Source organism: Brachypodium distachyon, chromosome 5 (genome assembly GCF_000005505.3).
Source record: "Brachypodium distachyon strain Bd21 chromosome 5, Brachypodium_distachyon_v3.0, whole genome shotgun sequence".
NCBI classification, from domain to species: domain Eukaryota; kingdom Viridiplantae; phylum Streptophyta; class Magnoliopsida; order Poales; family Poaceae; genus Brachypodium; species Brachypodium distachyon.
The window spans coordinates 22213374-22348578 of NC_016135.3; the positions used below are offsets into that span (position 1 = coordinate 22213374).

Genomic DNA, 135205 nt, shown 5'->3' on the forward strand with positions numbered 1-135205 from the left:
GCTGCGCGTGCCCGCAAAGCTTACTGGTCCACCACGCACGCAGTCCATGGACCTGCGCACCGGCGTTTTTGTTCCCAGGTAGAAATCCATTTCCCCTTTTGGGCGGCGCACACCTATCCTCCTGCTCCCCCCACCTCCTCACCATCCGACGACCGAGATACGCCCATCCCCCCTCTCGCGGATCGCGATCCGCGTGGCTCCCTCTCTAGCCAATCAGAGCGCACCATTCCCACCCCCCCGGATCGCTGCCCACCACGGGTATAAAATGGCCTCGACCCAGGTCGTTCGTATCCATCAACTTCTCCAGCTTTCCAGAATCTCAAGCGAGCTCACAACCCAAGCAGCTGTTTCGTTTCCAGAGCTCTGTGCGCTAGCCACGATGCCTGCCATGGCCAAGCCCGCGTCCCGCACCGCCAAGCCCGCCGCGGCGCCGAAGCCGAAGCCCTCCGCCGCCAAGCCGAAGGCCAACGCCGGCCCCGCCCACCCCCCCTACTTCGAGGTGAGCTTCCGATCGATTTCTCTCCTACCCTCCTGCCGCAACCTTGTGAATTCATTGGTACTGTTGGAGTTTGGGCTAAATGGATCTTCAATCTGATCTTCGCAGATGATCAAGGAGGCGATCGCGGCGCTCAAGGACAGGACCGGCTCCAGCTTGGTCGCCATCGCCAAGTACATGGAGGAGAAGCACGGCGCGTCGCTGCCGGCCAACTACAAGAAGATGCTCTCCGTCCAGCTCCGCGCGTTCGCCGCCAAGGGCAAGCTCGTCAAGGTCAAGGCCTCGTACAAGCTTTCCGACGCCGCCAAGAAGGACTCGCCCAAGGCCAAGGCCGCGCCGAAGCCGACCAAGATCGCTGCCAAGCCCAAGAAGGAGGCTGCGAAGTCCAAGGAGGCCGCGAAGCCCAAGAAGGCCGCCGCCGCGGGTACCAAGCGCAAGGCGCCGGAGAAGAAGATCGTCGCCAAGCCGATGAAGTCGCCCGCGGCCAAGGCCAAGGCTAAGCCCAAGACCGTCCGCTCCCCGGCCGGCAAGAAGGCCCGCAAGGTCGCCCCCGCTTGAGATTACCTGATGTGTTAGATAGTTCTGCTTGGTGTGCTAGCGTTATGGGCCTGTACAAAGGATGCCTCATCCTCCCTTAGGTTTTTGGTACTGCTAGGCAAGTTCGTTGTGTCCTGGATGGTGCTGTGTATGGAATGGTTAGGCGTGATGGATGTGTGTTTCCAGTTCTAACTAGTGAAATGAAATCGCAGTTCCCTTCAGCTTTAATCCAAGTCAGTTACGCCAGGTTCTGTGCTGTAACTTGTTTGATTTGATCATCTCTCTGGATCTTTTGGTTTGAACATCCTGAAATTTCTGAATGAATGCCTATTTGATCTTGCACAAATTCGGCTAATTTTTCGCATTCTTTGTAATCACTCGTGGAAGTCCGAGTCTGTCGTTCCTCTTTTCGTTCTAATTTGAGAACCCTGTGAGTTCCGTTGTGATTTATGTTCCCAATCCGCACAGTACTAGAGTCTCGTTCTTTATTGGTGGCCCCAGATTGCGCTTCCTTTCTGTGAGGGGAGCAAAGGTGACCGGGATTTTGCCTTCCATTACGATGGTCTGTGTGGCGAGTCCACAATGGACACGTCGCGAGTACAGAGAAATCACAGCAACGGGCGAGGGGCAGAGCGGCGTCATCGAGCCGAGCGGCGCGTGTGCGTGCATCTCGCCAATTCTATCCACAAACCCAGCGCCCGTTAGTTCATTTTAGCGAACCGCGCTGATCAGCTTCCATTTTGCTTAGATGGTTGATCAGCTATTCAGCTTGCATCTGTGAGGGGATTCAACGCACAGTCCGCAGATGTACCGGGCGTTCCAAGATGGAACTAGGATCGGAGGCGACGGCGGATGCGATGCTGGTGCACGATGGTTTTGGGCTGGGCTGAGCCCAATCTTGCTCTACTGGCCCACGTTTCTGCGCAGGAGTCTATCACCATGGCCTGTCTGATACTCTACTTTTGGGCTTCCACCGTACAGGCATACAGGCCGTAGTGCAAGAGGTGTTGTTGATGCGAGACGTGACAGTTGGGGCGATGCTGCAGCCGTAATCGTGGCAAAGTCTCCACTCCCCACCCACCAGCGTGCCATTCAAGTCGGCATTAACCCTGAGCAGACGAGAGGGTTAACTACTTGAACGTTGTTGGTCGCCCCTCGTCACGATAGCCAGCTAAAATGTGTCCGTGCGTGCGCCTTGGCTCGAGAAGTCTAGTTGCTGCCTTGACGTTGGACATTTAGCTACCTAAGCATCAATACAGGAATGAACAATTCATGAGCCCGTGATGACTAAGTTTGTTGCCGATCGTGTCAGTACCCCTTAGCAAAACCAAACAGCAAAAGACCCGTGAACGTTGACGATACGCAATCCCGTACAGACCACAAGTAGCAGGCGATCATCCTGCCAGACGGTCCATGTGACCTTGTCATACCGTATTTAGTTACGAATCCAATCAGATGGCGACACATCATTATAGCGACGAGAACTATATCCAACGCTACGCAAGATTAAACACGCACGCTTCCAGAAGGAACCGACCGAATTAGATCTCCGGCGCAGGGAAGCAAAAGAGATCGCACGGCGGGGCGGCCAGAATCGCGTGCCGGCTTCAGTTCGCTTCCCTCCCTTCGCACTCCAGGCACAAACGACCTCTTGTCTTCTTCCCCCTGCGCCACCCTCACCGATCCCCCGCCTCCCAGCCCTGCCTCCCATGGAGACGGAGGGCGGGCCCACCCTCCAGCCTTTGCTGTGCCTCGCGTGGCTCGCCGCCACGCTCCCCATCGTCGCCGCCGCGCTGCCGATCCCCGCGGCTGCCGGCGGCCGCCTCGTGCACGGCCTCCTCTCCGCCTTCTCCGCCCGCGGGAAGACCGTGAAGCCGTCTTCCTCCGCCGCGTCCTCCTCCTCCTCCTCCTCTAAGGCGGTAAAATCGGCGGTAAGTTGCTGCAACACCTGGGTTCCTGCTTTGCTATCTATGTTCCCATTCATCTCCGTAGATTGTAAAACCTCGCCTCTAGCTCCAGTGCGCCCAGGTTCGGCTCGGCTACAGGCCTGATGCTCGCGCCTCTCGTTGAAATCCCGCACGACGTCACACCCCCACATTCGTCTTTGCTGATCATTCGCTTTCATCTGTTCCCTGAGATTGATTTCATATTGGTCATTAGGTGTTGGTTTTGGAGAATAAATGCACGATCGGTTGCTTCCATGAGACGGCTCAGTAAAGCTGTTCTTATTTCGGAATTTTTTATAATCCAGGAGTATTTGTATAGTAAAAACAATAGAAGACTGTCCTACTGCATTCTAGCGTAAACTTTGTCCTAGTGATAATCTAGGAGTTTGCTGAATGCCGAGATTGCGTGCAGTCCTTCAGTTTCAATCACTTCAGGAATGCACTTGATCTCTGTTGTAATAAAATGCCCCTGCTCTGTGGCACTAAGTTTATTTCATTAATACTCTCTCCATTCCTAAATATAAGATGTTCTAGCTTTGTCCTAAGTCAAACTTATTAAAGTTGACCAAGCTTGTAGAACAACCTACCAATATCTACTACTCTAAATTAGTTTTATGAAATCTGTCATGATACACATCTCCATAGTATACTTAGTTGGTGTTGTAGATGTTACTACATTTTTATATAAACTTGGTCAAACTTTAAGAAGTTTGACTTGGGACAAAGCTAGAACATCTTATATCCAGGAACAGAGATAGTAATTATGAGTGAGACTGGTTCAACCTTCCAAGTAAGAAAACATTTGATCCTTGAAACGAATTATGAGTACTGATGTTAGGATGACTGTGAAGTAACCTGTCCTGCATCTATTTTTGTCAACTGTTTGCTACTTCAGGAAAGATAAATTTGTCAGTTAAAAATGCATGTGGTACTATTTGTCTTACATTTACAGACTCAATTTCTGTACAATTAACAGAAACTCAAATTACTCTCTGTAAAATCGCAGAAGTTCACTGTTCCACAAAAGTACTTTTTGCATTTCTATGTGGTGGGAGTGACGGTGACAACAAGCTTGCTGCTTGTAATATGCTTCTATGCATATATGAAAATGACACCATTGTTGCCAGAGCCATCGAGTTACTCCACAATTGCTAGCCATCTTGTTGGGTCAAATTCGTTTTCTATTGGCAGTGTCAGATCTCGCACCATGGAACACAAGTATCGTGTCTGGCGGACTGTATTTGTACTTCTATTGATGGAAATTCAGGTGCTGAGACGACTATATGAGACTGAACATGTGTTCCACTACAGCCCTTCAGCTCGGATGCACATTGTAGGATACCTGACGGGTCTATTGTAAGCCCCTTATTGCTTATCTTTCACTATGCTCTAGAATGGTGCAGAATTCTTGCTAAAACATGCTGTCTCGACTAATCTCTCTCCCTTTCTTTATTTTGCTATTTTCTGTTATATTTCACATTTTTGTTGTTGTTATTAGATCTTGTTGTTATGGTAGTTCTCTCTTCTCTGTTCTTCTGCAGCTTGTACTTAGTATTTTTCGAAAAGGAGGGCGTTCCCCCAGCCTCTGCATCAATCGATGCACACAGCCAAGCTTGTACTTAGTTATACTTTATCAACATGATACTTCATTTGTTGTATGGTTTGACCTTGACCTCATACTACCAATATGCTACTTACCACATAGTTAGTCCAACTGATGGTACTTCTAGTATCTAAATTCTTTGCCACAGATTAAATTAACAGTTGATGCATTTTTGCCTAAGTTCTTACTTTATTGCCCTTTATCATAATGCTAATGTTGGGAACAGGATTAGGCATTCATGTCACCTGTGACAATGCATAAATATATCTTTGTACAAGGATCGTTCCTTTTTCTTCTACTCCCTCTATCCCAAAATAAGTCACTTGGAATTTGTGTAGATTCTTATGCAAATCCACGTCACTTATTTTGGGACGGAGGGAGTATGACACTTTGGAGTGACATGTAGTTTTTTCTTGCCAGCTATTACACGGCTGCACCTATATCTCTTGCTAGCTCTTGTCTTCCTGAAGCAACAGATTATCTTCAAGGTCAAATAGCTGAGTTCATAGTGAAAGGTCGTGCAAGAACACCAGACCTAGTCATTGATTATTCGTCTCTCCTAAAGCCTCTTTTAAAGTTGGGGTGGTGCCAATGGATAGGTGCTGTGATATTCATTTGGGGATCCCTCCATCAGATCCGTTGCCATGCAATTCTTGTAAGTACCTGCTTCTTCGTAGTGAGATTAGAAGTCTCGAACCCTAGATTTAGCAATATACTACTCCCGCCAATCCATAATAAGTACCTGCTTCTTCGTAGTGAGATTAGTACAACTTTGTATTAACTTTGTACTAAATCTGAGACACTTATTATGGATCGGAGGGAGTAGTTGGTTTTTTGTCTGTGAAAGTGAACAGGACGTTACATATATGTGCAGGAGAAGAAATGTTAAAAACAAAGGATCTCCTCCCATTGTATTGAAACTTGATTATTGAAACTAGCAAGACTTGTTTAATGAAATCCTGAATCATGTCTTGTTGTAAACGTTTTGGTATTTGAGATTTGATGGGTTCAAAATCCAACTGGCTGTCTCTGTCTCTTATCCCTCCAGTTGTAAATATTCTCAAATTTGCAACTTTTCGTCTTAACTAATGAAAAGCAGCGCTAAAATAATTAAAAACTCCAACCGGCTGTAGAAAGTGTGAATCCCAAATACACAAACTTGTTTAGTCAACCAACAACAGGAACTCTTCATAAAGTGTCAGCCCATACATGTTTGGTTATTCAGTATGCATATTTTCAGTTTCTTTAGGCAAGAAACTACATCGTTCTGCATTTTTTCATTGCAAACTTTCAGGCTAGAAATTAGGATGTTTAGTTATATTTTAAAGTTCAATTTTTTTTCCACTTTTACAGGGATCCTTGCGTGAACACAAAGATTCTGATGAATATGTTATTCCTTGCGGTGACTGGTTTAGTCGTGTGTCTTGCCCTCACTACCTCGCTGAACTAGTGAGTACCTCAATTCTTCTCTCATATTCTGTATTTTACACAAACTTTTTGATAGATGTGGCTGCAGTACTTTTACATTGCTAAACTGATTATCTTGCGAGTACTCAATCGAAATCACGGATGAGTTAGCTGGGATGGGTATCCACTTGCCACTGGTGGTAGCGTGAGAACGTATAACTCCTGATGTGGCTTCGATTGCTTGCAAGAGTGGGAAAAACAGATAACTTTTTGATTGCTTATAATGTAATTTGGTTTTATGCACTGTTCGATACTACTGCATAGTTATCAAAAAATTTGGTTCCCCATTTTTATCAGGCTAACTTGCAGACAAAAGGTGGCACTCGACTGTATAAATTTCTCTTTAGGGAGTGCCCAGCCTTACATTGGAGAAGCAAACATTCTGTACATAGCTTATAAACTCTAAGATAAATATCACCGGGGCAACTCTCAAATTATTCTCCATTTTGTCGAGCAACTAAATGAGCCTAAGATAATAGGATATATGTTTGCCTTTACCATAATTCTTATTGTTTTTGCTGTTGTTTGCCTTGATTCAGACTGGGCGCTGAGCTGCTGGAAATAAGAACCATATGGACTTTAAATTAGTACCATGTTAGCATTTATGGTTGTTTTGGTTTTGTAGGTCATATATTTGGGCGTGCTGATAGCTAGTGGTGGATCAGACATTTCAGTCTGGTTCCTGTTCATTTTTGTGGTACGATTCACTGACTTTTTGCACCAATATCAGTCAAAATAAGACTTGATTCTGGTTATCGTATCCTTTCAGTGTATTGTTTCAGTTCAGCAGACTGAAGTTCCCTTTTTGTGCAGATAACTAATCTGTCTTTCGCAGCAGTACAAACTCATAGATGGTACCTTCAAAAGTTTGAAGACTACCCTCGTTCTCGCTATGCTATCATTCCATTTGTATTGTAGCATCTACAAGCATTCCTGGCGTGCAGTAGCAAACACCAAACATACTTGTGTGTTCTGCCCAAAATGCGCAACCCAGCATGTAAAAGATATTCATGTAAATGTGACAGGATGGAAGTTAAAATGGTGTGTTGTGTAAGTAATTGGGCCACTATGAATATTATACTTACAAGTGTTGTATTTCCAATTTTAAACTGTTATACACACTAACATAGTTGGATCTTTGACCTACAATAGCATTTACAGACACATTTAAGCATTGGAAATAAAGTTCTTGCTGAACCAGAAACATGTATATTTGCGACGAAAAACCTGATACAAGTTACTGATGTGAGAATTTGACATATCATAATGGTGCAAGTCATCTTAATTTGCCACAAAGGTAACTTCCGATGGAACCATGGCATGAGTGGGCACTTGTTTTGAGCCTGGATATGTTCAAGTGTCTTCTGATTTTTAAATCTCTACTAACGCGGCGCCCTGTTGTTCATCCTATGGTCAATCCTTCTGGAACTATCGTAGTGGGTTTGTACTTTTCTTTTTTGTTTTAGTACCATCATGTTAACTCAGAATATCTCAAGCTCATTTTGTCTGCTGTTCCTTACAGTGTGACTGAGCTGTTCTGGAAATGAATGTTGATGCGAGAAAAGTGGAAACATATACAAGGCTTACAAAGATCATCGAGGAAATACCTTTTCTTTACAATCATCGACGGTATACTTGAGTAGGATCATCTCTTGTCAGGTCCGCCTTTTCCTCCACTAATTTTCTGTACCTATAATGATTGCAATTTTGCTGGTTTTATTAGCAAGTTGAGACTGATCACGATAGCTTCTCCGGGTTCAGAGAGCTGTTCAAGCTGGAAATTCGTTTAGAGGCCAATATTAGCTACTCCCTCCGATCCATATTAATTGTCTCAAATTTGCTCAGATATGAACGTATCTATGTCTAAAAAACGTCTAGATACATGTAATATTTTGAATTAATATGGATCGGAGGGAGTAGTTCTTTGTCAAATACAATGCATGGTTTGGTAATTGTAGTTGGGATCCTGGGAAGTAGTACATATGGCTAGAATTCTGAAGAAACTTCGCTAGCTGAAGAACACTCTGGGCCATGAAGGCCTATGCATATCACTTCACCAATTTATTCCAAGCTCACTTCCTTCTCCTTTCCCATTTCTAGAACACCCATTATTACAGCAATCAGGCCAGCACATCCTATTAAGGTTAAAGTAAAAGCACTCCATAAAAGAACAAATGGAAGGCAACATAGCCTTTTATCAGTACCGAAAGAAGCTTAGCATAGCTGAGCTGATGGAAGTGAGAGCAAACTAGCTACCAACCAGCAGCACTCATGCTCCTCACCTAGCGAGGAAATGAGTCGCATTTGGTCAGAAAAGCACATCCATCATCCATGTATCCGCGCGGGGAGGGGACACGCTCCTTGTCTTTGCCCCGGCTAATCCTCCCTCCAGGACATGTATTGGAACACACCGCCTACTTGCAGCTACCCCAAGTCTTGTTTAGTCAGTGCACTTCTAAATAGACTTATTGTTCTTGTTCTTTTCCCCGGGCCGGCACATCATGGCGTGTGTGCATGCAACCTAGCCACTAGCTCGACACACCGATCGGCAGACACAATGAGAGCCGAGCTTTCTTACTCCTTTTTCCCTTCAGGTGGTGGGGGATCCATGGAACTCGCCGCTTGTTTCCAAGTGCTGTACTGGTTACTTTATTAGCCGTGTTATTTATAGGAGCTGGTGACGTTGCTGAGAGTTGGTACCTGGAATCCCTGAAACCGAAATGAAATGAAATTAAGGACTAATGAGGAATGATAGCGAAATTCGGATACAATTAGAGACCCGAAATTGATGAAAAGGGCGTAAAGGAATCTGACGGTCCCATTGGCGAAAATTGAGAGGGATGTGCTCTCCAACCAAGTCTCGATCACGTAGACATTTTACTACTAGTGCCAACACACCACTATACTAGAGTAGGCGGCAGAAAACAAAGGAATGTGAGCACTTCGATGAGCGTGGACGAAGCATGCTGTCCGTATGGGCCGTCCAGTTCAGATTTGTTCCAGCTTCCATTTCCAAGACCGTTCAGTTTTGGAGGGTTGCAAATGCAATGCAGCCCCGCCCCCATGTAGCGCCTAAATAGCTCTTTTTCAAGAGACAGGAGAAGAGAAGAGAAAATAGGACTCCGAGTCAAATTTGCTCAACGAGCATGAGAGCGATGTGTGTTCGGTTGGAAGCTCGTCCAAGGCTGGAATTGCCGTTTTGGACGGTCATGTCCACGGGCACGTACTGGTCTCTGGTTCTCCACTCTCCAAGCGTCGCAAAATGACACCCGAAATGCGACGCAAACCTCTTCCACCCTTTTCCCGCTCATTTTGCGTTTCAGCTTTTGGAGGAATTGGAAGCTAGCAGCCGCGCTAGCGCTAGCGCTTGCGTTACTACTCCTACCTGTACATTAATGGGCACGACGAGGCCTGTGCTCTCTTACGTTCTGTGTGCGAGACTCACACAAGCATGTACATACACGTCTCGACATTTATTGTGTATTTTTGCTTCTTCTCCAACGTAACTACAGCTGGTATCCAAATTGTGACCTCGCGATCCAAACAAGTAGGGCTCCCGTGGTCTAATTACTCGAGTCGCCGATCATAACCTCTCATCGTCGTTTCTAAATCCGAAAAGAAAAATCACCTTGATGCCTGAATGCACCAAAGCTACTGATCTTACACACCAGAACCACTGCCATTGTGCTTTGAGCTTCAACAGGAAGAGACACGGATCTAGCAGGCTGGAAACACAGCAGCACTAGCACTAGCACGGTAACATTTCACTGGCACGGTAACAGGTAGTAGTATTTTCCATGGAACAGGGGGTAGTGGACACCGGAGCGGCCATGTTAAAAGCTACTATCAGATCCTTCGGCCCCATTCGAGCACTGTTTTTCTTTCTCCTCTCTCTCTCCCGGATGGAGCAAATTTACAGAGAGCAGAGGCCGGAGGAGCAAACCACGCAATGACGCAAACACAGTGAGGGCGAAGTAAAGCTGACAATGCTCGGCTGGTCAGTGGCAGCAGGTCCCCCATATGGCCGTTTGACGATTATTGGACCCTCTCCTCTCTCTTTCCTTGTCGTGCTACGGCCAGTAGCAGCAGTAGTACTTGCCAGACGATCTGATCCCACCAGCAGCGCTATCTGCCTATCTGGTCCCTAACTGTTGTCAGTCTTCGAACGGCAATAAATCTACTCCTGCGTTTTTTCACCGTAGACTCGAGATTCAGTAAAATGCTGCCGGTAAAATCTTGGCGTCAGCTTATTATTACATCGTCAACTGGTACAACTACTAGGTGTCGTAGCAGTTTCATGCGAGAAAAACACAAGCCAAAATTAGGAGTACAAGATTCAACAGCCAGATGAATCTTGATCGATTACTGGAGAATTTGAGAGCTGAGCCATCGAACCCAACGGGCACAATGTCTTCTGCTACAAAGATTCGGGGCGAGAAGAGAGATTTGCAGTAAGACGACGCGCCCAACGGTGTTGTTGTGCACATGCAGGGCCTGGATTAGGAGTTAAATAAACAGAGATCACCGGCGAGTGTCTCTCTCTCTTTTTCCCCACTGGCATCAAGTAGACAGGATTCTAGTATTCCCCCCTACCGTACTATGCTCCCGTGCTTCACCGCACTGCTCCGCCAACGTGCTAGTACTACGCATGTGCATGCTTAACTTGTTTAATCAGCATTGATTTGGTATCAGCAGCTGGTGGAAAAGTCCATCTTTTTCGTAGATCTTGTAGCGTGCAACGGGCATGACAGTACTCCTGGATCAAGATGGGAGTACTTCATCCCATCTGCTGCTCCCTACAAAAAGGACCCGAAAGTTAAATCTGAAACCCGGAGGATGTGATCGATGCGACGCTGGCACGGAATGGGAGCGTGAGTGTACAGATAATGTAAACTTCGTGGAGCTTTATTACTTATTTGCATTAGTATATAAAAATAGAAGTAGCCAGAGCACCCACAGCTATTTTCATCTGTTCTTCAGTGAGGAACTCTCGTAATGTTGCTCACGTCCATGAAATCTGTCGCCTTGTATTGATGGATAGACAGATAACGTATAAAAACTTGGAGGGTCCTTCATAAATCGTACTCCTAGTAAATTGGCCACTACATGGGCTCTTGTGTCTTGCTCGCTGTCCCATTTGACCATCCATTTTATTAGGAATTCCAGTTGACCAGCACCACCGGTCGAACATACAGCTGAGAAAATGCTGGTAAACGTACCAGCCTCGACGTAGAGCTCTTGAACCAGAAGATGTCTCTCCTCTAGTTCAAAAAAAGCCCAGACAACGATTCACATGTTGTGTACTACTGTACACCAGGTGTAGCACGCAGCACATGGATGATTTTTTCTTTTTTCGCGGAGAAAAAATAACAGCACATGGATGTTAACACCAATAATGGAATTACTAATCAGCAAACATCATACTACTAGTGGTTAACACATGGAAGTTTGAGCACCAATAATGGAATTACCATGGCCCAGAATGCCCGGATGTCCAGTCATGCCTTTGCCCAGATGGCCAGACGCATGCAGCCTACTTGTCACGGCGAGCCGAGCATACGTCTCGTGCGGCATTGCTTGTTCCTAAATCCATGGCAAAATTCCGCCTCGTTCATCCGCTCTAAATCCATGGGCGAGTCTCTCCTCCAAATGAAACGGACGCCGCCCGTCACGCGCGCATCGGGGGCCCGCGGCTCACACGGCGCCACTGACGCCATGCGCCCGGTTTACCCTCGACCCCACCTGCCGGCCTCTTGCCGGAAAGCCCCCGCTGCGTCAGCGCCAGCAGCCTTCTCCGGCGGTGCGTGCTACTACCAGAAAAGGGCATTCACTGCGGCGAGAGTCAAAGTCCATCGTGACTAATTTATTTTCTCAAAACCGGATACTTAATCTCCTGAACTTTGCAAAACCAGACAAATTACTCTTTGAGACCAATCTAAACGGTTTTTGTAGACGATTTTGCTGACGTGGCGACTGAAAAATGCTATGTCGTCAGTTTTAGGGAAGGAATAATTGGTTTAGACAAGAAAACCCCTCAACTTCCCCTCCTCTTCCTCAGTATTCATTCCCCTCTCCTTTTCTCCCGTCCCATTCTAAAAACTAGGGTTCATCCTCAATGTTGAAATTAGACAGAAACTTGAGCTTAGTGCGGGTGTCGATTGTGTCTGGTTTCTTGCTATTTTTTTTTAAATAATACGAATTATTTAATCATTATTGAAAATAATACACGTTTTAGATTATTTTTTAAAATAATACACCCGGCTTGGGCCAGGCCGACTGGAGCTAATCGGCCTGGCCCAACCCGATTAGGCCCACTCGGCCTCGCCCAGACCGACTGGAGGCCGGTCGGCCTGTGGGAGGCCCCAGTCGGCTTTGGCCAGGCCGACTGGGTGCTCGTCTTCCTCGTACGTACAGGAACAAAACGTCATTGCTCGCTAGTTGATCTCCCTTCGATAGGTCTCCACTCATTCTCATCGCATTAACATATGAGAATTAATTTTCACTATTTCACGAACCAGTTCAGGCACTAGGTCTCCCGTTTTTCTTTTTTAATGGCCACTTCCATTGACACGCACCGAATGCCGCCCGTTGGCATCCATCTCCCTCCTCTGCCTATAAAAGGCGATTCCTAGCGCGTCACTGTGTGTCTCTGCCCTTCCTCTCTCATTATCCTATCGAGAGGTTGTCCCCTCAAGCTCTCTACATCTCGTGCCACGACCACTTCCCTCCGTCGTCCGTCGCCTCCATTGTTGAAGGGGAGCTCGCTCCGAAGCTCTGTTCCTCGATTCCTTTCACCGGGAGACTCGTCCGACCCCCTTCACCTTTTTTGACAAGGTTTCGCGAACAACCGTCGCCGTTGGCCGTGCCGTCCCCGACGTCATGTTGAAGCCATGCCCGGAGCCCCGACCGCGACGGGAGACCTATTGCGCCTGAACCGGGGAATAGTGGGGATGAATTCGTATGTGTTAATGCGAAGAGAATGAGTGGAGACCAGGGGAATCGAAGGGAGATCAACAACAGGAGTGGGGCGTTCGAGCTTCTGTTCCCCTGTACGTGCGAGGAAGACGAACACCCAGTCGGCCTGGCCGAAGCCGACTGGAGCCTAAGCGGTCTGGGCGATGCGGACAAGGGCCAGTCGGCCTGTGGGCTGGCAGGCCGGCCTCCAGTCGGCCTGGCCGAGGCCGAGTGGGCCTAATCGGCTTGGGCCAGGTCGATTAACTCCAGTCGGCCTGGGCGAGGCCGAGGGTGTATTATTTTTGAGATTTTTCTAAAATGGTATTATTTTCAATAATGATTAAATAATTCGTATTATTAAAAAAAAGTAGCTGGTTTCTTGGATATATTGATATGTGCTCAGTTCATGCTATTTTATTTTTTGGGTAAATGTATGATATTTCTTACTTTGTGGTAAGCATGCTCGCTTTGGTTTTGAGATGCAACCGATCATGTTTTGCTATATAAAAAAATATGCTCCAACCGATTACCGCTCTAAAATTGACAGTGTTGCATTTTGCCGGGGTGATTAATCCGGTTTTGCAAAATTCAGAAAATTAAGCACCTAATTTTAAAGGGGGGAAATTGAGGGGCTTCCTGCCTAAACCAACTGATGCCCGCACTAAAACTGACAACATAGCATTTAACAGTCGCCCCGTTAGCAAAACCGCATACAAAAACTGCTTAGGTTGGTCTCCGGGGCTGATTTGTCTGGTTTTGCATAGTTCAAGGGGTAAAGTACCTGGTTTTGAAGTTCAGGGGCAAAGTGGTCCCATTCGCTGGTTCAGGGGTTACATGCACTTAACTCGCCGCGGCGACGACGACAGGCTGTCCTCTCGGTCGTAAAAGCGCGCTTAACGTTAACTAAGCACCTCATAAAGCGCGCTCTCGTCAGACTGGAATGGCGTTAAAGCTGGTAGGAGGTGGAGAGGGAGGGAGAGCGCACCGTGGGAGGCGGAAACAAAACAAAAGAGGCCTGCGTAGAAAACGCGCCACAGACACACGAGCTAATAAAAACTGCCTCGAAGCCCACCCAAACCCGTCCAAAACCTCGCACCCGGAGCCGCTCTCTTTTTCTCCCCGGAACTCCCAAACGCAAACGCAAACGCAAGCGCAGACTCTCCCCCTCCCTCATCTCTCTCTCTCTCTCTCCGTCTCCATGGAAGCCTGAATGCCAAAGCCGTCAAGACGATGACAAGAACGCGAGAGAAACCGCTCTCTCTGGCTTTTCACGCGATGCCGTCGTCCGCGCGGCTGCTGTTCGTGCTCGTGATGGTGGCGGCGGCGCGGGCGGCCACGCCGGCGCCCGCGCCGCCGGTGGCGCGCACGGCGGAGGTGCAGGCGGAGATCGACGCGCTGCTCGCGTTCCGCGCCGGGCTGCGCGACCCCTACGCCGCCATGTCCGGGTGGGACGCGTCCTCGCCGTCCGCGCCCTGCTCCTGGCGCGGCGTCGCGTGCGCCGCGCCCGGTGGGGCCGGCCGCGTCGTCGAGCTGCTGCTCCCGCGGCTCCGCCTCTCCGGCCCCATCTCCCCCGCGCTCGCCTCGCTCGCCTACCTCGAGAAGCTCAGCCTCCGCTCCAACTCGCTCTCCGGCAACATCCCGGCCTCCCTGGCCCGCGTCGCCTCCCTCCGCGCCGTCTTCCTCCAGTCAAACTCCCTCTCCGGCCCCATCCCGCAGTCCTTCCTCTCCAACCTCACCAACCTCGAGTCCTTCGACGTCTCCGCCAACCTCCTGTCCGGCCCCGTCCCTGCTTCGCTCCCTCCAAGCCTGAAGTACCTCGACCTCTCCTCCAACGCCTTCTCCGGCACCATCCCTGCCAACATTAGCGCCTCGGCGACCAAGCTCCAGTTCTTCAACCTGTCCTTCAACCGCCTCCGGGGGACGGTACCGGCGTCGCTGGGGACCTTGCAGGACCTGCATTACCTCTGGCTGGAAGGTAACCTTCTCGAAGGCACCATCCCGTCGGCGTTGGCCAACTGCAAGGCGCTGCTCCACCTCAACCTGCAGGGGAACGCGCTCCGCGGCATCTTGCCGACCGCTGTCGCGGCGATACCGTCGCTGCAGATTCTCTCGGTGTCGCGGAACCGGCTCTCCGGCGCCGTCCCGGCCGCGGCGTTCGGCAGCGAGAGGAACTCGTCGCTGCGCATCGTGCAGCTCGGCGGCAACGAGTTCTCTCAGGTGGACGTGCCCGGTGGGCTCGGCAAGGATCTCCAGGTTGTGGACTTGGGGGGCAACAAGCTGGGCGGTCCCTTCCCGGGATGGCTCGTCGAGGCTCAGGGACTGACGGTGCTCAACCTTTCTGGCAATGCATTCACCGGCGATGTGCCGGCGGCAGTTGGGCAACTTACTGCGCTCCAGGAACTGCGTCTTGGCGGTAACGCTTTCACTGGTGCAGTGCCTCCGGAGATTGGTAGATGTGGCGCGCTCCAGGTGCTTGTTCTCGAGGACAACCGCTTCTCCGGCGAGGTTCCTGCCGCTCTTGGCGGTCTCCGGCGGCTCAGAGAGGTCTATCTTGGTGGGAACTCTTTAGCCGGCCAGATTCCGGCCACCTTGGGCAATCTCTCGTGGCTGGAAACATTGTCACTACCGAAGAACCGGCTCACTGGTGGTCTGCCCAGTGAGGTCTTCCTGCTGGGCAACCTGACATTGTTGAATCTCTCTGATAACAAGCTCTCCGGTGAGATTCCTTCTGCTATTGGCAGTCTGCTTGCTCTGCAGAGTTTGAATTTGAGTGGCAATGCCTTCTCAGGCCGCATTCCGTCGACCATTGGCAACCTGCTGAACATGCGAGTTCTTGACCTTTCTGGTCAGAAGAACCTCTCGGGCAGTCTCCCGGCAGAGCTTTTCGGTCTGCCACAGCTGCAGCATGTATCACTCGCCGAAAATTCTCTCTCTGGAGATGTTCCTGAAGGTTTCAGCAGTCTGTGGAGTCTGCGTCACCTCAACATCTCGGTGAATTATTTTTCGGGGTCAATCCCGGGTACATATGGGTACATGGCATCACTCCAGGTGCTCTCAGCCTCGCACAACCGCATCTCTGGGGAGGTGCCCCCGGAGCTTGCCAATCTTTCCAACCTCACCGTGCTTGACCTCAGTGGCAACCATCTGACTGGTCCAATCCCGAGCGACCTCTCACGCCTTGGTGAATTGGAGGAGCTTGACCTCAGCCACAATCAGCTATCCAGCAAGATACCCCCAGAGATCTCCAACTGCTCGTCGCTTGCCACTCTCAAGCTTGCTGACAATCATCTTGGCAGCGAGATACCACCCTCTCTTGCCAACCTCTCGAAGCTGCAGACACTTGATCTGTCATCCAACAATATTACGGGCAGCATCCCTGACTCACTGGCTCAGATTCCAGGCCTTTTATCATTCAACGTGTCACACAATGACCTTGCAGGGGAGATACCAGCAATTCTTGGCTCCCGCTTTGGCACCCCCTCAGCATTTGCTTCCAATCCAGGTTTGTGTGGTTCACCATTGGAGAGTGAATGCAGTGAATACAAGCGGCACAGGAAGCGACAGAGGCTACAGCGCCTGGCTCTGCTGATCAGTGCGGTGGCTGCTGCTGCACTGCTCCTTGTGTTGTTGTGCTGCTGCTGTGTGTTCAGCTTGCTGCGGTGGAGACGCCGGTTTGTTGAGAAGCGTGATGGTGTCAAGAAGAGGCGACGCAGCCCTGGGAGGGGCAGTGGATCCAGCGGCACCAGCACAGAAAATGGAATCAGCCAGCCAAAGCTGATCATGTTTAATTCCAGGATCACCTATGCAGACACAGTGGAGGCGACACGGCAGTTTGATGAGGAGAATGTGCTCAGCCGCGGCCACCATGGTCTCATGTTCAAGGCTTGTTACAGTGAAGGAACTGTGCTGGCCATCTTACGGCTTCCTTCCACCTCAGCTGATGGCGCCGTGGTTGTTGAAGAGGGATCATTCAGGAAAGAAGCCGAGTCTCTAGGCAGGGTGAAGCACAGAAACCTCACTGTTCTTCGTGGCTACTACGCCGGGCCACCGCCCGATGTTCGCCTGCTGGTCTATGACTACATGCCCAACGGTAACCTTGCCACATTGCTCCAAGAAGCGTCTCACCAAGACGGTCACATCCTCAATTGGCCGATGAGGCATCTCATTGCTCTTGGTGTCTCTCGTGGCCTTGCATTCCTCCACCAGTCCGGTGTCATTCACGGAGATGTCAAGCCACAGAACATCCTCTTCGATGCTGACTTCGAGCCACACCTATCCGATTTCGGGCTGGAGCCAATGGTGGTGACTGCTGGTGCCGCTGCAGCCGCCGCCGCTGCATCAACATCTGCTACAACACCGGTTGGTTCGCTTGGCTATGTCGCCCCAGACGCGGCGACTGCTGGACAGGCTACACGGGAAGGTGATGTCTACAGCTTTGGCATTGTGTTACTGGAACTGCTCACAGGCCGGCGCCCTGGCATGTTCGCCGGGGAGGATGAGGACATTGTGAAGTGGGTGAAGCGGCAGCTGCAGCGTGGGGCAGTCGCTGAGCTGCTTGAGCCGGGCCTGCTGGAGCTCGACCCCGAGTCCTCAGAGTGGGAAGAGTTCCTGCTGGGAATCAAGGTCGGCCTGCTCTGCACCGCCTCCGACCCGCTGGATCGCCCGGCAATGGCCGATGTGGTGTTCATGCTTGAGGGTTGCCGTGTTGGCCCAGACATCCCCTCCTCCGCCGATCCAACCTCCCAGCCATCCCCTGCGTAGTCTCCGGTGTCCCTCAGCCGCCATTGTCAGATTCAGTTCAGTAGTTTGTACCATTTTTTTCTGTAATTCTTTTCTTAGTTCAGACTAGTCTTTAGCTGCTTCACTCAGCACCCAGAACTCAGCATTTCCCGCCAAGGAACGAGGCTGGCCCAAGCAAGTGGGAAGTAGCCGTTGGGGTTTCTAATCTCATGGTTAGGGAGGGTGTCAGTACTGGGAATCGAAGGACCATGTGGTGCTTGGCACGGCCAGGCACGATGCTGCGATGCCATGCCGCGGAGGTTAGTGGCGCGCATGTGGGGTTCCCATCACAACGGCTACTGATGCAAGGATACGGTTGTGTCTCCTCTCCTGGCCTATCTATTTCTTGGCTGATCTGTAGTAGTACTCTGTACTCTTTAGGAAATTGATTCGTGTAGGGGCCTGCTTGGCTTCTTTGGATCCTGTCTTTAATATCTATCGTTTTTTACCATGGCTGCTAGATCTTTGTAGTGTTGTGATGTGCTGTGATGTACATTTTGTTATCTCAATTGATGCAACAGGATTGGGGTAATGATGCTTCATGACCGTTAACTTGTTGTTTTCCCTCTGCGTATAATGATTAGTGCCCAGCTCTTTATTCTGTATTTAGTTTTCTCCTGGATAATGAGAAGGGGACCCTTGCTTATTATCTTTTGTCTGGCTGGATGGATGCACTTTGTTTCTTCTTTGGCAATTGGAGAAAGAAATGCTTTGGAACAGTGCACTGACCACCAGTGCAGTATGTTTATTGAGCAATTAGTGGGAGATCTTTGTACAATGGTACCACCGTACTTGCGTTGAGCACCAAGGGCTCCTGAATACTGTCCTAGAATAAGCTAAGCTCCACCTTTGGCAGATTGCCGGCGCCGGGCACCTTCAGTTGCCGGCCTTTCCACCTTTTCTACTGCACTTTGAATTGACTTTGAATCTGTACTGTTCACTCCTTTTATCAATGAAAATAATTCGCTCTCCTGATGTTTTTTTTAAGGAATAGCTAAGCTCAGCAGTCAGATGCACACTGTTGCAAACTAATGCGCACCTGCCTTACATCAGTAAATGAATTGCGGGGACTGAAATGTGTAATGAAGTGTATGGCCGTTGTGACCAGGACAGCCAAGAAACGGAAGAGTGAAGACCACACTTATCAGTCAATGACCACAGTAGTGACACGGTGACACTGTCATACACGATCATTCATCCATGGCATACCTGCACTCTTCAAATATATCTTTCTTCAGGTGAATGAGCCAAGCAAAAACTGCACAAGCCTGCACGCACTACGATTCCTCTTCCTTCGAGCTCTGACTTGTCCTGGGCCAGTAGACCTGCCTGCAACTCGAGACACGACGGAATCTTTTATACTGTATACTCCGTTACTGCTTCGCGAGCAAGCAGAGTGGGTGAACCTGTGAATGAATGCAACAAACCTACGGCATCTTGTCAACCAGCAGCGCGCCCTAGCGTGTAGTTGTTCGGCTCGGATCTTGACCTACGAATCCCTGATGAACAGTAGCATGTGTGTCATGCATAAACAAGCCTCTATAGCTAGCTACCAGTAGTAGAATGGAAATGGAGGAGTGTGCTTTGCCATGTGCAGGTTTGCCTGCAAGAGCATCAACGCTCGGCGTAAATCTGGGCTCTGGTATCATATCCACAGAGTGCAGTAAATTTTGCTGTCAGGATTCAGGAAAGGCTGGACACTGAATTATTGGGTTGAGCCATCAACAGGCAACACGGGCAATCAGTTTGGAGCAGCAGCGTCTGGTGTAGCGTAGCGCAGGGAGAGTAATTTTTGCTGGAGTGGAGAGTTATTTCACTGGCTTCTCTCTGGGGTAGGACACTGGTCACTGGCGACTGGTTTTCTGCATGATTGCAACAGCACTATACAATTCTGGATGGGAGCTACAGAATGCAGATGCCGTTATGTTTCGCCATGTGCTCTCTTGTCAGTTTGACACGGTTTACTTCACACTTGCATGCACCGTTTTTTTACTCTCCGTTGTGGTCTTCTCCCCTTGCCCCGGCCAGTCCAGATCCAACCAGACATGAACGCTCCAAGTTGGAGTCTCTTTTCGAGTGCTAACAAAAAAGGAACACAGTTCTAGATTGAAATGTAGGGTCTAGATCTTGCCTCCATGCGCACTGAATTATTGACCATTGTCCTGATCTTGTTAAACGGTTTCGCATAATTGATGTTCTACTTTTCATCTGTTGTCAAAACCCTTGAACCCTTTGTGCTATATCTAATTGGAACTGAATCTCCAATTAACGTACAGAAATCCACCACTTGATTGCCTACGTCAGCAGTGCCTCAATTATCTACGGTTCCTACCCTAATTTAAAAAAAAATGTCAAGAAGGCTAACTTTTCATGCTCCATCCACCTAATCCCTACATTTCTTCCTGGATCTAGCCGAGTATTTCTTTAGTTTACTTGGGCCCTATGTTGTGTTTGAATTTTCAAAAACGGTTTTGCTATTGAAACGTTGATTGATATCTCGTTAGAGATCAGTTGACCTGCTCGACCGTAATCCAACGATATCACGTGGGAAAGGAGAGAACGAGGATGGCCTTCAAATCTTAATATAACAAAGCTGATTGGTCAACTTAGATTTAAGACATTTCGCTTAAAAATCAGGCAACTTAGAAATACCCACGTCCTTTGAAAATATACGGAATTGGAACGTTACTGAACTGGATTATTGGATGCATGGAGCCACCAGCAGAAGAGTTTGTTATGCAATTGGAACTTTATTGAACTGGATTTTTTTTTCTCTGGGTATGCCATCTAGAACTCATGTTTTGTGTTACATACATTTATGTGTTATTATTATTATTTTTCTTTTTGTAGTGTGTGTGTTTATTTTTTTTAAAATAAATAAACTCTTTACAAATGGGATGTCGATGGGCTGTCCACTTCTGGTCTGGTGGATGCACACGGTGGGAGTTTTTTCTGTTAAATTCTATATGAATCATATTCGTATACGATTTTTTGAGCGGACCTGGGCTGTTGGCCCGGTTTCTTTCCTTTCCTCCCCAGTCCAGATTACCCGAGGCCATAGTTTAAAAACCAGACCGGTGGTTGAACCAATGAGGCTTTCTATTCAGTTTTTTACAGGTCGAATTGCAGGTTCACCGGTTCACTGTCGGCTTTTTATTGAGATATAAAATAATATATTTTTCATAAATACTGGAATAAAACCAGTGTAGATGGCCCATCCCATAGGTAACAGCCCAGCCCACAGCCAGCAATACTCCAGCGGCCCAGCGGCCCAGCCTAACGCTAACTCCCCTGGGCGTTTTTCTCCCGCACGCAGCCCCAGCGGCCCAGTCCCCACAAGGCCACAACTCGCCCCTCTCCGGCCGAGGCTAGCGGACTCCTTTACTCCACCGGAGCTCTTCTCCCCTCGCCTGCTCTGCTCCCCTTCCGGATTCCTCTTCAGCAATCTCACGCGATCCCAATATTCCCCTCCTCCCCTTTCCGCGGTAATATCTGTTCTCTCCATCCTCATCTCGGAATCCTTCGTCTCATCCCGTTCGGATCCCTCTCCTTGCGCCCTCTCATAAGCAGCTTCCCCCCTGTTAATGGATTGCAGTAGCGTCTTCTCGGGTTCCGGTGCTTCGTCTCCTTCGCGCTGATTTCCATCGGCGACTCCATCGAGCTGACTCCCGTCGGCGCCTCCTTGGTATTTCTAGGTTTTCTCTCTTTTCTCCAGCAGATTTGAGTGGCTAGGATCTAGGAAAAACCTAGTCAGAGTATGGCATGCGATTTCGTTCGGTGCGTGCGCGCGTGTGTGGATTGGATTCGGGTCTGCTGCAGTGCGGGCTTGAGTAATTTTGATTTCGTCTGCTCGCTTAGTTTATTTCTTTCGTTACAATTTAGAAAAACTATATCTTCGGGCCGGTAGCATGTCTGGAGAGTGATCAGATTTTATGAAGTACTACTTGATAAATGATCGTGCATTGCTACAGAAGTTGATTTATTGCATGAGATGTGTCATCGGTCCTTAACACTGTTCAAACTAAAAAATCATCTCAAATTTACATCACTCAAACCAACCAATCATAAGATTGTGATACATGTATGATGACTGTGGTCGTTAATTTTTTTGTCAACTTAAGAGGTAATCTCAGTGATATCCACCACCCCGGATCTTTATAAGAGTAAAGGTTAGCACTTTAGGTGTTTAGCTATCACAGGCTTCACGTTCTATGCTGTGGAATGGTTGTTGGTCTGTTTGGTGATTTGTGGATTTTTTACTTGCTGACGATTTGGTGGAGATTGTTGGGGATAATGTCCTTTGTCAACCAAGTTCTCTGGGCGAATCAATGATTTTGTAACCTTTTCTTCTGCAGCTCAAAGGATAGCAGGTCTGAGAGAAGTAGAAGCAAAGGTCCAAGACCAATCAAAATGGTATGTCGCTCGAACTGCCATTAAAAATTTCTTATGCAACTCAATGGCATGAATATTGTCTGACATTTAGGTTCTTTCACATGGCTGTAGTTTGCATTTTGCCCTTTCTCTTCCTACATCGAATTTCTATACGGATATGTGATACATCCAATTATGTTGAAAGTTCTTATTTACGCTCCCTACAAGTTCAGTGATAAAGAGTCAGGGAATCAAGTGCGGCGATTGATAGATGGAGTTGAATGCAACTATTTAAAGGATTCTTTTGAAACTCAAATGTTCAAGTTCGCCATTTCTTGTCTGACCATAACAAAAGGATAACTGCATGGGCTAAACTAAGAATGATTACCCTGGGAAAAATGAATTTTATATTGAACTCATTTTGATACACTATTTCCTGTGGTTACCTGTATAATAAAGTGCCCTTAGGTATTAATCGCTGGAACTTTCAGTCTTGTATTTATAATTGGTCTTTTTTACTTAGTATTTTACAAATTGTTTAGATCTTCGCACCAACAATGGAACTGCAAATGCCTATAATTGCAGGTTAAATGTGTTTGCCCTTTTTCCTGTAATAATCATTGTGTTTGTAATTCTTGTATTGCAGTCCTTTTTCATTGTCAGTTTCCAACAGTTTTTTTTTATACAAGAGATGCCACCGGTAAAATTAGTAGTGTGTCTCTAATATTTGATGTAGTTTGCATATGTTTAACTAATCCAATTTTATAAATGTAGTTTTACTCAGGATATGGTTACCATGGGAATAATTTTGAGCAAACGTACCGCTGTTATCCAGCATCATTTTTTGACAAGGTATTCTATTCTGTGGTATCAATTTCATCTGCTCATACCATCAGTTTTACATGCTGGGTTGGATTTAACAATATTACTGAATTTTAATTTATTTCTCCAGCCACATCTGGAAGGTGGTGACAAAGGTAATTTCTTGGAGCCTTTTCTCTCCTAGTTACAACTCATGTGACATACCTCTGATATGTGTTCTGGACAAATACCTCTGATATAATTCTATTTTTTTTCAATACAGTAATAATGCCGCCATCTGCCCTAGATCGTCTTGGTAAGCTCAAGTCTAAATTAGTCAAGCTACAGTAGACCTTAGGCTGAACTTTAGAGCTTCCTGTTGTTCTTTGGATCAGTCACAGGAATATATGTATTCCGTGGTCACTAATTCTTTGGGTTTAATTTAATAGCTTCCCTGCATATTGAGTACCCAATGCTATTTGAGCTGCACAATGGTGCCACTGAACGAATTTCACATTGTGGCGTGTTGGAGTTTGTAGCAGAGGAAGGCATGATCATCATGCCCTACTGGGTATATGCCATAATCCATAAGTGGATTTTTTTACTGCTCTCTTCAATTGTAGTAGCACCAAAGAAATAAATTCCTACTGATTTACTGTATTTTTTTTGTGTGTATAGATGATGCAAAACATGCTTCTTCAAGAGGGTGACATGGTGCGTGTCAAGAATGCTACCCTTCCCAAGGGTACATATGTGAAGCTGCAACCTCACACAACTGATTTTCTGGACATCTCAAATCCCAAAGCCATGTCAGTAGCTAGACTTGTGTATTTATTCCTTTTGCCATTTGATGAACAAAGTTTGTACTAGAGTTGTTTATTAAAATCAGTTCTTTTATTTTGTCATTATCACTAATCCACTTGTGACTTTGCAGCTTGGAGAAAACTCTAAGAAATTTCTCCTGTTTAACCACTGGCGACAGCATAATGGTAGCTTACAACAACAAACAGTACTACATTGATATTGTTGAAGCAAAACCTGCTTCTGCAGTTAGCATCATTGAGACGGACTGTGAAGTTGACTTTGCACCTCCTCTTGACTACAAAGAACCTGAAAAACCACAGCAACCCATAGTTCCTGCACGCAAGGCACTTGCTGAAGGTTTGTATTTTACTTTTATCAAAATGATAATTTGTGAACGAGTTCTTAGCCTATTGTGAACAAAACTATCCTTCTTTGTCCGATTAGAATTTAGAAGAGCTACATTCTGTTTGCTGGTGTCACCATCTCAAATTGAACTAGTATTTTGCATAAACAAAGGCATTCTGCACGCTGACCAACTTGTTAATGGCAATATTTATTTTACATCTGCATTCTATAGTATGCTTAGATATCTTATGCCATTTTTCTATAGGTTGCTGAAAGTAATGGTTTTATTATCAGAAGTTTCTTCTATATTGTCCGCTTCATGGATAGTTGTGACATCTCTCTTTTGAAAACTCTTCTTTTGTTTTGGCACTCTCCAGCTCAAGATGCTAATGTTGAAGATGAACCAAAATTCAAACCATTTACCGGTTATGGAAAGCGGTTGGATGGTAAAGGCTCAAAACAACAAGCGCCTGAGGTCTCTTCCGCTGCACGTTCTGCACCATCAGATTCAAACAAAAGGGCAAGTCAGCAAACTGCATCACCTTCAGGAGCTAGCACTTCCACCCGTCAGAAAACAGGAAAGCTTGTTTTTGGTTCAAGTGCAAGCAACAGCAAAGAAGCACAATCGCAAAAGGTATTTCCAAATTCCTGCTGCAACAACACCCTTCTAACATGTTTCTGTTACCTACAATATTAAGATAGCTACAAGAAACTTGGATACATGACATCCCGCGTAACATAATCTGAGTAGTTGCTGATTTCTATTTCGTTACTGCTAACAGGAGCCTGTCAAAGGGAGTGAGCCGCCGAAGAAGGACGAGCCCAAGTTCAACGCGTTCAGTGGAAAGAGCTACTCCTTGAAGCGTTAGCTGCTATTACTGCAGATAACTTTTGGAATCAAACATGCTATCCTGCCTGGAGTTTGCTGGTTACTGCTATAACTGTAGCCAACTTCGTATCTTCAATTTCCATACATCTGGATCAGTAGCATGTAGATAGAGAATGAAGTGTATAAATGCTTAGCTTGATGGAAATCTATTTATTAAGTACAAGCATTTCTCAACAATTCGCTATCACCTTTTAAAAGTCTTTGCTTGTTTTGTTCCAATCTACTCCTATTTATTGCTTTCAGACTCTTGATTCCAGGTCGTGATTACTAGGACTATATCTAAAAATCAAAGTAACGATATGATATAAAGTATGGACCTCAGTGGCAGGCCAGATTTTGTAGATAACTCGAGCAATCAATGCTGGGCCCTCATCTAAGCCACTGAGTTTGCTTATCATAAAAAACCCTTGTAGCTTGCTGAATACTCAGCATAAGTGCAGGCCAACGGTTTGACAAATAATACTGACACTGATTAAGCATGGGATTTGTAGTGTTGGGGTGTCAGTATAATATTTGTATGTGCAGATAGTGATTTTCAACACACGGAAGTGAAATATCTTTTGATATGATATGAAGTGAATGGCATCAGAATACCCCCTCACCTGAAATGGTATGGAGAATTTTCTTGGCATCGAAGTCTTTACTGACAGAAACAACTGTGCGGTAAATCCCAGGTTGCCAATTCTCAAGGTACTCCCCTCTGTTGGGAGTTTCGTTTTACTGAAAGCTCCGCTTCTGAACCAGCAACTTTGGTTGCTGCTCCTGCTAATTTATACTAACTTCTGAAACAATAATTATACTTCTTCGCCCGATTCATGGTCCAATTTGGCACCACGCATGATCCATATGATGTATTGTATGCTTATGGTGAATCTGAAACTGCATCTAATTTGTGGAGAGAAAACAAACAAAAGCTTTTTGGATAAATGGGTAGTTTGGCTATGATATGCCGTTAGCATAAGATTGTATAATCGTTGCGGAGTTCACAAGGTTCCATGGCTGATGAAACTTTTGTTTCGACTTGTCATCAATCCCCAACCCACTTTCCTTCACCCTCGAAAGTCTCAACTCCCCTAGCTTCATTTCCTAACTGTTACACATGTTTATGCCGCGACGCATCCTCCAGACTCCAGAGAAGGAGTAGTCCTCATCAATACATCAAAAATAATACGGAGTAATTCCTAATGAAGCCGATCTGACCTGCCTGCCAAATTTTATTGTTCATCAGCCTTACACGTTGCATCTTGCACCAGTCTGCTTTCACTACCCATCGACCTGTTCAAGACTCGTGGCAAATCGCCAAACTTACGTTTACACACGAGTGTTCTGCGCATGCCTGCCACATGCATATAGTGCCATATGCATGCCCCATATCTGTGAAAACGGGTTTTCTGACTGTGACCATGAAAAGCACTGGCAAAATCGTTGCCACTCAGTAAAGGAAACGGTCCCCTTAACCAACTGGGAGTACGTGAGATAGGCAAAAGGCTGGGACCCCACGACTTTTTGCTTGCTAAGTTACCAGCTCTGACCTAACCAATTAACGACAGCAACAATATCATATCCTGGCAGTACTCCACCAGGGGATAGTCAAAAAACTTGTATATATACATCGTGCACACTTGTCAGTGTTATCCTCAAGGGCCGGAGTGCGCATGCAACATCAACGTACACGATATGTCCTTATTGCAGCCAAATTGCAATTAATCGAGCTAGGTGGAATCTTACCGTCCCCATTAATTCCATTGTTTCCTTCGCCGATCGAGTAGTTGTTGTTCTTGGCTAGCTACAATAGCTTCTTTTGCTAGCTGCCTGCTTGCCTGCTGTTGGGAGTGGCCAGGCCACCGATAATATGGAGTCGACGAGCCCAAAGCTCGCAAACACAGACGTCGTGACCATTGATTTGTCAAGTCCGAAAGCGCCATGGACGCACGCACCAAGAGACTGAAATGGACATGTTTGGAGGCGAAGCAACGCGCGCTACGCTAGCTACACCCTTTTTTCTCATCTTTTCTGGCATCGTCTCCGCGTCTTTCTTTTAGGTTCCCGTCGACTTCAGGTAGCACGTATAGGCGGTGGTTGCTTCTATCTTCTGTCCCTTTTTTGCTTTCTCTCGACAAGCCGATAGCTCGTGTGCACTAATCTGTTTTCGAAATAATGGTGGTTAGGCCCTAAAGCATGCATTATCTATAGCTAAAGCAGGATATATATGTTGCCTTATGTCCTGATCGATCGATGGATGGATGGAGCACTGAATTGCGACCCGTGATGATTAGCCTGCACGATCGATCATATATACTTTCTTCAGACCTTATTATGGTCCAAATTACGAGTATAATAAGGACTCATATATATGTCCTGGCCGGCCCATTGTCGTCGGCTTAAGCTGTCGGTAGATTCGATCAGTTGCTGTATGTAATTCAATATTTCCCATTTCCCACAAAACAATATGATTTTTTTAGAGATAAATAATTTGATATTTTCATGAACTACTTAATTGACCTCTTAATTAATACGCTCCTTAATTAAACACACATGCATGCATCTTCGCCCGATCGTATGCATGTACACAATATGTATGAGTTGTCCGAATTGAAGTCTGATGCAACCAATTGATTATTAACGAGCTTATACGCGGTCCCTGATCTATAATTTCTTGTGGCGTACGTTTGACGGTTCGAGTGCTGCAGACTGCCAGTCCTATAGATATAGTCCATAAGATAAGTAAACCCATCTTTCTTAAGGATGCCTTGATTGAAACAGTGAAACATATATGTGCAATTATGCATGCTTCTAGTCAAATCGTGTGCGTGTCGGCATCATAATCCAACCGCGAAAATTGAGATAGATATACGCATCATAATCTGATGGACCATAGACGCTTTTCTGTCAGCATTCATCATACTCTTGTACTAGAAGATTGTACAGCTATATTAGCATACAGCTGATCAGGCCTTCAGATTTGGCAACGATCATAGTCGTTGCAATTAACAAAACTTAACGATCGAGGAGATAGTTAATAAGAACACTGCAGAAGTAAACACGTACGAAAGTGATCCTGATTTCTCATCCAAAAGCGATGCTCTAACGGACGACGTGCAGGCGAGGGAGGGGTATAATCTTGCTGAAAAGTTAGCATGGAATCCAAGAGAGGGATCGATGGACTGCTATGCGATGCTTAGAACCCACGTAAAACTAGCTAGCTAGCTGTCCTTATTAGCAAAGAAAAGGTAATTCAGCTAGCCGATCTGAGGTATCTGCATATGATATATTAGGGTTAATTGTGTCTTGTCCATCGCGGTGGCCGGGCTCGATCGATCGGGATAACAGAAAACAAGTGACAAGCCACCTCCACGTACGACGAGATGCACCAACAGCTAGCTACCAATTACCATGTGTGAATATATGTGCGTGCATGTGCATGGGTAAGTTTGAATGTGCCAATGTTTGGTTAAAAGAAAGATGTCATGCAAAAAGTTATCTCACCTACCTGCCGTCATTGTTTATACGTACTCACCTAATGTCAGAACGAAAAGAAGCTGCATGGTAATCTTTCTTCGAGGTGTCATGTCAATGTTTAACGAAACAATATTTATGTTCAGGAAAAAGATAAACAAACTGCGCGCACAGATCGAATGCAAGTGCAAAATAATACTTATATTGTTTCCAAAACAAATCGAGGCATATGGAAGCAATAAATACGAGGAATTTGATAGCACATTCTTTTGAACCAACAGGCGCGCTGTGGCACTTCTGTCAAAATATCATAAGGAATGATACCGTGCAAAAATCCTGTAAAAATATTACAATCAAGTGTGAGTTATAGCGCTTAATCATCTTGGCAAAAACAAACTAATGGACCACATGACAGCCAGACTATAGCACCTGCCACGTGCAACTGCACGCTTGCTCTTAATTAGGCTACTGTAAGCAAGTCATAATGGGAGAAGAGAAATTAAAGTATTAACTCACCAACAAGCTGCATGTTATTTCGAGGAGATATATGTATGAAGCATTTTGTGCGTGCATATTCTCCCACCATCCTTGGATATATAGCTGCAGATTCGAAAACGATCAAAGTGTGAGACACGTCCGGGTCACCACAGGCCAAGTACTACGGCACCCAAATATGCTGCCCAGCCCCCATTACACATGTGATATAACTAATCATGGTGATGGCTCTGTGAAGTGGTCCTTGAGTTCTCCTTTGTGGTGCGCCCCGGCCGTGCGGGCTAGACGAAGCTGTCCTGAGACCACAGGAGACCCCCATCAAGGCGCAGCAGCGCAAGGCAACAATTGCAAGCGATGGTACTCGTAGCTAGCACAGGATCATCGAACTAGAGCCTAATTAAGGTGGCGTGGTCCTGGCGCTTGTCTTTCTCGCAAAGCAACAAACACGAGAGCATTACGGACCAACTACATGTCATCCTGCCTGGAGCAGGGCATCTCTTCTGTTCGTCCGAGAGCGCCTCTAGCTCGGTCGGTCGTCGTTGCTTTGCTAGGCGGCCATGAGCTGGAGAGGGCCGTATGTATGTACGTGGGGTTTGATTAGTTAATTAATGAAGACTCATACGGAGTACTACACGAGAAAAAAATAGAAAGGGGCAGCAAGCAATGCAAGATGAACCTCTTCTTCCCGGCCAAATGAAACTCAAGGCTGTACATAAAACAGTACACAGACGTACACGTACGTGCGTGCGTGCAAGTACCGGCAGGTCCCTGTGCGAATGAATGTCTGACTGACACGGTAGTAATTGAACGTACGTACGTGCTTCGGTGCTTGGCTTTGTCACGTCGCGATTGATGATGGTCTTTTACGGAGGGCCGACCGCGGCTCGCAGAAAGCTGCGTGCTAGTAACTCCGATCCCCGAGCAAGTACGTGCTGTACTGTACGCAGTGGAGAGGAGAAACAGACCATAAACCTTGTTCCCCTGCTCGATGGATCCAAGTCGCAACACTGTCAAATTGCCGATCCTGGGCACGCACCGCGGGTGAGCTGAGCTGAGCTGAATCGGTCGTGGATGGGTTTGCACGGGAGTGCGCCCACGTGGTAAGTCTGCTGCGGCCGTAAACTAGTTGCCACAGGCTGTAAAGACCTCCTCACGGCTGGGCTGGGCTGGGCAGATCCATCCATCGGCCTGCTGCTCCCCACTCCGCTCCACTAACCAGCGCCCCGGATTTTTTTAAACCAAAATGCTCCACCATAATCCAACCACTTCCCACCCCCAATTTCAAATCCACGAAAAATTCGCACGTCCAAAGCGACGACACGCAGCCGTAAGCAAAGCCGGAGAGTAATCACGAGCCGGTAAGAGATTAAGCGGCTGGGTAATTAAAGGCGAGGGATTAAAACCCGGAAGCAGCAGCAGCAGTACTAGTATAAAAAACTGGGAAGCAAACGCGACCCGGCCGCGAAAGAGCACCACCACGGCTAGCCAAGCCAAGCCACCCGCGTCGTCGCTGCCCACAGCTTCCGTATCCGCGGCCGCGCCTCCCGTTTTTCCCGCTGCGGGACGAGCCACCGCCTCGCGCGGCGGCCGCCGCCGCCATGGCGCCGTTCCAGATGCGGTTCGGGCTCCGGCCGGTCTCCCCCTCCCGCTCCTACGACGAGGAGGAAGAAGAAGAGGAGGAGGACGAAGAGGAAGAGTTTGACGAGGATGAGGAGGAGGACATGGAGGTGGAGAGCGAGGGGACGGCCTCGCCGCCGCCGCCGATGGCGATGCAGGGCGGGAGGGGGGCGGTGGGAGGAGGGCTGGTGGGCGCGGTGGTGGGCGCGCTGCGGAGGTCGCTGGTGATGTGCAGCGCTGGCGCGGTGGGGGGCGAGGAGGAGAGCACCGACGACAGCGAGGGGGGAGAAGAGGAGGGGATGGAGATTGGCCGGCCCATGGACGTGCGGCACGTCTCCCACGTCACCTTCGACCGTTTCGGGGGGTTCCTCGGTCTCCCCGCCGACCTCGAGCCGGACGTGCCCCGCCCCACGCCCGGCGTCAGGTCAGCGCTCTCTTCCTTCCTGCCGTTTTTGTTTTGTTTTCCTTCGCTTTGTTTGCTTCTTCTTTAATTCGTTGTAGTTATTGTGCTGAGCGACTTTATGAACGAATGGCTGCTGCTGAACTGGCGATCGGAAAAGGCTAGTGCGTGCAGTCGTGCACTGCTATGCTAATATCTCTGGAATTTAGTTGTAATTTTCAGCACAACAAATAATTTTTTCGGGGTGATCGGGAATTTTCACTTAGTTTTTGCATCTTCGATACAGCAAGTTTTTTTTTTGTAAGGTACATGGTATATTGACACTTAGTCCAAACAAACAAATTAATTAATAATGATGAAACTTTAGGTAGTACAACTATTGTTTCCAGTGAATAATCGGGAGAGTTGATGGAAATATTCTGCTGTTAGAAAGATGGAAATTAACTCCTTTTTAAGATGAAAATGAACCGAGGTTTGCTCTTCTTTTGTTATGCTTATGCACTCAGAGATGGCTACAAACAGTGGGATTAATTAGTTCCACATTCCACAAGTGGATCTCCAAAAAATGTCAAGTGGTCTACTCTCTGCTTCTGCATATAATTGCCATGAAGCTTGGAGGATACAGGAGGGAGTGTGAGATAAATAAATTGATTTTGGGATTCTGTTGCCTGGCTAAGGGTTGGTCACTTTATTGGGTTTCGTAGCAAGACTTTATTTACTTATGTGCTTGACCTTGAAGTAAGGATTTCTTTAGGTGGTTGGCCAAGTGGCCTGGCCAGCATGGGCAACTCATGAGAATCTTATAACCTATGATATTTTGGATTAGGTGTTTAGGTTCATCTCATCATCTGTACTTGCATCAGATATAATATATGATGTTTTTGTCTTTCCTGCATTCACAAATGTCATTCACATCATCTTTTTAGTTTGTTAAAACCAAATCAGGATTTCATTATTTTCTTTTATAACCTAGCTAGATGAGCTAACAGACATGACATTCTCTTTGTCATAGCGCTGTCGTGTCCTACTCGATTTTTTTGACCTATAGCTACTTCAGATTCAAAGTTATCTGCAGTTCGCCTCAACTAAATATCCTCAAACGCGTTTCCCCAGATTAATAGTTGCTAACCTTATCTAGTTCCAATTCTGCATGCAGTGCAAGCGTATTTGGTGTTTCACCAACCTCGTTGCAATGTTCATACGATCAAAGAGGAAACAGTGTGCCTATTATACTGTTAATGATGCAGCGAGAGTTGTATCTACGAGAAGGACTTAAGGTATGAGCAGCTAAGCTAATCAATCAGCAACTTAGATGTCAGTCCCAAATTTGAAGCCCTCGGAGTGCTTATATATTTCCATTGTGTTCTTAGATCGAAGGGATCTTCAGAATTAATGCAGAAAATAGCCAGGAAGTCCGTGTTCGGGACCAATTAAACAGTGGTGTGGTACCGGATCAAGTTGACTTGCACTGCCTGGCTGGGTTGATAAAGGTGCTGCGAATTTCCTCAATAAGTCTTAACTGCAACAATTTTTATTATATTTTTCACTTTTTTTTTATTTCCTCGGTAACACTAACTAGCAGAAAGACATGCTCCTGAGACATCTCTGTTTCTGCAACTCATACATGTTTAGAGCATGAAATATCAACACCGGGAAGGAATACACAAAAAGTTTGTGCAACGAACAATAACATGAAAGTAAAAATGTATAAGATCTATTTGTGGGCAAGGTCTACTTAGGTATACATCTTATTTAACATTTTTTCTTGTACATCAGTTCGTGATCTGTGGTGCCTTTTGTAGGCATGGTTTCGGGAACTTCCAACAGGAGTATTGGACTCACTGACAGCAGAACAAGTAATGCATTGCAACACAGAAGAGGAGTGTGCTCTCCTTGCTTCTATGCTACCACCAATTGAAGCAGCATTACTCGATTGGGCTATTAATCTAATGGCCGATGTTGTGGAGCATGAAAACTACAACAAGATGAATGCTCGAAACATCGCTATGGTTTTTGCACCAAACATGACTCAGGTCATTGGAAATGTTTTATCTTCTTATCTACAGGGCTACTATATGTTAATAAACACATAAACGTGCACACACTAATCCCATGATATTTCTGTTCCAGATGGCCGATCCATTAACTGCCCTGATGCATGCAGTTCAGGTGATGAATTTTCTCAAGACATTAATCATGAAATCTTTAAAGGAAAGAGAGGAGGCAGCTGGAGCACCTAAACCGTTGCAATCATGCTCTGATTCCCCAAATGATCAAGAAGAACCTCAGATGCCAGAGCATTTGGAGAAACCGTTCAGTTGTTCAAATCAGGAAAGCACTGATCACCCTATGATTGACAAGGCTACTTCTGAAAAGCTCCTATTTGAAGCTGAACAAGTCCTCCATCATGATTCAAGACATGGTTTTGAAGGACAAGATAAGTGTGATATGGACCACAAGAAATGCCACAGTGGAGTTTCTCCTCTGGGTGATGAGGCGAATAACCAAGTCAACAGTTCCGGAAAGGAATTTGGTAGTAGAAATGCGGAAGGCTTGTTCGACAGATTTAGTTTCAGGAAAGGTGTCGAGAGGCTTTGCAGGCACCCCGTGTTCCAATTGAGTAGGTCCATGAAGAAGTCTCCAGACGTTGTGGTCTTTGATGGCACCAGAGAAGCAAGACAAGCTTGGGTATGATGTGATAGTGATATTTGTATGTAATTGGTAAATGGCAATGGGACTGTTTTCGCCTTTGTGCTTAGCTGATCTGTCGTTCCTCTGGTTTGTGAGGGTAGAAACGGTTAGCCAGTTAGGGAGTAGGTACTGCAGATTTGGGTGTACATTATAATCGTTTACTTGTGAGGAAAACGTCGGAGTCATTGTTTTTGTTTCCGATATGGCTATTCGTAAACAGAAGTCACAGTGAACTCGGCTTCTAGTGTATACTCCTGATATGATATTGTGTAACATTTACAGCCAACACAACTAATGTCAGTGAATGGCTGCATACATGCATTTCTTTTTCTTTTGAAGAGGAATGCATTCTCTGTCATGAATACTAGCTGTATTCATGATTTTTCTTGAAAAAACATGATTTTTCTTACCTTTTGTTTTAGTAGGAATGCATTTTCTATTAGCCAAACATGACGACACCAGCTATACCTGACCGCCCGTACTGGTCCCAACTGATGCTCCCAACTGAAGATGTCACCCCAGTTGGGAGTTGGGACATTCCACATCTTCTCAAACAATGACCATGTCAAATGGCACGGATGCAGGCACAATACGCATGCATATGCCACTGCTGCCCAGTGCATGTGGAGGGATATATGCAATCCTAGAAGCGTTCCACGGTTGTATCATACGTAAGATGGCCGTGCTTCCTCCCCCATGCTGTTCCTCGTTCCTCACAGCACTGATGCTGCTCCTGTTCCGTCCATCTCCAGCGTCGCCTCACGCTTTCTTCATCTTCGGCGACTCCCTCGTCGATGCAGGCAACAATGACTACCTCGTGACCCTCTCCAAGGCCAACGCCCCGCCATACGGTGTCGATTTCTCGTTCTCTGGTGGCAAGCCAACGGGGAGATTCACAAATGGGAGGACCATTGCAGATGTCATCGGTAAATTGCAAGAGAAGCAGTGTGCAGATTATCCATGCTTGATCTAACAAGCGTCTGTTTGGTATTGTGTTCTCAGGTGAAGCCCTGGGGCAGGACACCTTTGCTCCACCCTACTTGGCTCCAAACTCAAGTGCTGAAGTGATCAACAGTGGAGCTAACTATGCTTCTGGTTCTTCTGGCATTCTGGATGAGACTGGTTCTTTTTACGTATGTGGATTCCTCATTATATACTCCATACTTACCCCAGCTTGCTTTGTTTCTGAATTGTGATTGTCTGAAAATGTGAAAGTGGATTGTGATTGATTGTACGTGTGAAATTTTTGATTGGGTTGGCAGATTGGAAGAGTGCCTCTAGGACAGCAAATCAGCTACTTCGAGGAGACCAAAGCTCAGATAGTGGAGATCATGGGGGAGAAAGCTGCGGCTGAGTTCTTGCAGAAGGCGCTCTTTACAGTAGCCGTTGGATCCAATGACATTTTGGAGTATCTCTCACCTTCAATACCGTTCTTTGGACGACAGAAGTCTGATCCTGCAGTTTTTCTGGATACCCTGGTTTCTAACTTGGCATTTCATCTCAAGGTGCCAATAACCCTCTTAACTCAGTGTCCTACCTACTGTAATTTCCTTCCGTTTGCTCCCATTTTAACCTGATCTTACAACTTTCTTTACAAAATGAAGCGGCTGAACGAACTGGGGGCCAGAAAATTTGTCATTGCCGATGTCGGGCCACTCGGTTGCATACCGTACGTTCGTGCTCTGGAGTTCATTCCTGCAGGGGAATGTTCAGCAGCCGCGAACAAGCTCTGCGAAGGTTACAACAAGAGACTGAAGAGGATGATCAACAAGCTGAACCAGGAGATGGGTCCGAAGAGCGTGTTTGTCTACACGAACACGCATGACATCGTGATGGGTATCATTCGGCGGCACGGCCAATACGGTACGCTTCATTTTGCAGCACAAAAACTTGCAGGAAAAAATTGGTACTCGAGCAGTCAGAGTTCTGCATTTTGTAAACTGATGAAGTGTTGGATCTCTTATGCGGCTTGCCAGGTTTCGATAATGCGCTGGACCCTTGCTGCGGCGGCAGCTTCCCTCCGTTCCTCTGCATCGGCGTGGCCAACTCGAGCTCCACCCTGTGCGAGGACCGCTCAAAGTACGTCTTCTGGGACGCGTTCCACCCGACCGAGGCCGTCAACTTCATCGTCGCCGGTGAAATCGTCGACGGCGACGCCGTCGCTGCTTGGCCCATCAACATCCGGGCGCTGTTCCAGTATTAGTTACAGGTGAAAGAAGAAATCGAAGTGCGCAGCGCGCGTCATGGAATGTCTGGCTGGGCTGGATGTGTATTTTTCCGATCGGCATAATTAGATTGGACTGCACGTCAGTCTTTGACGTGTTCAATGTTTTTACTGACGACGGTGACTCTTACGAGCCAAAATTTATGGCGGTTTGGTTGTTGCTGCTCTTTTTCTGAAGTCCGGAAAGAAAAACCGTTGGCAGGAGTGCACGAGCACGACGCAGAAAAGATTTTTCGAAGAGCAAGTGCAAATTACTGCACTCCACGCGGCTATATATATAGGGATGTAGTGACATATGAGACAGTTGGACGCGTCAGGTTCCATGGAGGCTGCCGCGGCGGCTGCGGGGCCTGGTCAGAAGCCAGCGGCCGCGGCGGGCAAGGCGCCGTCGCTCTCGTCGTCCGTGGTTGCCACGGCGGCGAGCCTCGTGGCGGTCGGCCTGGGCGGCGCCGCGCTGCTGGTGTGGTGGGCGCTGGCGTTCCACCCGGCGCACGCGCGCCTGTGGATGGTGCCCGCGGGGCTCGTCCTCCTCGGCACCCCCATCCTCGCCTGGCTCTCCCTCTTCGCCTCCGGCCGCGGCCGCGGCCACGACGCGACTGGTGCACATGCAGTTACACCTGCTTAAGCGACCTGCAAGCTTCTGTCTATCCACATAGGAGTGCGGCGTACATAGTATATTTAGAAACGGAGGGAAAACGGAGGGAGTACTAGCGAGCTAGCCATTTCATCCATGCACAGTACTATGATCACTACTCAGCTTCTGTTTAATTAGTTTGATTGCTGCTTTTGATGTACACGAAACATATGTTCAGCGTTTCTACGGCAGTGTTCTTGCGAATGTTCCCGAGTTCTTCTTCACTCTTAACTTTTCGATCGTTTCTATCCGTTCACGCGGCGCCGAAAGTAGTCTAAAGCGAGCGTTCGTGTGCCGATCGAATCGTGCAAAGCCACACTCCCATTGGTCCTGGTCGGCGTCGATCTCGTCCCGTCGGTCGGACCAGGAGGTGGACGTGCATTATGTGCTGCCGCATGGGCATGGCCCCCAGGAAACGATCGTTTCTTTAATCGCCGGGCGGGCACGGATGCTTTCCAGTAGGTTAACGATAATATACTTCGGTACTGGGACTGGAACTAAGGATGCCCGTGAACGTATCATAAGAGGATCGAAGCTTGTTATCTTGTCATCTTAGTTTAAGCAGATAACGTGCTCGGTTCAAATACAGTCACCGCGCACAATGCGCAACGTAGTCAGTGATAAGAGATGCCGTAGGAGCCTCGTTGTTGGAACGTGACGAGCAGGCGATGCAAATCCACAATACTTTGATGGCCCGGTTTCATGTACACAGGAACACATTGGTTGGTTGCCATCCAGATGCGTACTGATGCAGTCATACAGAATGGCAACTGGCTACCTGCGATGCTTATATAGCAGGGAAATTTGGCACCATATTTTGCAGATTGGTGCAGCCCCGTTGTTGGAACCACAAATTATTAATGTGATTTCATGGAATTTCAGATTGAATTCCAATACCCAATTTCATGCAAGCCAAACAAGTTGGTTCCTGAAATTCAAATGAATTCCAGAATTCTATGCCCAAATGATGAAAGTCAAACGACATGCTTAAGAAAATCTCATAGACCACATTTATAACTAAGTCTCATGGAACAACAGTTTCTAGGGCAAGCCTTCTTACAGAACCACGGTTTCTGAGGGCAGACATTCTCACAAACCATATTCGGATAATTAATAGTGTTTGACGGTACTTCCGACAGGTGGGGCAAAGAGCAAAATTTTCAGAAGTTGACATGATCATCAATAGACAAAGGATACTCATGCACACATACATCAAAGCAAGTTCTTTTATTACTACTTGTTGGTCAAAAATAATATTCTCAATATTTACTTTCCCATACACACCTTTTGATTACCTCAATTTCTGTTGTGTCAGGACTACCAATCCACGACGAGCAAATAAGTGTTTCGATGAGACTGCAAGTATGATTTACCGGAGTTTGTTTCTCCGACAAATTGGTGATGACAACAACTGCATACAGCTTTCTCCAAAAACAATCGTGGATGCAATAATTGGTGTCATCACCAATTTGCCGAAGAAGCAAACACCGGCACATCGCACTTGTGGTCTCTTGAAGCACTTATGTTGCTCGACATGCACCGATAGGCCCAACACAACATAAATTAAGGTTATCAAACAATGTGTATGGGAAAATAAATATAGAGAATTTTGATCAAGAAATAGCTAGAAAAGAACTTGCTTAATTTCATGATATGAGCGCATGAGTATCCTTTGTCCAGCTTCTAAAAATTCTGCTCTTCATTGCGACCAATCTTTAAGTTAGTGTCTAGAAATACTATTAGGAAGGATATTTTGGGGCTGCATGAAGTCCAAAGGAACAAAATGGTTAGGCACTTTGCAAACTTTCCAAGCTGAGTTTACATAACTACAGACTTGTGGACTGTTGGCATCAAACGAGAGGCTACATGGCAGTTACTGCTCACTATATTGATGGTTCTTGGAATCTAAAATCTTCCTTGAGGTGAAAATCATTCTTTTTAGCCATTGTAAATCTGAAATGTTTATTTGTTGTTAGTAAATCTGAACTTGCACTTATTTTTATGTCTTAGGTTAATGTATCCACATGCTGCTCAGGTGATATGTGAAGCCTTCCGTACATGTCTTGTTGAGTGGCAGCTTGAGAGGAAGCTATCCATGGTGACCTAAGACAATTGCACATCAAATGACAAGGCTACGAAGATATTGCCAGATAAGTTGGATTCCAAATCACTTATGTTGAGAGGTGCTTTATTGCATACACGTTGTATTGTCCATATATTAAATCTCATCGTAAAAGATGTATAAGTGCTGCTGTTCTGGTTGTTTAGTTGCTGCTGTATAAGGGATGATGTTGTTTATAAGCTGATGCTGTTTATATGCTGCTGTTTAAGTGTTTAATTGTTATATGTTGTTGTTTAACTGCCATGGTTGCTGTTTTTTTTTGCTCCATGGTTCCCCATGGATATTCGGATATCCAGCGGGTATGGAACTATGGATATGTAGTACTGTACTCCATGAATAGTTTCGTGGGCGGGCAATGGGTGGGAGATGGACATGGATCTGGACAAGGTCCAACCGTCAAGACCCTCTCCATTGCTGTGTCGTGACTTACATATCCTCATACCTAAAGTTGCAAATTTTATGGTCGCATTGTTTCGCCAGAGACTTCATGATGTTCATCCTTGCTCAAGATGCCAGAGCAATCACTTTATTAGACCCCCTGTACTAGCTCAGTTTAAACATACTCCAGTCGTGACCTATTTAACCATAAGTCCACGAAGGGTGTGTTTGGGAGGGCTCTACTTCATCTCAACTCACTTCACCTCTAAACTTCACTCCACCTCAACTCTGCTTCACCTGACAAATATATTTGGCTCTTAACCCAGCTCCAGATCTACATTAGAGAAAGATTATTTTGAAATGTCTAAACTGTCCTTCCTATTTCCATGTTCTCTTTTTTTTCATATCAATTTGAAGACCAAAGTTCTTTGAAGACGCATTACAAAGATGATTTGGCTTACACGAACCTTGATTGTTTGCCTGTATTTTTTTTTCCTGTTCTCACATACTGCAAAATCAATCAAGCACATGTGAATGATGATTCTTCTACTAGCTCATGCACGCCATGATAACAGAACTAAGAAAAATGTGTGTTTCCAGAAAACATATACGACACAGAACGATCTGAACAAAAAACATAGGCACTGCCTCGATTGGATATTATACAGGGCGGCGAGGTCCTGGACATCCTAGTGAAGCCGGCGGCGGTCCATTCTTTGCTGCAGAACGTCGACACCTAATTCTTGGGAGCTCTGCCCTGATTGTATCTAGGGATGAGAAATAGGGCAGCGGGTTTGAGCATATGGTGGTGAGGTCCAGGAGAATGGCGAGGAGGAAGGCAGGGCAGAGGAGAAGGTCGGAGATGCTCTGGACGGGAGGAGCTTCGCCAGGCTGGGAGCGCTGTACCATGGGGGAAGAGGATGGGATGAAAAAGAATCAGGGAAAATGAGGAATCAGGGCAGGGGGTGGGTGGTCAGACGGGGTTATATCAGTGGCATTGGTGGGTAGTTCTATCCCAACTAGTCTGAAGTGGAGCAGGTGAAGCACCATTTTTCCAACTCCACAATTTGAACTAGAGGGTACTGGTAGTTCTGCTGCACTCCACCGAAATTGTGGAGTCTGAGGTGTTTGGGACAGCTTAACCTGCATCACTGTTGAAGCTGTAAAGGGGAGCTGTCCCAAACACGCCCGAAGTAACAAATCCTGGTTGGAATGACAATATTTATCTTTGGCATCGTATATTACCAATTGATGTTCCAGCAAAGCCAGGCAGGTGACTTGCTCTGAAAAGCACTACAACCATTTATTGAATTTTCTAATGCCCAAGGTAAAAAAAAAATCAAGTACAGTGATAAGTGGTTATTTTGTTTTAAATTTCATGCACTGATGGAATGGTGAAGCACTAGAACCGCTGGTTTGCACAGTGGCTATTCTATATCACACATTCCTCAACAGTTTTGTGTGTGATCCCTCATGATAATTACATGTAGTGCACAAGCAGGATGGTTATGGACCAAGGAAATAGTTTTCAGTACACCTACTGAAGTACAAAGAGGATGAATTTGAAGATAGTATCCCTCACGTTGTACAGGTGTTCCTTAGGATCAGGAAGTAAATAGTTTACTAAGAGATAATTAGTTGTGGCCTTAGTTCTATATGACACGGTCCTAATTAATATCTTTTTTTTCACACACATTTGAGCCGAAGTTGATTTGTAACTTATGCAGCATCGTTAGACTTTCTTTTGTACTAACATGAAGTTCACGTGCAGGCTTACAAGTATACAAAATACAAGAACTACTCTGAAAAAGATAATACAAGAAATATTCAGAAATAGAACGCACCAGGATTCAGATGAACATGTTTCAAATTGGATGGCCACCCCAATCAGACAGTTTCAGCTTCAGGGTGGACTTTGGATCCAGGGTAAGAAAAGAGTTGGATAGCATTCTTGTAGCTCATCTCGGCCAGTGTTGTCTCTGGCATTTCCAGTAGTGATGCCACAAACTTCAGAACCTGAAGAGAACAGCCATTTTTAGAAAGGGGGCAGCTTATTAGAATTCTTTTCTAAATCCATGATTGCTCAATATGAGAATGTGAATTTGTAAAGTAAGTAAACCCGAGCGGACTGGCCACTGTGTGCCAGTGCTGCGAGTGGATGTATGAAGCAGTTCAATAAAAATTAACAAAAGCACATAGAGTAACAGTTCAATACTAAGATCACTGGAATAAGATCATACTGAACAGGGAACATTAATGTTGAAACAGTACTCAAACAGAGAAAATATTGTCCCCGGAAAGGTTTAGTTGTTCATAGACTATAGCATATTAGTTGAGTCGAGATTCAGAGATCTGCAACAAAGCAATACACAAAAGTGATGTGGACGATTTGCTAAGAACATTATCAGGCAAAGGCATCAGGGCACAAATCATACAATGTGGATATTAGCTGGATGGTTCAAGGATTCATTTGAAGAAGTAGCTGCCTGAGAATTTGCATCTCTGTGGCACTTATAACCATCTGCGCCTGAACTGTCAACAAGGACTGTTGACAGAGAAACATCGTCCATCTTTGGTAAAGCATCCGGTGCATCTGTCTCTAACAGAATTTTGTCCAAGGGTATCTATTAAAAGTACAAATGCAGTTCACTAGTAAATCCGTGTGAGGTGGAATCATGTGGAATATAACTAACCCAGTAAGATCTCGAGGAAAAAAGAATTAACACTTACTGCTTGCAGAATTTGCTTTGCCTTAGTGGATTTCAGGCCTGTAAGGAAACCAGACAACGAAAAGTAACAACCTAAATTTGCAAGGCTGATCACCATTTCTGCAGATCCCATATAGGAATGCAGCAGCACACCTGCTGGGAAAGGCCCAGATTGCCTGCAAGCAACCAAAGTGTTAATATAATGAAGGCAATATACACCAGTTATTTACAGAGAAAATTATGAGAAGCTACAGGACATCCACAATAGCATAATGGAAGTCTGGTGAAACACGTACTTTAGTGTGACAGTTTTATCTAGGACCAGCACTTTTCTTGAGGTTTTGATAATCTATGTAATGAAGAGTTTCTAAACCTTCCAAGAAACTGGTGTTTACCATATCCTGAGTAAACTATTTAAAAAAATAGTGATGTCAACGTACACAAAAAAAACTACCCGTACCTTAGTTCATGACATGGGGGATGATGGCTCTATGGCCAGTACGGTGACCCTGAGCCCAAGAGGCACAGCAGCTCCATGAAAGTAGCCGCACCTCAAGGGCAGGGAGGAAATGGACGGGATAATTAGATTGATTTGTTCTTTACCCTCATAACGATTACATAGGGCCCTTTCATAGGGAAGAGTAAACATGACATCCAAGAAACTAACCTCTACTTTCCTAACAAACCATATCTTAATATTCATATCTAATCTCTTGCCTAACTAATCTAAAAGGTACTCCCTCCGTCCCAAAATAACTGTCGTGGATTTGTACAAGATCTTATACAAATTCACGACACTTATTTTGGGACGGAGGGAGTACTATACTACTATATCGTCCCTTATTTGGATGCCTAGGGTTGTGTCCCTATAGAGATGTATGCCCATGGTGCGTACATAACCATACGGGAAAGAGTGGAAATAATGAAGATAAAATAAAGATCAAATATGCCTTACTTTAGTATTTCCAGTAGATCACCAAAGGCACGTACACAATGAACAGAAACAGGTTTCTCCAACTCCTTAGCAAGTTCAAGTTGTCGTTGGAATACTTCAACCTGTGACAATATAGATATGCTAATGTTATGGTTAGATAAGAAACAGTACAACTGAAGCCATGGAATTAGCTAAAATGGCTATATCCACCAGATCATATAACTGAATCTTATGGTTAAAACCATATGCAACAAGAAGTGCAGATGGGTCAATGCTAAGAAACCTGTTCTCCAAAGTCAATAGTTTTGCCGTGCGAGCCTTTGTCCAGACCAATCTGCATAATAGTGAAATGTACAAGATATCACCGCACATGCTAAAAGGGAAACAGAAGATACATAGACCAATTTCGATAGTTATTATTACATTCGATTCAGAGACGGTCTTCTCGGCTTTAGAATTACAGTAAGCAGATGATCGTAATTTAGAGAACTGATGCCTAGGGAAGCCTTAGTTTGCACTTCATGTCACTCCAGAGAATTACTGCATTTCCATTAGTTGCTAAATGACCTGGAAGTGTAACAAATTGACGGATAAAGCTCACCTCGCCAACAGCCGCTTCTGGGGTCTCCGAGAAGAACCGCCGGAGCGAATCCATCCAATCGGGCGACCTCTCCGGTACCCACCTACCAAATTCAGGAGTTCAGAAACCACAGAGCATACACAGCAGCAGTGCGCGGCGGAGAAGCGACCACAGAATCTTGCCATGGGTGGAGGCCGAAGCAGGGGACGACGGATGGGTGCTCCTGGGCCATCTGCTTGACAAGGTGCCAGTCTTTCTGCGGGCATCCAGTACACTAGAATTAAGGGAGGAGCGGTTTCTCGCGTTCACAGATGAGGCAGCGGCAGGGTTTACCTCGGAGGTGCCGTTGACAGCGAATCGGGCGACGCCGGAGGCTGTCGCGGCGCGTATGATGGTGGGGGCGGCCGCCGCGATGCGGGGGTCCTGCAGGTGGCAGTGGGCGTCGAAGAGACGCACGGCGGAAGCGGCGCGCCCCGGAGCCTGGGCCATGGTGGAGACTGGAGAGACGTGGTGCGCCGGAGACGGTGCGGAGACTCAGGTCGTTGCAAGCTTGCAGCGGTGGCCAAGTCAGAGTCAGCGACGGGACGGTCACGGGCCGGAAGAAGAGGCCCAGAGCGAAGAGCATTTCGATGGACTGAGTGGAGAACCATGGTGCGCCGGAGACGGTGCGGAAACTTAGGCCGTTGCAGCGGTAGCCAAGTCAGAGTCAGCGACAGAGGACGGTCACGGGCCGGAAGGAGAGGCCTGGAACGAAGAGGATTTCGATGGGCCGAGTACGGTTATTTTTCACGCAAGGGTACTACTAATGTTCCCTCAAAAAAAAACTACTAATGAAATTCCCCTAAAAAAAACTACTAATGAAATCATCTTCATGCGACAATTGACGGATACAACAGGACAAAATAGATTCCTAAAAAAACATGACAAAATAGAGGTGTAGCACAAAGGTATCAGGAAAAACCTTGCACAGAGTAAAGAGGGGATAGCCAGCGATCCAGGTAAATGGATGTCACTTTTTTTCAACACGGAGATATCTAATAGCAAGAGGGGGTGGGACGGCATCCTCAAGGTGGGGAACAGCACAAAAGAGTGTCACAGCCGTCAGGTAGGACAAAGCCAACCAAGGATTTCCCGACCCCAAACTCACCAAAAGCAGACCATGGGGCAGGGGCAGGAGGCTATCAAGCAAGAAGAAAAACGGAGGAACTCCGGATCTGGTCGGTCCGTTTCCACAGGGGCACCGATCTGGCCGGCACAGGGCAGAAGCAATGTGGGGGTGTGAGAGTGGGATGCGACGGTGCACATGGGGGCCCTGCACCCGGATCCGACCGAGGCACACTGCAGCGGGCCGGATCTGGCCAGGACAATGTACAACCGTTGGAGGACGCACGGGGCCACCCTCGACAACGGCACGGGGAGGAGCGGCCGAAGGTTGGATACCGGGCAGGCGGCGGAGCTCCTCCCAAATATTGCCCGTAGTCGCCAGATCCGGGGAGGAGAAGGGCATATCTTGCCAGGGATCAGCAGGACGATGACAAGCACGAGTCACAGGAAGGAACCAAGTCCTCGCCACCACCGTCGTCGCCACGGCCCAAGCTTGGCTGGCGACGAGGGAAGACAGAAGAAGCGAGTGTGGTGGTGGCGGCGCTAGGGTTTACCCTCGAGTCCCCCCACGAGAGAGGCGACGCGAGGATAGGTTTTCGGCATACCCATAAGGAAAGGAGGTGAGGATAATTAAAGGAAACGGGGCCAACATCGGGTTTTTTCTTTGCGCGTGGAACTAGTCGCGCCGCGGGTTTCGGTATCAGAGAGGGTTTAGAATCTGTTCCAGCTGCAAAAAAAAAGTGTTTATTCTCTATTTCCTCATCAATCAACGCTGCTACGTTTATTTCCTTCTAAAAACACAGCGCTGCTACTTGCCATTCACTCATGACACGGAACTTCTTTTAGCGAAACTCACTAATCACGATGCAGAACTAACCAGAGTACCTTCGCTTCGTTGTCAAAAAAAATTATGCATCATGAGTAAATGGTACAAGTAGCATCGTTTGTCAAGAAAAAAACAGAGCATCTTCACTTGGGCTTGGGCTTTGGGCTGGACACGAAAAGTTCCGCTCTTCAAATACCCGGACAGCGCAGCCACCTCTAGCTCTCCTGCTCGCGAGTGTCCATCACCATCGCCCATCGATGCTATCCACATCGATCTTCGGTGAGCTTGCCACCAGGGATAGCCATTCAAGAGAAGTCTGAATCTCATGGCATCTGTTGAGACATGGGAGCGTCCGAGACCTGCAGAATCCAGCGGAACGCTTGGCCTTGCTAGCTCCCAACTGAAATGATGGCAAAACGCCTCAAAGGTGGCTCCCGGCACCATCCGTTCCAATTCCCTGATCCAAGCGATCAAGGAATGCGCAAGTACCGGTTTAGAGAGGATGAGGGGGGGGGGGGGGGAGAGGCGCATGCGCTCGCGCGAACGCATGCTAGGTTTTGGCAGGGGAGAGATGATGGGGGAGAGGCATCAAGCGACGATGAAGAGCCCCAGGGTCCTTCATTGAAGCCGGTGCTGGGGGAGTTCGTCGATTCGGCGTTCGCGAAGACACAGGATCGTCGGCACAAGTTCGCGCCCGGAGGGCGACCATCGGGGGGAGCCTTTGCTCATTGGGAGGAATGGTGGCGTTCGATTCATCGTAATGTTGATGGATCGTTCTGCTCAGTGGTTCGTGAGGAGACTGGAGTTGGTCTGAGCCAGATTCAGCGGATGGATTTGAGTGTTGGGCGGGGGGCTGCTATGCTGCCTGCTCCGGTGATAGTTCGTTCACCGGAATTGGAGGTGGTTGCTTCTCCGATTCGCTCGATGCCGAGTCTCTCTGATAATGAGGAAAGGGAGACCTCTGATTTTGAGGCTCACCTCATTCGTGAGAAGATTTCTCTGGTGAACGCTACCATGGATGAGCATGGCGGTGCTTCAGGTTTGAATCAATGGAGGGCCCCGCTGTTGAACAGCACCAGGGTTGGGTTGCACCATGGTCAGGCCAGGTTGAGGTCGATAGGACCCAATCTAGCCGAGGTGGCATGCACGGATGAAGAGGATGAGGGGCAGTCTGGGGATTTTCTGGGACATCTCCACCCCTTATTCCAACATCTCTGGGAGAGGGCGGCAGCTAGGGTTCCTGAGAAGGGGGGTGGTATGGCGGCCGGAGAGGGAGGTGATTGGCAGGGTCGGGGTGGTTTTGGCATTGGAGGAGGAAATCGGGGAGGAGGTGGCGGTGGCAACAGACAGTGGCAAGATGGTAGAGGCGGGGGATTCTACAATCAACGCCCGCCTTTGGGACAAGTTTCTGGTAATCACAATCAACTTCCTCCTCCTCAATCGCAGCAACAGATCCAACAGGTTTCTGGGCAACAGACTCAGCAAAATCAGCAGTATGTGCAGCAGCCGCAGCAGGTGCAGCAGTCGACGAACCAGTCATAGAATCATAGCTATGCAGGTGTGGTGGTTTCGTAGAACAACCAAATGGGTCGTACTTAGGAGATGGGGCAATCTCAGATTGTTTCCCATCGAATTGTGGCGACTAGTGGAGGGGAGGGGGGAGCAGGGAGGATCCAGGCACTCCTCTGGGATTAATCAACCGGGGGGCAGTGCAGGAGGAGGCGCGGGAGGTAGTGGTGATGCAGGAGGGAATACTAGACAAACTGGGTGGGGTGCTCAGTTTGGTGGCAATAGTGGGAAGAAATTAGTGCAGTGCTCTAAGTATAAGGAGTCGGGACATGTTCTGAAAGAGTGCAAATCTGTGGTGCGGTGTCTTGTCTGCTCTAAGGGTACACACTTCACTGAAGATTGTGTGTGGCCTAAACAGGTTAAGCCAGTTACTACGTTTGTGGGATATGGTGCTCCTGGGCTTGGATGTATCATGATTCAGAATTCAAAGGCCTCTAATCTTGGTGATCATGTGAACCCTATGGCAGTAATACATACCAAAGGGGTCGTGATTGATGAACAACAGTTGGTGAATAGTTTTCAAGTTATGTTCAAATGAAACTGGGAGTGGAGAGCTAAAGGAAATGGGCAGAATCAGTTTCTGATGAGGATGCCTAGTAGGGCAAAACTGGAGGAGCTATGCAATTTTGAGAATTTCAAGCTAAAAGGACTAAGTACAAGTGTAAAAGTGACTGAATGGGTGCCTGATATTACTGCTAATGGCAAGCTAAACACTGTGTTGGTCAGAGTTAGAGGTTTTCCAAATTCTCTCAAGCATTATATGGGAATGTGTGAGGTGGGGTCTATTTTGGGGCCCGTTGAAGTCACAGGGGCAGGAGCTCACCTCTCAGGTTCAGATAGTGCTCTGAACTCAGCTTCAGCAGTTGACTTAGAGACCACAGATTGTTTCTTGCTTCTCCAAGACACCAGATTCCCACCAACAAAAACACAGTATCCCGAGGTTGACCTCCTGTCATCCAAGCAACTCGCCCAATCTGCATCACTGTATCCATCTATATTCAGATGGCCATTACCCTTAAACATCAATCCCTTGCCAGGACAACCTTTCAAATATCTAAGAATGCGATGCACTGCATCAAGATGTCCACTTCTTGGGTCATGCATGTATCTGCTTACTACGCTTACTGCATATGCAATGTCTGGTCTTGTGTGACATAGGTATAGGAGCTGTCCAACTAATTTCTGATACTTCTCTCTGTCTACGGGTTCACCACTTTGGGCTGCCAATTTGTGGTTCTGTTCAATCGGAGTTGAAGCTGCCCGACAACCCAACATAACCACATCACTCAAGAGATCTAAGGTATATTTTCTCTGAGATAAAGCTATTCCTGTAGGAGATCTGGCCACTTCTATACCAAGAAAATATTTAAGCTGACCAAGATCCTTAACCTCGAACGTCTCACTTAAGCACTTCTTCAGTCTTGCTATTTCCTCTTTGTCATCTCCTGTAATTATGATGTCATCTACATAAACTGCGAGTATAGTGATCTGTTGCTTGGAATGCTTGTAAAAAACGGTGTGATCTCCATTACACTGCCCGTAACCCATAGAACACACCGCTTGCCTAAATCTGTCAAACCATGCCCTTGGAGACTGTTTTAGGCTATAAAGAGACTTATTCAATCTACATACCTTCCCAACCATTTCATGTGTAGAGAAAGCAGGTGGAATCTCCATGTACACCTCTTCTTGTAGGTCACCATGTAAGAAAGCATTTTTAACATCGAGTTGGTGCAGTGGCCAACCAAAATTAGCAGCACATGATATTAAAATTCTTACGGTGTTCGTTTTTGCAACTGGTGCAAAGGTCTCATCGTAATCAATACCATACGTCTGGCTGTATCCTTTAGCTACTAGCCTTGCTTTATATCTTTCAATCTTCATTTCAGGGTTTTGCTTTACAGTAAACACCCATTTGCATCCAACAGTTTTTTTCCCTTCGGGAAGATAAGTTAGCTCCCAGGTTTTATTCTTTCTCAAGGTCTCCAATTCATCTATCATGGCCCCAAACCATTTTGGGTCATGCTTTGCAGCTCTCCAATCCTTAGGAACAATCACTGTTTGTAGGGACACCACAAAAGTCTTGAACGACGTAGACAAGGCAGCATAGGAGACATAATTGCCTATGTCATGCTCAATACCATACCGGTTGATTGGCCTACTTGCTGCTTCCCTTGTTCCTTTCCTCAAGGCAATGGGCAGATCTAGAGAATCCCCTTCAGGCGTACTCCCTTCAGACGAGCTGTCAATATTTTGACCATCATCAAATTGCTCCCCCTGTACCGGATTATCTTCCCCTTGCTCCCTCTGCCTGTGAATTACTTGACCTAGCTGAGTGTTTTCACCTTAACGCCTCCTCGTATACACTTGTAGATTAGTTTGCTCATTGACCCGTGGCCACCTCTGCTCATTTTCCTCAGCCCCCAACTATTTGCTGAGGTAGTCTTTGTTGCGAGTGTCCATTCTCCCCTTCTTGAACATCTGCAGACAATGGCTGATGGTCAAGCTCTTCAAACAAAGCACTCAGATCTGTCTTCTCCCCATAGTAAGGTTCAGATTCCCAAAAGGTAACATCCATACTAACAAATGTTCTTCGTTCTATAGGACTCCAACATTTATAACATCGTTTTCCTATAGAATAGCCAACAAAGATACACTTCACTGCTTTCGGATCTAGCTTACCCATTGTCGGTCTGTGATCCCGAACAAAGCATGTGCAGCCAAATAACTTAGGTGGAACCAAAAATTTGTTCTCCCCTAGTAGCATCTCACAAGGTGACTTCATGCCAATAACTCTTGAGGGAGTACGATTGATTAAATAAGTTGCTGTTATTACAGCTTCACCCCACAAAAACTTTGGAACATTCATTGTAAACATTAAGGAGCGAGCAACTTCCAGAATATGGCGATTCTTTCTCTCTGCAACTCCATTCTGTGGTGGGGTATCTGGGCAAGAAGTCTGATGCAGTATACCTTTCATTGACAAGAATGTACCAAATTTCTTGTTCACATATTCTGTCCCATTATCAATCCGGATCGCTTGCACCTGCACATGAAATTGAGTGTTCACATAGGAGTAGAAACCCTGAAAGCATTGGAATACCTCATCTTTATGTCACATGAGATAAATCCATGTCATACGAGTATTGCAATCAATAAATGTCACAAAATATTTCATCCCACTGACAGAAACAACCGGACATGTCCATACATCAGAATGGATTAACATAAATGGAGAGATACTTCTAAGACCCCTGCTAACATAAGTGGTTCTTGTGTGTTTTGCATATGCACATGCATCGCACTTAAGTTTGTTCTTATCAACCCCACTCATTACATCAGGAAACACTCTACTCATTTTCTCAAAAGACACGTGACCCATTCGACAATGATGGATAATTGCCATCATCTCCCTTTCTCCCAGCATGGCTGCAAGCACGGTGCTTCTGGATGCCCCTCGGTTCATATACCACAGCCCATTATGCCTGGTTCCTGTCCCGAGCTTCCTGCCAGTCTGCCTCCACTAAATCAAACACATGTATTTGTCAAGTGTTATCCTGCAGTCCAGTTGGTCAATTAATGAGTTTAATGACACCAAATTAACAGGAAAAGCTGGAACATGTAGTGCTGAAGACAATTTTATGCATGGTGTACAATGAACTGTTCCGACCCCCTTAATTGGTTGTGAGGTGCCATCAGCAGTTTGAATTGTTTCGTTATGTTCGGGTGGATACTGGATATATGAATTAAATTCATTGAGAGTTCCCGCAACATGTTTTGAAGCTCCAGAATCGAGTATCTAATCTGAGAAGGATTTATGGGGAAATATAGACGCATTTGCAGAGTTACCTTCTTTTGTGTAGACAGCATGAGCAAAGTTTCCGAAGTTGTTGTCCACCTGACCTTTGTTATTCAACTCCCGTGCGATGCACTTGCAGTTTCCTATTATGCAGCTGCCACATGTGCCCTTGAAGGTCCAGAGTTGTTGTGGCCACCTCTACCTCTTTCACCTCGGTAACTTCCCTTGTTATAGCCTCTTCCTCTTCCACGCCTTGGAGCTGTGCATTCATAACTCAGATGGCCTGTTATCCCACAATTAAAACAGTCCCTTGTCTCTTTTCTTTCAGTTGCAACAAATGCCGAACATCCTTGAACAGTCCCTTCACTCTTCATCATCTTTAGTCTCGCCTCCTCTTGAGCCATCGCTGCTATGGCCTCCTTGAGTGAAGGAAGAGTGGGTTGATGAAACAGTCCAGCACGCCTCCCTTCAAATTCCGGGTTCGGCCCCTTGAGAAATTTCATTACCCACCTGCGCTCAATCCATTTCTAAGCAGCCAACACACATTCAACATGTGACAACTCCAATGGATCGTAGTGATCTAAATCAGTCCAAAGATGCTGCAATTCTGCCACATATTCCAGCACCGATCTCTCTCCTTGCTTCATATCATGCACCATATCCTCTACCTGGGCTATCACCATCACATTTCCTTTGCCTGAATACATTGTTTCCAGGGTCATACACATCTCTACTGCACTGGATAATGACTCCATAGAAGCAGCAATGGTTGGAGTTAGAGAGTTCAGCATCCATGCCCGCACCAGCGAATCAACAATACTCCACTTCTTCCATTCTTCCCCCAACTTATCCACTGGCTCTCTCACTTCACCCTTCTCGTAGCCTATCAGCCCTTTTGTCCCCAATATCAGCAGCCCCCTTCTAGACCAGCTCAAATAATTTGAGACTCCCTCTAGCTTGATGTCATTTGACATCAACTCCACCTTTTGAACTACTTCAGGCTGTGGAACAGAAATACCTGAGGATGAGGCACCATCTGCCTTGACAGTGAGAAGCTCAACCAGTTGCTCCAACACCTTGGTGACATCTCCTATCTCTTCCGCCTGAGATGCACCTCCTGTTGCTTGCTGCTCCAGCCGCTCTCTCCTTCACCCCTGCTTCTCCTATCCTAAGCAGATCTAGGAACGGGATTCTCTCCCTCTCAGCCTGCCTACCCTAGCTGTGAACTTGGCTCTGATACCATGAAGTCACAGGGGCAGGAGCTCACCTCTCAGGTTCACAGTGGCAGCTAGGGTTAGAGCCCTGGGACAGAACATACCCACACATAGTTAGGTGGGCCTAATGGGCCATACCAGTAACTGTTCAGGATACCTCTTCAGTCCAATACCTCTTAAATCCAACACCTATGTTGGATGTGGATATGGAAAAGCTCAAAGAGCATGACATGGTGTTGGTCAAACTGGGAATCAGGGATCTTGCAAAACTTCCAATCCAAACTGAGATTATTACTAGGGATCTGCTGATATATGATCTCTACTTTTCTCTGGAACAATTAGTTGAGGAGGGCTGGCAGAACAATCTTAGAGCAGTGAATGTTAGAAGTAGTGAGACCAGAGATGGCAGAGATCCTAAAAAACGAAAGGAATGATATGAGTGCCAAGGAAATTATCCATCTGGGGAGCCCATGTTTGGCACAGTTTGAGTCTGCTAAAAGGAATATGGGGGAAGCTGAAGGAAGTAGATTTGCTCATTTGCTGCTAGGGGAAGGTAACTCTACTGAGAAGACTGGAAGACCTGAGGCTAATGAACAGATGCAGCAGGTTGAGGAAGAATTGTCCAGAAAAGCTGCTTTAGTGGAAAAGGAGAAGAGAGCTTTGGCTGAATTAGCTAAGGAAAAGTACAGGATGGAACAAGAACTACAAGCTCATCAGGATCAGCTTGCAAAAACTAATCAGAAACTGATAGAGGTTCAAAAGCTGCTGGAAATACACAAGGACTATGGATATGGGGGTAGTCAAAACTCTCAGACAAATGAAGAAGCTGAGGATGAAGAATTGGTGGATTATACTGACAACCAGGTGGATGGTGATGGGCAAGGTTCACAGCAGGCTGGGCTGGATCCTGACAAGATTACTGATCAAGAGGAGGTGCCTGATGCTGAACAACAAAACAATAAGATCCCTGTACCTTATCCTAGAAGATGTCATAAATTGAAGGATAAGGAGTTGAAAAAGGTAGAGAATTTGGCAATTGACAGAGCTAAAGCCAAGGATAACATGGGGAAATGTACAAATGGTGACTCTTCCTTCCTATCTAATGATAATGTATCTTTATTTCAAGTTGCCTCTACAATTGGTATTAATTTAGGGGTAGCTATTGACATGGTAGATCATAATATAGGTTTGCTTAAGGACCTTGAGCAAGCTAGAATTGATCTTTATTCTCAACAGCATAGGACTCCTGATTTGGGATGTTCTACTGATGCTGATTTGAGCAAAATTGGAGATAAAATCTTAGATGAGCTTTTAGTTGATCTTGATGAGAAAGAAACACTAGATGAGAGGGTGGATATTGATGGATTTCAGATGGCGCAAGGGAAGAAAAAGAAGAATAAGAAACAGAAAAATGCATCACCTGTAATTGTCAGTGTGAAGGCCTTACTTAAAAACAAAAAAGGGAAGAAATGAAAGGCTTTTTCTGGAACATAAGGAGTATTAGGAGAGATGAAAAACAGAGACATATTAGGGAGCTCATTAGTGGGAATAATCTAGATTTTCTGGGGCTCCAGGAAACTATGAAGAATGAATTTTCACAGATTGAGCTAGCTAGATTAGGTGGAGGAGGATCTTTTTCCTGGAAATGGTCCCCCTCTAAGGGACGATCAGGAGGAATCCTAGTTGGGATTAGAGACTCTGTTTTTGATGTCATTGAACAGCAAAATGGGGATTACTTTGTCATATTACTTTTAGCTGATAGAGTAATTGATTCTCGTTGGAATTTGATTGTTGTTTTTGGGGCAGCACACGTGGAGGATAAGGAAAAATTCATCACTGATCTCTCTTGTGTTTGTCAGGCAAGTAATTATCCTATTTTGGTTGGGGGGGGGATTTTAATATCATTAGGAAAGAGACTGAGAAGAATAAAAGTGGGGGTTACAATAGGTGGAGTTTTCTGTTTAATGCAATTATTGAGTAGATTGGGCTGAGAGAAATTGCTCTTAATGGAAGACAATTTACCTGGTCAAATGATCATACTGAACCCACTTATGAAAAATTATATAGGGTGCTAATGAGCAATGATTGGGAAGATATTTTCCCTCTCACTGTTGTTAGTGCTCTGAATAGGATCTTATCTGATCATGCTCCTCTGCTATTAGACTCTGGAGTGTGTCTTAAGAAAGATCCAATGTTTAGATTTGAATCTTGCCGGCTTACTAGGGATGGAATTAAAGATATTATTCAGGGGGTGTGGGGAGCTACCCCAGCACACCTGCCTATTCTGGAGAAGTGGCAATGGATTTTAAGAAATTTGAGGAAGAAGCTTAAAGGCTGGAATAGGAATGTGGATGTCTGGTATAGGAAATTGAAAAAGGAAATTTCAGCTCAGATTAATGGATTGGATTTACTTGCTGAAAGTGGACCATTATCTTATGATCAGAGGGAGCTGAAAAAAGACTTGGATTTACAACTTAATAGATTGATGAAACAAGAAGAGCTTAAATGGCAACAAAGATCCAAGGAGAAAGATCTGGTAGAAGGGGATAATAACACCAAATTTTTTCATGCTAAAGCTAATGGGAGGAGAAGGAAAAACCTTATTCTGTCTTTGGAACAGGATGAAGGGAAAATTAAAGGGGAGGAGCATTTGATGACTTATATCACAGACTTTTATAAGAAGCTGTTTGAACAGTCTTCTAATACCACTATTTCCCTTGAACTGGATAACATTTGCAAACTCAGAGCTGATCAAACAGAAGCTCTGATTGTGCCTTTCACTATGGAGGAACTAAAAGGAGCTGTATTTCAGATGGAGAAGAACAAATCTCCTGGGCCGGATGGTTTCCCAGCTGAATTCTATCAGGAATACTGGGAGATTGTTAAGAATGATCTTTTCTCTCTTTTATATGAGTTCTATTTTGGTCAACTCAAAATTGATAGATTGAATTATGGTATAATTACTTTGGTTCCAAAATGCAAGGAGGCAAAGCAGATTCAGAAATTTAGACCTATTTGCCTGCTGAATGTGAGCTTTAAAATTATCACTAAAGTTCTTATGAATAGACTGGCTGGGTGTGTTCGGGATGTAATATCTGCTACTCAGACTACCTTCCTGAAGGGTAGATACATCATGGAAGGGGTAATGGTGCTGCATGAGGCCCTTAACTTTGTCCACATTCACAAACAGTCTGCTGTCTTGTTCAAGGTGGACTTTGAGAAGGCATACGACAAAATCAAATGGCCTTTTGTCTACCAAATGCTGAAACTCAAAGGCTTTCCTGATTGTTGGTGTGACTGGATGATGAACATCATGACAGGAGGAAAAGTTTGTGTCAGGGTCAATGATAGATTTGGGCCTTACTTTCCTACTTATACTGGTCTTAGACAGGGTGATCCAATGTCACCTTTGCTTTTTGATTTAGCTGCTGATGCTTTAGCTATGATTTTAGATAAGGCAAATAAGTCTGGCTTGATCAAAGGAATTATTCCTGAACTGGTTAATAGGGGCATTAATATTTTGCAATACGCTGACGATACTATTTTTCTGATTCAAGATGATATGGATAGTGCAAAAAATTTGAAGTTTGCTCTGTGTGCTTTTGAACAAATGTCTGGGCTGAAAATCAATTTTCATAAAAGTGATTTATATTGTTTGGGTGAGGCACATGAGAGAGTAGATTTGTTTAGTGCCATTTTCACCTGCAAAATGGGGGAGCTCCCACTCACATACCTTGGGATTCCTGTTGATGCAGTCAGGATCAGAAACAGAGACTGGAAGAGGGTTGAGAATAAGGTTGAGAATAGACTAAGCTGCTGGCAGGGCAAAATTTTGTCGGCTGGAGGGAGAAATGTTCTAATTAATTCTTGATTAAGCAGTATTCCCATGTACATGATGTCTTTTTATGAGATCCCTGTGAGGGTGAGGAAAAGAATTGATTATTATAGAGCGAGAATGATGTGGCAGGAAGATGATAAAGTAAAAAAGTATCACTTGGTAGCTTGGACAAAAGTCTGTAAACTTAAAGAACAGGGGGGTCTGGGGATATTGGATTTGGATATGATGAACAAAGCTCTTCTGGGTAAATGGATATGGAAACTAGTGAATTCTTCTGGTCTGTGGCAAACTGTGCTAAAGGCTAGATATTTGCAGAGTGATTGTGTGGGTTGTGTGAAGCATAGAACTGGTGATTCTATGTTTTGGTCAGGTATTCTTCATATAAAGTAGGATTTCCTTAGTCTGTGCAAGTTTAAGATTGGGAATGGGAAGGGTACTAGATTTTGGGAGGATTGTTGGGTTGGTGACAAACCTCTGAAGTTTCAATTTCCTTCTCTTTATGAGATATGCTTCAGTAAAAAAATCACTGTGCCTAGAGTGGTGACTAATAGAGGAGCAAGTGTTTGTTTCGGAAGAACTTTATGGGGGGGGGGGGGGGGGGTTGTATATTGATTGGCAAAACATTCTGACTTTTTGTGACAGGGGTTCAGCTGTCACAAAAAGATGACAAGTTATGGTGGAGTTTGACTCAGAAAGGAGAGTTTTTGGTAAGCTCCTTCTATAGAAAGTTGATGTGGCAAAGTTCTGACTTTCCATAGAAACTATTATGGAAAATTAAAGTGCCACTAAAGATTAAAATCTTTATTTGGTTAATTGCTCATAACAGCATCTTGACTAAGGATATGCTTAGTCGTAGAGGCTGGAAGGGTGATACAAAGTGTTAGTTTTGTGGGATGGAGGAAACGATCGATCATTTGTTCCTTCACTGCACTCTTGCACGTTTCTTTTGGAATGTTTTGTGATGTGCTTTTAATCTGCCAACCTTACTAAAAACAGTGGATGAACTTTGGAGAATTTGGACCCCTGTTTTTACTGGTAGAGAGTGGGCACAGCTGGGTGGCTCTGGGTTCTATGGAATACAAGGAATGATGCCTGTTTTAGAAATGTTAGACTGACATCTCCTTTTGGAGTTATCAAGAAATTCTGTTATTGGCTTAATATGTGGTCTTTATTGCAGACAAAGGAGGAAAACGGAAATCTTCTCAGGTGGGGAGTAAGACTAGTTGAGGCGGTTGCAAGAGAAGTGTCCGAGGCGGCAAGGGGGTGGAATCCTTTGAGGCGCCGCATTGAGTTGTACTGATGCTCTGCTGCTTTTTGTTATTCTTGCCTGGAAGCGTGAGAACTCAGCAGAATGCTGGAAAAAAATGGTTGCTGACAGGAGATTGCAGTGCTTACTGTGTGGCAGTCCAAGAATGAGGGGAGCGTCGAAGATGAACTGGCGGATGCTTTTCTCGCCCTGTGTTGATCGGGTGGCTGTAATAGGCACAGTAGTTTTTCTGCTTATCATGTGGTTTTCTTTGGTTCTTTTCTATGCCGGGCGGTTATCTGCCAAAAGACACGTGTAGCAAAACTATGTTTCTCTAATGGAAATAGGAGAGGGGACTCTCTTTTTCAAACAAAATAAAAATAAAAATTCCCTGATCCAAAGGAACAAACGAAGCGCAATGCGTCCAATATCCTACCGCAGATGCAGCTGCACGAGCGCGGCGGCATGCAGGGACCATCTCAGTTCCTCTCCACGGCGTCGCGTGCAAACCTCTGTGATTGCACATGCGAACGGGCACGAACACAATGAGTAGAGCAACCACTGTTCGAGCATTCAGTAGCAGTAGCAGTAGTTCCCCTGTACCTGTCGAACAATTGCCGCGAAGGATACGGTTCGCTGGCTGCGGCCCTAGCGTAAATGAGGAAAAACTGCGACGGGAGGGACGATCGGCCTCTCTGTAGCCTGTACAGTGGCCGTAGTTATTGCTCGTCGCAGCAGTGGTTTGGAGCTCTAAATAATGAAATTAACGTCGTTCGTTGAGATTAGCTGCTCTCCCGTTCGATCGATCGATCCTGTCTTTAAGCAAAAGGGGAAAACGGACGGTGTCGCTCGTAGTCATGTTTACTGTACGCGGGTACGTACACGGTACACGGTACAGTTTACACGGGCGGCGTAGCAGGTTTGTTCGGTCGCTAGCTTCGTCGGGCCACCGGGACGAGCAAGCAGAGCACTCCCTGCAATATAAAGGCCGCCCCGCACCGTCCACCGGCCAAGATTCGCGTGAGCTCTGACTGTGTGTGAGTGGCACAAGATCGAGCAATCGAGCGTGGCATACTACGCGAGGGACCGGATGAGCCCCGGCGTCGCGGCAAGGAAGCGCTTCGGCGGCGTCGGGTTCGCGCTCGGCTGCGGCTGCAAGGACCCCAAGGCCGTGGCCGTGGCGGCTGCGGCGGTCTCCGCGTCGTCGCCGTGGTCCGCCACGGAGGCGTCGACGGCGACATCCACGGTGACGTCGCGCAGGGGAAGGTCGACGACGCACCCGTCGGCGTCGGCGTCGGCGTCGACGGGCACGCTCACCGTGCCCTCCGCCTCGTCGTCCTTCCTGTGGGAGGACGCCGAGGCCGACGGAGACGGAGACGAGGTGGACTGCAAGCGGGCGAGCTCGGCGGCGACCACGCCCAGCTTCTCCGGCCTGCTGCGGCAGCTCGGCGAGCTCGAGCAGGGCGTCAAGTCATGCGGACGGAAGAGCAGAAATCACTTCTCGCAGCCGCCCCCTCCTCCTCCGCCGCCCCCGCCCCCGCCGTTACCGTTGCGGCCAGTGTTGCCGCAGCAGCGCCGAGCTCTGCGCAGCGTCGAGGATAAGCCCGACGGCAAAGAAGGCCACGGGAACTTCTCCCCGCCGCCATTGCAGGTTCCGACCCCGCAGCATCGGAGGGCCAAGAGCGTTGACAAAGTCAACAGACAAGAGGGAGACGCGTGCTTGCAGCCACTGCCACGGCCACCTCGCCCTTTACCGCCGCCGCCGCCGCCGGAGGAGAAGGAGAAGGAACTTCAGAACGTGAAGGCCGTCGACAGAGTCAACAACAAAGGTGACGGGAAGCAGCAGTCATCGACGCCACAGCTGCTGCCGAGGCAAAGGAGAGCCAAGAGCTTCGACAGCAGCAGCAGCAACAACGGCTTCAGCGGGGGCGGCGTAGGGCTCGACGGGAGCGTGGCGGTGGTGAAGCAGTCGGAGGACCCGCTGAGCGACTTCCGGCGGTCGATGCTGAACATGATCGTCGAGAACGGGATCGTGACGGGGGACGAGCTCCGGGAGCTCCTCCGCCGCTTCCTCGCGCTCAACGCGCCCCGCCACCACGACGCCATCCTCCGGGCCTTCGCCGAGATCTGGGACGAGGTGTTCGCCGCCGGCGCGGCGGCCGAACCCGCCGCCAGGCCGAAGGTAGCGCAGCCGCCGCGGCAGAGGACTCCGCCTCGCCGCCGGCACCCTCTGCCGGCATGGCGCGTGTAGCCGAGTGACGAAGTAAAAAAAATGGCAATGTAGCCTTGATCGGATTGCTGCTGCTTCCAAGAAATTTGTTCGACCTCACTTGAAACCCAAATCTACGGGCTCGAGCGCCCTTTTCTCTTTTCCTTTTCGGTAACTTAAAAGCGTCCTTTCCGCATGCACTTCTACCTACCTCTCTCCACTTTCTAGCGTTCGTACGGTTCAAATTTTTTCGATTCTTGTCACGCATGCGATGGGGATCATGGGAGCACGTAGTACTATCTGCGAACGCGGATCAAAATCCCGTGGGCGCACAGGCCACGAGAGGTTTCTGGGGGTACGTCAAACCCGTGTCAGCTTGCGCCGCGAAACTGCAAAACGGGCGGAGGCGTTCCGCTTTGGTATCGGGGGGAGAATAATGCGAACCTGAAACGGAGGGCCCGTGCGTGGAGTTAAATGGTGGCGGTGATGGGGTGGGCACTGCAGGGTGCCACGCACGGGAGGGTGGACGGGGACGCGAACCTGCTGATGATAATTTGATGCTGAAACTGCGGCAAGCACGCGCCGGCCATCAATGCCGCAACCTCTCCGGTCGTCCGGCGTTCACCTGACCGTACTACGTCTTAATAACTCGGTCCACCGTAAAGCTTCCGTTTTCGGCTTCTCGGAGGAATTTCAGCTGTTTCATTGTCGTCTGACGAGTATAGCTAGCCAGTGGCCTAGGTGGGCAGTTGTGCATATGTAGTCTGCGGAAACTGCATCGGACACGGGCCTCGATCTGTTCGTCACCCCAAAGCTAGCCAAGCACACAATTCATGGCTGTCTGTGGCCGTCTTATCTGCATGGGGACGGAGAAGTTTTGTAGCTTTGTCACGTGGAAGTGGACGACACGAACGGGAAAAGAACAAGGCTCGTCCAACTGGCAACTGATGTGCTGAGTTACTTCAGATGAATGGACAACGTCGGTCCATTCAGTTTTCGTGCCAGTGCCACCGCAGCTGATGTGCGAGTTACTTCAGAACAGTTGCTTTCGTGCCAACCAGTGCCACAACGGCGGCTAATGAACCAGCTCGACAGCTCGTACAGCCATTTTCCATGTACGAAGGAATGCATGCATCTCCGGTGCAGGCCGGTGAAGACACTGGCTTGTTGGGTCCAATTCAGATGCGATCAATTCCTTCACGGATGCCATGATTAAGTGCGACACGGCTGGTTGGAGTTAAGTGGTCATCATGCCCTCATGGGGAAACAGAAACACAGTCAAATGGAGCGTCCACCATCCTTGTTTCACTGTGTTTCCAGTGCTGCCTATGAGGCTGTGTGCAGTAACGTGCGCTCTGTCAAGTGCTATAATTATCCCTGTCTAAAAAGTTATCTTCTTTGACGCACAACGCATATAACTTAACAGCAATAATGCAGTGCCCAAAGGATGAGCGAACACACCGAAATGCACCAAAGTACAGACACACCAACCAGGAACGACAATAGGCTGTGTCGCATGCCGTAGAACAGACAGCCAATTAGCATTACACGCGGCTGTGGTACCAAATCACGATTCACAGGTGCCAGATTTAGTTAGCAATCAGATGATGCATTACTTCCTACGTGCTGGAGTAGATGATAGGTGTAGCACGCGTGATGATTCTTGTCATTTGTCAATGGTCCAGAGCGGATCTGTACTTGTCCTCATTGAGCAGTGATAGAAAATAGGCTGACTAACATCCATTAACTTGTTTGCGCCGACGATTTAGGCTATCCGAGGCTGAACTCTCACAAGTTCTCAGGCAATTAGTTCAGGAACAGCATTCCAATCAGCTCATTAACGACTGAAAGCCTGGCCACACTTATCATTGGCAACAAACAGAGAGCACTAAATGCTGTTTGTTGAAACTACAACATTTGGGAAGGAACACCGACAGTCAGCACTTGATTCAAAATGTTCCATTTAATATAGAAAACCTTTAAGGAAGCTTCAGTTAGTAGAGAAAACTAGAGCTGGTGAAGCGATTAACTCACACCTTGTCTTGCAAGTAAGCAGAGTAAAAGACACCCAAGGAACCAAAAGACAGTGCTAAGAGAAGGCCAGATGGCACCAGTTTCCGGGTATTGTACAACCTGATACCTGAAAAGCAGGAGGGTTGGCAACATCAGATTCGCATCATGTGAAAACAGACGTACAGGGGGGGTAAGGGGGGGGGGGGTGGAACATACCAAATACACAAGCAAACAGAAAGGCAGATCCAAATCCAACAGCATCGCCTATTGCCTTCGTCTCAGGTGATTGCATCAGATAATACGTCTACAGAAAACAGATAGGTTATGTATGAGTACATGTCAGAAGACATAATGGTCACTTGATCAGAGCATAAATCTCATCATAGTCACGAAAAATAGCTTAGTTAGCCAGTTAGCCATGAGTTCTTTTATTGATAGAAGAAAACGCGAGTCATCAGTCTAACTTCAGTCAGAACAACCACAGAATTAGCATGCATGAGCACTGAGTCCACAGTCTGAACATGGCTCCTTCTAAGTTCTAACATGAAATAGGAGTGTTTTTTTTTTAGAAACACAGTACAAACGAAGACACGAAATAAGAGTTTTTTTTTAACAATGATCTGGCTTTATTGATTCATAAAAGGAAGTACAATAGATCGATACAATCAAAATGAACATAAGCAACGAAGATCCTCGATAAAACTAAAAGAGTAACACCAAACAGGTTTAATGTGGGCAACCAAACAGGGGCCCAGAAATTAGCGGCCTCAAAAATTGCTTAATGACATACAATAGTAGCATTGGTAGGCCTGAGTATTAGGTGAAAGAAACCCAGCAGACAAGCAAGGCAGCACCAGAACGTCTATTCCTTGGCCCAAGCCCAGCCATTAATCTCCCCTAAAAAAATACATCCCCCCTGCCTCTTGCTTTCCCTAATCATCTCTTCCTCTGGTATTCTGTTTTCTGTAGTCTCCATGCTGCCTGCACAACTCCTCCAGAATCAGGGCCATGATTCCGTAATTCCACGTGATTTTGCAGGAATAAATCTATCCAGCTGTCCAATCCTAATTTTCCTCCTATCAAACTGAGATCAATCATCACTTCACCAGTGATTATGCAAAGCACCAGGGCTCTAGATCTCGCATCAAAGCACAGGCATAATTTTTCTGTTCTTGCTGAGCATGAATCATGTGGTGATGTCTGAATCTTCACTTTTGTTCTATTTCTGAATCAGGGAGTCTTTATTTCCTCAACATGTCTTCTAGAATTAGGAAACATGATTCTAGCCATGAAAAGTGTAAGAAAAAGAGTAGTGCTAGCATAGGCTCAAAAGGGTGCTCTTGATATGTTTCTTGTGACACCATCTCAAATTACTTTTGAAAATCAACTCTCAATGCTAATGTTGACGACGGTCATGGTGAGGACTAGGGATGTGCGAGGACTAGACGGATGATGCAGAATTTAAGGTCAGTTTAGCAAGATTGCCTTTACTTTTTTAGAATGAATGTCTAATGTAATTCTTAGTACGGTGAGAAAAACATAGATTGCAGTTACATAAAAATGTATTTTGGTCACCGGGGCCTCAAATTTGCGGGTCTGGCCCTGCACCAGAAGTATCAATGAGCTCATTGATTTGTCAAATGCCAAGTGTACACCTTTCTAAATTCATCAAATTTTATTTTTCTTTCAAACTTAAAATTGTCTCGTTAATTAAGAGTCAGGGACTGGGGAGTCAGCAAGACTTCCAAGTCTAGGCCATGCATGTTAGAGTGTTGGAACAGGGTATCATGAAACTTTGCCATCGAATTGGATTCAACATTCCAATGCCATGCTGTAGTGACACTATAGAAAGAATCAGGAATATAGTTCTGAGAAATTTCTAACTCCAAGACCATTCCTAATTCCACCCCACAATTCAGCAAGCATAACACTCCTAATATTCGTAACACGACCTTGGAATTTTGAGCTTGCAGATTATTTCCACAGGAACTCTTGCTACATTACCCTCATCCAACCAAAGAAACAGATTTGATTTATACTGCATCTCAAATTCTGCAATTGTTTCTCTATTTAATCATTAAACAAAGGTCACCATGAGCTATCAGCACTAAAATGCTAGAAATTCCCGAAATTTGTCAGATAAACATGACAGATATTTTGGTGCGTTCTAGATTATAATGGGTTAGATTTATTACGTACACCTTGAAGCCGTTACAGTTGCAATAAAAAGATACTGTGTTTCAATCACAAGAACTACAGATGTATAGCAAATAAAACTCTACTTTTAGATAGACATATATATTGTGAGAGATGTTTGGCTCATAGCCACCTTGACAAACTTTGTCACAGATGTCTGTGTGTCACAACCATTTATGGCATTTTGTTTGTTTCACTGCAACAGTTTCTTAGCAGCCTGCCCCCACTTGTCGTAGGTTCATATATTTGCAAAACTTCACCAGTTGGCAGGTTGTGACGAGCAATTTGTGGCTGGCACACCTTTTGTGGCTTGCAAAAGTGTGGAAAACCTGGCTATGACCCAAACATGCCTGTAATCGCTAGCAATGTGGTGAAGTTGGCTATTTTCGTTTATTTTCCCAAGTAAGCTTTTTCTGTCCAATACGACAAGAAAAATGACGTGTCTTTCTGGAAGACCTATTTGCAGTTAATATTCTTCAGTTTTTTCTTTAGAATCGCTACCTAGAAACAGTCTGTATTCCTCTTCCCATTATCAGAGAGAAAATCAAAATTCTTCTAGTAATGTTCCATTTAGTAGGATCGGTCATGCCGGTTAGATTTCCTAATCCATCAACATTACGGGCTACTGGCTTATCTACAGTACTAGTGTTGAAAATGAAGTTCACCGTGCCAGGCAAGAGAAAACAAAGTCATCTCATACTTTGCTACCCTCAGATAAACACAGGATTCCAATGCTCTTTTGCGCACCTATACAGTTTCATTCCTTTCCATATTCCACACCGTTCCACTAACGACTTGCAGTCCAAGCTCTTCCAAGTTCCAACCGACGCCAAGCATATTCTGTCTCCAACTTTCTAATAAAACAAGCGATTTGGTTTGAGCATACTTTGGTACAGGTGTCTCGATATTTATACAGTGAGCGTCGCGAATTTCGCCACCGCATTTAATATGTAGTAATCTACAAGCTAGACCCCTCCAGACAAATCAAAAAGAGAAAGTAGACGAAATATATAGAATAGCCGACGTCCACTCACAGCGGCCATGAGCGCGGATCCGGTGAGCCCTCCGAAGATGGAGCCCTTACTCCCCGACCTCGCATCTGCACAGAGAATGTGAGAAATCAACGGTCAGAGAATAAAGCCCCAACCTAGCAGACCAGGGAAGAACAAATCACAATAACAAATTCGCACGGCATCACGTGACTGAACCTACATGCGAGTGCGCCGCCGCCCAGGAGGAGGGCACCGTAGGCGGCGGATGCTGCGGGCGCGAGCTCGGAAACCGCGGCACAGCGCAGGAAGGCGCGGCGGCGGCGGCCAACAAGGCGGGTTGCAAGTTGGGGACGAGGCAGCGAAGGGAGGGAACGGATGGCGGCGGGAAGGTGGAGAGCACTGGGGGAGCTGATGGTGACCACCGTCGACGCCATTTTCTTCGGCGACGGCGCGCGCGACCAGGCAGTCGCTGTCGATGGACTCGGTGAGGAATCAGATGACGTGTTACGGTGTGAGGCCTGGAACTTGCCTGCGGATTCTATCGCTTTCTCCGGACCCTGGACCCTGGGGTCGTAGTCGTAAAGGTTGATGAGGCCTTTTCGCAATTTTGGGGCGAATTTGCAACCAGGTAGTGGGGGGAGGATTTTGTTTTGTTTCTGATCGATGCGATGCACGTTTTAGTCGATGGATTTTGCACGGTCCAAACCTATGAAATTTGGTGATTTGGTCCATGGTCCTGTTTGAGGGGCATTTTACGGGACATGTGTGGAGCAGTACAAGTTTCACGTACATCTGCATTGCAGACATAATTGACTGTCAAGAGCGAGAAAGAGATAGATCGTTATTACTTAGTACTCCTATTTCTGAAACTCTGAAACTTAAAGGTCTGTCTCATCCAGATATGCGGCTAAAGGTCAAAAGGTCGATCTGGGTGTACTTGCGAGATTTTCGGTTGACCTGCATGTGTCAAATGGGCGGATTGAAGACGTATACGCTGATATCAGCAGTGATTCCATGGGCCCATGGCTGGACATGAAGGAGGAAAATGTTATACGGAGGACGGGAGGAGGGAGCACTATTATGTTGTTGCAGGTAGCTTTCATGATACCGTCCGTCAGTGAGTAGGATGATAACGAAAAGTATGATTATTATATTAGCAAAACCAGGTTTAAAGGAGATTTTGTTTGCATCCTACAAAGATAATTGATATCAACCATATATGTTTATGGCATGTACTTAATTTACTCCAAAATTAAATAATATCTGGTCACATTTTTTAACGGCTAGTTTGATCCTATCTATTTCAAGATACGATGTAAATGTTTCAAGTAAGTAGTGCTAAAGATGAACAAATGAATTCTTCAATGGCAAACTCCTTGATTCAGTTTGTGTACACATGGTTCAAGCAACAGACGTTCACAAAAGTCTGGTCGCTCGTGCACAACTTTCATAACTTGGAAAGTTGACCCTACAGATAAGATCGGCAGGGTGTCGCTTGCGTGGCATTTTCTTTGCTTATGCCATTTGGAGTTGTCAATAACTGTATTGTTAAAAAAAAGAGTTGTCAATAACTGAACTACTCTTCCAAAAAGAATAATAGAATAAGTTGTGACATCACATTATGTCACTAGACAAAGAACAAAAGGGCGTAACCCAACCACACCCATATATACGAAGTCCTGTCAAATAATAATACTGATTAGATGGTTAGGGTGGTGGTTGTACGCTCAACTCACCAATGATCAAACTCCAAGATTATTTTTTCAGTGGTAGACGATGTGTCCGTCTATAACAAGCTGTCAGTGACAATTTTGTCAACCTCAATGCAATCTACAACTCTAGTTTTATGGCCAGTTGGTTCGTAAGAAATGTGTAATCCAAAAGGAAACAAAACTTAGGAGATTGTCATATGTTGAAATATATCGGCACTCTTATCCTAAGAAAACTTTTCGGTGAACTGGATATGTGCATTAATTTAATGTGGTATCAGAGTTCAAGGGTCTCAGGTTTAATACAAGGTCTTGGTGGTAAAAAAAATTGTCTTATGAAAATAACACATGGAAGTTTTCGAGAAAATATAATAACCATGGTAAATCAATGTTTCTCTTGTTTTTCTTCTCGTTGAACAGTGATAGCTACAGTGTGTACGCAATTTCTCGATGGAAACTGCACAAATCAATCAACACCACATGATCAATATTGTTAAAATCAAGATTACAGAAAGATCGATTCATACTCAATATAGAAAAATCTCGCAACCTACTGATGAGACACTTGTACTGTATTGTGTCGTGTGAAGCTTTTCAACCTTTCAATTACTCCACCTTATTACAAGTACTGTAATTTACAACAGCAGTGTTCGAGATGCCTTATTGAACAGCTTCCGATGGATTAAACCATATCAAACCAAACCAAGCAAACGAAACAATTGAGGAACCTAATATGTTGGTTACATTCGGCTTACCAACATAGGGCGCCCAATGCAACTTCCGCAAAATGTTAGCCACATGCTGCATTTGCATGTCTACTAGCGGCAACGGTCGCATGTATGATGCACTAGCGGCAACACAGCTTAATTAGGCCATGCCCCCGCATGCAACCATGCGACCGAAAAAAAGAGTTTACGGACGGCACGCGTGCGTGCTGACTTTAGCTGGCAGCGTGGACGAGCGGGGACTGTGGAGACAGCAACCCCATGGGGCTGTTCAGGTACTGCGAAGCCATGGCGCCGTGGCGCGGCAGGCTGAGCCTGAGCTGCCCCTTGGCGGCCCATCTCTGAGCCTTGGCCTTCTGCTGCTGGTGGCGGCGCACGAAGAGCCGGATCCGGTCCAGCGCCACCTCCATGGTCTCGTCGTCCATGTTGGCGTGGCAGACGCGGAACCACCCGGGCTCCCCGCAGTGGAACGACGTCCCCGGCGACACGTTGAGCTTCACCTCGTGTACGATCACCCGCCACAGCTCCAGCTCCGCCTCGGCCGTCGACTTCTTATTCCCCAGCATTCCCCTCAGGTCCATCCACGAGAAAAGCCCCGCGTTGCTGCGCAGGCACCCGATGCCGACCTCCCGCAGCCCCTCCGTGAACCGCTCGTGCCGCGCCGCGAGCCGGGACGCGCTCTCCCGCAGGAACCGCGCCATGAACGGCTCGTCCGAGAGCATCCTGGCCAGGAAGTGCTGCGTCTGCGACGACACGAGGCCGAAGCTGGACATCTTGCGTGCGCAGTCCACTACGGCGTCGTTGTACGAGTAGACGATGCCGACGCGGAAGCCCGGGAGGCCGAAGTCCTTGGAGAGGCTGTAGGCGATGTGGACCAGGTCCCTGTCGCAACCGGGCGCGTCGTGCTCCATCACCTCCGCGATGCTCACGTACTCCGGCTTGTTGGCGAACACGGACCCCGCGTAGATCTCGTCGCAGATCAGGTGGATCCGGTGCTCCGTCGCGAAGCTGGCGAGCATGACCAGCGTGGCGCGGTCCGTCAGCGTGCCCAGAGGGTTTGAAGGGTTGGTTATGAGGATCCCCTTGACGCGGATGCCTTTGCTCTGCGCGCTCTCGTACGCCGATGCCAGCGCCTCCTTGGTCAGCCTGAAGTCGTTGGAGCTGTGGCATTCGATCGGCAGCAGCTTGATTCCTGACCTCCAGCAACAGTCCCGGTCGAATCTGTGGTCACGAAAGAAAGCACGTCAGAGCCTGGAGAAACAACTCTGCTTGCGTGCATGTGCATGTTTATGCTTACGTTGCATCATGGATCTACTAGTCAATTAATTGACCGTGCATGGGGTCAAAGAAGTTAACATGCATTGCAAAGTCTTCATGGACTAGACCGGCCGGTGCGAACATCGTGTGGTTGTGCGTCGAGCTGCGTGACTAGATTGCGTGATTCAACTCTCTTTTTTTTAACTGGTTGCGCGATTCAACTTGAAGACAAACCATGATTAGATACCTAAATACCTTAATTAGATGGATTTGATCACGCAAACTGAAAAAGGTGCTGCTAGTACTTTTTCGTCCGAAAGGTCAGATTTTTCTGCTAGTTGACCCTCGAATAGTTTTATGGACCCGTTTCCCTGACACTGTCAACCTTTTGACCCGATATTCAGAGTCTCGGGATGACTTTCTACGTATGCGTGCATGCGAGGTTAGGCCAAATTTAACTGCTGCCGGGTTGACGAAGCATACCCTGGGTAGTATGGCGTGGGCACGAGGAAGGCCTCGCCGGGGTTGGCGAGGCAGAAGGCGAGCGTCTCTTGCGCGCCGGTGGCGCCGCCGGCCATCACGATCCGGTCAGGGTCAAACGTGGCCTTCCACCCCCTCACCTGCCCCATAAACTGGGCCATTGCCTGCAAACATCACAGTATTTGGTCAGCAATGATCATTCGGGGACGCTGCTCCGTCGCTTTCGCAGTCGCAAACGGGTATCTTGTCAATTTGTCATTGATCCGGTGTTGATTTTACCCGATTAAAGAAACCGAGTAAAGGTTCTGCTCCACTCTGCAGTGTTGCATAGTGGTGGTAGTGGTAACCGGTAGGCTAATGAAGCTCACCTGTCTGAACTCCGGGAGGCCATGGTAGTCCTGGAAATTGGCTATCCTCCTGAACTGCGAGACGCCCTCCGCCGTGCAAATGGACGCCTCCGGGTGTGCCTTGCTCCATTCCTCGATCAGGTCCAGCGAAAGCTGTCGAATTTACGACATCGATGAGCTTCTGATGGATAAGGATGCTTAATACTAGCTGGGAAACCAAAATTAATGTGCTGTGGCATACGTACTTGGTTCTCGGCGAGGCCCATCTGGATGACACCCCCGCGGTTGTTGCGCAGGTCGAACGGATTCTTGTCGTAGGCCTTCCAGCCCTCGAAGTAGGACGAGTTCTCGCCGTGGCCATCGCCGGCGGCAATCCTCGAGAGAAGCTCGGTTTTGCTACCCATTTGTTCCCGGGTTTCCAAGGATCTCACAAGCCCGGTAGCTAAGCTAGAATTAATGCCGCAAGCAGAGCAGGGTAGCTATAGGTAGCAGAAGCTGAGCGGAAACAAAGACAGAGATAGATGGAGAGACGAAGGATGATGCGGTGCAGTGATCTGGCTGATTAAATTGCTCGAGCTGGCTAGCTAAGGAGAGGTGACCAAGTAAGCTGCGCGAGGATGCCTATTTATAGATTTGGCAGCCGAGCTGCTGCTACCTGGCGGGTCAATGGGGAGATTTTTTGGCATATGTGCGTCGAAACTTCCATGAAAGAGAGTGTGCGGCCAAGGTGGAGGAAGACGCAGCTGGACGAGACGCTGACATTTCAGGCTCCCCGCTCCACCCGGCAGGAAAAAATAAATCCTATGCGACTTTTTTCTGGTAATCAATTAAGTGGTTGGGTATAACTAATTCGGACGAATATAATGCGATCCGAGGCGTGAAGCGACTTGAAGTATGATGACGTTTTGGTCGTAAATTTAAAGCTCGGCCACGGTAACGGGCTATCGGTGAGCCCACGTGGGGCTCGGAGAAAAAACCCCTTTGAATTGCCTATGCGATTCGATGCGCAGGTCGGCCCGGGAGTTCACGGTCACCGGAACGGGGCGATGGCTGCTACAGGCACGTATGACCCTTGGTCCAAGCGGCAACTAGCCGGCGGTCGACATTTTTATTAACGTGGATCGATCTGGGTTGAGTTGAACCGCCGGCGGCAACGGCATGCAGCCGCGCCACGAGAAAATATGTACGGGAAGCCAGGAAGGTGCTCGACTGCTGCGGGGGTAAAATTTTGCCGTGGAATTTAGGACTGAATTTCGCCTGTCAGCTTGTGTTCAGATAAACTAAACCCCGGTGGTCGGACACCAACCTATCAACCGAATATGCACGGGAGGCATGCACAGCGCAGAGCGTTTTGGTCGTGTGGCAGTGTGCGTAGATTTGTTGTTCCTGGCGTAATCAGAGGGAACAAGGCAGCGGAGCATATGCATGCTGGCTGTCCTCTATCTCCTGTCATATAGCTATCCTGAACCTGCTTTGTTTTGTCAGTTTCATGCAATGGAACCGGGGACGAAAACCTTCGTTATTAAAAAACGGAAGGGCAGCAAACTGTTATTTTCAAACGATGGAAAGGAAAGAAAATTCTAGTTGACATGGAAGTCATGAAAGTGGATTCTTCGTTCAGAGGTGAGCAGTCAATTTGCTAGCACAGCACGGTTTTCCTTCCTAGGAGTTGTGCTTCGTGGTGGCCACAACAATTTGCAGCCAATTTGGCCTCTACGGTGACCATATCCTTGCGCTCGAAGGGAGGAAAAATGTGCTAAAACATTGCCCTCGTGCATAATAGTGAGGCATGCTTTGTTTGAGACCCTACAAAAGTGAGGCCAACTAAATGTGATCGCCAAGAAGTTGAGACATGATCCACATGGGTAACGTGTATAGGAGATCCTCGCAAAAGAAAAAGAAAAAAAACATGTATAGAAGATAATTTCATATACACAACCATGATCGTATCCAAATATAACACTAAACACCCATTTCCAATTATGCTCGTAGTAAACAAACCCTGAGTTTCAAATAAACTACTCAAACTTCACCTCTCTCTCTTTGCGAAAGATAATTTCACCTCTTCGAAATGTGCCATTACCGCTACCTCAAAGTTGCTGAAAGACTATCCTGTCCTAGTGTTGATTTTTTTTTTTTGAGAAACACAGTACAAACACAGACGCTCACAACATGCACGTACACTCACCCCTATGAACGCACATCCTATCCCTATGAGCACCTCCGAAAAACTGAGCCGGCAGATCTTGAGAGATTGATGAAGTCACCGCAGCCACCTCGCTATTGACGGGTATGTCACCTACCACTAAAAAAATAGCGCCGCTTAAATTCTGAAATAATGCATAGAAATGTCATATTTGACACTAGTATCTGTGTGGATTAGACCAAGGCAGCCCGCCCGAAAAATCCCAAGCCGGCCCAGCCCAAAGCCCGAAAAATGGTTGTTATGTATTAAAATAATCATTTTTAGGATAAAATAATTTTTTATATCTATTTTTCAGAAAAAATGTTTCTGTCCATTTCAGGCATTCAGGTCGGGCTTCCACTAAAATATGAGGCTCGAGCCCAATTGGGTCGGGTCTGCCCATGCCCAGGTCTAATGTGGATTCAATCTTGCCTGCACCTATTCCTCTACATATTGTTAGATAATGTAACATTGATTAGGGGGGTTGCTGTCCTGAGCTCTGTGCGTGGCAAAAAGCGATGCCTAGGAAGCTCCCTCGAGATTTGATTATTGTGCTTGACAGGCATACTTGCTAGGCCCGAGAAATACTACTTCACTATTATTAATGTGTGCTCAACAAACTCCCAGTAGGTTCAGCCATGCTCCCAGGCAACTAAGCATCAGGCCACAAACCAAACAAGCTCTTAATCCGGACCATACAACTCAAAATCAACGATAGCAGCCATAAGCAGATCCATTTGTGAGGCTTATAGGAGTAACTAACATCGTTGATTTTGAGATGAATGGTCTGGACTGAGCAATGCTTCCACACACACATAGGTGATTACTAAAAAAAAGATATTCCCTCCGTTTCATAATTCTTGTCGAAATATTAAATGTATCTATACATTTTTTAGGAATAGATACATTCATTTTTGGTAAATTTGGGACAATAACTATGAAATGGAAGGAGTATTGTATTGGAGTTTTTCAAAAAGAAAAGAAAGACGTATTTAGGGCGTCATATATCTGGCCACGTGTCCAGTGTCCTGTGAGTATATATGACTCTACCCCGAAACACATCGTACATGCTTGCATGAGTCCGTTTGAAAGGTCCACTGGCTATGCCTACATATCGGTCCCAAGATCAGTATAACGTACACACGTATCCCATTGTTTATTCGGCCGGTTGATGAGTAGTACTGTAGATCATGTTATGGTTTCGCTCGTTACAGGAGCTTGACCAAACATCTCAGGACACGAGCTGACGACAGCCATGTAAAACACAAAGAAATGTCGACCCTGTCAGTCTGTCACGCACCGACAAGAGCTACAGTACACCGGCCAGAATTGAAGATCGCACCGTACCGTCCCGTACGCGAGCACATATCGATTTCAGCTGGCATTCTGATCCCTCTCTTCGACCCCCTCCAGCAATGCATTGCGCGTCCATGCCGCGCACCGTCACACCGTTGTCCCCGGGGTTTACATAATAATCTATTGACGCGGCAGCGATTCCATCACAGCTAGCGCTCTCGATCCGTTGCTTTCGTGCGTGGGGGCAGGCAATGACGGGCGCCCCGAAACCACCACCAAAAAGCGTGAGATCACGGCCACCAGGCGGAACCGCGGAAGCTTATCTCGCCACGCAAACTTTAGCGCGGGCACAGCTGGTGCTGACATACGTACGTGCCGTGTGAAACCCTGAACCCGGAGGAGACACGGCCAGCCCGGCCGTTCGTGCCAAGTTACACAGTCCGGGAGACACACAATTCTGTAGCACTCCTACCTCTGAGAAGAGTCAGGTCGGTCATCCAAGGAGAATAGGAGAGCCTTAAATGACAGGCCAGAGGACACCCGCGTGGTAGCTAGCTAGCTTGCTCGTGCGTCAAGATTCCAGAGCCGGTTGGTTTTTCTTTCTCGTACAATGTGTGAACCGTGAGACCGAACTGTAACAAGAGGACCCATCGTCGTTGATTTGACGCCGGGCGTGCATGTCTGCTCACTCAAGTCAAGCGATGGTGCTGTTGCTGTTTGTACGTATGCGCACAGGTATACAGTACTGCGGACTTTTGTGGACGTACGGTGAGGAACCTGAGTATCGAGGTGTAGCTAGCTACGTGTGGTCGACGAACTGGCTTAATATGGACACATGCAGGGCCAGGGACATGACTTCCTTTGATTCCTAATTGATGCAGACCGAGCCAGCGTGTGCGGCATGCATGCACATGTACAGTAGTATTTCGTAGACCTGACCATATGTATATATGCATCCGTTGTCCAAGAAATTCCCGTTCTGCACATCGCGTACAGTCGGTCGCTGTGTTTGTTAGTTTGTGTATGGTCAAACTCCGTGCCCACGAGCTCGTACACGTGCCGTCAATATTTGTGGACCTGTTCGACCGCTGAACACCCAAAGGTTTAGCTCAACAAGATCGAGCTAGCTAACGTACGTGACAAAGAAGCTAAGTAAAGTAGGTACGTGGCAATTGGCAAAGCCAATGGTACAGGCAGACAAACTGCGCGCATACACATGCAAATATGCCAAGACTAGCTCGGGACTTCATCGTGATCGATCTGGAAGGCTGGAATATATATACGCATGCATTAGAGTGCTTTGACAAGGCAACAACGGTGCATATTGACCAGGCACAGCAAACCGTACGTTCAGGTGTGCATCACTGCGTGCTCACATGCATGGGCGGAAACCATGGGTCTAGTCGTACGTCTAAAGTAACCACGGTCCTCCAGTTGCTTCCAGGAATCGCAGCGGGAAGGTGAAAAGGAACACCATTTTGTGCCTTTTGGTCTACAAGCGGATGGCACCATGCAGGAGTTAGACGACTCGTTGGTTTGACGAGGCATCGCATCATCCATCCGGCGACCCGGTCTTGCGAACCCGTTGCCTGTGGAGGCATCTATGCATCACCATGTGTCCGTGCCCGAGCCAGAAATCCATCAAACTCCAGGCCATCACGAAAATTACCAAGCTAAGACCCAGGCCAAATCTTCAAATCACTAGAATTAACAAAGGAAAAACATTCGACGCCCCAGGCCGCAGCCTGGACTGCCTGGGGCGTGTCTCCGCCTCTGTGTCCGTGTATGAGAAAAATGCATCAGTGATGTAGTTGGCAAATTCTTTTATTTCACCTTCCCAGTTCCTATTAAAAAGAGGTTGATCAATATTTTATCAATATTGCACATCACTTCCCAAAATGTAAAGTGCACCTAGGTCTTTAAACTTTTTCTACGATCTGACCTAGGTCGTGTAACTTCTAAAATTGTCCTCTATGTTCTATGTTCTAGAGTGAGGTTAGTGACATCTGGTTTGGACCTTTCACGTGTCACTAGCGGGGACGGGGCTACCGTATTCCTCTGGTGTCACTTGCACGGATGCAAAACGGATTCCCACATATAAATCCTGCTACTAATTCAGATTCCAAATATTAAACTCAAGCCGTGACTCAAAATTTGACCAGAAAATTTAGAGCCCCTCACCATTACAAATATATATATATATATATAGTGTCATGTTTTTTCAATGACGTTCCCGGCATCAGTGAAAGTTTAGCACGGCTAAGCATGGCTTCGCCTATGATCACCAGTTACACTCTTAGAACCTCGCATGTACCTTGGCCCCACAGCCACTCTGCACTACATTGACCATTTTGCAATGTGGCCTTCCTTGGCTTGTTGTGTACCACTCTCGTTGTCGTAATTAAGTCGTCGCCGGAACAGAGGAAGATGAAACAACATGAATGAAAAAGCAAATCCAATGGTTCAAAATGAGCGAATGATCATCGAGGGGTAGTTAGCAAATTCCGAAAGTCAAACCATTTGTATTGACAATGAAGGTCTGATCAAGTAAGCATTCCAGTCACCACATGAACACGATTTGATCAGGGATCCCGGATTTGAAAACTTGTCCGTGCACATACAGCTCCTCTTTTGGCCGGTTTCGACTTAATTAGTAAGCTACGCCTGGACAGTCGGGTTTTTCGTTTCTTTTTAGGGAACTAGAAAATGACACGCTGACATGTGCACAGAAATCAATCCAAGTCCAATTACATCGCTTACCGTGACGTTCCTATTCAATTTTTTTTTTGAGAAAAGGCAATTAAATATGACACTACATATAACCACAGCTGTTAGCATGTCCAAATCATATCCCACTAGCTCGATCAATACGCAGAGACGCATGCTAAGCCATTAGCTGCAGGCAGCTAGCATGTGTCCATGCTACTTTCTGAGAAGCCGACATCAAGGCGGCCTGAGTGATCCACCGGCAAGGCGGCAAATGGCATGTACCAACACCAATTTATGGTTCCTACCTGAACAAAGCCATGTTGTAATTTTCGTTTGGTCCTGCACTGCATATTCGCACATGCATGCACGGCAGCTGGTATTGCATCATGTTTGGAACATGCTTAATTAACCGAGTTATTGGCAACTCGAATCGGCCTTTTCTTGTGCTGGGGCCTGGGAGGACTAAAGGAAGAACACAAACAAGGTCTGTCTCAAAGGGTTCTTTTTTAGTATAAATGACCCATTTTAGAATCGGAAAATTAATCAAAAGTAACTTCAGTGCAAAACATTAATCAAAATTCAAATCTGATATTTTTTTCTCGTTTTCAGTCTCCACAACGCTAAACATATGGCCAGGCTAGCGTTACCTTTGATTTTTTTTTTCTTCCAACAATTTCAAGAGGGGACGGCATTTTAGAATTTGGAGTGGGCTTGATGGGACTGGCACCAAAGGGAAAGGTGCTAACCTAGTGCTCAGGAACTTGCTGCTCCCTCTGATCCATATTAGTTGTCTCAAATTTGCATAAATATTGATGTATCTATGTTTAAAAATCGTTTAGATACATATAATATTTCGACGAGTAATATGGGTCGGAGGAAGTAAGGTTTTTTGTTGTAAGGCCAAACTATATGGTAGTGACCTAGCTATACATAAAGATTAAATTTCATAAAACCATATCTTTTGTGTCAACCTTTTCACAGGAGCACACTTATGACTAAATCTCAAGGAACCACAACTTTTGGTACCTTCTTAGAAAATCATAATTTGGCCGACCAAGCAATTTGACATGATTTCTGACAGATATGGCCCACTGTCAAGTGCCACATGTGACGTGTCAGCCCTAACTTGTTTCATTTGTCCCGTAAACTTTCGACCCGTCACGCTAAATTCAAAGCCTACGTGGCAAATGAAACAGGTCAAGGTTGACATGTGGCAACTGACAGTGGGCCACATTTATTAGAAATTGTGTCGATAGGCTTAATTTGACAGAGTAGGGTTTTTTGAGAAGATCTGTCTCAAAAATTGTGATTCCTTGAGACAAATAATCATAATTGTTGTTCTCTGATAAGCTCGCTGCAAAAAAATGTGGTTTTCAGATTAATTTGTTTAGAGTTTTGTAATATGATCATTTCTATCTGAATTTTTAGAAAAAGAGTAGAGTCTGTTTCTATAGATTCTTACTCCGTCCAATACCTCGCCACGTTTGCCCGAACAGAGGCGAGACGCATAAGCGATGGTCCACTTCACAATTCTCGGATTTACATGTGTGGGAAATCCATGAACCCTTTCCTTTTCGATTTAAAAAAAATCAGTGATCTGATTTGCAAGTATTTTGGAGACGCTAAAATTGGCGCCAGATATTAGGGACACACTTTCGTTTTTCGTTGTTACTGACCTCTGTATTGCAGTAAATCGTGTCGTCTCATCATTGTATTGTCCTGAAGATTATTCTTTCCGCTTCAAGAGTCAAGGCGCACAATTTCGTTGTTCCTGACCTCTATATTGCAGTAATCGTGGCGTCTCTTCACTGAATTGTCCTGAAGATTATTCTTTCCGCTTCAAGATTCAAGGTGATCTACTAATGTTCAGGAAATTAACCGCCTACGAATTAGCACATGTTTCTGAACGATTCAATCTTTTGGTCGAACACTGGAACTGCTATCTGATGAGTTAAGTTTGGTCCTGCACTTCCTTTTCGGTGCTGATTCGTTGGTGTCAAACCGTTGAATGCAGTTTTACTTATTATGCAGTTTTGTTTTTCCCGCTCTTAAAACGACTAGTTGAAACACTTGGTGGAGTAATTGTCCACATCTCGATCCACACACCACACTATTGTAAGTCTGGAACCACATAACAGAGTCTGAGGAAACAATCCATTTCATCTCCGATTAATCCCAACCTCATACAGCTTCCAGTACTCCAGTACCTTTGGTAGATGCCAAAGCCAAACAAGTGGCTTTGCCACTCCTCTGTCCCTACCTAGCTCAGCTTGTTGGCCCGGCCGGAGCTCCGGCGAAAGAAATGGCCTTGCTGCAGCCCGCTTCTACTGCTCCCTTCCCCACCGGCCATCGCCGGACAACCGGAATTCTCGTTCGCCGGCCATCATTCTACTCCCACTCTCACTCGTCGCGCCGTTCCCGACTGCACGCGCACAAGCCCGGCTCCACGGGCCGTCGGGGCACGGAGACACCCTCCGGCTCGGAGTCGGAGAACGTCGTCCTCAAGGCCGCGTGGTACGGCTCCGAGGTCCTCGGCATCGCCGCGTCCTTCTTCCGCCCGCCGCGGCCTGCAGAGGAGGACGCCGGAGATGATGTTGCTGACAGCGGCGCGTCGGAGCGCGGGACGTCCATGGGCCCCGCGCAGGTCGCCCAGGCCATCAAGGATGACTTCGCGCGGTCATACTTCGTTACAGGTCCGCAATCCAGCAACGCCGGGACGTGATTCGAACAGTTTCATTGATCATCCAGGCCTAAGAGTTCACACGTTTGTGTTTGGTTCTCTGTTGGTTATTGCAGGGAATCTGACACTCCGGGCGTACGAGGAGGACTGCGAGTTCGCCGACCCGGCGGGTTCGTTCAGAGGCCTGGGGCGCTTCAAGAGGAACTGCACGAATTTCGGGTCCCTGCTGGAGAAGTCCGACATGAAGCTCACTAAATGGGAGGATCTCCAGGTGCGATTACTACATTTCGCGTGCTCATCGATTGAGCAGCAGCCAGCAAAACTGCACCTCGTCGTGTTAATTCCTTTGCCGCTGCTTGGTTTCAGGACAAATCGGTCGGGCACTGGCGTTTCAGCTGCGTCATGTCGTTCCCGTGGAGGCCCGTTCTCTCCGGTAAGTCCATGTCCCCTTTTTATTGTATGTGCAGATCCACAACCATTCCGGAATGCCTTTTAATTTCGCCGATCTGATCCCTGCCTGTAATTTCAGCAACGGGGTACACGGAGTACTTCTTCGATGCTGAATCAGGGAAGGTGTGCAGGTACTCACTCCGTCACTCGGTCGTTCCATTCCATGAGCTTGTGTGTAGGAGATCCCGGTATGTTTGTGCGTGTGGTGATTGACAGATTATCATCCAGGCACGTCGAGCACTGGAACGTCCCCAAGATGGCACTACTGCGGCAGATTTTCAGGCCGAGCAGATGGGTGTGGGAGAAACGCTAAAACGGTGGCGAAGATCGGCCCAAGCTAAGTAGAGTTGTACAGTATGGATCATTTTCCTGCTACATGCTCTGGCTAGGGAGGATTGTAGCCTTTGGAGGGGCGTGGCAAGTTTGTAGCTCGCTTGGCATCGTTTAATTGTTAGAGTGCCCTAAGATAAGAAAAGGCATCACCAGCAATCCGTGTACAGTAGTTCAAATAGCAATCCGTGAACCCAGTAACGGATATTTGAACCGAGCATATGCACGATGATCTGGGCTTTCGAAATCACATCGACGGCAAGTATTTTATCCAGGCTTTTTTTAGGGAAGTATTTTATCCTTGTTCCTTCATGTCCGTTTTGGAAACTTTTTATTTCTCAGAAACTCCTGGAAAACACCGATTGAATTGATCTCTCTCTCCTTCATACCCGTTCTGGAAGCTTTTTATTTCTCTCCTTATAAACGGGCCCGGCCCATATGTGATAGTCTGGGCCTTTTAGGGTTTCTTCTCCGCACGCCTTTATTAAGAGAGATCAGCCGAGGGCAGGAGGGAATAGAACTGGCGGCGCCCCCGCCCGCCTACTGCAACAGCGGCCGTCTCTCATCGACTTCCAGTTACTCTACTAGATTCGTTCTGGACGATTTCTCTTCCGTTTTGGTCTCATCGACTTCCAGTTACACTACTCGATTCGTTCTGGAGGATTTCTAATTTGTTTTGGTCGATCTACTCACTGGATTTGCTTGTTTTCTGATTCACGATGGCTGTATAGATCAAATGATGAGAGAATACTGCAACAATATGATCCATGATCTGATTCTTAGTATTTAAGTCTCTGATGATCTCTTTGCCATTGCAACTGTTTCTTTACATTTCGTCTCTTTTGAGTCTTGATTTTGCGGGATGTGATGAAGAAAAGGTTGGTCCGTGTTTCTGATTTCCAGTGACTGAAAACCATCTTTATTTCCTTCTGATCCTTCGCACAAGGACTTGTATTGCCGTCTGCTAAACTTTTTTTTTCTTCGCTGTACTGGTATTTTGCCTTCGTGATTTTTGTGTCATTGCGGTGATGATATATGAATTTTCGCATGTCAGACTTCGGAGATGCTTCTGGCATCCATGAGAAGATATATCATATTACTGAGCAATGAATCCTATCCTCTTGTGCTGTTCGTTAATCAGGAATCTAGAAGTGAAGCATCTGCTCATCTCCTATACGATTGTTAGCTAACCAATGTTGACAGATCGAACAACTCTCGTCTAAGTCGTCTTGATATTTTGCAACAATGCACAACCGGTTTCACCAACCTGAAATCTCGTTTCATATCAGTGTTACAAAGTATTCGTCGGCAATGCTGTCTTGAAATTTTAACTGGCACGCTGGACAGAAAAAATGACCAGTCATGTGCAAAATCACGGTACAGTTGTAAGTTGGAGCCGCGGTCCGGATCTCTGCAAAAACTGCTGGAAGGACGATGTAATTGAAATTCTAAAAAAGAAAACTAACAGCTTGTTTTTTGGATCATTCATGTCTTTGGATGAGAGTTTCAAATTGTTTTTTAGCAATGTGAACTCTAAGTTGGATTAAACAGAAGGTTGGATTGTCCCTGTTGCTTCTGTAGATCTATGTTAGGCTTTGGTGGGAGTGGTGGGCCGGGCCTCGTAAGCTCTACAGGCCTGCTCAACTGTCTCTGGCTGTGGTGTAAGCAATCTTTCTGATGCCAGGTAAAAATCAGTCGTCGCGATCGAACTCAAATCATAAAGTAGCCGTCGATGAAGACAGACTGACAGAATACCTAAAACATCGTCTTCACTGGAACAACATACCAAGGTGGTCGGCCGTGTCACCTTGCTCGTTCTTGCCATACCCAGTGTCTGAGAAGGCTTTGGTGCCAGCAGGCTCCTCATGTCAGTTGCAAAGCTTAAACTTCGCTGGCCTAATGGCAAATTGGCAATAGGAGTTAAGAAGAGCACTGCTGTATTTGGACGTGTATGACGTCCAAAAGTTGCTATGCTGTCACACTAGTTGGCCATGATTCGGAATTGACGATTTGGACGTGTTAATTAACACTGCAGATGCTTCATTGCTAGCACCACTAATTTTGATTTTCGCCGATAACAAGAGAACGCACGCTCTTCGGTAACGAGCTACCTTCAACTGTTCATGAACAGTTCTGCCTGTTAGATCAGCATGTGCACTACTGTTGAGGAACTGGTAGCCATGAAGGCAGGACCCACTTACCAACCGATCAAGCAAAGCAAAATCACTATGTTCTGTTGGGGACTAATTAAAAATGAGTTCTGGACGATTAGTCCTCTGTGGCGACCATTGTACGATCGAGTAAAGGTTAAACGTTTCTTTTGACTCCCCCAAGATACCAAAACAACTGCTGCATATAAACGTTTCTTTTGAAGGAAATTGTTTAGCAGATGTTTACCATGAGATTAACGGCATTGAACAAGACCTGGTTTGTCTTGTGAACATAGTAGAATCACTTTCGAACTGTCCGAGACAGAAGCGAGAAAAGGATGAACTGTTGTGTACTGTCCTAATTTGTAACTATATATGCATGCCGAAAGATAGTGAAATATAATGACCTCCACAGGTTTTCTGCATCAGCTCAAATGGTTTCGTACTTTCGTACATATAGCAATGGCTCATGATGTGTGTTGTGGTGTGCTCCATACTCACACATCAACCTCTATAAGTAGCTGCCATCCGCACACCAGCGAGATCACAACACAAACTCGGTCAGCACGACGCCGCACCCCATAGGTAGAGGGACAAAAGATTAGAAGATGAGTAGAGCAGGGAGCAGTGGAGGTGGCCGGAGCTCTCTAGGCTACCTCTTTGAGCCAGATGAGAAAACCACCCCTATTCACACCGAGAAGGCCCAAGAAAACAGCGGTACCCAGGACGGCAAGATCGCCGTTGATGAAGCAGATCAAGAACCATCTCCTCCGAAGAGAGAAGACTCGAGACGGATAGGATCTCACAGGCCAGAAGACTCGAACCCGATAGTATCTCACATGCCTGCTTCCAACATCTACCACACTAACCAGTCAGGCAACAACTCCGGGCTCCTCATCACCGTAAGTCGTGGAGTTCATTTTATAATTTATGTATACATGCATATATAGCTGCTCATGCATATAGTATATGACCAGAGAGATATGCATGCATGCGAACTGAGCCTATCTCACGGATTGGTTCTTTTTGGTGGAACTCAAGTCTCAGAATTGGCATGAGTGCTCGCATTATGTGTTTTCTAAAAAAAAAAAGAGATATGCATGCATGTAGTTTTCGGACGCATGGCATGCATACAGTATATGACATGAGAGCTGTTCAATTAACCAAAACATGTGTTTCTTCAATTCGCTCTCGTGTTCTAGGATCGGCCGTCGACGAGGGTCCGGTGTGCACCCGGGGGGCCGTCGTCGCTGGGATTTCTCTTCGGAGAAGAACGTAACTGATGACAGACTTTCATCAAGACATCACCAGTACGGAGAGAGCTGACGTAATTTATGTACGGTGGCGCGAGTTGGCATATGCCTGCTTTGCTGGCTCGGTGTATGGATGCTTATCTATCTTTATTTGGTCGTACGTGTCAGTGCTACATGCGCATATATATATATACAGACATTTGAGGCGATGTTTGTTGTAAGTTGTTGTATCCGGAGCTTAAGTTATATGGGGATTAATTTGATTGGACGTTCAAATATGCTATTGCGTGTAAATTCGTGTGCTTGATTTCATTTATACCATGTGGTTGGATTTTACGACGGAATTTTGGATTATTTGTTACCCTGTGGGTAGCGTAAACATTCATATTCCTCATGGGTAGTTTGTGCATTGATCTTTAATTTGTGTATTTGGTGTCCCTGAATTTACAATACTGTTCTCTCTTCGATGAACAAATCCATGTATACTCACAAATAAACTGCAAAGTTTTGTATTTTGTTTTGTCATGTAAAAATAGGATGTGCTCCCTTGATGAAGATGGAAACATACCAAGGCCTCTTTGATTCAAAGAAACTTCACACGAAATCTGGAGGATTATATTTCTAAGAAATTTTCCTATATAACTCGTTTGATGCTCGGGATTTGAAACCATATGTGTTTTTTTTTTCTTCTTATACGGCTCGTTTGGTTTTCAAGATTTGAAACTATCTATTTTTTTCTATGGATTTCTATATAGCTCCTTCTATTTATGTGACAACTATGTCTAACACCTAATCCTAAGTAAGTTAATTGTGGTGCAATAAAACAACTTCAATTGCATATAGATTGTGTTTTGCATTCATGTACGATTTGACATGGCATGCCATTAAATTCCTACATTTTTCGTACTCTTATGTTTTTTAAATCCTGCCAATCAAAATGGCCCTCACCCAAAGGATGACTCAAGGCACCTACTTTCGGGGTGGCAGCATCATTCTTGTTCTTAAGAAATGGGCGATGATATTACAGTATAGAGCATTGATTTCGGTAGACAGAGAATTGGAATATCGCTGGTTTGGAACGATATGTGCTTATGGATCCTACAGCCTACAGGAGTGGTAAACCATAAGAATTTGCTTCAAGGATTGTGTTTGACACCATGGGAATAACAAAAGAATCGTAGCAAGAATTTTGAGTGGATGAAATTTTTCCTCAAAAATAGGGTGCAAATGAATCCTTAGTAAATTTTCCTAGGTTCATTAAAAAAAATGCCGCCATAAATCTACAAATCCTTCAGAAAATACTACGTACTGCGATGGATAAAAAATGCTAATGTAGTGGCATTTATCAAAATATGAGAGTGGCATTTTTCTAATATGCAAGAATTGGAGCTGCTTATATATTAATCCATTTTTCTAAGATTTCATTCGGATGAATCTAACGGCCAACATAGAAATATTTCCAAAGGATTCAAATTCTCTAAAAGTCCTTTTTTGAGAAAGAGCCTTCAGAAATAAAAGGGGTGCTGTCTCTTAATTTTAGGAGAAGCAGGCTCTTGGGTGAGAAAAGACCCGAGAAAGAAATGTTAACAGCCCACCGCACTCATACGGATGCTTGGGCTAATGGGCTACTACATTCCTAGCGCCACATCACCACCACCAGCATCCCGTTTCTTTCGATCGTCGAGCGTATCTCACGATGGGGATATATTTTGCGGTCAATTTCCCAAACTCCTGATGTGCTACCGAATAATTGACACATAAGCCCGTGCGTGTCGGAGAAAGAGTTACGTGGAAGGATGTCCGTCGAAGGATGATCGCTTCGTTTTGAACCGACCGAAGCTCAATCTTCACAGCGTTTTTTTTCTCTCACGTTTTTCTCCAGTGCACTTCCTGAGTGACCCCATATTCCGTGGCGCCGAGACCTCCCGGGGATTGGACCAAAGTCCAAACTATCTGATCCAACGGCGGGAGCACGGAGCTGCTGCGGGTTTTGTCGGGAGAAGAGACGGGCGGGCAGGGCGAGAGCGTGTCCAAGCCCTCGGCCACACAATGGCGATCCAGTGGCAGCACAACTGCACAAGCCTGGTTCAAAACAAGAGGCCGGTGAAGTCTCGGCCGTTCGATCCTAATCGCCCGGCCCGCAGACACTCTCCGAGTGTCCGAGTGTAAATGAAACCTTTTTTTCCGACACTACGAAAAGTCACACTTCGATTTCCCCACTTCTTCTCTTCACCCTTGATTTTTCCTGATTTTTCTTTTGGAAGGGATCCCCCTGATTTGTACACGCGTTGCAAAGCAAGCCTCTCGGCGGCTTCTGCATCCTCTTGCTTGTCTGCCGGTCTTCCCCTTTCGCGCTTCCCCGCTCCGTCCCTGTCCATTTATAGCCTCCTCGAAAGTGCACTCCAAAGGGAGTAGTCCTGCTCAGAACGTCAGAGGCCATGGCCGCCGGTCTCTCCCGCGCCACCATGGCCAGCTTCGCCGTCAAGAACCCGCTCCTCGCGGCCGCGGCCGCGCGTTGCCGGGCGCTGCCTTCCTTCGCCGCCGCCCGGCGCCTGCCGTTCTCCCCGTTGACGCGGACGCCGCCCCGCCGGCGCGGGCTCGAGACCGTGACGTGCTTCGTCCCACAGGAGACGCAGGCGTCGGGCGCGGCTGCTTCTTCTCCGGCTCCGGCGCCGGCGCCGGTGCCTTCGCTGGAGGAAGAGGCCGCGTCCGCGGCGTCGCGGCGCGTCGCGGAGAGGAAGGCGCGGAAGCATTCCGAGCGGCGGACGTACCTGGTGGCCGCCGTCCTGTCCAGCCTCGGCGTCACCTCCATGGCCATCGCCTCCGTGTACTACCGCTTCGCCTGGCAAATGGAGGTACGCGACCCATCTTTCCTTCGTTACCATTCGCGAGCGGCAGAGACGTAGCAGCAGCAATCAGAATACACCGATTACTGAAGCCTGACTTGCCATTTGCCAAATCTTGTGCGTTGGTCGTGCAGGGCGGCGAGGTGCCGATGACCGAGATGTTGGGCACGTTCGCGCTCTCCGTCGGCGCAGCGGTAAGTATGAAAGAAATAAAGAGGTCGCTCGTGGAACTCTCCTGTCTTAATTGGTCTGTTCCATGGCTGATTCCGGGCAATTTGCAGGTCGGGATGGAGTTCTGGGCGCAGTGGGCGCACCGGGCGCTGTGGCACGCCTCCCTGTGGCACATGCACGAGTCGCACCACCGGCCCCGCGACGGGCCGTTCGAGCTCAACGACGTGTTCGCCATCATCAACGCCGTGCCGGCCATCTGCCTCCTCGCCTACGGCTTCTTCCACCGCGGCCTCATCCCCGGTCTCTGTTTCGGCGCGGTAAGAGTCCTATGGCCCCTCTGTCAGAGCTCTTGCTATGGCCCACCTGTCAGAGCCGGCCGGTCAGGATCTTGACCCCGCCACGTGTCCGTTCCCTACAGGGCCTTGGGATTACGCTGTTCGGCATGGCCTACATGTTCGTCCACGACGGCCTGGTCCACCGCCGCTTCCCCGTCGGCCCCATCGCGAATGTACCCTACTTCCGGCGAGTGGCTGCGGCTCACAAGGTACTACTACCCTGCCACTTATTACTATCACAACTCCTATAGACGGGAGCAAAGCAGTCAGTCAGTACGTACCAACTTGCCAAACTTGGCGATTCCCTGAAATTTCTTGCTGATTACGTGTGTGTGGTTTTGGGTGCCCGCCCTCCGTGGCCGATGTCGAGAGCAGATACACCACATGGACAAGTTCGAGGGCGTACCGTATGGGCTTTTCCTGGGACCCAAGGTGAGTGCCGTGGTGCATTGCATATTTGCGTGGCGCCTATCGTTTTGTCCTCTCTCTGCCCGTGCCTACTTGCCCTGTACTGTGCCGTGACCACTGACCGGTACAGGACAAGCGATTTACCTTGTAACACCTCTGCGTCTCATTCCCAACGCCGCCGCGTGTGGCTGTGGTTCCGTTGTGAGTGCAGGAGCTGGAGGATGTTGGTGGCCTGGACGAGCTGGACAAGGAGCTCGCCAGAATCAACCGGAATCGGAGCATTTGATGGATTCTCGAAATGGCAGCACGCAGCTAAGCTAGCACACGGTGATTTATTTCTATTTTTTTTGGGAAGGGATGTCTGTCCGATGATCTAGGTGGGATTCGAGGATTACAAGAATTTTTTGTTCTTGGCGGGTCTTTGTTGATTCTATGGCGGTACTGGAGGAGGGTAAAATCGGAACCTGAAGCAGAGTGATGATGATCTAGTGACGATCGAGTAGCGCTTCCTCCCTCATTTTATTGCACAGGACGTCGTCGTTGTTAATCGTTTGTACGAAGATGCACAGATCCTGCGTGAGGAAGTTTCCGAGCCGTGATTAAATCTTCACCAGTCCATAATTTTCTTTTTATACGGAGATCTAGTTCCCTGCCTTGTTCCGATCGCTAGAAACTACGCTGCTGTGTATAACCTGTAGAGAAAGACTGTGAACCGTACTTCAACGGAACCATGAGAACTAAAGTTACCTGTTGGCAAGTTGTTGTGCTTGAAATTCAGAACTTCCCCTGCATGAATAGGAACGGAGCCAGAAATTCGGCACGAGGGGGGCGAGAAAAATAAAGCCGAAAGATGGGCTTCATTGAAGACATATAGTCTTGATATCATATCAAATAAAGTCAGGTCGAAGTAGTTAAAATAAAAATGCAAATTACATTTCTCCTAATTTGAAGTTGCCTCTATGACCAAGGCGACCGCCACAAAGATCAAAGACATCAATAATTTCGCCTTGCTGCTAGTTCTTTCTCAATGTAGACTATCATGCAATGGCGGAGAAAGTCGTCACCCAATTTAGTTCAAAGACACGTCTTAATCTGAACACAATCCAGCCGTTCCTATGGTCTATGAACAATAAAATAAATTTCTTAATCTGAGTACAAGTAGATTAACCCGCTGCCTGCTTGATTGCTTGATTAGGGAGCAAAATAAATTTCTTAATCTGAGCAGAAGTAGATTAACCTGTCTCCGTCACATGAATGACGAGTTACAAAATGGCCTTCCCGTGTAAAGTTGCTCCAAGTGCGGAAGTATTTTCGACAACGTACGAATTGTACCAGCGATACGATATTCATCAGAGAGACTCGCTGTCTTTTTTTCTTTTCTTTATGTAACAGTGGTACGATCTCCATCAGAGAGACTCGCAGTATATTCGTTGTTATTCCTAGTATCTCTCCTCCAACCCCTAAACCCTCATGATTATCCATAAACCCAGCGATGTGGATTTGCAAATGCTGAAAGTGAAAGTTGAACTTTACCGGGTAATTTATGAGCAACTTGAAAGTTCAGCTTCAGAGTACGGAACAAACAAAACTAATACGGAGTAGTTGACCAAACGGAGTGGCGGCTATGCTCAAGGAATAGACAAACATTCCTCGGAGATCTTTGTTTTACATTTAACTCAAGATGTGTATTTCTCAATCGACAGTCAGATCTTTTTGTTCCTTCATACTCGCAAAAATCTCAATGGTTAGATTGAACGGTCATTAGCGTTAGGCTTAAAAGTTAAAACACACACCACTCAGCTTGATTAGCACTTATACAAAATAGTGATGCAAGAATCTCCAAATTTGCTAGAGCAAACATTTTTTTGAATCGGAGTAAAAACTGAATGTGCTGTCTAGGAGTAACTAGCCAACCATGTAATTTCAGGATTTCCGTATTTCTTTTTTTTAAGAATAACCTGTAACTGTATTCAAACACGAGAATCATTACATGTACAATGCTTTGGAGTATAGGCTTTAGAAACTACAAGGTAACTCCTATAATTAAGAATTGCAATGAAATCTCTTAAAGACATTTTCTCCGTGATATCATACTTTGCAACATGAAATTTTGCTGAAGATTCAACAAAGAGACTGCAATCAGACTGTAGCAGCAACATCGTTACTGGTATCCGTGCACGGACTTGACTACTTTTGAAGGTTTCGAAAAGCCCCTTAAGTCGATCATAAAAAAAAGAAGAAGTCATGAGCGTTGAACGTACTTGGGCTGGGGATGATTCCCAAAACGTGCAGGTCGTCGAACCGAAAGATCTTCATTAGAAATTCCAAAATTATAAAAGATAAAACTAACAAAAGCACTAAGGCACACTAACAACACCTCAACAGATCCGTATAAATGGATCTGCGAGTACACAAACCCAAGATTCACAAGATCGGGTGCACTAAACCCACGGGGATTTAAAATCTCTGACTCCACAGCAACGTCCGTTGAGGCACCACCACAGTAGAGAAAAAACCAGAGAACCTTTATTCGCAACGCAACGCAACCTCCGCCATTGCGTTGCCGATCGAAACCAAACAATTGAAATAGGCAAACACTTATGTATACTCTTAGGAGGAACCGAGGTTCCCCCACCTCGCAACGCCAAGATGATGGCCGAAGGTGAGGGAAACGCTAAATTTTCAGCGGTGACGGCTAGGGCAGAGATCTCGTGGAAAATTTAACTCATTCGCAGGATTTCCGCATTTCCTCCTAGCTCCATCCATAGATGCCCTGGAATTCGATCATACAAGTTCGATCCAATTTTTTTCTTCCAAAACCAATCTAGTGGTAGATGCGTGTACACTTTATCGGTGCCCACCACATGCCGGTGGTGATAGAAGACGGTGAGAACATCTCAAAAAAGGAAGACGGTGAGAAAGCGGGAGAGACGCACGCACAGCACTACTCGATAAACCGACCGAACACTCTCCTCACGCTACGTTATAAAATCCCCGGGCCTGGCTCATGCGTGCGCCACTGCGTGCGTCAAATGCATGGGCATGAAGCGCGTGCACACCCTGGCAAGACGACACGTCGGCATTAAGCTGAGACTAAGCTTATACAAATGCACCGCACCTCCACGCGCGGGCTCTAAACTAGAGTTTTCCCCCTGGATTGGATTGCGAGAGCACAGCAGTATAATGCGTGTTTGTGTGCAGCTAGCGCCAACCTTCAGCTAAGCCGTTTCAAATATTTTTCACGTCGCTTTCGCCACGATTGCCCGGCCACACGAAATCTTGTGCTTCTCCGTCCAACGAAACAAACCATGTCTCAATTTTGACTAAATTTGAATGTATATCAAATTATGTCTAAATCAATTAAATTTAGACAAACTTGAGACACCTTCTGTTGGACGGAAGGAGTACTTCTTTTCTTTTAGAACTCACTTTTTTTCAGGGGAGAGTTTTGATCTTTGAATTGCATACGGTAACGCGGATACAGATGGACCCTGACTATATTAGAGGGCGAGTAAATTAAAAAACCCAACACATTAGGGGATAGGGTTTCACATAGTTACCACTTTTCATTTTAGTTGGAAAAAACCACCGGATTAGCGTAATCTCTCGCTCGCTTGCGTCTAAGCCCGTTTCTAACGAGGCGGGTCCAACGGTCAGGTCAACGTGGCGTCCACCGTGGCAAATATCTCTTCTTCCTTGCACTCTCTCTCTTTCCAATTTGAAAGCCAATGGGCTTTCACTGACATGGCCATCGGAGAGCGGAGCGGCGCGCGGAGCAGCACCTCCCGGGCAAGCAGACCCGCGTGGGCGCGCGTGCGAGCAGCGGCGCGTGGCGGAGGAGCGGAGTAGCGCGCGGGCGAGCATGCGGCGCGTCAGGGCGCAGCAGGGCGCGGGGGCGCGCGCGCGGAGCAGCAGGGGGTGGGATGCGGGGGTGCGCCGGCGAGCGGAGGGCGCGCGAGCGGAGCAGCAGCGCACGGAGCGTGCGGGCGAGCTGCGGCAGGCGGAAGCAGCAGCGACATGAGCGGCGTGGCACAGCAGGGAGGAGGCGGCTCAAGCTCGGCATCCTCGCTGGAGAAGGAGCGGGGACGGCTGAATGGGGAGCAAGGAAAGAGACCACGCTGGAGGCCGAGCTGGCGAGACACACTGGCCCGACAATGGGCCATATAGACACTAGCGAGCGAGAGGTTACGCTAATTCGGTGGTTTTTTAACTAAAACGAAACCAGTGCCTATGTGAAAAACTAGCCCATAATGTGGTGGTTTTCTGTAATTTACTCTTAGAGGTCATACAAAACTAAACAAAGTAGCCGTCATTTGTTTGAGTGGGCTGTCTAAGTTTCTGGCCCATGATAAGGTCCAGTGCTCACTGACAGGATAAGGCATGCCTTCTTTGGGTTGAGTCGCTACCATCTCCGGCCTTCGGTGATTTTGGCCCATATGCTCTACCGAGGAATAGGAAAGACTAATCTGGTATCCTGCTGGAAATTTCTCGATGCTTCGCCGGTTCTCTACTTAGGCGAACGTACAGCCGGCCTGCCGGGATTCCTCATTCTTCAAGGTCCCGCCATTCTTCTGCCGCTCAACACAAATCGATCCCGCGCAACGTAATCGAGGTATGATTTCTTCATCCTCTGCGATCTTTTGTACGGATTAGCAGTTTGTCTTCTTCCACTTTCGTGCGCCCCTAGTCCCGGAGATCCCGTATTGGCGAATCTCACATGCAAGTCTCGTACGGGGGAATCGTTACATTGGCTTTGCTTGTTCATCGGAGAGGCCGAGAGGCAACAATTAAATGTGGGCAAAGGTGGACATCTGGTCTCCTCGCGTGGAAATTAGAAACTTGGAATCCTAGGAAGGGCACCTCAAAAGCTGATCTTCGGAACATATGTGTGTGACAATTAATTTCACAAGTAACTACGTACGTAGTACTTTGATTCGTTATACATACCCCCAATTCGTTCGATTGATGCTATGACTCATGGCATGATTTGTGGAAACCCAGGTTGTGCAGCAGGGTCACAGATCACAGGAAAACCGATACATGCACCTTTCGTGTACTGTACAAATAAACAGCCATGAGCCTATGATATGGGAATAGAGTATTCCAAGAATTTGTATTTAAGGATGTGCACAGAACCTCTCACTTTGGAATTCGAACTCCATGTAGTAGCATGCAGAGCAACGCCAACAGAAATTCAGTAACCTTGACTGTCTTGTAATATGAGAAATTCAGCAACCTTTTCACTTTGGTGTGGCATTTTAGGCAAGGGTTTTTGTACTATAAATACTTAATACGACCTTTCGAGTGAGTTTCACTATCAGGATTTCTTTACAATTTGAACCTTTATATGGAAAAATTCGCCAGAGTTACACGGCAGCTCGACAATTCGACATCAAACATGTTGTTACACACAACGACACTAGTAGTGTGAACATTAGAACTAAAGGCCTGATTAGTGAAAAGCATGATGAATCACATTTGCACAACATCATGGTAAATCCTTTTACCATCCGAAGCAATTAGGGGCATGCGGAAGGATTACAGTGTAGTTATCCTTTATCCCTAGATTCTTGACAGGACAAAGATCCAAGGATCCAAAAGGCTCAAGAAGATTATGAGAGAATGGCAAACATTTTTACTCTGTGGAGCCATAAACTAGTTATGCATTACCTTTTGTCCTTTTCTGTATGGTTAGTATAGGTTGTTACTTCGGGTTGATTTAGTAACTAATTGTATGGTCCAGTTTAGAAAACCTGCCTTGCATGCTTGTTGGCTGCTTATGTTCTTCCAAATCTGTTCTTTGAGTCAACCAAACATATGCTTGTTGCCTGCTTATTCTTCTAAATCTTTTTTTTTGTCAAATATTACAGGCAGCCTACAAAATGAGGGGTAGCGTGAGATCTTTAGTGGAAACTGCAGCAAGACAAATCAAACCTGTCAATGGAAGTATGTCAAGCTTTTCTTTCAATTTGCTAGTAATAACAAAGCTGTCAAGATTTCCTTTCAATTAGCTAGTAATAACAAAAGCTCAGTGCCTTATTTTACGTCCCTTTGTTTTCTTTTTTTCTATGATGACTGTTAAACAGGGTTGATGACAGTTAGCACTCCCCAGAAGCATGAGAAGGAGGTTATCTCTAGTGAATCAGTCCCCGCCAAGGATGAAAACATGGAGCCCCTTGTTGCTTTCAGCAGACCACCTCCTATGCCACCGGTTATTGGCCCCTTGATCGCGCTTTCACTTTTTCAAACTTCATCTAGTGATGAAGACAACAAATGAGTCGGCAGGTACACATACACATCGCCTACATATGTTCTTCTCGATTTGGCGCCATAATGTTATAGACTTATAGTGACATTAACAATGTTGCTCAGGGAACCCACTTGCTCAGGTAGTAGCCCACCTTCCAGAGGTAGGCCTTGTACAGACTCGGAAACTGTAGTGATCCTGTTGCTGTAGTAAGTAGTAGCCTAGTAGGCAGTCTGTTGTCGAAAGCTTGAAGTTCTGTGAACATCGTTCTAGTCTTGTGTAAGTGTAACCATGTTATAAACTTTGGAGAGCAACTCTGAAGTTTGTCAGTGTGAAACGCCTTATTTTCTTCTGAAGTTGATTTTGATCTCCCATTTTTACCGGCTAGTTTACAATTCTTGTTTTCGGAAAACCTGAAGGGCAAGGAGCTCTGGCAATACACAAATCAGGATGACAGTTGATCCAGTTTATAAGGAAAATGGGATCGGAAAAAAACCTCATATAGCGGCACCATTTATAAGAAAACCTAACCAAAAACCGCACAAGTAATGAAGCCCCGTCGCCCATCCTGAGAGTTGATCCAGTTTATATGTTGCAGTAGACATTTCATACGAGTGCAGGACAGGAATAGTCCAGAGGCTATGGTGACGTACAAAGTTAAGACGTTGAAGCCACTTTCCCAGAGCAAGTCTGTTTAAATTACCCGGACGCGCAGCAGAGTTGTGTACATCACCAGGTGAAGCTTAAGGACTGGAAGTGCAGATTGCTCCTCAGTCCAGACGAGCAGATAGCCGCGATGTCTTCGACCATCCTTGGCGGACCGCTGGCCAGCACCCCAACATTATGGCCGTCAATCCCCAGCAACATCCCTGCACAGTTCAATTTGAGAATTTTAGGACAGCTAAGCAAGCATATTTAGACGAAAAAGCTTGTGGAATGAAAGCTTACTTTTGAGATCTGGACGATGCCCGAAGTGCACATTGGTGACCTGCTCTAGGGACCGCGTAGGCAAACTCTCCAGCTCTCTGTCCATGCCGCCTGTCCCCCGACCCCGAAGCAACGGTGCCGGCGACATCCCCGGCGTCGCCCCGTCCACGCTCTGTGCCGCCTTCGCCTCCTTGCCGCTGCTCCGCTTACTCCACAGGAACGCCGCGCCGGCCACGCCAGCGATGCTGACGCAGAGGAACAGCAGGCTCAGCATCGTTCTGGCCGCCCACGGGTACGCGTGCTCCTCGTCCCCGTTCACGGGGTACACGTAGAAGCGCTCCAGCACGGCGGTAAGCGCGAGGAAGACGGCGAACGACGCTGCCACTAGAACGGCATGCCAGAGCCAGCTGCTGTTCGGACCGAGCACCGAGGCCACGGGCGCGTCCCACAAACACGGCTTGAACCTCACCTCTTGACACGGCGGTTCATCGTCGGCGCGTTCTCTCGTTACGAAGGCCTCGATGCGCAAGTCGAGGCCGGAGATGCCGCCTGAGTCCGGGACGAGGAGCTCCAGCATGGCCAGTTCGGCCGACGTCTTGAAGACGCAGACGAGGAGAATGCTCGGCGTTTTTGCGGAAGCTTCATCAGGCGCCGTGCCGCTAATATGAATGTAAGCGAGCTCGCGGATGATGGAGATGAAGGGCGTGATGCCGATGCCGCCGCTGACCATCACCAGCGAGTCGTGCTCGTTCCCCAGGAAGCCCGTGGACGTAGCCGGGCTGTATGGCCCCTCGACGGAGACGTCGAGGCGTCCGTCGAACGACGGGGGAAGGGACGAGACCGTCTTGTACAGCTTCTGCGTCCAGTCGCCTCTCCTCCCGATGACGACGCTCAGCCTGTCGGGCTCGAACCTGCCGCTCGAGGTCACCGTGAACGGGTGCCATTGGAGCCGCGAGACGCATGGGACGTTGACGAAGAGCGTGCTCGTGGGCTCGAACCTCAAACCTGCAACGTGTATTACATCAGGTCAGCCGTCGATCAAGCTAGTGACAGTTGCGTGAGGTCGTGTTGCTTACTGGGGATTTTGGAGAAGTTGAGCTCGACGTCCTGGGACGGCAGGATGCGGGCGGAGACGAGACGGACGCGGTTGCGCGATTGCAGGCACCGGAGGCATCGGTCGACCATGAAGAGGAAGACGCCGGGCAGGACGTAGCAAAACGTGGTGACGCCGACGTGGAGCGCGAAGAAGACGACGAAGGGGATGTAGAGGTGGTGCGCGTAGTAGAAGAGCTCGAACATCCGGCGCCGGATGCGCGGCAGCGCCGTCGCCCACATCGCCAGCCCGCTCAGCAACGCCAGCTCCCCCGGGACGATCGAAACTCTCGTTCTTGCCCATGTCAACATCTGCATAACAAGCACAGTTTGTAAGTACTCTGAGAATCTTACAGACTTCTTATTATAACTAACTAAAGTACTATCTCGCGCAGAATTGGTTGTTACGGAGTGGAGTTGATCAGTCGATGCCCAGACAAGGATGTAGCAGAGCCCGTGAGCAGTGAAGAGGACCATAACGATGTGCCCCAGCCAGACATGGTACTTGATGCTGGATTCCGACGAGAGGTCGACGAGCGGCAAGAGCGGCGAGCCGCGTGCCACTGGGAAGAACAGAAGCACGCAGCATAAGCTCCCGACTGTGCCAAGCCGCATCCCGGCTTTCTGCATCTCCGCCTGCCACCTGAGAACATTTTGCACATACGTAATAGCGTACGTCAGTTTGCAGGGAGTTCTCGTGTTTCTATCGGTTTTCCAGGATTGCGTCGGCTGTAAATTGCTTACAGTTTCTCGCCTGGCTTGACGCGGATTTTGGAGAATTCGAGGCTGATGAAGGCGTAGTAGCACCAGACCAGGAGCGCCAGGAACATGAGCAAGAAGGCGAGTTCTATGCCTGTCACGATACCCAGTGGCCCTCCCACTAGCACGGGTCTCCTCCAGGCTGCCATTCCCGTGCTGAATACTCGTCTGCACAAATGGAACACGAAGACACGGAGTTTTTGCATCAGTTCTGTGGCTATATCGAAAAATCTGTCGAGATCGATCGCTACTTGTTTTTGGCCGAAATTGTCGCTACTTGCTTTTTTTAGCCAGAACTTTTCCGTACCTCTTACGGCTTTGGGCGTCAGGGTCACCCCCCTTCAGCAAATGCAGGTAAACACACGCAACAACATAGAGGATCACTACTGGAAGCACGAAGATCATGATCCTAGGCCCTGCAAAAACCGTGATGATGAAGAAGAAAAACCTCGTCAAGATCGGCAAACGGCGCGAGTTATACAATACCAAGCCGTGAGAGGCGGATCGCTAACCTTGTTTTCCAAACTTGGCGCCGTCGGTGAGCATCGCAAGCTTAGGCGCCCATGACGAACTGTAAGTTCTTGTTGAGAGCATGACCCACATCAGGATCCACCCGACGAACAGGACAGCGGCCAGAAGAAGCATGGTGTTCCTGGCCGCCGCCGTCGCCGCCGGCGCCGAGGGCGCGCGATTCTTGCCTCGATCTGGTGTATCTTCCATCACGAGTTCACGATCGATCTTCTGCTCCCAAGTCCTAACCCCCGTATTTGGCGATCATATACTCTTCGTTGTCAAATAGGTCGAGTAGAGTAGTAGACACACCTCGCCGCAGGACATATGAATACGTACGTGTGGGGTCCTCATATAGAAGGGCTGGCTGGAGACAGTGGCACATAATCTCGCCGAAAGATGGTGGCACAAAATCTTGTTTCCTCGCTTGTATCTATAGCTCTTTTGTACCGAGCCCGTAGGTGCCGAAACCTAAAAAAAAACAATAGCAATGAAGTTTCATTAATAGTAATTCATATCAATAAAAAAAAGATATAACACATCAATGAAATTTAATGACAATATCAATATCGATATTATTTCATTAATATTTCATAAATGACTTTAATGTAACGGTATTTGCCTAGAAGAAAAATAAAGATTTGAAAAAAATAAAAAGGGTGGATGTCGTGAATGCTTTATCATATACTCCCTCCGTTTCTTAAATTAGGTCTTGTACGGTTTACTTTGACCGAACCTTTTGACCAAGATTACTCTATCAATGTGTGACTTACGTGATACAAATCATAACTAGAAACAAGTACTTTTGAATATGAATTCAACGATATTTATTTATTTCACCAAAAATATACATTAATAGACTAATTCTTGATCAAATCTCAGTCAAAGGAGACAATACGTCCTAATTAAAGGAAAGGATGGCTTATGTATGTATCCTATCTATATCTCTATATGTACATCCAACATCTATGGATATCTACATCTATATCTATCTATCTATCTACTGCTAATTTAGAGTTGGTGGCCGTTCATCCATACCACCTCCTACCGCATCAAGGAAAAAAATAATGCTAATTATCTCTTTCCTTACGAAAATCAAAGTGATTTTCTCTTGCCTTAAAAGAAAAATAACTATTATTTCTTCCTTGAAAGGAAAATTTTCAAGAAAGAAACAACCAGAAAAATCAATGTGTTATCCCTTGCCTCAAAATAAGAAAAAAGAAGGTATTATCTCACTATTGATTATCTCTTGCCTCAAACAAAAATAGTAACGACCATTTTCTCTTGCCTCAAAGGAAGAAAAAAATCAATGTGATTATCACTTGCCACAAAATATATATCTAATTATCTCTTTCCTAGAAATTAAACATCAACAAGAGACTGGCTAGACCCTATACTTATGCTGATTGAGGACGACGACTATCCATACTCTACACAACCTCGTCAATAATGCTGTCTCGGTAGTTCTTTTACTCAACTCCTGTTACGCAGTACAATCAAAAACCAAGTTATTTGTTCTATTTCATAGATATTCAACATTATATCGGAGACATACTCGTTGCACAATCGCACTTTGACCAGTGCATTTCTGAAGTGAATAACACTTTAAATTGATAGGTACCTTTGCCACGTAGCAACGCAAAAACACCTTAGTAATTTCCCTTCACATGGAGGTTGGTGGAGGTTCATCCCTCTGCACCCAAACATAGTAATTTCCCTTCACATGGAGTCATGGACCACTGGAGCAAATAAATCCCACACACAAGGCAACAAATAAACCAACAATTTCCGACTCAGTCTCTCGGAGGTGCTCATAGGCGTGTGTGCGTTTGTACTATGTTTCTCAAAAAATAAACCAACAATTCCGAAATAAATAAAACAATCTTATCACATGTCTAAGGCAACGGAACAAGCTAAAATCTAGGATTTTCAAGAGTCTTTCGCTTGATTTCCAAGAAATGTAGTACGGTGTCTCGCGAAATTGTGCAGGAAAGATAAAAACACATCTTAATTTAGTTTTCTTCGCTCACGTAAATATGTATTGCTATATTATCTTGAAGAACACCGAATAAATTATAGGTGTGTGTGTCATTTGTATGTGATATTATGTGAGTATAAAAATTAAAAACTTACTCAGTACAGTAGGTTGGTAGACCATTTGTAAGAGCTTATATGTTGTGTTTGACGTGATATTAGAGTTATGCACCAAACGAAGTTCAGATAATGATCATTAATTCATCATTAGAAAGGATAACTAATCAACCCCAATACACGTATAAAAGTCAAACTAACCATTCCCACTTCACTTAGAAATACAAAAAAAATATCATTGTTAGAAAAAGTTGTGTTTGTCATTCTAAATCCTGATCCACCATTAAAACTTTAAAACATGAACCTGCCGGTTGGTCGACGTTTTGCATTGGGTTAATTTATCTTTGGAGGTAAAATTGGTTATTTATTTGAAATTAAAACTTATATTACCTTCCATACATTTGTCTTTATGTGAGATGGCCGAACATATGAAAATCTTGATCGATTGTCAACTAAAAATAGACTCTTAATTGGAGATGTGTTTTCCACTTTATTCCAGAAGGAGGACTGAGCAGTGATTCCCCAATCCCCAATCACTACTGTACTCGATAGAATTATTGTCAATATTATTGTCTCATCAAAAGTGCCATAATTCTGTTCAAGTTGCGTCGTGTCACGCCCGCTCCGTTTCTTTCTCCTTTGGTCAACCATGATGGGTTTTGCCTACACGAGCGAGTGACGTACGTGCAACCCCGTGCGAGTGGGAGACGGGTTGAGATGCACCGAGCGCGTACGCGTCCGTAACGGAATCCCGCCGTGCTTATCGGCTAATGAATGAGCAGAGACGGTGGCGGCCTGGTGGCGCCACTGTACGGCGAGCGGAAAAGACACCAGACGGCATCGCGCACCGAGCGGCGGGCGAACGAACCCCGGGGCTTGCTGCTGCCTGCGCGCTCCGCCCGTCTCACGGCTCCTGGCCTTTTTTTTTTTGAGGGCAGTCTCACGGCTCCTAGCTGGCCGGCACAATGGAATGAGCACACGCGGCAGGCCGCCAGGTGCCTTGTCGGGCCTTGCTTGCAGTTGAGCGGCCGGGTACGAGAGCAGTCCGCGAGCTCGAGCCCAGTAATGTTAAAGTGAAGACTGCTTGGCCTCACGGTGCAATTTGATCTTCCAAGGAAAATCGAGAATCCCCTATAAAGAAAAAAAATTCGAGAATCCTCTCAAAAAAAAAAAGCAAAATAGAGAAGGCCAGATAATTCCATTAACGCTAAAAAAGAAAAGAAAGACAATTCCATTAGGAAAAAAGAGAGCAACACGAAAATGGAACAGGAACCGCACGACTAGGGAGTGGAACAAGGAGGACGAGGAGGCCCCACCTGCAGCCTCAAGACGGCTCGGCCGTTTCCTGCCCCGCAAGAAAGAAGAGCGGCCCCCGAGCAAAGCAAAAGCAAACCCCGTCGCCTTCAAGAGCTTGCACACACAGAGACCCACGCCGCGGGGCTCTCACGGCCAGGTCTGGAAGCGCGGCTGGCGCGGCGGTGCCGGATCTCGGACTCCTCCGCCTCGGCCTCTCTGAATCGGTAAGCCCAAGCACCACTCTTCCCCTTCTAACCAGTGGCGCCTCCTAGAAGGCTGTTCGTTAAAGCTTCCATGTCGATGTGGCTTGTTGCTGCTTCTCGATGTCGCGATGGCTAGTTCTAGAGCCTTCTCCAGCCGCCGTTGTAACTGCTGCTCTCCCGCTAGTTCGATTCGATGCTGTCGCCTGATTAAGGGTTTGTCGTGCAAGTGTAGCATCCGGGTCTAGTAGTAGTTGGTGCCGTTGGTTTACAGTTCACTCGATTCTAGTTGGAGACGAGAAAATACCCGGCCGATTAACTTGATTTTGACTGTGCCGATGAATTATTGTTGCTCTGATTGGGAAATTCGGTGCTTGTGCCAATGCAGATAGAGAAACAGTTGCTAGCCGCACTCCTAATATTTCATGTTTATGTGAGATTTGCATTTCGTTTGATTTGTTTGGGCTAGTTGGCACCACGGAACTGAAGTTTTTGTGATTGCGAATTTTTAGATTTCTGCATTTAGAGAGTTATTTTCTGGTTCTACAAGCTTAATTTAGTTTCAGGTTAGTATGTGTATTTTGTGAGTAATAACCAGCATTTTCATACAACATTGTAGCTCTGCTGTTTAAGCTCTCTTATACATATGTTGTAAATGGCAAGTGAGAGATGAGATTATGGTTTGTCCTTGGTATTTTAGTCATGAATAATAGAGTTTTAGTTAATATCTATGTTGCTTTATTTATATTTCAAATCTGCATATTAACTAATTTCACATTTCAGGGCAGCAGTTTCCTTTTGCATCTTGGTGAACGCTTTCTGTGACTGAGGTAGTGCACAATGTCTGGGTTTGCAGCAATTTTGCGTCGGTCATGCCTAACAGCTGCTAGTGAGAATCTGATGGAAACATGTGTTGGGCCGTGCATGTATTCTGGTAATTCTTTGAGGTGGTTGAGCAGCTGTGCTAAGCAATCGACAAAGCCAGGCACTTCCATTCTTGGCCAGATCAAGGCAGTGGATAGTTTTGCTCCAGTCAATGGCATGTCAAGGGCCAGGATGATGCCCCTTTCTGCTCATATGGGAACTAATTGGTTGATTACTTCAAAGCCCAGGTTTAATGTATTGCCAGCACCGTTAGGTGTTTTAAGCATCCGCCGTGCATACTCCTCAGACACTGGGCATCCAGAAGTTTCGCAAAATATCCCAATTGTTCCTTCTACAGAAACCTCTGATGTTGGCACTGCAGGTGATAGTGGGACTACTTGGATTGATATCTTGGATAATGCTCGCACGTCTACTATTGATGCCACGACTGATGCAGGCAAGAAAGTTAAGGAGATGACGGATGCAATTACACCCCATGTACAACAGTTCTTTGCGGCAAATCCTGATCTAGAAAAGGTAGCTGTTCCACTTGGTGGGACATTATTTGGTACAGTGATGGCATGGTTTGTCATGCCTATCATCTTAAGGAGGCTTCATAAGTATGGCTCTCAAAATCCTATAACAGCACTTTTGGGCAACTCAACCAAGACGGATGCTTCATATCAAACTAGCATTTGGAGTGCAGTTGAGGATCCTGCAAAATATCTTATCACATTTATGGCGTTTTCAGAGATGTAAGGTTCTATTTAACTTTCCCTGCAGAACTTTAGGTGTTGTTCTTTAATCTGCACAGAAGTCTTTCATCTTAGATCAAATATATTGCCAAATGCGCATCTTATGGAAAACTTTCAGCGATTGATTATGATGGCATGGCATCTATCTTGTCCTTCTTTTTCGAAAGAAGGTGCCGAAAGAAACATCTCTAGATTGACTACATCTCTTTAATATTTTCCAAGAGAAATTTTCCATCAAAATCTAGGATGCCTTTTAAACTTGTTTCCCGATGATGATACAGCGGTACAAGATTCATTTATATTCAGAAACTGTATGAATACTTATGCGTAGGTTTTAGCCTGATCAACAGTTGACGTATTGTGTTCTTGCAATGCTCATTATTCTGATGTTTTCTGTTCCTCAGGGCTGCAGCTGTAGCACCAAGCATATCGCCTTATTTTCCACAAGCATTGAGGGGTGCATTTGTCCTCTCTATTGTCTGGTTCCTTCATAGGTGGAAAGCAAACTTCATCACTACAGCTATGACCAGCCAAACTGCCTTAGTTACTGATAAAGCTCGGTTATCAGCATTTAACAAGGTGTCGTCATTGGGACTGATTGCACTTGGAGTGATGGGTCTTGCTGAGGCTTGTGGTGTAGCTGTTCAGTCTATATTAACTGTTGGTGGTGTGGGAGGTAATGTTCGAGACCTTCTGAGGAATCATATATGATATGACCATATGAAACTCAGGAAAAATCGTATGCACTTAAAAAAAAGTAAAGACTTAATAACTGAATGCAGCTTGTAAAAGTAAGCACCGGATAATTGTAACTTTCTTCCTGTGCTTCTCAGACCGCAATAGCTCAGTATCTTCCTTTTCCTTTCCCAGAAACTCTATTACTTGTTTTTCTGTCGCCAAAGCCACATTTGTTTCTCTGGCCTGATATGATGTAGAAATTAGTTGCACAAAAGAGGCAGTCCTTTATATGGATAATTTGATATAAGGAATGGATCCTTGTTGGACCTTTCCAGTAGCCTTTTTTTCCGAAAAGGAGCGAATACCCCCGGCTAATGTAATTGGATCTTGTATAACTAATGTGTATTCTGGCTATGCATGCTAAAATGCAGAAATCTAGTGAGAAATATTACTGTCTTCAGCAATCTGCACACACGTACTAACTATGTCCAATATTCCAGCTCAGTATGAGGACTCCTTATATTTCATGACTGCAGTTGTTAATACTTCGAACAAACTGAAACTCTTATGTTGGTATAAACTGCAGGTGTTGCTACCGCTTTTGCTGCTAGAGATGTCCTTGGTAATGTGCTGAATGGGTTCTCTTTACAATTTTCTAGGCCATTCTCAGTGGGAGAATACATAAAGGTGCCTTCTCTTATCTGCTACAACCTTTTCTGGGCACATATTTTCTAGAACCATGAGTTTACCATACTTAGTAGTGTGAAATTTTATCGACTTGGGAGTGGAGAGTGCATGTGTAAACTTTTCATCGAGTATGTATAATAGATGTTGGTGGTAAACTGGTAATGAAAAATGTCCCTTCTCGATAGATGCACGTTAGTGCTAGTAAGTTGTCAGGTCACATTTAGCAATATGTGCTTGAAGCATGCCCTAGAAAAAAGAAAACTCAGTTTGAAGCATATAACAATAGTAATATGTTACAAATAACATCTCCAGCAAAGGAATACCAGGTAGGCAGGTACCAAGTCGTGGGTTGTTAAGAGGCTTTATGAAGCGAGGAAAAAGTTGTCATGTGACATGAAACTCTGCTCATATAGTTGTGAGCAACTGAGCACTATGTTCTTTTAATAAATACATTGCTTTGCTTAATTGTCAATATTCTCACGGTATTTGTGATTTCAGCACTTTATAATGCTAAATATGTGTCCCTAAGGAGTAAGTGTCTCATCTGTTTCCAGTAGTTAATGTGGGTAATCTGAGTGGGAAAGTGTAAATCAAGAAGTTTATGTTCACATATAATCATAGATATTCACAGTTTAGACTGGCCATGTATTTTATCTTTGCTTTGTTGTTGTTGATTTCTTGATCTCAAACCTATAGTTGCAGGCTTGCTAAGTAAAATATTTTCCTTTGTAGGCTGGATCAATAGAAGGCACGGTGGTTGAAATAGGACTCACTTCTACTTCATTGATCAACCCAGAAAAGCTTCCTGTCACAGTACCCAACTCTCTGTTCTCCAGTCAGGTATCCTCACAGCTTCTGTTCTGGATATTTTCTTAAATTAACACAAATTATATTCTATACTTATATGGTGACATCCGTAATGTGTCGCCATGCATACTTTCTGATTATCTTGCCATCTCTTCATTCTGTTGGTCATATCCTGATTTTGCTGGGTGGATTGCTGTTACCTGTTCTCTGGCGTCGTGTGGAATGATGTCATTCACAGTGTCTCAACGATAGGATGGACTTCCTCTCGTTGGTAACTTGTTCTTAAGGGTGCAAACGGGATCCCGCGAAAGTCCCGCTTCTAGTTCAATTCTCAAATCTCCTATTGAAATTCTGAACAAAATTTTGAATAGAAGATTTGAAAAATGAAGCGGGACTTTCGCGGGATCCTGTTTGCATCCCTACTTGTTCTGCAATGTTTTGACACATATATTTTGGTTAAGGCAAACTTAGCACATTGTCTGTCTTATACATATGATCATGGAACAATCCTATATGCAAGATTGCACTGCCCGGAATATGAAGAGCCCTTGATTCTTTACTCAATGCAAACAATCACACCATAAACAACATACTAAATGACTAGGAAATGTGACAGAGATAACGTGGGATCCTCTAACACATGTATCTCAGGTAATAGCAATTTTAGTGACTGGCTATACTTGAACAAATTCACATTACCAACACTGTAGATTTCATTTTTCACTGCTAAAGCTTGTGGGAGCTTAGGATTTCGCCAGACCCCACAGCTTGTGGGAGTTTTCAGCACCGCATACGCCGTTCTTTTGAACTTTGGGATTCTTCCAAAATGAACCTTTGTACTTTCAACCTCATTCCACTTGGAGCGAAGAAAAAACTTTTGTATTCAGGGTCTAACTCCTTCGGGACTTGGAATTATGCTCTTCCATGGGAACTTTGTACGTTTTGGTTGATTGTTAGTTAGTTAAATTATAACACAGGATTTTGTTTTGTATCTACTCCTTCGGAACTTGGACTGCTGCAGTGCTGAGGGAAGTTTTAAGTAGGGAAAAAATGGCTTGAAATGTTTTGGTTGATTGTTGTTAGTATATCCTAGAAATCTGACAATATGACAGTGCATGTCAAGAATAATGCTGTGAATTTTTTTCAGTGTTTTGTTTATTTCTTACTGTTTGGATAGGCTTATCAGTATCAAGGAGGGCTACCATCTCTCTTGGTATTGTTTGAACGATTTGCAGGTGATAGTAAACAAATCACGAGGTCAACTGCGACTTAGTGTGACCAAAATTCCTATAAGATTGGAGGATATTCAGAAGGTTCCTGCTATATCAGAGGAGATAAATGCTATGTTAAGGTCCAATCCAAAAGTTGTCTCTGAAACAGATGCTCCTTACTGCCACCTCTCGAAATTGGAAAGTTCATATGGAGAGCTCGTCATAGGGTGCATCCTCCAAAAAATGGTGTGTTCAATCTATCTATTTGAAATTATTACTCCCTCCGTCCAACAAAGGATGTCTCAACTTTGAACAAATTTGAATGCATCTATACACTCATGTCTAGATACATCTAAATTTTGACAAACTTGAGACATCTTTTGTTGGACGGAGGGAGTATATGTTTTCGATTTCGATAAGGCATTTGTAGCTCTATGCTACACAAAGCATTAGAAATTTATTAGGATGGTTAGGTGAAGATAAGTACTCACCAAATGCTCATAGTAAGCACCAGAATATTGGTCATGACTGTCATCCCTGCTTGTTGATTATACAATATACATGCATACTTGGGCACAGTTTCTCTTGGATACAGGTCCGTGATTGAAATCAGATGAAAATATGTGACATCAATGTTATGAACCCCTTTGGATTAATGCCTTGGCATAGATTGGTGATCAAAACTTACTGGATTACATCATATCAACTTGTTCTGTTGAATCCGACTCGCAAGCTGTTAGTGCTATTGAGCTGTGCTGCAACATGACCGGAATGTAGTGTAACATATTGTGTCTCGGTAGATCTCCATAATTCATGTTCTACTGCTCGTCTGTCCAACTTTAGCATTTTGATGTTGTACAGTTATACCGCAAGGACCTATTTACGAGCCTGTAGCCTGTGGTAGTGTATTCGCCTATATGATCCATGTTAGTTCATAGTTGCTTATTGTCACCAATTGATCACAAGGGCGAGAACAATGCTTTCAGTCTTTTGTAACCTGTTCTACTAGTGTAATTTTGGAGTACTTGTCATCGTTTGTGCTTTCGCTTTTGTTTCTGACATGAATCTCTTGCACACTTTCAGAGAAAGGATGAGTTGCTATATACAGAACAAGATATTCTTTTGAAAGCTGCTAAGATCATTAAGTCACATGGTGTTGAATTGGGAAGCACCACACAATGCTGTTGATTCTGATGTTTCTCAAAACTTAAGTAGGGTAAGTGTTTCAATGTTTTGCTGCTTTCCCTTGGATTATTGCTTTTCGCATAGTAGCTGTTGATACTTAATGCTATTTTAAGTTGTTCCTTCCTTTCCATTCACACAATTTATATTTTGCATTTACCAGTTGTAGCTTAAATGTGACTGGACTGGACTTTGCGATTCCAGTTCTCTCAAAATCAGAAAGGTGCCCATTTTGCATGCAGACAGTTCCAAATTGTGTTTTCGCATGTGCGTGCATGCATGTTTTTTTCTTTTGGCTTAATGCAATCTATGTAACACACTAGAGGTTATGGAATAACTTGCATGTCAAGGCGCAATTTGTCATGCCAACATGTTGCCTTCCCTACATTTTGACAATGCAAAAAGGTACTCCCTCCGGCCGGAATTACTTGTCGAAATATTACATATATCTAAACGTTTTTTACACATAGATACATCCGTATTGGGGCAAATTTGAGACAAATAATACCGGTCGGAGGGAGTATAAAATTTTGCAGACAATATTAGTGATCCGTTTGCTAGAAATTACCCAGGCCACATGTTGGCAATGCCAAAATTTGGTAAAGATATAATGGTTGCCAATTTTTTTCCGAAGCAAATGAATTGGGTCCCAATCTTGTGGGCAAGCCAAAAATTGGTTGCAGACCAAGCGAGGATCTATACTCTAAGCCAACAAGAAGAACAATAATTGCATTTCAAGTACACAGTTGATCTCTATATTGGAGTTTGGCTACAGTTTCGGGATAAGTTGCATTTGTAAACTCTTGACGAGAGTTTTGCATCATTGGCAGGTGAATCTCGTTAGTCTGCAGAAGTACATACGCGGTGGGTAGGAAATTTTGCTTGGTGTGCGAAGGCAAGGACCCTAGTCTTGCTGTCTTGCATGTCTTCAGACCTCGACTCCATATACCAACGTTTTCTTTAGAACCAAGGTCATGTTCCACTTCTGTTGCTAAACTTTGCATGATACATCATCCAGTGCCGGAGAATACCACTGTCCACTGTTGAACACTTTTCTACGAATGCCGATATTGGTAAGCGGTGCTTTGTGAAGTGTTTAGTACTTTGCTATTGTATATTTGACTCTCCTGACGTATTCCGTACCCGCGTTTTGCACTGAAGTTTGCGGTTTACCAACTTCCCGCTGCTACTCCAGGCACCTCTATCTTCCTATTTCGCCGTGGAACTCTAAAATACTGCGCTTGAAGAGGCGTGGTATCAGTTTTGTCCTGAATCGGTAATCGGTGTCAGGGACCACATAGGACACACGTCGTGCTAGCTTGTGTACTGTTAAATTCGATAGTATATGCAGCATATGCTTGTCAGCTTGTGGATTTGTTTTTCTATCCGGAGCACATCAGTAAATCAGGAAGAGGCTATAGATTCATGCAAGAGGATGGAGCCCATGAAGTAATTGTTGTAGTATTAGTAAAATGTGATCTCTCCCATGATCTTTTCCAACAAGTATTGGATTACCACTTGTGTTTGATACAAGAGTCCAAGTAATTTCGCCATCCATATTATCAAAAAACTTGCATGGCATACCCTTAGTGAAATGCCCTCACGAGCTACAAAGGCATTAATCCGTCTACCATAAATTTTCTTGCATTTGTGTACAGAGCGGCGCACATCGACATTTTAGACTTCTGTAAGGAATTATTGACACTACAGAGAGCGTGAAATATTGTACTCTCAAGGTAGCTATTTTTTTTAAAGAATATATATTTTTAATCATTTTAGAAAATAATACGCGTTTTTGAAAAAATTCAAAAATAATACGGTCTCGGTTTCGACTAGGCCTAATCGGCTTGGGTCAGACCGATTAGTCCCGCTGCCCAGCCCAGGAGCCGACAGGATGCTCGTGGGCTTGGGAGAGACCGACAGGCCAGTCGGCCTAGCCGTGGACGATATCTGCATGTTGGTGTTCCTGGAGTCGGTGGGCCACCACGACTTCATCCACCGCTCGGCCGCCATGCTGGGCCCCGTCCTGGGCCGCTTCGTCCACGAGGCCATGTCCTGCCTCGACGCCCTCGCCGACCGCGTCCTCCCTGGCGCTGAGGAGCCAGGACATGATCCAGCTGGTGCTGGAGGGGAACGAGACGGCCAAGTACATCATCAACAAGAGGCACCTCTGGATCAGGGTCTACGTGCAAGGCACTCCTCCTCCCTGCATGACTGATCCCATGCATAGATCAAGCTGCATGCGTATGCATGGAACTGGAGCTTGACCAAAATCATCCATCGCACAATTACTACTACTACCGGTTTGCTGCTGCTAAGCTGCTGCCAGTTACTCCCTCCATTTCACAAAAAATGACGTCTACGTTTTTCGAGGTGGAATTTAGGTGGAATTTTGACCAACGATTAGACCAATTGTATGTAGATTATATGTTACAAATTTTATATCGTTGGAAAGGTTTTTGAAATACGAATCCAATGATATAATTTTTGTAACACATAAGATTCAAATCATTAGTCTAATTGTTGGTTAAAATAAAATCTTAAAATGCGTGCGTGCCATTCTTTGTGAAATGGAGAAAGTACTAGGCTACTAGCTGTATACAAAGCCGACTGTTTAAAAAAAAAGGAAAAACGCAACCAGACAGTCTTGCCGTAGCCGACCAGAGCCTCCCGGCGGCCGACAGGGCCTAACGGTTTGGCCCATATCGAGTCCGTATTATTTTTGAAATTTTTAAAAAGTGTTATTATTTTTAAAAATATTAAAAGTTCGTATTTTTTTTAAAAAATAGCCTCAAGGTAGGCAACGCCTTTTGCGTTGGCATGTGGGAACCTCTTTTCTTGCCCATGTGCATGCTGGCAAATGATGTTCCTAGGAACGACGGTGTGCCACCTGTTGAACCCGCCTCAAGGGGCATTGATAGCTCTGTCGTTGATGGTTCGGAGGAATCAATGAACACTCTCTACATCACCTTAAACTAACAATTATGTCCAGGAACATGGGGCCGGTAGATTTGGTCGTCCCTATTGACAGAAAGCAAGCGCAGTCGTACGCAAGCTGTCGCTGGGTATGCTTTCGCTATTGCTCCGGTACTTGCGGCAGGCGGAGGTGAGCCACGTCGGGTATACCAGAAAAGAAGTAAAAACTGACGCGCGGATCCGATTTCACACACAAGCACATCTCACTTGCCCCCACACCAGAACGTGCGCCATGTCCCTCCCGAAGTCTCATCCCCCGTGTTGGCTGAATACCATCACATGGAAGTATGGAACTAGTTCCAGGCAAAGCTTTCCCGGAGTCCAAATCCCAGACCCACATACCACAACATCAAAGAACAGGGAGCCTGCTGCCTGCCTGTCCTGCGCTTCAGCCCCGTCGCCGTCAGCTCCGAACACGAGACCGGAGTAGACGCGGCGCATTGGGGCAGGCGAGCAGCAATGATGTGACCGAAAATCAAGTCCGGCCAAAACTTCGAGTTCTTCTTCTACCTATGTGACTCGTGAGGCGCAAAACAGCACGGCCGGAGATGACCAACGAGGCTCGTTTGTTATCTTCCAAGAAGAATAATACAAGTGGAGGGAAAAAAAATTGAATAGTCCTATTTTCCTCTGCCTAGACTACTTGGCTGAACTCGCCTTCCCTGCATACACCCACGTCGATGGTCATCGTCTTCTTACCCTCCTTGGGCGACGTCAGCACCCTACAGCAATTTCTTCTGGGTGACTGCAAATCCATGTGAACCATGCATCAGTAGTAAACTTGCAAAGCACCAAAAACAATACTAATTTAAAACACGTCAGCAAATCGTCAATTAGCATAGTCAACCAGACCTAGCACTGCAATCATCTGGTCAAAAACAATTCTAGTCATCGCATACAACGTTTTTTTGGTTTAGTGCTCTGTAAATAGCAATCCGTGATGTGTCACTATATATGTGCATATACTGAAAATGGTGCGATTTTCCCCTTGTACTCTCTAAATAGCAATTCATGATGTGTCATCAATATATATACTGAAAAGGAAATGATTTGGTATAGAGGATTAATTACCCGGTCCCAAATCCCTGGGTCGGGCTTCTTTAGCACGACAATGTGATCGAGATGCGCGTCCGGGTCGGTGATATTCCAACGGCACGCGGGCCGCGTCTCGTTCGCGGGGCGCCACCGCTCGTAGCGCGTCACCGTGGTCTCCCCGCCGCCCGCGCCCGCCGCGCTCCGTGCCGCCGACGACATGTAGTACACGGCGGGCTTGTGGCACGGGGTGCGCGCCAGGGGCCTCGTGTTGAACGCGTAGGCCGTGTAGTCGGCGCGCCGGTACCAGTTGAGGAACGTCCGCGCCGGCATCTCCATCTCCCGCGGCGAGGTGACGCCCCTGGACACCAGCACGGCGAACCCCCACGCCACCGACACCGTCCAGCGGTTGGCGCCGTCGTAGCAGATGGACTGCTGCATTATCCCCGACTGGTCCAGCCTCACGGGCCCGTTGAAGAGCCTCCGCACGGCCGCCGGGCGCGACGCCGCCCTGGGGAACAGCGGCTGCACGACGTCGAGGTGGTGCAGCGTCACGATGGGCGCGACCGGGTGCGCGGCGAGGAGGCCCAGGAGGTCGCCGTAGACGTCGTACTGGTGGAAGCCCGGGTGCTTGGTGAGCGGCACGCCGAGCTCCGCCATGCACGCCTGGATCCGGTCGTCGCTGCCGTAGAGCGCCGGGTAGCGGCGGATGCAGCCGTCCTGGATCCGCGCGAGCGCCTCGGCCAGCGGCCTGCTGATGGCGAACCCGCCGCCGCCGTACGCCATCCCGTAGGAGAAGTAGATGTTCTGCAGGTGGCTCTCGGAGAGGGAGCCGATGTAGTAGGGCTGGCGGTGGTCGAACTTGTTGAGCACGGTGAGGAGGTTCTCGGGGAAGAAGACGGTGTCGTCGTCGCCCATGACGAACCACCGGACCCCGGGCAGGCCGAGGCGGAACGTCTCGGAGACGATGCGGGAGATGCGGATGGCGGAGCGGTGGCCCCGGCGGTGCGTGTAGGGGAAGGCGGAGGTGTCCGAGGAGATCTTGATGGCCGGGAGCCCCGTCCGCGCCGTGGACATGTTGGACTCTCGCACCTCGCGGTCCAGCCACACGTAGCCCCGCATGGCGCCGCGGGGCCGCCACCACACCTTGATGTACTCCTTGCGCTTGTCCCAGAACCGCGACGACGCCGCGATGCCGAACACCACGTGCTGCAGCGTCGTGGGCGCCATGGACGCCGCGGCCGCGGCGGCGGGGGCGGCCTTGTCATTCTCCGACGCGGTGCGGTTGGTGAAGGTACGGCGGGAGATGGCGAGGGAATCGGGCGTGCAGGAGGAGGAAGACGAGGACGCGGAAGAGGAAGCGGCGGAGGCGAGGAGGAGGTGGAGCGTGTAGAAGAAGTAGAGGGCGGTGATGGGGAGGAGGAGCAGGAGGAGGAAGCGGAGGAAGGAGCCGGTGGCGGTCTCCTTACCGCCGCCGCCGCCGCCCTTCATTCCTGGCGCCGTGGCTGCTGCTGCTCGCCGCCGCCCGCCGCCGTATTCGACGACTTCCTTACAAATCGGTCGGCGGCAAATAGTCCTCCTCCTACTCTACTGCCTCCTCAGCCGGCGGGTGGACTGACAGGTATCGATCGAGTCTGGAAAGGAGTTGGGGGCTTGGAGATTTACCCGGGCGGGGGTGCGTGGTCAGCCGCGGGAGAGTGCCAGGTCGCCCATTCCCCCCGCGTGTTGCTCTGGGTTCTGGTTCTTGCGCTAAATCTAGTATCTCACTCCCTTCTCTTCTCTTCTTCCAAGTTAAGTGAGTGGGATTTTCTCGCCGCCCCCTCTGCTGCTGGGTGCGGTGGGGTGGGTAGTTGGGCGGCTGACGGTGGGGAGGGGGCCTGGTTCTATATCTAGGTCCGCCTTTTCTCTTGCGGTTTTGCCCCTTTTTGAGTTGAGTTTTGCTGCACGTCCTACAGCTACTGAAGTGCTGGTGGCTGCACACAGAAAGGCGTGGGAATCACAGCGCCACGCGGGATTTTAATTATGGATTGGCTGCATTATGTAAATCTGAGAAGTGGAGATTTGGTATTCATGGAGGTGCATTGATGCGCCTACTATTGTTGCACGGTAAGCAGAGTAGTCCGCTGAATATAAATGTCGGGAGCGGCCAAACAAACGGTGGGGTCCTGTGCCGCCTACCAGGCTTGAAGCATCGGCAGAAAAGGTTTGTCCCGATCGAGGTTTCGATCCAAGATCCATAACGTTACGTTGGCCACTTTGTTGGACGATGGCAAGGAGTGTAGGACTCCGTCTCCCCAGCGGTTACGTGCTACTACTCGTAGCAGAGCTTAGCCATATCGTCCTCTCATGATCTTATCTAGCTGACCAGCAGCTCCCAACATTGCTTTTGTTTTTGCAAGCTGCGTCTTCATGTCGTGATCTATTGGGACGACCTCAAAGCTGGGGCTCCTGCTCAATACGAGTGGCATACAGTATCGTGTCATCACGTATACATGATTGGTCTGTGGTTTATTTGTTTTGGACTGTCTGAAACTCACGCGCTGCTGTCTGTATATGGGTCTCATGCATGTGTGTTTGGTTGTTCTCGGGTTAGTGGCGAACAATGGCAAGTGTAGCAATATATAACTCCATCCAGAGAAATTCCGAACCAGTGCGCTTACTATAATACAGAAAAAAAGATGATACATTCTGCTTCTACCTAAGACTATACAGATGCTGATAGCTACGGTGCCATGGGAAATGAAAAAGAAAAGACCACGAAAGGGACGGGGCAACTCCATTATCGCTCATCCTACTACGGAGCACTCATCACGCGCCTGCCACTGATAAGTGATAAATGTTAGTGTACTCACTTGGCGACGCATTCCCCATATCTCCGACGTACCCCAATTAATGAGTGACGTATACGAGATTGTTAGTACGAGCTTATGCCAAACAGATGCCAGTTTCTTCAGAACTTCGAAACGCTGCAAGTGAGAATTTCTCCTTCACACGGTGTCATTCTCCACCCTTAAGTCAGAAGTAGCTCATCTCGGAGGAAAGATGCATACAGCTCTATGTTTAGTAAGCAGAACGTGTAGCTAACAAGCAGCCGGATATGGTGCACGCTCATGCAGAAAAACGTACGTATCCAGGAGGAAGGAGGCGGTGGATCTCAAAGAAGATCCGGGTAATAAGTGCTTGCGCGGCGTCTTGCGGAAGAACAAATAAAACGGCAGTGAATCGGTTGGCTTTCCACCATCCCAGGCGGCGTCGCCTTCGGCTCGGCTGCGCCCGAACCTTTCCGAGCCCGTTTCCTTTGCCGTTTTGCATCCATTCCTTGGTCAAATCGCATCACGCATGGCCGGGCATGTTGGTGCAGAGCGCAACAATTCTGCTAGCCCATTTTCCAGCCATGCCCAGGCTCACATAAGAAACTTGCTTAAATCGGTGTAAGCGTGCTGCGCTGGTCCCTTTCCATGTCCACCCCCACGGTCCACTCTTTTTGGAGGAAAGAAACTAAGTGCGCATGCTCTCTGTCGTTTAGGAGTGTCAACAGACTTTTGTCAAAAAAAAAAAACTCTCTTGAAGTGACACACGACCTAAAAAACATGTTGCCTCTTGTGATGATTGTGAGTGGTCAAACTCTGTAGTCCTCTTATTTATGCTTCAAAAGGAATGGACCATCTAATCACGAAAATATTCAAAGATAGATGAACCATTCCGAGTTACTATATAGTGGGATCACTACTATAATCAGCCAGATGTAAGTCTGGCTAGCTTTACTGCAAGTTGACATAGCTTCCCCGCGGGCGAATTGTCTATCATTGCTTCATGTGATCGGGAGACAGGAAGGGTCTGTTTGGCTCTTTCGCTCGTGATTCCGCAAGGATTTCTAGCAAGCACAAGCGACAGAGCCTGCAATGGCATGCTACGTGTTTGGTTGTTCAGCTTTGCTACTAGCTAAACGGTTGTTACCGTGAAGGCAGCAGTTACCATCACTTTTCTCTCCTTCTTGCCGACGGAAGAGAGCCAAACGGGCCATCCTGATTAGGCAAGGATTTTCTTAATCGAGATTAGTTATAGACTTGCTAAATACTTCAAGCCAACACCATCAACAAGGACATTGTGCACGTAGATCGACTTGGGGGGTGGTGGTGGTGGTGGGGGGGGTGTTCACCAGGAATAAACTGTACTTCCTGTTCAATCTGCCATGCCGCCATCCACCTTCTCTGCAGGTCGGCGCCTTCGCTCATCGCTAGCCGTTTCTTGGCACAAATGGCGTCATCAGCCTACTCATGTCGTGGGAGAAAATGTCATAAGGGAGTAACATTGCGGAAAGTCGCGTAATGATCTGGAACACTCATCCACAGATACACGCAAAGAAGAGGACCGTCACGGCTGCCGATGCAGCTGCCCTGGTCCTGTGCCCGTCGCCATTTGCCGCGGCTCTAAGAAGGGCCACCGCCCCAACTTGTCGGCACCCCTTGTCGGGGATGATCCCGGGCAGTGTCATTGACGACACATTTTAGCCGAGATGACGAAGGAAAAACCGGCACAAGCATGTAAGCCGAACTGATACTAAGCCGGCATACCAAGTGTATGCCGGAAAATGTATCTTGTCTCATGTGATTGCAAAATAAGCATGAGTATTCTGATCTCGGCTAGCGCCGAGATGTCTCAACGGTCTTATCCTCATCGCATGGCGCAGAGTAAAGCAGCGCTATCTTTATCACGGAAAACCAGTCGCTGCTTACATTGTAGTGCCAGGCGACTGCACAAAGAAGAACCGAAAGAGAATTGATGACGGAAGCTGGCAGGACGCTGCAGTACTTGTTGCCAAACGCCAGGAAAAGTAAAGTTGTCTTGTCTCCTGCGGTGCCACCCGGAGGAAACCAAGGCGCGTGCCCGACGGGGACTTAGAGCACTACCCTTTCCTGCAAAGGGATCGGCACACTTAAACATTTAGGGTTTTCCCCTTCTTCTTCTTCTTCCTCAAGAAAACTGCTCAAGGAGCACCATTATAGATCTCGGTATCTCGGCTTATACAACAAAGCAGGAGTAGGAGTCTTACCTCGACAAGAGGGCTCCGAACCTGGGTAAATCTGTGTGTGCTCGTGTGTTTGTGCGTGTTTTTCATCACGTCCTCCCTCCTCCGGATCCTCCTTCGTCCATCGGCCCCAACATAAGCCATCATACGGCATCTGCCGTGACACCACCACGACAGTTGGCGCCCACCGTGGGGCCAGCAGCGGCGCTGGCTGGAGTTTCATCCGGACGGGAACCTTCCTCGTCACCGGAGAGCGCGTGGTCTCCGGTTTGGTCCAGAGATTCGGCTCTCTGGGCTTCATCGACAACAACGCGAGCTGCTTCAACAACGCGCCGCTTCCCTGCGCAGGTCGCTTCATCAACTTCGGCATGCATGAGGTTTATGTCGCCACAGACAATCCTTGCAGGTACCCCGAGCAGGTGGTGGTGGCTGAAGATCCCCTTGGAGAAGCCGGCATGTCGACTGTCCCGCTGACCGTGTGGAGGTCATGGTGACGGCTCACGGCGTCGATGCTGGCAAGGGCACCGTAGAGAGTGGCGCGGTCCCAAGCAAATCCGGCAAAATGGCGAAGTTCCCCTTGGAGAAGCCGGATAATGTCGCTGCTCAAACCGGCACGTCGGCTTTGACGCCAAAGCCGATTCAGCTCCAGGTCGCCATCGAACGGCTGACCATGCCGGTGGCGTCAAACGCTAACCCGGCCCAGCTGGAGTTGGAGTTGGAGTTGGAGCGCCAAACATTGCTGAAGGAAGCTGTCGATGTGGCTCACGCTCGGCAAGAACTTGATATTTCGCTCTGTGAGTATAACAAAGCCATGGTCTCAATTCTACCGCATTGACTAATCCTAGCCGAGTTGGGGAAGTGCGTAACCGTGGCAGGAACTTGAACGCTGAGATAGCTAGAGATGGCAGGGGATGCCTGCAGTGTCGGCAAGTTTTGCCTCGGCACTGAAGCCGAAATACAACACCCCTGTCAAGAATCTCAGGGCCGCCGAGGGTGCGGCTGAAGAGTTGCTGAATCTCATGGGAGAGGCACTTCGGCTGCAGCAGTTGCGGGTGAAGGAGTTGCTCCGCACAGCTAACAAGCAGAATGAGGCATACATGAGATTGCATGGCAAGCCCGGTGCATCTCAAGTCATTCACTCGGCAGCAGGCGCTGATGGCCGGGCTGACAAGCAAGCGTCCTCGCCTGGTGGCAAACGGGACAAGAGTGTCAACTCAGGCCGAGATAAGCGCTTAGAGCATTATGACCCGGCTCTGGCCGAGAAGCAAATGGTCAGGAGAGTTGATGACAGCCAGAGTGGTCTGCGTGTCGGCAACAGTCGCCGAGATCAGCAAGAGCGTCGCTTGGTTGGTCATGTACACCAACCTCGGGGTCCGGCACCCAATACTGTTGCAGGTCAGCAGGGTGTCGGGCGCAACCCCCTGTAGCGAGGTGAAAATCGCCGGCAAGACCGTTACGATGACGGGTACTCGGCCATGGGTGATGAAGGTTATCTCAGGCGAGAACGTGATAATCTCGGCCCGCTCGGAGCCTGAGTTGGGAACCGGCAAGTGTCGCCATTGGATGCCCGGCATCGGCTCGACAAAATATATCTGTCGGAGCTTTTGGAAGAACAAGGCCCTCCGGGACCGTATTGTTTCGCGCACCGGATCATGAGGGAGACACCAGCCCAGGGTTTTCAGCTGCCCAGGGGTACGAGAACATATGATGGTAGTACTAAGCCAGAAGATTGGCTGGAAGACTATGTCACTGCGGTGCATGTGGCAGGCGGTAGCCGCAAATGGGCGGTACGTTATGTACCCAGATGCTGGTAGGGCCGGCAAGGATATGGCTGAACAATTTGCCGGAAGGTAGCATCAATTGCTGGATAGACTTTGAAGAAGTTTTTGTCAGCAATTTCACTATCACTTACAAGAGGCCAAATCGCTTGTCCATGTGTAAGCAAAGGGACAACGAAACTGACCGGGATTACCTGACAAGATCGAACAACCTCCACAATTCCTGTGAAGGGATAGTGGAGTCGCAGGGCATCGCATGGTTTGCCCAAGGATGCCGACATGGCACCATGTTGTGGCAGAAGCTTCAAAGCGAAATGCCGGCAACTCTGTCTGAAATGATCAAGATCGCCGACCTGTATGCGCTCGATGATCCGACTCAGCCATCGCTAATGCCGGCAGAACCGCAAAGGGAGCAGCCAACATACAATCCTGCCGGGGCATTCCGGAGGAACGATCATCAAGACCATCGCAACAAGAGAAGGGACGACAGGCCGGATTACCGGTATGGGTCAGCCCATGTCGCCGCTATTCAGAATCAACTTGATGCCAGCTCTAGCCAGCGTCAAAAGACTGGAAATCAGCAGTGGGTCAAGAAGGGAGAGCAAAAGAAGCCCTGGCAAGATAAGCAGAAGTATACGTTCGAGGTGATGCTGGATCAGCCTTGTTGTTTTCACACGACTAATCCCAGCAAACCGGCAAATCACACAACCCGGCAGTGCAGCTGGATGCAGCGGGCCGAGAAGGGTGAGGCGAGTCGGTTGCCCCCTCCTCCACCGCTCACAGGCGCTAACGCACAGATCCAAGGACCTCCTTCGGCAAACAATGCTGTCAACCAGGTGGAAGACCAAGGTATCCCGGAATATGCCGGAAGAAATGAGTACAAGGAACACCACCAGAGCTACATGATCTTTATCACGGAACCGACTGATAAGCAGAGTCAACGCAGGCGGGAGATGGAAGTCAATACTGTTATGCCGGCGGTACCTAAGTTTATGTACTGCTTGGAACAGGAGTTCAACTAGAGCCGAGCAGATCATCCCAAGGTCATGCCAAATCTCCTGGTGGACATGCTCTGGTGGTTGACCCGACACTCATCGGGCCCGACATTAACGTCAAGTTCACTCGGGTTCTCATTGATAACGGGAGCAGCATAAACATCATGTATCGGGACACGATGCTCAAGCTCGGCATTACTGATAACATGCTTGAGCCTAGCCGTATTACCTTTCATGGTATTGTGCCGGGAGTGTCTTGCGCCTCGGTAGGCAAGATCCGAGTTGACGTCTTATTCGGCACCAAGGAGAACTGTCGGACCGAGAACCCGGTGTTCGAAGTAGTGGACCTTAGTAGTCCGTACCATGCACTACTTGGCAGACCGGCATTGGCCAAATTCATGGCGACTACCCACATTGGTTATCTGAAGATGAAGATGCCAGGGCCAAATTGTAACATAACCATTACTGGCAACTACAAGCGCTCGATAGAGTGCGCGGCGGCAGGGTCTGCTTTGGCCGAGTAACTAGTCATCGTTGGTGAGAAGAAGAAGTTACAAGAAACTGTTGCGTTGGCCCAGGCGGCACAGATTGGCCTGCCGGCAATGACCAATCCACATGGAAGTGTGGTTTTTCAGGCAGCCAAGGAGACAAAGAAGATACAGGTCGACAGTGAGTTCCTGGACCGCACCGTCATCATCGGTGCCGGCCTGGGTGCGAAATAGGAAGGCGAGCTCACCAGCTTCCTCCGTGAGCATCGGGATATCTTCGCATGGTCAAATAAGGACCTGTCGAGTGTGCCGAGGGAGTTGGCTGAGCACTCATTACATGTCAGACCAGACGCAAGACCGGTGAAGCAGCCCTTCGACGCTTCGCCGACGATAGAAGGAAAATCATATCGGAAGAGATATCCCGGCTTCTAGCTGCTGGCTTTATCATGGAAGTATTACATCCCGACTGGCTGGCAAACCCGGTCATGGTCGAGAAGAAGAAAGCCGACCCAACTGCTGCTAAGGTGTTGCGCATGTGCATCGACTACACCAGCCTGAACAAGGCATGTCCCAAAGATCCTTTTCCATTACCTCGGATCGATCAAGTGATCGACTCCACTGCAGGGTGTGAGCTGCTGTCGTTTGTAGACGTGTACTCTGGTTTTCACCAGATACCGCTGAATCCTAATGATCAAATAAAGACATCATTTATCACCCCGTTCGGGGCTTATTGCTATCGTACTATGCCGTTTGGTTTGAGAAATGCAGGGGCTACTTATCAAAGATGCATGTAGAAATGCTTGCACGATCAACTCGACAAAAATGTGCAGGTATATGTCGACGATGTCGTCATAAAAACAATAAATCATGAGCAATAAAGACACAAGTGGCCGGATCGCAAAATGGGCTATTGAGTTAGCACCCTACACGCAGCAGTACGACAGACGGGATGCCGTAAAATCTCAGGCTCTGGCTGATTTCCTGGTAGACTGGGCCGAGATGGAATATGAGCCACCGCCACCTGAAACTAGCTACTGGAAAATGCATTTTGACGGCTCCAAAATGAAAAGTGGGCTTGCTGCCGGCATAGTCTTAACTTCGCCTAAGCGCGATCAACTTAAATATGTGCTGCAAATTCATTTTGCGGCATCCAACAATGTCGCCGAGTATGAGGCACTTCTGCACGGACTAAAGATGGCAAAAGATATTGGAGTTTGTCGGATTCAATGCTTTGGCGACTCGGACTTGGTAGTCCAGCAAGTTTCCGGCAATTGGGATGCATTGGATGCCAATATGGCGCTATACCGCTTTCATGTTCAAAAGATCAGTGGTCACTTCAAAGGGTGCGAATTCCATCATATACCACGTTCGGAGAATGAGGCAGCCGACACGCTGTCGAAGCTCGGCTTAACGCGACAAGCTAACCCGTCTGGTGTGGCATTGGAGCATTTACGCAAACCATCCATCAAGCCCTCACCAGAATCGGAGTTAGTTTTTATCCCAGCAAGCTCAGAAGCTGACGCCACCCCAATGGACATTGACAGTGGCAGCGGTTCTGGTAACCCGGGGACTGAGCGTCCTAACTCGACGGAAGCAATGGCGGTTGAGCCAATGGAGATAGACGAACCAGACGAGCCGGTTTTTGCCACTCGCCCCATGCCGGCTTGGGCACAACAGATAATGTCTTACCTCAAGGATGGGAGTCTCATGGAAGAGGAAGTGTCGGCAAGGCAAATTCAGAGAAGGGCAAAGGCATACACTATCATCAATGGCGAACTATACAAGAGAAGTGTTACTAACGTCTTGCAGCGATGCGTCGAGCCGGCAGAAGGGCAAGAGATACTGTGAGATATACGGTCACCATGCATCTTCAAGAACATTGGTGGGCAAGGCATTCTGGCACGGTTTCTACTGGTCGAGTGCGCTACAAGAAGCAGAAGACATGGTCCGAAAATGCAACGATTGCCAGAGATATGCCAGCAAGATTCACATGCCGGCATCTGAGCTCAAGACTATTCCAATCACTTGGCCTTTTGTTGTTTGGTGTTTGGATATGGTGGGACCTTTTAAGCGGGCGCGAGGAGGCATGACGCATATCTTGGTCATGGTTGACAAGTTCACCAAATGGATTGATATAAAAGCCGATAGGAAAGTGTGACGGCAAGACGGCGGTATCATTTCTGAAAGACATCATATTGAGGTACGGTTACCCGCACAGCGCCATCACGGATAACGGCACAAACTTCGCGGAAGGACCTTTTGCACGATTTGGCGCGGAAAAGAAAATCCGGCTAGACATCGTCTCCGTGGCACATCCTCAGTCCAACGGACAAGTTGAGAGGGCAAACGGCATGGTTCTAACCGGCATAAAACCTCGATTGATTGAGCCACTGGAACGCACTCCAGGATGTTGGTTAGATGAACTCCCAGCTGTGCTATGGAGTCTCAGGACAACTCCAAATCGCTCTACAGGCTACACGCCATTTTTCCTCGTATACGGGGCGGAAGCTGTTGTGAGAGCCCGGGACCGTAATTATACAATTTAGCCCCAAATTTCTAACCTTTGCATAATTAAAGCCTCAGGTTCTTAACCTATGATAAACACCTCAATACATACACGGATTAATGCGCTCATCGCAGGATTTTGCAACATGATTATCATTATCAAAACTCTACAAAAGAGAGTAATTACAAAGCTCATACAAGGAGCAGGATAACAATTATTACAAAGAGAGGACACATGTCCCAACATTACATCATTACATCAGCGGAAGTCGAATTAGGCCCGAGTATGGACAAGAATACAGCATGGCCTGAAGAGGCTGGAAGCTGGAAGGAAACCCGCCATGAGTCTCAGAACCCTGATCTGGATCTCCTGGCTAAACATCGAATCCAACGTCGTGCTCCACGAAGAAGCTAGCGACTCACCTGCTCTGCTGGAACCTCTGAAGAAAACAACGTTGCAAAGCAACTGAGTACAAAGTACTCGCAAGACTTACGGGGAGACCTAAGCTAGTATGCAACATGTCTCAAAGGAGGGTAAATATGGTGGGGTTATGCAACAGCAAAAATATCTGGAGAGACACTCTAATAACAACGTCTAAGTAGAGGATGAGAAGCGTCTACTATGTGAGGTGATTAACCTATTTAGTAAACACCACACAACACAATCCTCATATCACCCCCTCAACACCCTGTGAGAAAGCAATCCAAAGGACACTCACACTTAAGCAGTTTTAAGCATATCCATGATTAAGGCTAATTACTACTCAAGTTGTTGAGATTAAGTTGGTTAAGTTCTTTATGATCAAGTAATGACCAACCAAGTCGTCCATCACCGCGGAGACGGCTTTCGTAAGATTTATCCCTGCAGGGTGTGCCAATTTACCCGTACACGTTCATCCAACCCTTATTGCCACTCGAGTAGGAACACACAAAGACGTGTGTCGACAAGATTGGGCGACACGACGTTTCCAAGCCCCACAACTATCCAGGGGACCACCCAATTGAGTCTAATCCGAAACGAGAGCCCGCTGAAGCGTCGTACGGACTAAAGAGTTGCGAGAACAGCTGGTAGTGGTTCAGTGTCCGCAGAATGACCACTCCAAACTAGTGCCGCAAACCTTATGCATGCAAAGTACCAACAAATCTCCAAACACAACACCAGTGTATATGCGATATGCCAAATGGAACGCCCGAACTATGTGGCCCCTGGAAGAGCTATGAAACGAGTAGTAAGCCAAAGGGGAACCCATATATTCTCCCACGAGCGGTTAGCGCGAAGTTTCTTGGATCGGCAAAAACGAGAACTCGGTCCGCAAATGGAACAAATCACCAATGCGTTAGAGCACGGCCTCCCATCGTTGCCTTGTTACAGTTTAATATCATATCACAGTTTAAAAATTGCAATTTAAACATAAAGTAGCATGTGGATGTAGCAATTGTGGAACCCCAGATATAAGGAAACTATAGTCGCAACCTAAGCATGACATCTAATGACTAAGAGGTAGGGCAACAACAAACATGTGACATGGTAATAGGACAAGTAACAAGACATGGGGCAATAAGTAGAGCTGACTAACAAGCTATGTAACCTAGAGGCATCGTGACAATACTGAGATCGTAACTTTATGCAAGAATGAGAGAGAGGCAACAGGTAGAGTCAACATGTTCAAGGAATGGCTGTTTGCCTGGAGTACTCAATTGCCCAGAATTGAGCAAGAATCCTGGAAGAAGAACACAAGTGTAGTCGTCGTCGTCGTAGGAACCGAAGACTAGCGAGGAAAAAGCAAATACACCACATAAAAGGAAAGTATAAGCATATAAGATACACATGGTAATTAATATGCGCAATCAAAGAATGATGCCTGACATATAGAGATGATGCATGTCATATTAAGAAATCCGAAAGTAAATCCGATATACGATTACCAAGTTAAATGGAGTCTGAATACTCTACACATAGCATCTATACAACTCCATATGCAGTAAATAGAGTTTAATTGATTAGTTACACACAATAATATTATAGTTGTATTAGGATGCATGACAATGACGTGAATAGGTGCAATGCATGCTTTGAAACAAGAACAACACAAAGATCCGACAAGGTCGGGGTTGCACACACTAATGGAAACAGGGTACCTGCAACTATCGATACTATCGGTACAATCACGGGCATCTCATACATCACATGAATATCATATATTCGCCACCTACAGGTCTACGGCACGGAACTCCAAGGTTCTACTTTTGTTGCGTGCCACGACGTAGTCGATGTAGTCGATGTCGTCGAGGTAGTCATACACGTAGGTGATGTAGTCGTCACGACGAAGGAGTCGTCCACGGGACCGGCTCGGAGGTTCGAGGCGATGTTGGTCTCCACGGTGCCGACGATGTGTGGCAGCAACATGTGCGGCAGCGAGGCGTCTCGACGCGGAGCAGTGGTAACAGCAAGCGGCTGACAGGCAGGGCCCACACATCAGGCATCAATTCCACGGAAAAGAAAATAAAACAAAGGGAAAAGACACGGCCTGGGCTTGCTGGGCTTGGACCTGGCTTGGGCTTGCGGCTGTAGTTGGGCCAAAGGGGGGGCTGGGCCTGGGCTTCGGTGGAGATGGGCCAGCCAGGGCTTGGGCTGGACCAACAGCAAGCAGAGCAGCAGGAGGTGGCGGAGGCGCTGCCGGTGGAGCAGAGAGCGGGGCGGCGCGGCTAGGTGGTGGCGGGCGTTGCTTCTGCAGAGGGGAAGGCGAGTGGAGCTGTGGAGGAGGCCGGCCGGCGAGGAAGCTTGGCGACAGAACAGATCCGGCGGCGGGCGGAGCTGGGACGAGCGCGGCCGGGAGCAAGGGAAGGCGGAGCGGGCCGGCGAGGTGGAGGCGGCGTGGGCAGGCGGAGCTCGGGCGGCGCGGTGCACTGGAGGCGCGCGGCAGCAAGGAGAAGGGGAGGCAGAGCGGGCTCGCGTGCGCGGAGGAGGGCGGAGATGGGCGCTAGGCGGGCGCGGCCTACGGGAGCAGGGGAAGAGGCGTGGCCGACGTGCGCGGAGGAGGGTAGCGCTCAGGGAAGGGGAGGCGACGCTGCCGGCAGTGGCGTCGGGCGGCGGAGAGGCGCGGCCGGAGGAGCTTGGCGGCGCGGGGAGCGAGGGCGGCGCCGGAGAGGGAGAGCGGCGCGGCACAGAGGAGGGCGCGCGGGCGACGCGGCCGGAGCAGAGGAGGAAGGGAGGCCATGGGAGGAGCTCACGCGGGTGAGGAAGAAGAAAGGGGATCGGGGAAAAGGAAGGAGACGGCGGCGGCTTGGAGGAAGAAAAATGAGAAGAAAGAAAAAGAAAAAGAAGGGGAAAAGAGGATTTAAAAGGTTAGGGTTAGGGTTTGTCTTAATGGGCTTTTGGGCCAACAAAAGTCTCAAACAAAATACAGTTTTTGCAAGTTTAGGTTTTCGCAATAAATAAGACAAGAGACGAGTGGTCTAATTAAACCCGAAATTAATTTATCAAACTCAAATTAGATTTTCTATAAAAATAATTTTAGCCTTTCGCGAACACACGAAAAGGCCAGCACATGGAACGACAGCTTTTATTCAAACGAAAGTAGTTTCATGCGACATGATGCTAATGACACTGCAAAATGTTGATGATGACATGAGCATGACACGATGATGAAGATAATTAAATTACAAAATAGTCCAAAAGGGCTTAAAAGGAAAAAGGATTGCTCTCGGGCTGTTACAGCTGTCTTACCAGCCGACATTGAACATGACTCTCCGCGAGTGACCATGTATATGGAAACCAAAGTAAAAGAGGCCCGAGAAAATGATGTCGACCTGCTCGAAGAAGCACGGGAACTAGTTTTATCTCGGTCGTCCATCTATCAACAACACCTAAAGCGTTATCACAGCCGGAGGGTAAACCCGTGAGTATTCCGAGGAGACCTCGTGTACAGCCGGCATGCATAAACTGTCACCCCCATGGGAAGGAGCCTTCATTGTGAGCAAAGCGGTACACAACGATTCCTACTATCTTATAGATGCGCAGGATCCCAAAGCAAACAGGATGAACAGGTCAGGCGAGGAGACCAAGAGGCCATGGAATGTAACTTTGCTTCGTCCGTTCTATACTTGAAAGATGAGTACTTGTATCGTTTTTTTCCTTATGTTGAATGTTTTGAGACAATGAAATTATCCGCCGGGTTCTTAAAAGGGACTCGGGGACTTCCATGCTATTTAAGTGTTGTATTGCAATTATCTATTTGTATGTCGGCATGGCTTAGTTGTGTAATCTTATGTCGGTTTAGTACTGTGTCGGTATTGAAAATCACTACGACTTAGCTGTGGTCCGCAACCCGGCTTCATGGTAAGCTAGAGTATGGGTACGAGATCGCTGGACACATGAAAAACGATTGCGGAAATAAACAAAGAAGCGAGCCGAGATGCACGTTGTTCTACCTAACCCGGCATTTCCTTCATGTCTCAGGTATTGCCAAGCGAATTTGTCGAGTTTAATTCTTTGAAAGGGTTGTTCTATGACTTCGCGGTTCATACATCGAACACCGACAAGGCAGACGAAGAGCCGGAGTCATAAAATTTCACCAACAGAAAAGATAAACTCGGGGACTCGGTTGGGAACTCAATAATTAAAATACTTAAGCAAATTAAAAGTATGGTACTTCACATCCAAAAGTGTTTCAACCCGGTTACATCTGCACCCAGCATCCCGGGGATCTGATAATTTTAAAGTATTTTTCCGACATGCCTAAGAAGAAACAGAAGGATTGTTGGCGCCGGAACTCGGAGCGTCCTTTGCAATGGAAGCCGACTCGACGACAATCTCTTCGTCGACTTCTTCCTCGTCTTCCTGGGCCATTTCTGCATCTGCCTCTGATACTGGACCCTCTACAAATTTATGCACATCAACATATTGAATAAAGGAGTAGGCCCACTCCTGCCACTTCGCGATAAGCTCCGGATCCGAGAGGAAGGGGGAGCCAACACGCATGGATTGCAGCACATCAAGGTTGATGCCGTCGTACCAAGACAGTACGAACGACAAAGCCGACTCCCGCCACTCATTCAGCCGGTCCTCCACCTCCAGAAGGCGTTTTGCCAGTTCCGAGATGCTGGTCGGAGCTTCTTCTCCCGACCACAGAGCTCGGAAGGCCCGGATGCCGGCATTGAGCATGTTTACCCCGAAAGACTTTAGAGGCTTAACCCGACTCGCAACGCTGACCAAGTAATCCTCCAAGTCATATTCCGAGGGTACTGCCCTGGCTGGATCCCTCCCCTTACGAGCCTTGATCACAGCAGCTTGAGCAGTCTCGATAGATTGTGGAAAAAATTCTGACAAAGACAAAAAGGACGTCATGAGTCTCAGAATTCTATTGTTGTTTTCGGCCAAATGATCAAAGGGAAAAGATTTGGACAAGGCCAACTTACTAGTCAGCATCGCGTCAATTCTGATGAGATCACGCCTTCACACGCTGAGCAGGCGGGCGTTCTCGGCCTTCTCTTCGGCAGCGGTGGCGCGGGTCTCGACCTCGGCGACTAGATCCTTGCATTTCTGCACCTCGCCTTCCAGGCGGATCTTCTCGTCAGTTTGGGTAGCGAGAGCCGAGGTAAGTTGACCTACCTCGGTCTTGTGCGCCTTCGCCTACGCTTCGAGCTGCGCCTTCAGCCAGGACACTTCAACCCGGTGCTGCTCTTCTAGCCAAGTCTTCTCATCAGTTTAGCAAACGTGTGTTACAGAAGCTTGAGTTTAAAATGGATGAAACCCGGGAGAAGGACAAGATTATACCTTGCACTTCAGCGACGCGCTTCAAGAGCTCCGACACTTGAGCATCGTCCCTGGCTGTGAACGAGAGCACATATCAGTTTTCGTAGTACATTAATACTCGGACGTAGTTTCTATGTCGGTGGAAATGTACTTACCCTGGCTCTGGCGCTCGGCTAACAAAGCCTTGTGCTCTGCCGCCAGCTTCTTGTGTTTCGCCAGCAGGACCTTGAAGGTGGCAGTGCGCTTGTTCATGCAGGTCTGCAAGACAGTAATCAACAGTTAATTCTATTGCAGTGGGAGGTCAACAGTTTTTAAGCTTCAGGCCGACTATTCTAAACCCGGCCTGAATTCCGGGGAATAAGTGTTTGAAGTTTTTTAGGTTCAGGCCGACTATTCTAAACCCGGCCTGGATCTCGGGGAATAAGTGTTTGAAATTTTTAAGCTTCAGGCCGACTATTCTAAACCCGGCCTGAATCTCGGAGAATTGTGTTTGAAGTTTTTAAGTGTTGCAGAGTGTTTGAAGTTTTCTAAGATAAGCTTCAGACCGACTAATTCTTACTCGTCCTAAACCTCGGGGACTAGGAGTATAGATACTAGAAATAAAGTAAAAAACTTCAAGGGAATTTTTCGTAACTCAGCAGCTTGGCTGGACTCAAACAAGGCAACCCTTGCCTGAAACATCCGGGCCGACACGAGATCTGCCGCGCTGTCTGGAGGGTGCCGGAGGTCACCTCGTAACTATCGGCGCTGTTCCAGTCCATCACGAACGGCCCGAGCGACCCCCAGCTATGCCCGCTGGTCGTCCTGAGGGGAACTCCCTGGTTACCCTGGGCAGACTGTGAGCTGGAGAAATCGGAGGCGCTTGTCCCGCCGGGATAGCGGAGCTCCTAGTTCTCCTAGCCTGTGCGGCCGCTAGTTGGGTAGCTTGCGGCTGTGGCGGCGGTGATGGCGGTATTGATGTCGTCTGCGGTCCTTGGGGTTATTGGGGCTCTGTAGCCGGCTGCTGAGGAGTCTCCGTTACCAACGGCTCTGTTTGCGTCTCGGTTGCCGCCGATGAAGGAGCAGCCCCGGCTGCCGAAGTCCCGGCTGCGGACGTCCCGGCTTGTGCAACCCTCGAAGCGTCGATGCTCGGGCCGACATGCCGGACGGGGAATGTCGGATCCGTAGCAATCTCGGTCTCTCCCGTGGCCTGAGCTGCAGGCTCGGCACAAGGAGATGGAGCTGCCGGGATCTCAGACGCAATGCACGTCTGAAACTGAGTCGCCGTCAAATCCTCCCTGCAGGAATGAGAGTTGGTTATTTTCATGATAGTTAAGGAGAAAACCGACATCAAGGATTGAGATGCTGTAAGCTTTACCCAACGGTCATGGGCTTCGGCTTTGGTCCAAGAGAGGCGGTTTTCTTCCGCTTTACGGTCCTCGGAAGATCCTTCTCGGCGACGCGTTTTTCACGGGCCGGCGCCGCGGCTGCAGCGGGACCCGACGCCTCAGCAACGGTGGGATCGTCCGAGTAGGCTGTTCCCGGATTAATGCAGGTGTAAGCATTTTAATGATAAGTGTTCTAATAACTATGAGAGGATGACGGAAGTCATTACCTTCGATGCGACGGGGGCCGGCATGAGCGATCGGCATGTGATCCTCCGAGTCCGGATCTTCATGGTCGATGGTCACGTGTTGGCTCCCAAAGCGCTTGTCCGGGGATTTCCCGTCTTCGTTGCGCTGAAGGGTAAACCTCTGCACAAAGGAATCAAGTTGCGCCATGATAAGTCTTTGTCAAATGAAAGCCGGCATAACCATATGTCGGATGAGAACAGAAGATACATATAAACAAAAACTCATCGGGGGCGTACGGTGCTTCCGGCTGTACGCCGGCATACCCCATTCCCAGTGCTCGGGCAAACTCGTCTTCGCGATCGCCTTAACTCGGCGTTAGACTTCAACTTTGTCAAGCCGGACGGTCGGCACCCGGTTCGGGTTGAACTGGCCGTCATAGAAACACATCTTGTGTGTCCGGCGTTGGAGCGGGCCCAACCGCCGGTACACAAAGGTTGCCAGCAGGTCGTCGGCCGTCATCCCGTCTGCCTTGAGTTCAAGAATGCCGGCATGGATCTCGTTGATCTCGGGAAGGGTGTCCTTCGTGTCATACTTCCAGTTCTTCTTCTCCTTCGAAGGGCCGACTACGAATCTCGGCAGATTAATCTTGTCGATGTCGGAGGAGTTCTTGACAGAGAAGAAGGTCTTGAGCCATTTCTTGCAGGACTCAAGACCTTGGATCCAAGGGAAGGCTGAACCTCGGCAGGGTATCACGGTGGTGGCGCCGCACTGGGTCATGGGCTTAGCGGCGCCGGGATTGTCTTTGTCGGGAAGGACTTGGGGCCGGAACATAAAGTATTTGGCCCACAAGTCGATGGAAGGCCAGAGGCCGAGATAGGCTTCAAAGCAGGTGACAAACGCCGAGAGAGTGAGGATGGCGTTTGCCGGAAGGTGGTGCGGCAGAAGGCCAAACAAATCTAAGAATTTCCTAGTAAAATCACTAGTCGGCAGAGCGAACCCTCGTTTGAGCAAGGAAGATGACATGCTCACCAGATTCGGCGGTCCGCACGATCTCGTCGCCGGGGATCCGGCACTCCACATCTTCTAGAATCCGCCGGGAACGGCGGAGCCACTCGATGTCCGCCGGGGAGACGTCGGAGCCTTCCCAGCCAGCTTGCTCCGAGCCCTCTCCTCCTCGGTGTGCTGAGCAGCAGGGTCGATGGCGGCGGCGTCGCGGGATGAAGAGGCCATTGCTCGAAGAATAGATCTAGGGTTAGGTTTTCTGGTGAGAAGACGGTGGCGCAAGGCTCGAGCGAGCAAGAAAGCGGCGGCGGAGAACTGAGTTACCGCGCGCGAGGATACGGCGGCGAGCTCGGTTGCTGGGAGCTAGGAAGCACGGTGGCAGAAGAGCTCGGAGCTAGCGGCAATGGCAGAGCGCGCGATAGAAGAGAAGGGCAGAGGAGAGCGAGAATGTTGGGGGAATGCGAAGGGTTTTCACCCTCGCCCCCTCCCTCTATTTATACCCACAGCGCATTAATGGGGCACGGATCTTCCGCGCCCACGATCCCTGTGGCCAACGGAAGGGCCGCGCACGATCATGGGAGCAATCAACCCCATTAACACGCACGCGCTCGGTTACCGCGCGGCGTGGCGCAGTAAATCCCGTCGAATCCGTGAGGATAAGGATCCGCGTGGGAACCGATATTCCCCTCTTAATGGCCTGCCGGATTTACTGTCCGATGGGACGACATGCTCGCCTCAAAAGGCGCGCCGGCAGTACTTCGGGTCTTATCTTCCCATTATTTAAGCAGAGCGTAGAGTACAAGCGACAGTTGGCACTAATGTTGGCAGAAACGAGTTTTCTACTGTCGGCCATGAAGGAGAAAAGAATCTCGGCTCAAAGCTGAATAAGCACGCCGACTCGGTATGTCGGAATAACCTGATCTCGGCTAAGAAAACTCAGGGTCGTCTCGGCATCCTTTTCGACTAGGCCCTGGTGGGCTTCGGTGGTTTGCGTGTGGGAAGCTATCGTGGCCCGACATTCTTCCCTGCCGGACCGCAACAGCTTCAAGGACTAGTGTCGGGGGGATGACCCCGGGTAGGGTCATGACGACACATTTTAGCCGACATGACGAAGGCAAAGCCGGCACAGGCATGTACGCCGGCATCCTTAAGCCGAACTGATACTAAGCCGCCATACCAAGTGTATGCCGGCAAATCTATCTTGTCTTATGTGATTGCAGGATAAGGACGTGTACTCTGATCTCGGCCAGCGCCAAGATGTATCAGCGGTCTTATCCTCATCGCATGGCGCAAAATAAAGCAGCGCTATCTTTATCACGGGAAAGCTGTCGCTGCTTACGTTGTAGCGCCAGGCGACTGCGCAAAGAAACACCAAAAGAGAATCGATGACGGAAGCTGGCTGGAGGCTGCAGTACTTGTTGCCAGACGTCGGGAAAAGTAAAGTTGTCTTGTCCCCTGCGGTGCACACGGAGGGAACTACGGCACGTGCCCGGCGGGGCCCTTAGAGGATAACGTTAGCTTTTGGTCCACATGTCAGTGTGACATGGGCGGTCCATAAATAGAGCACTACTCTTTCCTGGAGAGGGATCGGCACACTTAGACATGTAGGGTTTTCCCCTTCTTCTTCTTTTTCCTTTTCCTCAAGAAAACTGCTCAAGGAGCACCATTGTAAATCTCGGTATCTCGGCTTATACAACAAAGCAGGAGTAGGAGTCTTATCTCGACAAGAGGGCTCCGAACCTGAGTAAATCTGTGTGTGCTCGTGTGTTTATGCGTGTTTTTCATCACGTCCTCTCTCCTTCGGATCCTCGTTCGTCCATCGGTCCCAACATAAACCATCTATGACATCTGACGTGACACCACCACGACACCCCTTAAACAAGTCACCGCACGGCACCACCTTTCGAGCACTTGAGGAGAGCACGATACAACAAAGAGCAAGAGGTTGGAGTTGGACCGATATGCTGCGGGAACAAGTTCACCACCTAGGTTCTTACTTCCCGAGAGAGTGCCTCCTCGGAGCATCAAACCAAACAAAGACCTCGATCGTGGCAATTAAGGTACACACACTCTCCTTCAGGTGTCACTCCCAACGAATAGCAGCAGGATGATCTAGATCAACAGCCAAAGAGCCAAATCTTGGACCATGGCGGCTTCGGTTAGTCGGGACAAAATAAGGGAAAGAGGCAACACTAGATCAAAGCTGGCTTGCATTTGGTGCTACACCGAAGAGATGCTTAGTGGATAGAGAGAGGGGACATGGCCCGCATGCTGGACCGATGCGAGGATACTGCGGAGGAAAAGAAAAGGAAGAAAAATGAGATATTTGATCTGGAACACCCATTTTGGTAGGATTAAAGGTCCAATGGGTGTCATGCAAAATTCTTGAGCCCCTGTTCTACTAAAAAAACATAGTCAGCGCACTAGCCAAGTCAGCAAACGCGAGGTAGACTAAAGCAATAAAACATGATTTGCACCAAACATGTTCTCACATGCCAACTTGCGAAGTTGAAAAGTTGAGTTCACAATTTACAAGGTTATGAACTAAAGTTCTCACCTACGAAGCTAAGAGACCTTATGTGCCTTTTTCTTCTATTGAAGACGTTTTGCCTCTCTTTTTTTTTTGTTCCTTCAAAGATATCTGTTCTAACTTTGTGTTGTCATATACACGGGCATTTTAACTTTTTTAGAGCAAACATGGGCTTTCAATATTCCAATATTGTGAAAGCTTAGTAGTTGGACAAAAAATTATGAGAATTGGCCCAACTAACTAGCAGAATAATCCTTGGTCCCCCAAAAAACCAGCAGAACAAACGAACCAAAAGGAGAAGAAAGTGAATTAGCCCAAGTGCTGCGTTATGGACCACCTCCTTTTTTTTAAAAAAAACTTATGGGCCAGCTGTTGGTGTTAAGGCCTACTTTACACTTGTACGGTTTTCCGACGATTACAGAAACGGTACAGCCCGACAACTGCAGGCGGCCCAAATAACAGGTGGGCGACCTCTAAAAAAACAAGTGGGCTACCTCACAAAAAAAAAGTGGGCTTCGCACTGCCACCCAAAAATGTGGCGACAATTCAGAAATGCAAATGCTACTCGTATGAACTGTCCGTATAAAGTTCTTCGGTTCATCGTTTCGATGCCATAGTCAAGGCCAAACGAACCGGTTGGCTTCATAATCACATTTTCGTTCCATGATAAAGCTCTGTCCTCTGACATAATGAGATCTTGAACTTGAAGGCTTGCAAAATTTAATTCCTCTGTCCTGTCCTATCTGTCCATCTTATCTGATGTAATCTTGTCTTTGCAGTTGCTTACGATGGAATTCTTAGGTCGCAGAAGGTAGCCTCCCACAGTATCTCTTTTTTTTAGGGGAATGGAAAATTATCTTTTAATTTCTGATTCTCCTCTTCCTTTTTCGTGGGCAGGTCAAGACGCCTACTCTGCGGAGCGCGGGACCGACAAGATCTTTCGTCAGGCCATCGTCGTCGGGATACTACTACGCCGATGTATCAGGATGCAATTTGGGAGATGGTGACAGATCTCCATGACACTATTCCGATTTCACAGGCCTATGGAATGTCCCAATGTGCCTAACCAGTAGTGTTCATTTTGTCAAACGATTGTCTACTACAGTATGTCTTTCGCACAAGAAACGAAATAACGGTGAATAAGTTGCAGCCACGGGAATGACCGTCTTTGAGCAGAGAAGTTCCAAAACTCTCCAAGATGGTACAGTAACTATCAGAGCACACATGGCCGTAGTAGTCTAGTCTGCGATCGATCGAACCAGTGTTCCGGAGATTTTCCACGAGCAAAATTCCGTACCCTGTTCAGTGCAGTGCAGGGCGCAACCACCGCACCCTCTTCAGCTCGACCCTGCGGAGTACTATTACTATACTTTGCTTCTTTCTTGACCCGGTGCACCGCGGACGTTGATGCCCGACACCCACGAGCCCGTCAAGGTGTCGACGCGAGATTAGGACAGGCCGGGAGCGAACAGGACAGCACGTTCGTGGCGCTGCAGAGATTTGGCGTATCGGCCCGGGCTCGAAAGCTGATACCGACGGTGGCGTACGTCGAGATCGGGTAGCAGCAGTCGGGTTAAGTATAAGTTTATTCATTCTTATCCCCTGTAGGCTGTAGCTCCGGCCCGCTGATTACTGTGCATTGCTTTCTTTCGCTTTGAGCTACTAGTAGCGGAGGAGAGGTCGTCGGGGAAGTGGAGGGCGACAACGATGGATCGCTCGCGCTAGCCTGGGGGAAGCCTGCGGCTATTTCCTGACCAACCATGATTGCTTTCAGGAAGAATTCGATCCTTTCGTGTCCCGAGCAAAAGCTTCCGTTCCTCGGAATTACGTGGGGGGTCTTTTGTCGTATCTGCTTTCGGTTGCAAACCAAGTTCGAACGGAGCAAAAATCTAGCACTGCTCCGGGCGGCATTATGCTGCTCTTACGGAAATTATTATTTGAAGCAAGTGACACTGGATCTCTGGGACTCAGACGTGCATCCAAGTGCTGGAACCAAAAAAAAGGGGCATGTGGGCACCCAGACGGACCCATGTCCAGGCATGATGATGATGCCATTTGCCCATTTGGCTTAGAACAAACAAAACCGTACGGCATCAATCAGCTGCGTTAAATTTCTGTAGACGCAGCAGGGACGAGGTGTGGCCGCTGGCCTACGGCACGTCAAGAGCGAGTTGGCCCAGCACGGCAGCGTCCCGTGTACGATCATCGGCAGTTGGACCAAGGAGGAATTGATGCGCCATGATTCCCACGAATTAGTGTAGCTTTTCAGTTCGATTTTGGTTCCATTCAGTGCATATCAATTCGTTGTCACTTGAGCAAAGCTACTGCCTCCAAGCAAAACTAGCCCAGTGCCCTACGCGAGCCTCCCTTTGTTGCATTGTGTTGTGTCAGGGCAACTCGATCGGCATACCCATTTTGTGTCCGTTTGGACCAAACGGATTGCTCAATTCACTTTTGCGTCTGCCACTGCTCAAGCGAAGCCACTCATTTAGTCCGCTTTATTACTCATGGACATGCGGGTCAGGGAAAAAAAGGATGGTAGGTGCGGACAAGCCCAGTGCAAAAACGACCATCCGACACAATCCAAACGCGACGCAAATTTGGGTCAGAGAGTGGCCGTGTCCGGTCCAAAAAACGGATTTTGCCCAGACGGACAAAATGTGTCACCCCGCTGTAGATGGCCCTTCCCTCCAAGCAAAAGCTCACTCAGATCTGTTACTGTAGCACCATGAATGCAGAGTTCGGACACATCAACACTCGCTATGTACACACAGAGAAGACCTGAAACTGCGACACCAAGCAAAAGCAAAGCAAAAGCAGTAGGAGTACTCCTGCTCCTACAGTACTCGTTAAAGCTCCCAATAAGGCAATTATGTAGCCCCTGATTGATTAAATCACTTCAGTGTGATCCCTCTTGTCCTACAAACTCTGTTGCTAATCCCAACCCTCCCCTCTTTCGGTGCCGCCTGAAATGAATGATGAATGAGTGTGCGCGGCGCGTATCGGTTGCCCGGCCGCCGTGCGTGCGTTACAGGTAGAGTCTATCTGCACTACACCTGTCGAAAGCTCTGCTTTTTGAGCGAGACTGAATAATTAAATTTTAATGTGTTAATCCACTTTGCTTTATGCAGATTGCGTTACGCATTGGAGGTGCTCTTTACCTGGACGTCTGGTTGCTGTACTGGACTGGAGCACGTAGGTTTAAGGCAGCTTGCTTCTACGTCTGAAACTTCCCTTTCCCCTTGTCGCAGACTTGAAATTCCAGCTGTTTTAACTTCTGCGTTGAAATTTTCTCGTCTCGCCCTCGTGCACGTCCGTTCCCCCCGTCAGGCAGGTTGATGCGTGCGTCAGGGGAGAATGAGCTTTTCCACGCCACTTATCGTTCCTCTTTTACGTCTACCTGTTTTGTCTCTTTCCGAGTGAAAGAGTAGACAAGATTAGTCCTGCCAGAGGAATGTGATGAATCCTTTCTTCCTTGGACGGACAACGAATGGCGCCTCACGTGTGTGTGGGATGAAAATTCGCGGGATTTTTGTGCCTCTCGATTGTCCGTCTGATGCTCGAATAATTCTGGTCGAGAAAATTACCAAAATTAACATTCAAAAACATCCTTTCGATCTTGTCCTATGGTTGGGTCGCAGTTTAAGCAGCTGTTGTAATAAAAGGCTGCGGCTGTAATGTAGTACTGTTTCCTACCACTTGACAGAATTCACATGGTTTCAGAACAAGACCCAAATTACGACCTGGCGGCTATGTAAAATGTTCCTAAAAAAAATTATATGCCCGGAACTGGCTTAATAAAGGTAGAGAAAGTGAAGTCCCCGGTACGTCGTGTGTTAGCCAATAGCTTGACCTTAATCATGTCCCGACGAAAAGCTATGCAACTGGATGACCTGAGCAAGAGCAGCATGTGGAAGAGAGAAAAGGGGGCCGAAACGAAACTGCAGGAACTCATTTTGCATCAGGAACGCCTGCCTAGCTCAACAAATTCAATTCGCAGAAAGATTCACAGCTCCACAAACTTGGAAGGTGGAATCTACCTATACATAACAAGAATCTAAATCTCCTAGCCTTTTCTGGGGCGGTTACTTTACTCATTTTAACCTATGTACACACTTGGAGAGATGGAGCCAAGCAAACAACTCCCATCCCTTGGGCGGCGGCGGCCTCCCCCTTCCCCCCCGAATGCGACGACCAATTCAGCCATGTAAAAATTGCGCATTCGGGAGGGAGATAGTCGCCGGCCATGGCGAATTGCTGGAAAACAATTCAGTCACTGGTAGCCGCCGAGGCCGGTGAGGAACAACTCGTGCGGGCGCAGCAGCGTCGGGGCGGCAAGGGGCGCGTGCGCCGAGGCCGCGCCGAGGTAGAAGAAGTCGAAGTCGGAGGCGTCGGGCACGCCGGCTGCGGCGTGGCAGAGCGCGCCGGCCATCTCGTCGGGGATGAGCGGCGCGCGGCAGAGCGGGCATGTCCTCTGGTCGTGCTCCATCCAGCGGTCCAGGCAGGCCCGGTGGAAGGCGTGGCGGCAGTTGGTGAGCCTGCGCACCTCGTCCCCGCCGCCGATGCCGCTCAGGCACACCGCGCAGTCCCCGCCGCCGCACTGCGCCGGGGCGAGCTCGTCGTAGCGCACCACGGGGAGCACCTCCTCGATGACCAGCGCCGACACGGGCCGGAACAGCAACTCGGCC

General features: G+C 47.4%; 19 protein-coding genes and 2 non-coding genes across 34 annotated transcripts in view; 15 read left to right on the plus strand and 6 right to left on the minus strand.

Moving 5' to 3' along the window:
* Positions 1-279: 279 nt before the first annotated feature.
* LOC100834570 (histone H1) lies at positions 280-1303 on the plus strand. Its single transcript, XM_003580316.4, has 2 exons — positions 280-499; positions 605-1303. The coding sequence occupies exons 1-2, from the start codon at positions 380-382 to the stop codon at positions 1052-1054; spliced, it is 570 nt and encodes a 189-aa protein (XP_003580364.1). The 5' UTR covers positions 280-379; the 3' UTR covers positions 1055-1303.
* A 1252-nt stretch (positions 1304-2555) lies between these two features.
* On the plus strand, positions 2556-7198 carry LOC100834872 (polyprenol reductase 1). Of its 2 annotated transcripts, XM_024455440.1 has the most exons (7): positions 2556-2964; positions 3986-4335; positions 5003-5097; positions 5182-5237; positions 5936-6031; positions 6675-6746; positions 6863-7198. In XM_024455440.1, the coding sequence occupies exons 1-7, from the start codon at positions 2743-2745 to the stop codon at positions 6965-6967; spliced, it is 996 nt and encodes a 331-aa protein (XP_024311208.1). In that variant the 5' UTR covers positions 2556-2742; the 3' UTR covers positions 6968-7198. The 2 variants fall into 2 exon arrangements, with proteins under 2 accessions (XP_024311208.1, XP_010240290.1); XM_010241988.3 differs by having other exon boundaries at positions 2559-2964; positions 5003-5237.
* A 6788-nt stretch (positions 7199-13986) lies between these two features.
* On the plus strand, positions 13987-18334 carry LOC100841505 (probable inactive leucine-rich repeat receptor kinase XIAO). The gene has a single exon (XM_003581506.4). It carries the CDS (start codon positions 14234-14236, stop codon positions 17762-17764), a length of 3531 nt encoding a protein of 1176 aa, XP_003581554.2. The 5' UTR covers positions 13987-14233; the 3' UTR covers positions 17765-18334.
* Positions 18335-21117: 2783 nt separating this feature from the next.
* On the plus strand, positions 21118-25211 carry LOC100841813 (ubiquitin fusion degradation protein 1 homolog). Of its 3 annotated transcripts, none has more exons than XM_014896198.2 (11): positions 21118-21267; positions 21378-21477; positions 22138-22195; positions 22928-23005; positions 23106-23130; positions 23238-23270; positions 23404-23525; positions 23633-23763; positions 23889-24115; positions 24481-24737; positions 24886-25211. In XM_014896198.2, exons 3-11 carry the CDS (start codon positions 22193-22195, stop codon positions 24970-24972), a joined length of 963 nt encoding a protein of 320 aa, XP_014751684.1. In that variant the 5' UTR covers positions 21118-21267; positions 21378-21477; positions 22138-22192; the 3' UTR covers positions 24973-25211. The 3 variants fall into 3 exon arrangements, with proteins under 3 accessions (XP_014751684.1, XP_014751681.1, XP_024311209.1); XM_014896195.2 differs by having other exon boundaries at positions 21153-21267; positions 21378-21467; XM_024455441.1 differs by having other exon boundaries at positions 21174-21467; positions 22928-23130.
* A 3414-nt stretch (positions 25212-28625) lies between these two features.
* Positions 28626-43871, minus strand: LOC100835490 (uncharacterized metal-dependent hydrolase BUsg_343). 3 transcript variants are annotated; one of them, XR_001404787.2, is made up of 10 exons: positions 43565-43861; positions 43414-43487; positions 43253-43334; positions 42935-42985; positions 42673-42773; positions 41740-41893; positions 41445-41633; positions 40854-41025; positions 28965-29048; positions 28626-28784 (listed from the first exon to the last, which is right to left on the minus strand). XR_001404787.2 is itself a non-coding variant. In XM_024455711.1 (8 exons), exons 1-8 carry the CDS (start codon positions 43718-43720, stop codon positions 40897-40899), a joined length of 936 nt encoding a protein of 311 aa, XP_024311479.1. In that variant the 5' UTR covers positions 43721-43859; the 3' UTR covers positions 40705-40896. The 3 variants fall into 3 exon arrangements, 2 of the variants coding, with proteins under 2 accessions (XP_024311479.1, XP_014751421.1); XM_024455711.1 differs by lacking the exons at positions 28626-28784; positions 28965-29048 and having other exon boundaries at positions 40705-41025; positions 43565-43859; XM_014895935.2 differs by lacking the exons at positions 28626-28784; positions 28965-29048; positions 41445-41633 and having other exon boundaries at positions 40705-41025; positions 43565-43871.
* LOC100842108 (rho GTPase-activating protein 5) lies at positions 30385-33937 on the plus strand. The gene is made up of 5 exons (XM_010241993.3): positions 30385-30984; positions 32117-32237; positions 32331-32450; positions 32763-32993; positions 33091-33937. Exons 1-5 carry the CDS (start codon positions 30542-30544, stop codon positions 33652-33654), a joined length of 1479 nt encoding a protein of 492 aa, XP_010240295.1. The 5' UTR covers positions 30385-30541; the 3' UTR covers positions 33655-33937.
* Positions 34102-35854, plus strand: LOC100835179 (GDSL esterase/lipase At5g41890). 2 transcript variants are annotated; one of them, XM_024455710.1, is made up of 6 exons: positions 34102-34322; positions 34404-34577; positions 34654-34784; positions 34914-35156; positions 35256-35514; positions 35628-35854. In XM_024455710.1, exons 1-6 carry the CDS (start codon positions 34208-34210, stop codon positions 35852-35854), a joined length of 1149 nt encoding a protein of 382 aa, XP_024311478.1. In that variant the 5' UTR covers positions 34102-34207. The 2 variants fall into 2 exon arrangements, with proteins under 2 accessions (XP_024311478.1, XP_003580366.3); XM_003580318.3 differs by having other exon boundaries at positions 34102-34577.
* LOC100842417 lies at positions 36052-36717 on the plus strand. The gene has a single exon (XM_003581509.4). The coding sequence runs from the start codon at positions 36171-36173 to the stop codon at positions 36498-36500; it is 330 nt and encodes a 109-aa protein (XP_003581557.2). The 5' UTR covers positions 36052-36170; the 3' UTR covers positions 36501-36717.
* A 13861-nt stretch (positions 43872-57732) lies between the features above and the next one.
* Positions 57733-59211, plus strand: LOC100836104 (putative bifunctional UDP-N-acetylglucosamine transferase and deubiquitinase ALG13). Its single transcript, XM_003580321.4, has one exon. It carries the CDS (start codon positions 57918-57920, stop codon positions 59076-59078), a length of 1161 nt encoding a protein of 386 aa, XP_003580369.1. The 5' UTR covers positions 57733-57917; the 3' UTR covers positions 59079-59211.
* Positions 59212-60800: 1589 nt separating this feature from the next.
* LOC100843027 (protein FATTY ACID EXPORT 4, chloroplastic) lies at positions 60801-64845 on the minus strand. The gene is made up of 4 exons (XM_003581510.4): positions 64458-64845; positions 64280-64344; positions 61266-61353; positions 60801-61176 (listed from the first exon to the last, which is right to left on the minus strand). The coding sequence occupies exons 1-4, from the start codon at positions 64669-64671 to the stop codon at positions 61067-61069; spliced, it is 477 nt and encodes a 158-aa protein (XP_003581558.1). The 5' UTR covers positions 64672-64845; the 3' UTR covers positions 60801-61066.
* Positions 64846-66473: 1628 nt separating this feature from the next.
* On the minus strand, positions 66474-69444 carry LOC100836412 (1-aminocyclopropane-1-carboxylate synthase). The gene is made up of 4 exons (XM_003580322.4): positions 69001-69444; positions 68777-68908; positions 68412-68572; positions 66474-67892 (listed from the first exon to the last, which is right to left on the minus strand). Exons 1-4 carry the CDS (start codon positions 69157-69159, stop codon positions 66887-66889), a joined length of 1458 nt encoding a protein of 485 aa, XP_003580370.1. The 5' UTR covers positions 69160-69444; the 3' UTR covers positions 66474-66886.
* A 7665-nt stretch (positions 69445-77109) lies between these two features.
* LOC100843329 lies at positions 77110-78703 on the plus strand. Its single transcript, XM_003581511.4, has 5 exons — positions 77110-77638; positions 77742-77896; positions 77992-78058; positions 78155-78206; positions 78304-78703. Exons 1-5 carry the CDS (start codon positions 77248-77250, stop codon positions 78386-78388), a joined length of 750 nt encoding a protein of 249 aa, XP_003581559.1. The 5' UTR covers positions 77110-77247; the 3' UTR covers positions 78389-78703.
* A 432-nt stretch (positions 78704-79135) lies between these two features.
* LOC112269632 lies at positions 79136-79208 on the plus strand. Its single transcript, XR_002961523.1, has one exon. It is a non-coding gene; the product is annotated as a small nucleolar RNA Z199 (small nucleolar RNA).
* A 214-nt stretch (positions 79209-79422) lies between these two features.
* Positions 79423-79515, plus strand: LOC112269636. The gene has a single exon (XR_002961527.1). It is a non-coding gene; the product is annotated as a small nucleolar RNA R64/Z200 family (small nucleolar RNA).
* Positions 79516-81088: 1573 nt separating this feature from the next.
* LOC100836722 (protein SPIRAL1-like 4) lies at positions 81089-82152 on the plus strand. Its single transcript, XM_003580323.3, has 2 exons — positions 81089-81457; positions 81758-82152. The coding sequence occupies exons 1-2, from the start codon at positions 81164-81166 to the stop codon at positions 81836-81838; spliced, it is 375 nt and encodes a 124-aa protein (XP_003580371.1). The 5' UTR covers positions 81089-81163; the 3' UTR covers positions 81839-82152.
* A 1908-nt stretch (positions 82153-84060) lies between these two features.
* LOC100837035 (beta-carotene 3-hydroxylase, chloroplastic) lies at positions 84061-86325 on the plus strand. The gene is made up of 6 exons (XM_003580324.4): positions 84061-84663; positions 84789-84848; positions 84936-85142; positions 85244-85369; positions 85536-85592; positions 85780-86325. Exons 1-6 carry the CDS (start codon positions 84247-84249, stop codon positions 85852-85854), a joined length of 942 nt encoding a protein of 313 aa, XP_003580372.1. The 5' UTR covers positions 84061-84246; the 3' UTR covers positions 85855-86325.
* A 3666-nt stretch (positions 86326-89991) lies between these two features.
* Positions 89992-92174, plus strand: LOC112269484. Its single transcript, XM_024456281.1, has 4 exons — positions 89992-90180; positions 91439-91514; positions 91655-91853; positions 91941-92174. Exons 2-3 carry the CDS (start codon positions 91451-91453, stop codon positions 91843-91845), a joined length of 255 nt encoding a protein of 84 aa, XP_024312049.1. The 5' UTR covers positions 89992-90180; positions 91439-91450; the 3' UTR covers positions 91846-91853; positions 91941-92174.
* Positions 92175-92301: 127 nt separating this feature from the next.
* Positions 92302-95492, minus strand: LOC100843941 (ferric reduction oxidase 2). The gene is made up of 7 exons (XM_014895768.2): positions 95106-95492; positions 94901-95009; positions 94579-94761; positions 94243-94477; positions 93819-94146; positions 92764-93747; positions 92302-92684 (listed from the first exon to the last, which is right to left on the minus strand). Exons 1-7 carry the CDS (start codon positions 95311-95313, stop codon positions 92545-92547), a joined length of 2187 nt encoding a protein of 728 aa, XP_014751254.1. The 5' UTR covers positions 95314-95492; the 3' UTR covers positions 92302-92544.
* A 3060-nt stretch (positions 95493-98552) lies between these two features.
* LOC100837341 (mechanosensitive ion channel protein 1, mitochondrial) lies at positions 98553-106005 on the plus strand. Of its 8 annotated transcripts, XM_024455889.1 has the most exons (9): positions 98554-98714; positions 99474-99936; positions 100012-100309; positions 100714-100985; positions 101574-101674; positions 102407-102514; positions 103717-103938; positions 104776-104908; positions 105705-106005. In XM_024455889.1, the coding sequence occupies exons 2-8, from the start codon at positions 99531-99533 to the stop codon at positions 104878-104880; spliced, it is 1512 nt and encodes a 503-aa protein (XP_024311657.1). In that variant the 5' UTR covers positions 98554-98714; positions 99474-99530; the 3' UTR covers positions 104881-104908; positions 105705-106005. The 8 variants fall into 8 exon arrangements, with proteins under 8 accessions (XP_024311658.1, XP_024311659.1, XP_010240301.1 ...); XM_003580325.4 differs by having other exon boundaries at positions 99474-100309; XM_024455888.1 differs by lacking the exon at positions 105705-106005 and adding an exon at positions 105038-105243 and having other exon boundaries at positions 99474-100309.
* A 2328-nt stretch (positions 106006-108333) lies between these two features.
* Positions 108334-110874, minus strand: LOC100837952. Its single transcript, XM_003580327.4, has 2 exons — positions 108922-110874; positions 108334-108595 (listed from the first exon to the last, which is right to left on the minus strand). Exons 1-2 carry the CDS (start codon positions 110371-110373, stop codon positions 108485-108487), a joined length of 1563 nt encoding a protein of 520 aa, XP_003580375.1. The 5' UTR covers positions 110374-110874; the 3' UTR covers positions 108334-108484.
* Positions 110875-134443: 23569 nt separating this feature from the next.
* Positions 134444-135205, minus strand: part of LOC100838251 (E3 ubiquitin-protein ligase RHA1B) — a 1146-nt gene continuing 384 nt past the window's right edge. The window contains exon 1 of the mRNA XM_003580328.3: positions 134444-135205. This exon is cut by the window's right edge and continues 384 nt beyond it. Coding sequence (XP_003580376.1) covers positions 134791-135205 — 415 coding nt within the window. The 3' untranslated portion in view covers positions 134444-134790.

Coding starts and splice junctions, on each gene's coding strand:
- LOC100842108 (XM_010241993.3), top strand. CDS start 30,542: ATGGCGCCGTTCCAGATGCGGTTCGGGCTCCGGCCGGTCTCCCCCTCC. Junction 30,985..32,116: donor CGCCCCACGCCCGGCGTCAG/GTCAGCGCTCTC, acceptor TTCTGCATGCAG/TGCAAGCGTATTTGGTGTTT. Junction 32,238..32,330: donor ATCTACGAGAAGGACTTAAG/GTATGAGCAGCT, acceptor TTGTGTTCTTAG/ATCGAAGGGATCTTCAGAAT.
- LOC100837952 (XM_003580327.4), bottom strand. CDS start 110,373: ATGAAGGGCGGCGGCGGCGGCGGTAAGGAGACCGCCACCGGCTCCTTC. Junction 108,596..108,921: donor ACCCAGGGATTTGGGACCGG/GTAATTAATCCT, acceptor ATGGATTTGCAG/TCACCCAGAAGAAATTGCTG.
- LOC100843941 (XM_014895768.2), bottom strand. CDS start 95,313: ATGGAAGATACACCAGATCGAGGCAAGAATCGCGCGCCCTCGGCGCCG. Junction 95,010..95,105: donor CGCCAAGTTTGGAAAACAAG/GTTAGCGATCCG, acceptor CGGTTTTTGCAG/GGCCTAGGATCATGATCTTC. Junction 94,478..94,578: donor GTCAAGCCAGGCGAGAAACT/GTAAGCAATTTA, acceptor AAATGTTCTCAG/GTGGCAGGCGGAGATGCAGA.
- LOC100836722 (XM_003580323.3), top strand. CDS start 81,164: ATGAGTAGAGCAGGGAGCAGTGGAGGTGGCCGGAGCTCTCTAGGCTAC. Junction 81,458..81,757: donor ACTCCGGGCTCCTCATCACC/GTAAGTCGTGGA, acceptor CTCGTGTTCTAG/GATCGGCCGTCGACGAGGGT.
- LOC100836412 (XM_003580322.4), bottom strand. CDS start 69,159: ATGGGTAGCAAAACCGAGCTTCTCTCGAGGATTGCCGCCGGCGATGGC. Junction 68,909..69,000: donor TGGGCCTCGCCGAGAACCAA/GTACGTATGCCA, acceptor TAAATTCGACAG/CTTTCGCTGGACCTGATCGA. Junction 68,573..68,776: donor GCCTCCCGGAGTTCAGACAG/GTGAGCTTCATT, acceptor TGATGTTTGCAG/GCAATGGCCCAGTTTATGGG.
- LOC100835490 (XM_024455711.1), bottom strand. CDS start 43,720: ATGGCCCAGGCTCCGGGGCGCGCCGCTTCCGCCGTGCGTCTCTTCGAC. Junction 43,488..43,564: donor CTGTCAACGGCACCTCCGAG/GTAAACCCTGCC, acceptor GGATGCCCGCAG/AAAGACTGGCACCTTGTCAA. Junction 42,986..43,252: donor CAGAAGCGGCTGTTGGCGAG/GTGAGCTTTATC, acceptor ACTATTATGCAG/ATTGGTCTGGACAAAGGCTC.
- LOC100834570 (XM_003580316.4), top strand. CDS start 380: ATGCCTGCCATGGCCAAGCCCGCGTCCCGCACCGCCAAGCCCGCCGCG. Junction 500..604: donor CCCACCCCCCCTACTTCGAG/GTGAGCTTCCGA, acceptor TGATCTTCGCAG/ATGATCAAGGAGGCGATCGC.
- LOC100843329 (XM_003581511.4), top strand. CDS start 77,248: ATGGCCTTGCTGCAGCCCGCTTCTACTGCTCCCTTCCCCACCGGCCAT. Junction 78,059..78,154: donor GTGGAGGCCCGTTCTCTCCG/GTAAGTCCATGT, acceptor CTGTAATTTCAG/CAACGGGGTACACGGAGTAC. Junction 78,207..78,303: donor GAATCAGGGAAGGTGTGCAG/GTACTCACTCCG, acceptor ATTATCATCCAG/GCACGTCGAGCACTGGAACG.
- LOC100841505 (XM_003581506.4), top strand. CDS start 14,234: ATGACAAGAACGCGAGAGAAACCGCTCTCTCTGGCTTTTCACGCGATG.
- LOC100843027 (XM_003581510.4), bottom strand. CDS start 64,671: ATGGCGTCGACGGTGGTCACCATCAGCTCCCCCAGTGCTCTCCACCTT. Junction 64,345..64,457: donor GGGCGGCGGCGCACTCGCAT/GTAGGTTCAGTC, acceptor TTCTCTGTGCAG/ATGCGAGGTCGGGGAGTAAG. Junction 61,177..61,265: donor TCTGTTTGCTTGTGTATTTG/GTATGTTCCACC, acceptor CCTGCTTTTCAG/GTATCAGGTTGTACAATACC.
- LOC100837035 (XM_003580324.4), top strand. CDS start 84,247: ATGGCCGCCGGTCTCTCCCGCGCCACCATGGCCAGCTTCGCCGTCAAG. Junction 84,664..84,788: donor GCTTCGCCTGGCAAATGGAG/GTACGCGACCCA, acceptor TTGGTCGTGCAG/GGCGGCGAGGTGCCGATGAC. Junction 84,849..84,935: donor CGCTCTCCGTCGGCGCAGCG/GTAAGTATGAAA, acceptor GGCAATTTGCAG/GTCGGGATGGAGTTCTGGGC.
- LOC100835179 (XM_003580318.3), top strand. CDS start 34,208: ATGACCATGTCAAATGGCACGGATGCAGGCACAATACGCATGCATATG. Junction 34,785..34,913: donor ATGAGACTGGTTCTTTTTAC/GTATGTGGATTC, acceptor TTGGGTTGGCAG/ATTGGAAGAGTGCCTCTAGG. Junction 35,157..35,255: donor ACTTGGCATTTCATCTCAAG/GTGCCAATAACC, acceptor TACAAAATGAAG/CGGCTGAACGAACTGGGGGC.
- LOC100836104 (XM_003580321.4), top strand. CDS start 57,918: ATGAGCCCCGGCGTCGCGGCAAGGAAGCGCTTCGGCGGCGTCGGGTTC.
- LOC112269484 (XM_024456281.1), top strand. CDS start 91,451: ATGAGGGGTAGCGTGAGATCTTTAGTGGAAACTGCAGCAAGACAAATC. Junction 91,515..91,654: donor AATCAAACCTGTCAATGGAA/GTATGTCAAGCT, acceptor ACTGTTAAACAG/GGTTGATGACAGTTAGCACT.
- LOC100837341 (XM_003580325.4), top strand. CDS start 99,531: ATGTCTGGGTTTGCAGCAATTTTGCGTCGGTCATGCCTAACAGCTGCT. Junction 100,310..100,713: donor TTTATGGCGTTTTCAGAGAT/GTAAGGTTCTAT, acceptor TCTGTTCCTCAG/GGCTGCAGCTGTAGCACCAA. Junction 101,675..102,406: donor CAGTGGGAGAATACATAAAG/GTGCCTTCTCTT, acceptor TTTCCTTTGTAG/GCTGGATCAATAGAAGGCAC.
- LOC100841813 (XM_024455441.1), top strand. CDS start 22,941: ATGGTTACCATGGGAATAATTTTGAGCAAACGTACCGCTGTTATCCAG. Junction 23,271..23,403: donor ATCTGCCCTAGATCGTCTTG/GTAAGCTCAAGT, acceptor TTAATTTAATAG/CTTCCCTGCATATTGAGTAC. Junction 24,738..24,885: donor AAGAAGCACAATCGCAAAAG/GTATTTCCAAAT, acceptor TACTGCTAACAG/GAGCCTGTCAAAGGGAGTGA.
- LOC100842417 (XM_003581509.4), top strand. CDS start 36,171: ATGAGACAGTTGGACGCGTCAGGTTCCATGGAGGCTGCCGCGGCGGCT.
- LOC100834872 (XM_010241988.3), top strand. CDS start 2,743: ATGGAGACGGAGGGCGGGCCCACCCTCCAGCCTTTGCTGTGCCTCGCG. Junction 4,336..5,002: donor GGATACCTGACGGGTCTATT/GTAAGCCCCTTA, acceptor TTTTCTTGCCAG/CTATTACACGGCTGCACCTA. Junction 5,238..5,935: donor TCCGTTGCCATGCAATTCTT/GTAAGTACCTGC, acceptor CCACTTTTACAG/GGATCCTTGCGTGAACACAA.